This window comes from Passer montanus, unplaced genomic scaffold (genome assembly GCF_014805655.1).
Source record: "Passer montanus isolate IOZ18808 unplaced genomic scaffold, ASM1480565v1 scaffold147, whole genome shotgun sequence".
Lineage (NCBI taxonomy): Eukaryota > Metazoa > Chordata > Aves > Passeriformes > Passeridae > Passer > Passer montanus.
In genome coordinates, this window is record NW_024361718.1 from 305,322 (window position 1) to 449,500 (window position 144,179).

General features: G+C 44.0%; 1 protein-coding gene across 3 annotated transcripts; it reads right to left on the minus strand.

Annotated features, from left to right (window-relative positions):
* Window positions 1–26,552: 26,552 nt before the first annotated feature.
* On the minus strand, window positions 26,553–87,676 carry SLC6A1 (solute carrier family 6 member 1). Of its 3 annotated transcripts, XM_039701019.1 has the most exons (16): window positions 70,377–70,561; window positions 46,393–46,649; window positions 46,245–46,307; window positions 44,854–44,985; window positions 43,403–43,503; window positions 41,915–42,024; window positions 41,670–41,802; window positions 40,306–40,440; window positions 40,085–40,188; window positions 39,434–39,558; window positions 37,333–37,445; window positions 34,896–35,027; window positions 33,800–33,902; window positions 32,420–32,520; window positions 30,831–30,998; window positions 26,553–28,953 (listed from the first exon to the last, which is right to left on the minus strand). In XM_039701019.1, exons 4-16 carry the CDS (start codon window positions 44,861–44,863, stop codon window positions 28,849–28,851), a joined length of 1,440 nt encoding a protein of 479 aa, XP_039556953.1. In that variant the 5' UTR covers window positions 44,864–44,985; window positions 46,245–46,307; window positions 46,393–46,649; window positions 70,377–70,561; the 3' UTR covers window positions 26,553–28,848. The 3 variants fall into 3 exon arrangements, with proteins under 3 accessions (XP_039556953.1, XP_039556951.1, XP_039556950.1); XM_039701017.1 differs by lacking the exon at window positions 70,377–70,561 and adding an exon at window positions 87,527–87,676 and having other exon boundaries at window positions 46,245–46,649; XM_039701016.1 differs by having other exon boundaries at window positions 46,245–46,649.
* Between the last annotated feature and the right edge of the window lie 56,503 nt (window positions 87,677–144,179).

Sequence of the window (144,179 nt, forward strand, 5' to 3'; positions counted from 1 at the left end):
GTAAATAAATTCCATATTTTCATTACTCACCCAAGGAATTGATGGAAAGCAGATTTTAACACAAATTGAAACAATACCTAGTGAACAGCAATATTATTTAATGCTAAAAAAATCATAATTATAACCATTTGTGGGGGGAAAACAATAATTTCAGAGCTCCAAAGACTCACCTGTAACAGCACTTTACAAGGTAAAGCAACACAGGAGGACAATCAATTATCAGGACCAATTAAGTCATAAATAAAGCATGGAATTAGCTGAGTGTGGTCATTGAAATTCTGCACTGTAAAGGCAGGCTGAACTTTGCTGTTCCCTGACAGCAGCTCACGTGGATTTCCACCTTAATAAACCCAGAATTCACCACAGATACAGGCAGACACTGAAATGCCTTTGAAAAGAATTGCTGCAGGAAAATGTCCAATATTACAGGAAATAAATGTATTGTATATGCCAGGACTTGACAGAGTCCAAAGCTATCCAGAAAAGAGATGGAAATAGCCTGAGACACGGCTGAGATGATGTGAAATTTGGGAGAACATGTCTAAGGAGCTGATTGAAGAAATCTGTCTATTAAATAAAACTGATGGAAGAAAAAACCTTTGGGTTTGGAGGGCATGGCTGGGACTGGACAGCAGAACCTTCAGCCCTGGAGGAATTCCCAAAGGAATTAGCTTAAATGAGGAGATGTAAAAAAAATCTTTTTTCTGTCTTTATAAGAATTTTTAGAGGAGAAATTGTCTTTGCTGGTTCTCGAGGAACCATCTGGGGTTTAATTTTTGTTTGGAGACCCAAGAGAGGCCAGTGAATAACCCCAACCCTCATGGAGTAGGTGCACCACAAGCACTTCCACTTCTGCATTTTGGTAGAAAAATAAGTATTCTTTTAATTAGTAGTTAATTTTTTTTTTGGCTGCTATGAGGCTCCTCCTTAACCTTAAAATCTTATTTTATTTCAGTTTAAAGAAGGCTTTGCATGCCCAAAATGAGCATTTTGCTTTACCCCAACTCCTGGGCTAAACCTGAACAAAAATATGTTTTCTTCTCCCTAAAATCCTTGCTTCCCTTAAATCAACATTGATTAAACAACTTTATTGTGTCAGCTTTATGAGCTTTCTACAGAAGGAGATCCCATATTAACAGTGTTATTTTGAGGAGTTGTTGTGTATAAACCAAACTAAATCATTATTTATTTAACTACTGGTGAGCTTTGCACTTTGGTTTCCCAGCATCAAGGAAAACTTATTGACTGAGAATGACTTTGAGTTCTTTAAATTTTCCTAAACTGCCAATTCTGGCAGCAGCTAATAATTCAAAGCTTCTGTAAATCAGTTATTTTAGGTTTTATTGATTTGTACCTGTAAGTAAGCATTCAGTTATTCCAATTATTTCTCCAAATGGATTACCAAGCTTTTCAATATATTTTGCCGTTTTTTTTCTGTCAGTTCAATCCCTTAAAAATTCAGAAGGAATGTATCTATACCTACCTGGGAGCACATTTTAGTTTTGTGTGCCTCTTTGTTTGTGAAAAGGAAAAGAGAGACAAACTAATTCAAATATGATTAGGGAAATTTGTTTGACTGGTGACCAGAACAAAATGGATCCAATTTTGTTTTCAACCACTTCATTAGAATTTCTTTTCCCTGGGGTTCAAGAATGGTTTCCCACTTTCTCTTCTCAGTGTTCACACCACGAGGTGAGAACAGGATGACAAGCAAGAAGTTGTGTGCTGTAAAGAGAGGTCACTTGGGCAGGGGAATCAACCATGGGCTGCCAAAACCCTAATCTGGGCATTAAGGAAAGATCAGGTTAATGAGCTCATTAATGGCTTCGTTACTCAGAGGAAATCTCGAGGAAGAACAGTGCTGATGCTGCAATTCCCTTGCACAGTTTCAATTCCCTTGCACAGTTTCAACTCTTCCAGTTTCAATTCCCTCCCATGGTTTCAGCCAGTGCTGTGTGGTGTAAATGAGGATTCTCAGGGCTCTGGGGCTGTAGAGTATTAGGTTCTGTTTTGTCGGGCCAGGGTTTTATGAGCCTTCAAAAAGGAACCTAATACACCCAAGGATAGCTTAGCTATTACCTTTGGAGGCGAAGAATGAGCAGGATGGCTTCTGCTGCAGTGTTAGAAACAAAAAGGTTTAATAAAAGGCAAAATAACAAACAGAAAATCTGAGCCAGGTACAGAGGTCTGCCCCTGGTACAAACACCTTCACAAAAGTCTCGTGGCTCTTTTGTTTTCTTCTTTTCTACTAGATGGCCCAGGCAGGACTTTTTGGCTTCTATCCAATTAGGTGACCCCAAGGTTTTAGTGAAGTCTCTGGGGTCCTATAAGGTGGCTTTTCACCTGATCGTTGGGAGAAACTTCTGGGCTTCTTTCCTTTTTTGGGGGACAAAGGCTAGTTTGCCACTCTGTCATTAGGGGGCATTCTCCTACACTCCTACAGTAGAGCCCCGTGTTTAAGGCTGAGGATGGGTCGAAAGCTGGTGCTGCTCCAGTGCAGAAATAGATGTCACTGAGTGACCTCTCCAGAAGGATGAGAAGCAGTGGAAGGTGAGGGGTTGGCCCTTGGTACAAACTGTGACTATTCCAGTGCCCTAAAAGGACCCAGCCTGTTTCCCCATAGCCCTGCTGCCAGGAAAAGCCCTGCTGCAAGCAGCTGCTTCTGCCAGATCCCAAACATTTATGTATATATTGATATAATGATATGAATCAACCAAAGCTGCTCAGATCAGCCTGGCCTGTGACACAATTCTCTGTGGCATCAGAGGGAAACTGCAGGACCCTGCTCAGTGTGTGCAGGGAGAAACCAGGGGTAGTAATGCCTGAACTCTTCTAGACACATGGAGTGGATTTAATTATTAAAGTTATTACAGTTGTGGAAGCCTCTCTGTTCTGAGAGGAAGGAGATGCAGTCCTGGATGTGTTACAGAGCTGATCCTTGCACTGGAGCTTTCCCAGCTGGGAAATCCTGCTGGCTGCTCTGATCCTGTGAGGAGATTCAAAATCCATCCCTGCAAAGGGAACAGAGCAGAGTCCTCTGGAGAAAGAAACTTTCTGGAGATTCCTGTCTGATGTTCCCTTTTCAGCATGGCTAAAATGGCTTTTGAGGATCTGACCTGGAGGATGAAAACCCACTAAAGGTCTGAATTATCTGCAGGGAGTTGCTTGGTACCCTCTGTAAAACAGTGACATAAATCCTGTTCTCCCTTCCCTAAACTGGAAATAGCATAAAAGATGGAGCCTAATTTATTATTTCCCCGTCATTAGTGCACTCTGTGTTCTCTCAGCACACATTTGGGGGCTCACTGCAGTGGAGGAGGAAGTGGCTGGTGGAAATCTGTCAGCAGGACTTTCCCCTGCTCCCACAGCTTCAGGGTCAGTGCAGGAAGGAGCTGGATGTTCTCTTTGGGCAGTGCCACACAGTCCTCTCTCCTGCCAGCCCCACCAGCTTCGGGAAGCAACTTAAAGAATGAAATAAAGTCCAAACATCTGATCTGGCACAACCCTGCACTAGAAATTTATCACCAGGGTGGCTTTTATTCACTGGCTCATGAAGAAATCCACCGGTAAAATCACTTTGATTTTTTTAAATTCTTTTTTTTTACTATTATTATTTTTTTTCCTTTTTCTTTTGAGAGGAACTGCCCAGTTAGCAGCCTTCTGCAGCACTGCTGTCTTTGCAGCTGGAGCAAGGCACACACAGCAGCGCCATGTAGCTCCAGGTTGTTTGTTGGGGTCACAGAAGAAGGACATGGATCTATTTGAAGATGAGAACTTAACACTTTCCCAGCTTCTCTGGAAGAATGAAACCAGCCCTTCAAAGGGGCAGGCTGGAATTCTATTTAATATGTGTTAATCACCAGTGAATATTATGCTCTGAAAGGTGAAGGCTGCTCTCACACAGAGGAAGTTTAGGAAAGGGAAGTGATTTATGAGGAATAACGTTTGCATTAGCAGTTTGATGTTATAACTCAAGCAATCCATCAGATTTCACTTTGGTCCATTTATTTTGTACTTGCCTTGCCCAAGGCCTTGTTTCTCATTGCAATAAAAGGTCAACTCCCAGCACTGAGCTAAGCAAGAGCAGTGCAGAAGGGAGTTCAAAGACAAGGTAACATACAAACCAGAGCTGATATTTAAAATACATTTATTTGAAATATAAATATATAAAGAAAATCAATGCTTGGGAATAAATCTGTCCTGGATGTTATAATCATCTGCCTAAAGCTTGCATTTGGTGTGTCATTTTGGGGACAGCAGCTGGTTTGAAAGCCACGTGTACACATCAGTGTCAGGCTCTGCCAGGTGCCACAGATTCTCCTGAAGCCTGAGAGGCTGCAAGAATCCTCTGTGAGCCCCAAAATCCTTCCTCAAACCAAACTGGGGATTTCAAAGCCTTCCACAATGTCCTGTACCCCTACCCACAGCAATTGTCTGCACAGGAGCACTGCCTAAAATAAAAGCAGTGAGACTGGAAAAAGCAGAGTTTGTGTGCACTGGAGGATCATGCAGCAATCCCAGTTTCTGCAGTGAAGGTGCTGGTCAGGATTATTGTTGCTACCAGGTAAGACTGAGCCTGGATGGAGGAAAAATTCAAATAAGGCTTAAGAGGAAGAGAGTGTGGAGGAAGAGGTGGAGGATGTTTTGTTTTCCCCTGCTGGAGCACTGGAGCCCTGTGTGGCCACCAGAACAGCTGTGGCTGTAGTTTCTGGACACAGCCAAACATGAGGGCTGTGTCACATTTGCTTGATTTGCAAGAGATTTTGTGCCAAATTAAACCAGAGCCTCACTGCAGCAGCAAGAGCTCATTTCCACCTGTTGGTGCAGCTCCCATCTTCCCAATAAATGTCTTTGCAGAGCAGCAGAGGCAGGTTTTGTTTGCTTGTGGGATTTTTTTTCTCTTCCAGTGGCTGGATAAGTGTCAGTGGCAGAGCAAGGCAGAACAAAGAGGTCAGAAGGAATGAATTTTGTCAAGTCTGGCTTTGCTGGAGCTGCCAGGCTGCTCCTCCTGTTTGCTGAGTGCCCAGCCCTCGCTGTCCCAGAGTGTCCCCTCAAAGTGGCACATGCCACTTCCTTCATGTCTCCTTGGGCTGGTGTGAAACTGCACAGCCCTTCTCTGGCAGCCTCGAAGGGTTCAAACCAGGCCATATTTAGACACCAAAAGAAAAAAAAAAGGCTGCCTCTGGATTTTAGCTCCCTGGAGAATGGCTCTCCTCAGCACCCTGCCTCGCTTCCATGGTGCCACTGTGGCTTTAGATTTGCTTTTTCAACTCTAAATTCATCAACTACTTGAACCTGACAATGTGTGGTGCACATTTAACAACAGAAATCTTTGAATTAAGCTGAAAATTAATGCATATTAACATAGGAGTCCTTTATTTTGTGTTAGCCAATTCTTGGTTTCCAGTTGCTGTCTGAATATTAAATATATATTTATCTAAATATAACCCCCCCAACTTCTTGGCTTTATTATTTAATCCATTATACACATAAAATCTTCATCTGAGACAATGAGAGGGAGAAACTGAAATTAGCTGATCCATGAATGGGGATAAGCTGAGAATAAGCTGGTGTGGAGCTCACAGGAGAATATGGAAAGTGTCAAAAGTGGCACTCATGGTATTTACTGACAAATGAAATAATTAACAATAAAAAACTCGGTGGATATTTCTGTGCATAAAAGGGTTGGGTTGGATTTCCATTTCACAGCTCTCTGATTTGCATATTAAAGCACAATTGCTGCTCATGATCAGTTATGTTTTGTTAAATCTTGGATGAATAACAACACTAAAAAGTACTGATTTCACCCACTTTTGAGCATCTCAAGTTGTTCAAGTTTGGAAAGCAGCATCCCACCAAGAGAACCAGATCTGTACAGAGGGGGTTTTAACTGACCAGCTGAACAACTCAGTAAATGAAAATGTACAATATTTAGGCTGGGAATTAGTTATCTAAATATTTTTCAGCTCAATACCAAACAAATCAAGGAGCTGTAGAGTATTTGACATAAGAAGAGACTTCTATAAGTGACAGTCCTAGAGAGCAGTTGGGCTCACCTTGGAAAACGCTTTGGGAATAGGGGATATACTGTAATTTCAAACACTTATAGCAAAATGCATTAAAGAAGGAATAAAATGCTGGAATCATCTCCTCTGGCACTAATTCATGGTGTCTGGGAGCTCCTGTGGTGTCAGACCTGCCAGCTGGGTGCATCAATGGAGCTGAACTTGGAGTAAATAGTTGAATATCCATGTTTTTAAGGGCTGAACACATCCTGATATAAATTGCATCAATTGCATGTGACCTTTTTATGGCCCCTTTGATATTACATTAATAACTGAAAACAAATATTAAAAACAAACTGGTATTTTGAGTACAACTGAACAGCACTGTCCCTCTGACAGCTGGTGAGAGATCTGTGTGAGGAGCAGGTGTCTAAAATTTTATTTGAGAGCATAGTTCAGACAGACACTAATTTCTTGTTCTGCTGATATGGGTGGCAGTTCGAAGAAAACACTTTCACCCCCTCAAAATCTGCTTTTTGTGAATTTCTCAGTTCTTCCAACTTAAGGCCGCTAATCCTCTAATTGCCTAAATTAGCTCTGAAGGTCTCATTTCTTCATCATTGAAACCCTTTGGAGGCTTTTAAAGGGCATTCTAACCCGGCTGCACAGTGCGCTGGGAAAACCTGTGTGGCTGGGAAAACACGTTTTTCCCCTGCAAACATCCATTTTGACCATGAGGCCCTCAGAACTGAATGCCTATTTCCTCTTCTTGACTGAGATTTATGTTTCCCTCTCACTGAGCAAGCAGATGTGTTGCAGTTAAGTAGAAAAATCATAAAGATAAAAAAAAAAGGAAGGAAAATCATAAAGAAAGGCTTCACAAAATCAAGTCTGCTCTCCTGGAATCAGTGGCTGGCCTTGTCAAAGGCAGCACTTTGCAAGTTCCCATTTGAAAGCAATCCTGGTGGGAGCAGTTCATTAACATCACAATCTATGCCTGGGTGAAAACATCTTACATTTGTATAAACTGTTTTTACACCATCAGCTAAAAAAATAAAAACTATCTCTCACAAACAACTGTCCCTGCACTACACACTGGGGGTTTGAGTGACCCAACACTACAGAATAACAACTTGTTAATAACTAATAAAGTAATTGGCAAGAAAACTATTGTGGTGGTTTCAGGTTGTAACCAGGTGTAAATACTAATTTTGTGTAGTGGTTTTGGTTTGTTAATTTGAGATTTTTCTAATTTTGAGATTTTTTTGGTTAATGTGTTAAAGAGTGTGGTGGGTTTGGTGTTGGTTAATTACTAATGTACTTTTTGTGGTGAGATAGGATTAGGAGAAATGTAAAGAAGGCTTAAAACTTTAAAAAGGTATAAAGAAAACTTCATTAACAGTAACTAAAAGAAAGAGAAATAAGAATTAGAATAAATTCTCAATGCATGTTACTTCTTTACTAATCAGAAGAGAAAAAAGTAGTTCTTAAGTTTCTTTTGTCTTTACCATGTGTTTTTCACAAAAGCATGTCTAGTTTTCTAGGAGCTAGAAGCTTTACATCACTTCCCTAAATGTCTCTCATGTACAACCACCACAACTACTAACAAACTGGAGTCCCACATGAGGTCTGAAAAACTGTATAAAAACGAGTTATGTGAGTAAAAAATGGGCTTTTCCACCATGAAGGAAGTGGAGTTTGTGTGTGATTTATTCCCATACAGGTGAGGCACAGCAGTGCTGTGTTGAGGAAGAATAACCACTACAGAATGAAATGTTTCTCTGGGCTGAGCCCACCAGCCACAGCTGAGAACAGAATATATTCCTTTTATATGGACAGAATATATTCCTTTTATATGGGCAGAATATATTCATTTTATATGGGCAGAATATATTCCTTTTATGGCTGTGGGCAGAACACCCTGACTTTTTCCCTGCTTGTTTTCCCCGTTGTTTGCTGTACAGAAATTGAAGTGATGACCCAGCCCCAGCTGAGAGTTCTCTGCACAGCATCACCTGCTGGGATTTATTTGTGTTTTCAGTGCTCTGCATCAATGCGGGGTGATATTTACCCTGGTGTGGTGTGACAATGCCACCGTGTCACAAGGTGCAGACCTGTGCTGTCACCCAGGGTTTGGTGATGGACGGGCCAAGAAAAGCACAGGGATTGCTGAAGCTCTCGTGGAGTGGAAACCCAGGGAAGATCCCTGGGCTTGAGGCTTGGTTTGGGGGATTTTGGGCTGAAAAAGATCCTGTGAGGCCAAGTGATGTGGGGAAAGGTGAACCCCTGATGCCTTCAACCCAAAAGCAGTTCCCAGCCCCTGCTGATGCAGTTACAGAGGAGAAGGTTTGAGCTGGGGACCACTGCAGGGACACCCTGTCCCTTCACAACCTCTAGAGGCACTTGCTTTAGGACTGGAGAGATTTACTAACTGTAGGAAGGGTCAGGGGGGTAGAAATGTGCCATGGCCATGCCAGGAAGGGCTCAGAGTTTTGTTCTGAATCCACACCAGTGACTTTGTCTGGTCCTCGTGGTGTCACAGACACCAGGCTGAAACCGCTGGGGCAGAGGCACATCCACTGCTCTGCCCTCCCTGCTCCTTTCCAGGAAGCAATTCAGAGCCAATATTTCATTCAGCTATGACTGCCTCACCTTGACATTCCAGAAGATATGAAAGTCTCACTATTTCCTTAGAAAATTGCACCTTGAATTAGATAATTTTTTCTTTGAGTCTTTGTTTCTTGAGACGCTCTGTTGGCTTCATTCTGAAATGAAATATTTGGCTGTTTTGCATCCTTTTTTATGTTTTTTTTTTTGTTTTGTCAAAAAATCTGCCACCGAGTTTGACTGTTTTACGGGTAGTTTGGATGGCAAACATATGATCTGATGGAAACAGAGCTGTTGTAGCAGCCAAAGGCAATCTCCCTGCTGAGCAATTTGAACAAAGGAGGGAAGCAAAGGACTCCACGTGTTTTACTGATGGTAAACTGAGGCTCAAATGCTCCAACTTGTTTCCAAACTGGGGTCTGAGAACAGAAAAGGAAGTGTTCTGCTGAGGGGATCTGCACTGCTGTGAAGCAAAGCACAAATATTAAAAAAAAAAAAAAAAAAAAAAAAGCATTTTGTGGTACTTTTAAATGATGCTGGGCACTGTAGTGGTTTCCAGGAAGTCCTGAGGGTTGGGAGAGAGATCTGGACCTAAAAATTGGGAATCAGTATTGCTAAAGGAAAGCAGAGCAGTGCAGTTGGTCTTTTTCTAAACAAACATATCTCTACATATGAAGCTGTAAACTTTTTTTTCCCCCAAGTCTAGTCCTGTGAGATTCTCCTCAAATAATTGGATTACACAGGAATAGAGGAGCATATAAAGAGGCTAACTTCGAATTTGCTGAATAGCTTAAGTGAATTGTATTTTTTATTATTTCTTTAAGATGTTCATAGTCTGTGTGGGTGGATAACAGCAGAGAGAGAGAGAGTTCAGGCAGCACTACGGCCTTGCATTAGGAATAAATTGCAGCCTGGAGGAGTTCTGCTTTATGGTCAAATTTTAAAGCCTTTGATAATAAGAAGAGTAAAGAAAATGGATTTGCCATTGCTGCAGAACACACAAAGCTGTGTGTCTGTAACCTGTCCTAGATTAGCGTGGCACGTGCAGCATTTGTTGCAGCAGCAGCAAGAAGGGATCTGCTTTGGGAACTCTCTCCTGGCTGGGGGTTTTTCTGAGCCCACCCTGAGTGTGCTCCCGAGGTCTGTGCTGCTCTGGAGAGGGCAGGGATGAGATTTAATGTGCTGTGAAAGGCACTGAGCACGGGAGAGAGGGGAGGGAGCACAGCAAAAAGTTTACGCTCCCGACTTGTCAGTATAATTTTGCCCCTGCAGGATCTTTTTTCCTTTTTTTTTTTGGGATGCAGAGCATGTGAGCCAGGAATGTTGCCTGGCAACTGGAGGGGAGCAACCTGTGCAGGGGGAAGGGAAGGGAGAGGGAATAAATTATTGCCCTTATTGCTCCTTTTGGGGCTGAGCTAGGAAATCTTTTGCTGAAGCTCTTTTCTTCTGCATTTCTTTCCCCAAACAAGTCACTTTTCTCTCTCTCTAAGGAGGATGCACCTAGCTGATGAATTGTTGTGACAAAGGAGGTTGGGCATCTGGAAATCATAAAAATTTAGGGTTCCCAGAGTGAATAAAATGCAAGAATGCACTGGAGGAAATAGGAAATGCTGGGATGGAAATGGTTAAGTTGCTTGGGCTGAGCTCTGGACTGAACTGGGGTAACAAGGGGAGGAGATCCCTCCCACCAAGGAGTGGGATGATGTACTCAGGTATTAGAGGAGATGGACCTGGTTAACAAATCCCACATTAAGGGTCAGGACTGGGGGTCTGGATTTCACGGGATTATCTTCAGCACTCTCTCCTGGTTTGTGTCAAGTGCCAAAAGGAGGGGTGGTGTGTCACCCTGCCAGACTCTGTGGGCACAGAGAAAATCTGGCTCACCCCCTAGGAATTTTAGGAGGAAAGCCAGGCAAAGTATCTGTTCCAGGCTCTTTATTATCAGATAACTTCAACTGCAGAATCACAGCTGAGACCATCCAAACCACACTCGAAGCATAAAATTCCCCTTACTGCAACTTTTATTCCACAAGTGCAAGCAGAAATAGTAGATTTAAGTTGGCCTCTGGTTGCACAGAACATCACTGGTTGCCTGCAAAACTCTGCAGAAACAGCTATAAAATGGATTTTAACCAGCAGGCTCTGTGGACAGTGAGTCCATGAAGCACAGCTGTTTGAAATTCAGGTCTTTTTGGAATGCAGGAGCTGAAATTCAGGTGCTCTCCTGCAAGAGGCAGAAACAGGAGGTGGGAGAGGAGGCTGCCCAGAATATTTATTTGCATGCAGGACACTTGGTGCTGGCAGCTTGGGAGGGAGCACTGAGCAGATTAACAATTAGCTCTGGCTGGGCACGAAGCAGGATGACCTAATGCTGAGATCAAGCCCTTCCCCTGCCTGTGCACTTCTTCTGCCACTTCTCCTTTGCCTGCTAGGAAATGTCAGAATAAATATTTTCTTGTTTCTGGTAAGTCTGGAATAGTCCCGCAATTGCAAAGATGAGCTGCATGTAATTTTCATGGAATCACAGGATGGTTTGTGTTGGGATGGTGAATAACCCCAGCTGTGCCAGCCTTTCCTCCCAGCAGAGCTGCTCCATCCTCTGCTCATCCTGGAGCCTCCTCTGAGCTCTCTGCAGCAGCTCCAAATCCTTCCAGGGCTGGAATTTGCCCTCACATGTGGAAAGCCCTGTGCTGCCTTTTGTGAGAAGCTTGGAAGGGCTCTCAGCAGTGAGGCCAGTGCCTGTGTTGGGGTGGATCACCTCAAAAAAGGGCAAAATCTACACCAAAGTATTTCAAAGGATATAATTTTGTACAAAACTCCACATCCTGAGAAGACAGCTGCTGGAGCTGCCTGCATTGGGTTTTTGTGTGTGGAGGAGGGAGGGAACTGGAATTCCAGCTCTGTAGACAATGTCCAGTAACTGTGGGGGAAGGAGGATTAGGGTGATGTTCTGCTGCACTCTAAATTTAGGTTGTTTTGAGGCAGCCTGAGCTCTGCTTTGGTGCTGGAGGACTGGACAGGAGAAGGGTGGGAGATGAGGAGCTCCTTCCACTCCAAAGCCTTCCCTTTCAGGGAGAGCACCAGAGCAGCACCTCACCAGGAGCCAATGCCAAGACATTTCCCCCTCTCCTCACACAGCTTTTCCCTACAGACTGATTTTTGGAACCAGGGAATATATTTCAGAGGATATAATTTTTGTACAAAACTCCACATCCCGAGAAGACAGCTGCTGGAGCTGCCTGCATTGGGTTTTTGTGTGTGGAGGAGGGAGGGAACTGGAATTCCAGCTCTGTAGACAATGTCCAGTAACTGTGGGGGAAGGAGGATTAGGGTGATGTTCTGCTGCACTCTAAATTTAGGTTGTTTTGAGGCAGCCTGAGCTCTGCTTTGGTGCTGGAGGACTGGACAGGAGAAGGGTGGGAGATGAGGAGCTCCTTCCACTCCAAAGCCTTCCCTTTCAGGGAGAGCACCAGAGCAGCACCTCACCAGGAGCCAATGCCAAGACATTTCCCCCTCTCCTCACACAGCTTTTCCCTACAGACTGATTTTTGGAACCAGGGAATTCTCACTGATGGGAACAGTTTGATTTGGGAATTGTCAAGGGAAAACCACAATGGTGTTGAGTTCTTGCCTGGAATCTTGGTGCAATTAAAGGATTTAGGAGGAGACCAAAGAGATGTTTGGGAGGGAGGGAGGTGGATGAGAACAGGAATTGCCCAGATTTTGGGTTGGCACTTTGGATTCACTGCCTGCCTTGTAGCTCTGAGCTCAGGCAGGGTTGGAGCTTTGGGAAGCAAGGATTTGTGTGCAGAATGTGATGTCTTGGAAGGGCCCCTAGAGCAGAGGCCAGGCAAGGTCAGGAGAATAAAGTGGGGATTTATGAAAGCCTTCAGCAGGCACAGCTTGGGCAGCCACAGCCTCCAGAGGCTGCGCCAAGGTGGGCGATGGGCACGAGTTTTTTTCACACAATTATCAGTTTGTGATTCACATATCAGGGGTTAATGCTCCAATTCCAGCTGCAGGTAATGAAGTCATTTACCCCCAGTTTGCTCCCCCAGCTCACTTTAGGTTGTATTTTTTGGGCCTGAGGCAGTGAGGTGTCCTTGAGTTCCAGGCCTGGAGAGGAATTGTTGTGTCTGAATAAAACCTGAAGACAGTACCCAGCACTCTGTATGGAGTTTAGAGTTACAGTACAGGAATTTAAAAATACAAAAGCTAAAATCCTAAGACATCAAACAGAACAAAGGCTGATTGTACTCAGCTGCCACTCCTGCAGGGCTTTACCTGAGTGTTCCTCTTTGCCATCTGAGAGATTCCTGTTCCAATCCCATTATCCCAACACAAAACCAGGCAGCAGCACCTGCAGAAGGGCACAGAGCCATTAACTCGGGCCATCTAAAAGCTGGGACTGACATCCAACTTCATTAACGTCTCATGTTGCAAACCTCGCTTGTTAAGGTGCTTTTTTCTGCCAGATTTACATATGAACAATTCAGATTTAAACTCAACCAGTGTATTTTCAGAAATAACTCCAGTAAATCACTTTAATCCCCAGTGTGCTCTGTTAAATATAGTTGTTGTTAAAGTGTAAGCTGATGTCATTAAAAGATTTAGCTGAGTGATGTCATACTCTGCTTTATCTAAACTGCCTTTTGCAGTTGAAATAATTAAGCACTACAAATTTTTCTCAGAGGGCATCCTGAATCCGAGACTATCCAGATATGTCTTTTTTTTCTATTTTTCTCCAGGTTTTGGGATTGTTTGTCTGCAGTTAAATACTTTAACAGAGCGAGCCTCACTGGTATTATTTTATTTAGGTTTTTTTTTTTCCTTTCTTTTGACCTTGGTGTGTCCTCAGTCTTTGCTGGATTGCTTGGAGGCTCGTCTGAGCAAAGAACCTCGTGTGTGTGATGTCAGCTCCATGCCACAAGGCTTGGAAGGTGAAGAACACTTAGATTTTCCTCTGCAAGGCTTTCTGAAAAATATTCTTTTATGACAACAAAAATTTCTGTCACTGGGTTTTGGATTTTGCTGAGATGTGAAAGGGGAAATCAGCAGCAAAATGGGAATGGGAGAGAAAGGATTGTATGGAAATATTTGAAATTATTCTTCAAAGTATTTATGATTTACTTAGCAGGAGAGGCTATAAAACACAAAAGGCTTATAATTAAAAATAATAAAAAAGAAAAGATTAAAGGAAATGCAGTAAGAAGCTGCAAGTGTTCTTTGAGATTAAGTTGGCTGATCAAATAATAAGAGCTAAAAAATGTGATCTACTCCATTCATAAACCTGTCTTGGATTAATTAAATCTGCCATTTATTTACTTTATATACATGTCATATTGCCATATTAAAGTTTCTACCTAAACCAAAAGAGTTGCTGGGAAAACCAGAACAATTTGGTTTAAAATCAAAGCCATGAGCACAAGCTGAAGATCAGAAGGTTTTATAAGTTCCACGTGTGGCTGCCTGATCCCAGCATCCTGGAATTTATCGTCCCTCAGGGTCAGATGGGCAGGATCCATCTTCTCCTGGAGCTCTCTGGGAACATTTTAGGAAATTTCACTTCAGTTTAGAAGGTTGTGCTACTCAGTGTTTGTCTCCATGGTCTCAGTTCTGCTGAACTTCTGTGAAACAACCAAATTTTTGCTTTTCATCATCCAGACAAATACTGGTGAAACCTGAATTTGTGCTGAACTCTGTGGAGTTGCCTCATCACGAGCGAGCCCACACATGAGAGGCAGAATTCTGGTGCTGGGGCTCTGCAGAGCAGCAACCTGAGCAGAAAATAAATTATTTTTCCCACTTTTGCTGCCCTGGATAAACCAGCACAGCTTACCTGATGTGGGGAAAGGGAAGAGTCCTTTCAGACAGGCCCTGGGACCTGAGCTGCAGATGCCAGATGAAGCTTTGTGAAGTTAATTCCCATTAATTTTATTCCACTGGCTGCAATGGAAATGCACTTTGTCATGGGCAAATATTTCCAAACATAGGGAAATATTTGTGAAATAAATGAATGTTAAGTATAATAACAGTGGAATTTGGACAAAGTCTGAAGAGTCACATGGTTTTCTTTCTGTGCCCTTGCATCAGGTCACCAGAAACTGAGATTTTCCACAGGAAATTACTGCAAGTTACAGGGAATAGCACGAGTGAACCAGAGGAGTCTCAGACTTCCCTTGTTTGCTGTGTGTTTTATTAGGAATTTAAATTTTTCAGATTTTCATAAAGTTCATGAACATTTCATAGTCATCTGTGCCTTCCTGTGCAGGAATGTGAATTTCAAGCCAAGATTTATTACACATAGGGGGAAACTGATGGAATTTATCACTTCAGCAGCTTTAGGGAGGTAGTGAAGCCATTTCCACTACAAAAATACTGTTGAACACAAAAAATGATGTTTTCTGTGAGAGGAAATGGTGTTTTCTGTTTCCCTCTCTGCTCTCCACACAGACTGTGACTTTCATCTCGTGCATCTGAGAAAAGCTGCAGCAAAAATCTTGTGGGAAATACCTTTAAATCTCTCAGATTCCCAAGTCCAGAGGTGCTGCTGGAGCTGATTCCAGGACCTACCTCCGCAGTTCCTCAATTCCTGCTCTCAGCAATGCAGAAAGGGCTGAGGGAGCTGAGTCAGGACTAACAAATCTGAATATCCCAGAAAATGTTTGATGGTCAAAGCACAATTCTCTGCTCCCCTGAAGAGCCTGGGATGAGTGCAACTGCATATAGCAAGGAGAAACCAGGAGAAAATGGAAATTCTTCACCTTTTGGACTTGTTTTCAACTCCAGGACAAAACTGATGGAGGCACACACTCCAAGGAAGCTTTTGTGGGGTTTGGTTTCCATCTCCAGCTGCTTCCCAAGACCTCCAATTTGTCCCAGCTGCAAAGCTCATATGACAGAGTGATTATCTTGATTGGTAGGCAAAACAAGAAGGCTCTGAGACAGACTAATGAAGTCAATTGTGCTGCTGTAGGGGCCAGTTGAACGCACTTGTGGGAAATGGATTCACACAGCTTCTGCAGAATATGTGAAAAAAATCTATATTTTCCTAAAATCCTACCCCTCAGATTAATTCTGAACTTTAATCCTGTTCAGAGCCATGATACATTTTGAAATAAGAAGTTCCAGGCACTCTTCCTTTTTCATTAGGAAGGAATATTCTGGTCCTTTGTTTGCTGCATTTTGAGGAAAGGAATTTTTCAGGCAGTGATGTGTTGGGGTGACCTTGCCTTGGTGTGAGCTGGGGAGGGAGTCCAAAGAGAATTCCTCAGTGTCTTAGAATGGAAAGGCAAAGTGTGGCTGGGGGTGTGTATTCAATTACCATCTGTTAGAGGTGGGGCAGTTCTGTTCATTGGGCAGTTTTTCTTTCTCTCTCCCACAACCAATCCTCCCTCTGGGAAATATCTTCTGTTCATGGCCAGTGAGTGTCACTGCCTGGCTGATCAAATTCCATCATCCCACTGGGAGAAGCTCCACCCAGGAGGAGGAGCCAAGCATTCCTACCTGGATACAATCGGAGATTTTGGGACACCACAGCAGCCTTTTCCCAACTGCATTCCCAGAGGAGCAGCTTTCTTCTCCACTGCATTCCCAGAGGAAGAGCAGACCCATCTAAACCACCCCTGGACCTTCAGAGGAAAACTCCACCCTTCTGCAGGATCCCTGCTCCAGCAGAACCACAGCTGGCACTGCAGGAGGGCTGAGCCACCATGGGATGGGACTGTGCCACCACCCTGACCCACAGGGGCTCAGCTCCTGCTCTGACTCTGGCTGTGCTCTTTTGTATCACTGTATTTTATTTTAGTTTTCCTAGTGAAAAACTGTTATTCCTATTCCCATATCTTTGCCTGAGAGCCCCTTAATTTCAAACTTACAATAATTTGGAGGGAGAGGTTTTACATTTTTCATTTCAAGAGAGGCTCCTGCCTTCCTTAGCAGCCACCAGTCTTTCCAACCAAGACACCCAGGGAATTCAGCCCCTCTGGAGTGCTGGCCTTGGTCTGCAACTAGACATTGATGGAGCTGCTGTGCTGTAAATTCTATTTATGGGTAAATGAGATTCATACAGTGAATACCCAGCCCAGAGTGTGCTGTTGGTACCATTGAAACCCCAATAATCTCATTCAAGGGTCATCAGCACCCTAGGTGGAGGTGATGATTTCTGCTATTTTACTCTAGGATTAGTTTGTGGTCATTTTTCTTACTTGCTGACATGCTTTTACATTTTTATTTTCCTTCTTCCCTGAACTGCAGCTCCACAATTCATCTGAATGTACTATACCTGGTACCTGCCACATATTTTAAACAACTTTTTTTTTGTTTTGTCTCTCTCTGGGCCTGCATTTCTCAGTAGTGATGAGCTGTTTATTGCCTTGGCGGTCTCTTGTGCCCCAAATTTTACCATCCCACGTGTGTTCTCCTCCTCCTGTGGCTCCAGCTCTCACTGCTGCACCAGGCCCGTGTTTCTCTGCATTTTATCTTTGCATTGCATTCATTAAAAAACCCCTTTCACATAGAATTACTGCTGTGGCTATAAAACTATGTTTGTAGCACACCAAGATAACAAACCCAAACCAGATTATCCATAGATAACTGGTCATTTAGAGAAATTGCTGTCACAGCTAAACCAAGTAAAACAAAGCTGTGGGCAGGTCAGGAGAAGTTCAGACTGAGCAGCCCCGAGGGTCTGCAAACCCTGCATGAAACTGATGGCTTGTTACTAACACAGAAAATGCCAAAAAATTCCACTTCCTAAGGCCTCTTCCTGCTGGTGAAGATGAGCATGTTTTACCCAGAAAAGCTTCCAGTGTGTTTTCCCAATTTCCTCTTGAATTGGGGTTTTCTGGATGCACAGAATTTGCCTGTACAGATATTTGTACAGATATTTTTAGGGGTGTTACCACTTGGCCAACATCCATCAGTGTAGGTTTTCTCACAAGGAATTCCAATCTCCTAAAGATGCCCAAACTGAAATCGTTAGAGGCAAACCCTGTGAAAAATCTGCACAAGGGAAGAAAAATCTGCATGTGGGAAGATGGAGTGAGAAAACATCCAAGGCAATCTTGCCTGGTCTCAAGGAAAAGGTTGTTTATAGGAATGAGTATGTGTATATATATATATATATATATATATATATATATATATATATATATATATATATATATATATATATATATATATATATATATATATATATATATATATATATATATGTATGTATGTGTATATACATATATACACATATACACACACACATATATATATACACATATACACACAAATTATATATATAATATGTTATATATATATAATTTGTATATATATATTTAGGAATTTGTATATATATACACACAAATTATATTTATAAAATATATATTTTATATAAATGATATAAAAATTGTATATATATATATATATGTAGTGTGTATATATATATATATATATATATAGTGTATATATAGTATATATATTTTTTTTTAATAGGAATTTGCTCAGTGTTGTCACCAGCCAGGAGGATCCTGGAGCAGATTTTCCTCCTCCTCCCTGGATTTTCTGGTTCTCAAGAGGCTTTGGAAGAGCTGGTGCTCCCCTGTGTTTGGATTTTGCTGTCATCACCTGCCCACACAGCAGATCCTCTGCATTTAGCACAGAAAACACCCTTCCCCTGAGAGGGGGAATTTCCCACTGGAATTCCTGCTCCCTGTTTAGCACAGGTGAAATTTTCCAGGTTTTTTTACAAGCTCCTAAATTCAGCCCTGCCTCCCTCTCTGCATTCTGTAGCTGCATTTTTCCTGTGGCCCCTTTCCTCTGATGTTTTCTATCACAGAAGGATGTGGTGTTTTGTTAGAAAGTTCTTGGAATTAAAAATACCCTTTTTAAATTAACTATTTCATAATTGTCCTCATTAGTAGGCAGAGAGGAAAATCAGAAAATCATTAAGGTTGAAAAAGATTTCCAAGTACCTTCAAACCAACTCCACCATGATGTAAAGTGCCACATATGCTTAATTTTTTTACATTTTCAGGAGTGGTGACTCCACCACCTCCCAGGGCAGCCCATCCTAATAAATACCTGAACAATTTGATTTTTTTGAAGTAATTTTTAACTTTGAAATGAGGACCTGTGTATCAAAAGCATGTTTATCTATGATTCTTCAAGGGAAAAGAAAGTAAAGGTTCTTTTTAGCCATGAATAAATCTTTAAAAAAGTATGTCATCTGCAATAATTTATTCAAAATATTTTTGTTCCAATTAATTTCTAAAGTGCTAAGAAATATTTGCATAAGGAAATCTTTGTAGTTGTGACTCCTTTAAAAAATAAACCCAGCCATTCATGATGTAATAATTAGTGAGAAGTACAAAGTGATCTAATACCCATTCTTCTGCATCAAACTGGCTTTCATTTTTAATCATAAATGCTGCCATTCTTAGCTCTGGAATAATTACAATTTCCATCGAGCTGCCCTGGGGGATGTGCTCAGCCCTGGGAGAAGGAAAGCAGGTCACTCCTTTGTTCTTTTTCTCCAAGGCCAGACCCAAACTTTTCCACCCATGGTGGGAAAGGTGTTGAGAAGCTCACCCCATAAACTCATCCACGCTCCTCCCTGAGCTTTTGGCATTGCTGCTTTGCCTTCTGGGGACAATGTGGGCCTGGAGAGCCTTAGGAAATAGAATCATAAAGTTCTGTCTCATTAGTGTGGCACTAGGAAATGCTTATTCTTCTTAAATCAGCTCATTGCAGCCCCTTAAGTGCAGCAGGTGCCTCCAGGTTAAAAATCAGCCCAGCAGGTCCTAAAGCAGTTTTATTTTGCATGTTGTCTGTAAAACAGTCAGGCTGCAGAGTCACAATTATTACTGAATTTAGGGTACAGGTGTTGGTGCTGATGCCTTTTCTGGGGCAGTTTTCTGGCATTTTTCCAACAGCACACGGGCAAAATTAAAAGAAAATCCACCAGTTTTGATAAGAAATCTAGAAACCTAAAAAGAGAGGCCAGCCAAAATTAGGGGAATAAAAGCAGTTCTATTTATTGAAGGGCCTTCAGGTACATTTAGGGCAGACAAAACCCCCAGGGGCTACACCCAAAGTGGACCACAGGTCATGGGTTTTTATACTTTTATAAGTTTGGTCCATTTGCACATTGGGGGTTCATCTGCCCATTCCAGCTCCAGGTAATGAAGTCATTGACCCCAGGTTTGCTCCCCCAAGTCCCTTTTGTTCCCATCTCTGGGGCCTGAGGCAGTGAGGTGTCCTTGATTGCCAGGCCTGGAGAGGAATTGTTGTGTCTGCCCAAAATGGGAAAGCTGCAGCTGACCCTGTGTGTGGGGTTTGGAGTTCTACACTAAAGAGCTGCAGGAGTACAAATAAATGAAAAATAGACAAGGTAAAATGCTGAGGCATCAGTGCCTTTTTGCTAAAATCTGCTAGGCAGTTTGAGTGGGTAAACAGTGGCCCTTGCAGAAAAACCTGATGGTCCTTTCAGAGTGATGGAAGGAAAAAGGAGCTAATTTGAGCCATCCCAGCCACCAGTGGTGTTGCTGCAAAGGACATTCCATTGAGTGTGGGAGGTGTGCAGCAATCCTGAGTATTTGCCACATCCAGGTGCCATAAATCCTGTGGATGTAAGAAGATTTCCTGCAGGGATGTGTGTAAAGATGACTTCTCTGAAACAGCAAGATTCAAAGTTCTGGGGACGGTCCCTGTGCAGAACTGGTGGGGAAGCTGGACGTGGTGGGGTTTATTTTTTAAAAGGTGCTGAGCACCTTCTGTGTTGAGGCTTCTCTGTCCTTGTGCATTAGGATGCAGTTTGTGGGGATGTCACCTGAGCCTGTACTCACCCAGACTGGGAGGTCCCCCTGCCATGGGAGTGTGTGGTCACTCAGAACTGGGATTTGTTATTCACAGATGGACAGAGCCTGGTGAAGGAACCTTTTGCCCTTCCTCCAAAGCCCAGGTAAAACCAAGCCCTGTAAAGCCAAGTCTTGCTCGTGGCTTTGTGTTTGTGCAGTGTTGAAGGAATGAGAACTTGGCTTAGCCAAGACCCCGGGGCTGCTCCAGTGGCAGTGGGAAATAAGGAAATAAGTGAAGGAAACAATCCTTGAGCAGATAAAGACAAGTTGTCAAAGTGGTGGCGAGGTTAAAATCCAGCTGATTGAGCTCTGATGTAATCATACAACCTGCAATCTGCCACCCTTTAAAAGCCATCAGGACATTCCCAGGGCACCGTGGGGCCAGTGTGTGGCCATGAGGTGTGAATTTGGTGAGTTTAATGGGGAATGTTGTCCCTTCTGTCCGAGCTGCTCATCCCAGGGATGCAGGAGAGGAGCCACAGGCTGCTGGGGATGTGGCTCTCAGCATATGGACTCACCAGGGACTTCAAGGGAGATGAATTCCCCTCCTCTTTTGCCTCCCCTTGCCTCCATCAGTCCCAAAAAGAATGTCCCTGGCCGGTTTGAAGGCTTAGGCAGTTGTGGCATTTGCACTTGCCCTGACAAAAAGCTGGGCTGCGCGGAGCGCCGCGGGAACATCGTTCTGACAGCCCAGTGAGTTTTACACTCCCAAACCCTCCTGGTTAATGTACCGTGGGCTCTGGCCTGCTCCTGCCTCCCTGTGCTGACTCCAGGGCCCAGGAGATGCTGGCACACGTGGCGTGGATCCTGGCAGCTGGGATCACCCAGAGGGATGGGAACAGGAATGGGAATGGGATATTCCTGACCCCCTCCTTTGCCAGGGGAAATGTGTGCAGGGGTGAGAGGGAAAAGTGGCCTTTGCAGGAGTGGTAAAATGCTCAAAATAGAGGCAATGGAGAGGTTGGAGCAGGGAGTGCTCCTTGGGAAAAATGGGGATTTCCAACACTTGGACAGTGGTGTGGTGGTGCTGTTCTCTCATTTGCATTTTTGGGCTAATGAAAGCTGCTAATGAGGCTGCTCCTACAGCAGTGACTGATCTTGGAGAATTTGGAATGAAACATTTCCTGAAAAGCCAGCAGTAAATAAAAATAACCCCTCATCCACGAGTCCCAGTTGCATAATCTTGGAGAATCAAGGTTCATGAGATAAAGAAAAATCAAAGCAGAATGTGGAAGTACAAAACAAGCCAGGAAACCCTGGAGAAGACTGTGGCTTACAAAGGAAAAAGATGAGCCAAATCCACAACAGATCATTAAATATTAAATGGTAAGTAACACAGAGCATGTAAAGAACAAAGGAAAAAAAACTTCTCTGAGCATTTTTGAGCAAGTTTCCTGTGCAAGTGAGAAGCATGAAAGTGACACACACAATGTTTCATGCTGACACTTGGATGGTTTTGAGTGATGGAGCCGAGCAAAATTCCCCTTCTCCACCAGCAAAAGGCAGTGCATTGGATCCTTGATATTCTCCAGACTTGTTTTATTGTGCCATTTTCTTATAAGCTGGCATTTTATTATTTAACTAGAAACATTCAAACCTATGTATTTTTTTCCCCTCAAAACCCCAACAGCAGCCCCATAAAATTGTGTGTAAAGAGAGCAAGTCATGAGAGCAAGTCCTGTTGGGGCTGAGGGAGCTGGGAAGGGGCTGAGGGAGCTGGGAAGGGGCTGAGGGAGCTGGGAAGGGGCTCAGCCTGGAGCAAAGGAGGCTCAGGGGGGACCTTGTGGCTCTGCACAACTCCTGACATGAGGGGACAGCCAGGTGGGCTCCAGGAGGAGAGGGAACAGCCTCAGGTTGTGCCAGCTGGGACATCAGGAGGAATTTCTGCACAAAAAGTTATCACAGTGATGGTTGAGTTGGGCAAGAACAAATATTCCTTCTCTAGCTCATTCCTAGGTTGTATTTCCTTATCCCAGCTGGGCTGGGGGACCTGGTGGATGGCTGGGAGCAGCTGCTGGGAGCTCAGTGCCTAGTGGGGACCTTGTGGCTCTGCACAGCTCCTGACACGAGGGGACAGCCAGGTGGGCTCCAGGAGGAGAGGGAACAACCTCAGGTTGTGCTAGCTGGGACATCAGGAGGAATTTCTCCACAAAAAGTTATCACAGTGATGATTAAGTTGGGCAAGAACAAATATTCCTTCTCTAGCTCATTCCTAGGTTGTATTTCCTTATCCCAGCTGGGCTGGGGGACCTGGTGGATGGCTGGGAGCAGCTGCTGGGAGCTCAGTGCCTGCAGGGGGACGTGGACTGGAACTCAGTCCCCTCAGTAGTACAGGAGAACTGAGGCAGAATGGTTTTTAATGCACACCCAAGTCTAAATTTGTACGTTTGAAGCAGATCCTGACAGGCAAATTCTGTCACGACACAGGGTGCTCAAAACAGGAGGAACCAGGCTGGGAAAGGTCACTCTCAACCCTCAGAGTGAGGCTGGATCTGGGGAAAATCAGCAGGAAAGGTCATGTGCTGCTGCTGTGTGACAGCTGGGAGAGAGCAGGTTAAAAAGCGCTGAGCTCTGTCACTTTTAGGCAAAGTTTGTTGCCTGCAGTGTGAGCTGGTGTTTCTCCCCAGCATTTTGATTAATTATTTTGGTCATTCATTCAGTGCAGAGTTTGCAGTGCAGTGCAGTGAACTGAAATGACCTAGAAATAATTCCCTAACACAACCTGACGCTCTGGCTTATATTCACAGAGAGATTTTTGGTTTTACTCCTCACCAAAGCACTCCTCAGCCATCCCAGGGAAGCTGGTGCTATTCCTGCAGGACCAAACAGCTTTCCATCCTCCAGGTGATGTTCAGTGCCTCCTGCTCCAGCACTGCACTGTGTTGGGACAGAGATTTTGCCTGTGGAGCTCTGGAGGAGCCCTGTGGGACCTGCACGGGGGTTGAGTCCTGGCAGCAGGAACTGCAGCTGATTTTTGGGAATCAGCCCTGGGTTTTGGGAATCAGCAGCTCCTCAGGCACAGCCAGGGCTGGGGCAGCTGCTGTTTGTGGGGTCTGGTTAGGGTTTTACCAGGGTCACTGCCCTGCAGGAGCTGTAGTTCATTTTTGGTGCCTTTCCACCCACTGGGAGCACTGGGGTGCAACAGCAGCTCTGTGTCTGCACAAGGTGTGGCCAGTAAATGATAGTGACAGTGGAGCCTGGAAAACCTTTTCCTAGACTAAACTGAACCTCCAAGGCTTCTTTTTTATGTTAAACATTTTCAGATGTTCCCAGGTTGCTTTAGAATAATTATAAGGAACAGGAAGTGCACGATGTAAGGGAATAAGGCAGCGACTCGTTCCATTCTGTTTTATTCCCCTTCAGCACTAAGTGGGTTTCCAGTTTGGTGAAGTGCAGGGGAAGCTCCAGATTCCAATTGAACATGAACATTTTGGTTATTTTCTACCCTGTGATACTTTGTTTGCAGCCACCTCTCAGCTGCTGATCCCCAAAGGCACGGCAGGCAGCTCTTGCAGCCTGACTAAAGCACCATTGCTGGCAAAACACATTAATTTTTGTCCTGGTGACAATGCCTGATCCGTCCTGTCCTTCTCTTAGGCACTGTTGGACACATTTAGCACCAGCATGTACTTATGACTCACAAATAACTCACAGGATTACTTCAGCCTGCTTGAGATTCCAAAATAATCACTCAGGATTTGCCACTGAGCTGAATGTGAGACCGTTCACAAACCTGGAGGGAAAAGTGATCAGATGTGAAGCTGCAGAATCACGGAATCATGGCGTCACAGGATGGTTTGGGTTGGAAAGGACCTTAAAGATCATCCCATGGGCAGGGACACCTTCCACTGACCTGAGCCCCAGCCTGGCCTTGGACACTCCCAGGGATCCAGGGGCAGCCACAGCTTCTCTGGCACCCTGTGTCAGGGCTGGAATTCCTTCCCCTAACCCTAATCCCACCTGACTCTGCCCTCTGCCAGTGTGAAGCTATTCCCTGTGTCCTGGCACTCCAGGCTTTTGTAAATAGGCTAAAAATTCCCTCCCATCAATCCATACATTTAAAAAATAATGACAAATCCTGAATGAAAGCACCGGTGTAGTGTGTGTTCAGAAGGAAGAACAAACCACAACAACACAACTCTAAAAGTTAATGGGATTTCTGTGAAAACAGAGGAAAGTTGCCCATTCTCCATCAATTGTCAGCAGGAAAGAGTGATGCCATTATTGACTGGCCTCAAACTATAAAAGCAGGAATGAATGAGAAAGTAGCAATACTTGGACGAGCTTCTTGAGAATACCAAGCTCTGTGGAGGGGTGAATATTTTGTTTCACTTTACCCCATTTGTGCTTTCATATTAGTTAATTTTTTTTTTTGCTTACTTTTGTAACTTCAGAAGAAGAAGAGAGGAAATAATTTAGATTGCAGAAAAAATATTTGTAAATGGGTAAATCCCCTCCTCCCATCTTATTTTTATTTGGTTTATTTAAACACCCCCAGCAGGGCAAGAAACTGGGAAAGGAGAGTGAGGGGGGAGTAGAAAGAGCCTTTAGGATGTGAAGGCTGGTGCCTTCCTTCCTGAGCAGTGGAAGTGGTAACTGTGGTGCTTTGGCAGAGTCAAACAGGGGCTGGCAGCTGCTGCAGCTCTGAGCTGATCCCTTCAGGTGCTGGGAGTGAGGATTTGGTGTTGCTGCTCCCTCTCTGTGTCTGTCTGTGGGTGTCTGTCCGTGCTGTGAAACATCTCCTGGGAGTGGAGCCAATCCATCCTGGAGGGAAAGGGATCAAGAGATGGATATCCAAATGCTTTAGTGCAGCCCCTTTTTGCTGCTGCCTGCTGGGCAGTGCCCACAGGGGGTGTTGGCAGCAGGAGCTGCTGCCCTGTGCCATGGGATCACCCTGCCTTTGGGTTCAACCCCTGAGAACCAGCCAGCAGTGGGGGCTGAGCAGTTCCAATAGTTAATTGTAATGCTATCGTGGCCTGAGCAGAACAAAACAGAAATAATCAGGCTTAAAACAAACAAAAAACCCCCAAAAGCAACACAGTGTTTTTTTAGCATAAAAGCACATGTAGCTGAACTAATACTCCTGACGAGCAAGGACATGGATTTCTCCCAGGGCATCCTGCAGTCCTGTAGGGGAGAAGTGACCTTATTTGCATTTTTCTTGTTGAATTGCTGTTGGGATTTCTGCAGCACGGCAAGAGCAAATTCCTCCAGGAGAACATGGAAATATCACAGCGCTAACGCAATATCCTCCAAGTAGCTTCTTGCTCCTCAGCCCCTGCTGTCCCCCTGCCCTCCCACCGCCCCCAGCCAGCAATGACAGCCCTCGGCCTCTTCCTTTCCCATTTCCCTCTCATTTCCCTCTGTATTCCCAAAATTGCTGCTTCCCCTTTTCCAGAACAATCCGGGACCTGCCCTCCCCGCCGCGCCCTCGCCGTGCGCTCCTCGCGAAGGTCAGCACTTGGCGCTTGAAGGCTGCGATTCCAGACGCCTCTCTTGGGAGCGTTTTCCACTCTAATCAGGTCCTCTAAATTGCTTAGGCTCTTCCCCAGCATGAAGCCCTGCTCCAGTTTTGCAGGCAGATAATTAAATCCCGAGCCCAGGAGCGGCGTTGCAGCTGCGCCGCCACTTCTTCTCCGCGTCTTCTCCTCATCTTCCCACCCTGCCAGGGCAGCTGAGACAGGAGCACGGAGCTTTTGGAGCCATGGATCATCTGCCTGGGGAGTATCCAGCACTCCAAAACCAGGGAGGTGTGCAGCTCACAGCAGCAGCAGGACTGCCCATGAGAAACCGTCCAAAACATTCCAAAATCTGGTTTTTCCCTTCTCCCGGAGCTCGCTCTGCCATCTTCCCGCAGGAGAATTAAAGCAGCAGGATGCCAGGAAGGGCTATTAACTGTCACCTCTTAAGATCCCTGTATAATGTATGCACATACTAATTACATCGTAGGAATAGCACAGATTAATTATACACATCACAAGTGGGATACAGCGTTTTGGTATTTAAAGGATGTTTTTATATAAATGACACATTTGGAACTTGAAAATAGCACAGATTGGGTTTGTCCAATGAAAGACTGCAAAAGTCTGAATTTAATGTATAATATAACCTTTATTCTTTTTCCTCTAAACTCTTGGAAACTTACATAACAATCGTGCTTTAATTATGACACCGTTTATAGACATTTAAAATGCATCTTAATTTATAAATATTTTACATTTGGTCCATAGAACAGGTTGCAATTTACTAAATAATACTGTACTCTTTTAAACAGGCTCTGTATATATTTTTGAATATGTATATATTACATATATATTTTTATATAGAGATAGATTTGCTTGGTGTTGGATATTTCCTTATTGCAAAAAGCATATATGATCATACAATAATCTTTCTTTTTCAGGGCAAGTACTACAAAAAAGATACAGCTATTCACAGTTTACACACAGTAGTTCTACAACACTAGTTTGTGCTATGTGATAACGTTTGTACAGCTTTTTGCTAAAGAGCAGGTCTGTCAAACATCTGTCATAATTGTTTACAATCAAACATTAAATACTGCATTTTTCTTAGAACAACATGGGACTCGGTTACATTAAACAATAAAGAGAAAGTTGGAGTTTTTATCCTTAGTCTAATGAAATTCACAAGTATGATGTATCACGTGTGATGTCTGTGTAGGATGTAGGGGTTCCTCTAAATCCCAAAGACTTACAGGACGTTTGCATCTCAGCTATGGCCGTTTAGGATGGAGCTTAGATCTCGTAGTATTTTACATTTGACCTAGGTATGAAACAGTTTAGAACCTACCCAACATACTCTGAGAGTTTAGGATGTAGTTTGAAATACATGTGTATTATATATATATATTATTTCTACATAATGTGCTTGACATTCTGAGAATAATACCTTATTGCAAGAACATGTTTGTCACCTTCAGACGAGAACAACGAAAAACCCAACATTCACAGGTAACATGTTTTTTTGTTTTTTCCACGTAGTAGTTCTACATAAATTGTGCTATCTAACATTGTACGGTGCACAAAAAAAGTTTGCTGAAAAGCATGTTTTCATTGCACAGTTCTGTCACAGTCATTTACAATCAAACATCACCCTCCCAAAAAAAAAAGCCTCTGTGCCTGTCTTATAGCTGCCAAACGAGAAATGCCAAGCGGGGCTCCCACTGCATTCCCCACACAGGGAAAACTTCCAGGGGCTGGCCGGGCTCTCTGGCCATGTGGCAAACGCAGGACAGAGCCCAGAGCGGGATTGCATCGGGATCAAAGAGCTCTCCCTCGTGCCCTCAGCACCACCCAGCCCCTGGAAATGGAAATCCCACTGCTCTCAAAGTGCCGACCACGCGGAGTTTGGGGTTGGGAACTGGGGAAGTTCTCTAGCAGGTTCAGTCGAGCCCGACATTGGGACTCACTTCGATCTTTAAGCCGTTGTTTTGGTTTCTATTTTGGTGGCATTGCAATAATAGTAGAGTGATAACAGCATGATAGAAGCTCAGGGAGTCTGAGCTTGAATGGCAAATACTTTGTATTTTACTCCTGGGAATCTTTAAGAGCTCTTGGCTATTACTTTGCTAAAAAAGTTAAAAGTCATATTTATGCCTCTAACATTGATTCACACAGATATCTTCTTTTTATAAGAAGCGAGATATGTACTTTTAAGGAAATTTATGATCTTGTCTGAAAGTCACCCTGAAAGGCTGAGCACAGCCAGTGTGTTTGGCCTGGGCTGCTCTGCCACAAACAACTCAATTTTTGCACTAGGAATGTTTATAAAGGCTGTGCCTGCTGTTAATTGAAGGAAGAGTCTCTTCCCCCCTCAAATGGCCTCAGCTGGAACAAATTTTAAGGGCAGACTTTTGCACTGGAAATCACTTGTTTACAAAATACTCCGTTCTCTTTTGTACAAAACAACCCCAAACATAATTTTACTCCTGCAAAGTCAGAAATAACAGTCTTGGGATTCAGCGGTAAGAAATAGTGATCAACTACTAAAAATCAGCAGCACAAAACTTCAAATAGTCGTGCTAAAAGGTAGATTAAAAAGGTCTTGGCACATCAATTTACAAATTCCAAGGTATGCAACTATCATTGTGAAAGGATAAAAACATTAACAGTCTGTGGATTGCTGGAGAACACAAAAACACTGTCAAACATCTGAGCTCGCGACGGCTGATCGAACCCATGGCGATTCCCTCGGAGTGGAGATGACCTTGTTGCTTTTTTTTTCCTCTTTTTTTTAATATGTATTTTTTATTTTTTTTTTTGCCACTAGAGGTAGGTAATTATATTCTCAGACGTGAATTTGTGGTCATATTCAACCATATTTTTTGTTTTTCTGGAGGAGGAGCGGTACTTGGACGAGAGAGGAGTTTAGATGTAGGCTTCTTTGTTGGCAGAGTTGCTCTGTTGGGCCTGGTCTGGCCCGTTCTCAGGGTGGGTGATGTCTTCACTTGGCTGAATCATCACTTGGATGCGCTGTTCAAAGGACAACAGTAAATGTGAGGCAGCCAAAAAAACTCTTTCTAACCTTACTCTTCTTTTTTTTCCCTAAATATTTAAAGACAATTATTTACAGCTGCCTATCTTCCCAGGGACCAGCAGCAAGCCACTTCCACTAAATAGAATTCCAGCTCTGTCCTGAAGGTGACAGGAGGAGCTGAAAAACCTTGTGCCAAATGCTGGGTGCCAACAAGGAAATGGGAATTTATTTTCCTGGGGAAAATAAATGAGGAGAGGCTCTGCTGTGAGCCCAGGGTCCAGCACAGGGGCTGCAGTGGGCAGTGGGCAGCAGTGCTGGGCACCAGAGTGATGGACATCTCCCCAGGAGTACTGAGAGTTCCTCCAAGGATAAACCAGTGTTTTATTCCTATTCTGTCTTTCCTCATCCTTTTGTCCTCTCTGTTCCTTCAGCTTCTCTGCCCAGCACACATTCGTGTCTCAAAAGAAATTCCACTTTGGCTCCTCAGAGCCTCTCACTGGTGCAGGCTCCCCCATCACTTAATAAGAATTTGCCGATGCTTTCAAAAATAAGACCTCAATCCACAACAAGGCTGAGATGAGGAACTTTTACCATGGCCTCACACAATCCTGCCCAAAGAGCAGCTGCATTTTAGGGCAACAGTTTTCCTTTTTTCACCTAAAAGTTTCCATAAGACCAAGGGAAATCTATTCAAAATGTGGGAGCCAAGAACAGGCAGGGGAGGAAACAAAAAAAATCAAAACCCAGATTTTTTCTGCAGACTTATTTGAAGCCTCACTGAGTCCTTCAAAATTTGCTGAAGACAAATATTTGGATCAAGATCTGAGCATTTCATGAGGCATCACTCGTCAATTCTGCTTAAGATCATCCAGCCCTTTGCAAAGATGGCTCTGTCAGCTGGTTTTAGAATATTCCAGAAGTTCTGACAAATTCCTTTTGACAGTCTTTGGTTGCCACAATCACAGAGCTTTTCAGTATTCAGGCTGGAGAACTGGCTGTGATGTACAGGAGGAGCTGGAGAGGGAAAACTGAGGATCCACCCAGATAAAAAAAATGAGCTGTGGTGATGGTATGTGGTTTCTGGATGATGTGTGGGGCAATAACATGGTCAATATTTCCCACCCCTTTAGCAGCACATCTCTGAGGACCTCAGAACTGACTGAAATAAAAACTGACTGAAATAAAAACTGACTGAAAAAAACCCTGACTCTCTTCCATGAGAAGTGTTATTACCTCCTTTAAAAAATGGGATGAGCAGTCAGGGAGAGGCTGAGAACAATGAGAAAAAAAGCCCCTAATGTTCTTCACCAAGTGACTGCTTACAGAAATCCCTTAAATAAAGGCTCAAGGGAGTGCTCCCAAGGTATTCCATGTCCTCCCTCCCAGCTGCAGCCGAGCAGGCCAGGTGTGGCTCAGAGCAGGTGAAATGCAGGAGCTGAAGCCTTGGGGGCCATCAGGGAGATGCAGAGCAGGGTCACTGAGCAGACTCATGCAATCCCAGAGTTTTGTAGCTCAGCCCCTGATTTTGATTCCAGCTCCCCAGAGCATCCCCTGCCGTGATCCACGGCCGCGTGTCTCGCATTAATCAGGACAAATTTCCATAATTTGCAAACCTCTCCTCTGTTTTCTAGGTGTGAGGAGCTGGAATGCCAAGCGCCTGCAGCTGCCAGAGCAGAGATAAGGACCCTGTGGAACGTGGGGAATTGTGTTCAGCAACAGATGGCTCAGACACTCTCTTGTCTTTTGGCTGGCACTTTTATGGGGTTTTTTGGCTCAAAGCAAAATAACTGAGGGGGAAATAAATGACAGGAAAGAAGTGCCCAGCAATCTTTGATTGCACAGGTGCCAAGGGGGTCAGGACAGGCAGACTTACCTGTTTTAGGGAGCCTTTCAGGGTTAGGAACATGTATGCCATGTAGCCAGGTATCAGCACCATAGAGGACAGGGCCATGAACCAGCCGACCCCCTGGCCCCATTTTGGGAACACGTAACTGCCCATGGTCAGAGGGGTCATCTGCACAGCACTGAAGATGAACACTCCCTGCAAAAGCAGAAGGGAGGGTTTTGGGTGAGATTCCCAGAGTGTTCTGGCTTCAAGAGATTTTCTGGAGCTTCCCAAGAGGTCTCTTGCCAAAATGAATGTTTCACCTTCAAGCTGTATTTTCACATATAAACCTGCACCTCAGATAATCCAGGTGTGCTGCTGGTACCAGTAAATGCCTTGGATAAACTGCACAGAGCCAGAGGGAAGGGGACTGCTGGGGAAAATAGAGATCCTGGGAATACCTGTGAACGTGTACATGGTGCCATTAAGCAACAGCACCCATGTTGCTTTTGGGATGTTCTCCAGTGATGCCCTGCAGACACAGAATTCCATGGGCTATTCCCAAGAAAAACTCCTGTCCTGGCCTGTCTCAAATGTCCAAACCAGTCAGGTAAAACTGCTAAAGTGAATCAGGAGATCTCGTTCTGATCCCAGGCTGAGGCCTTGTCCAGGACAGATTCCCAGAGGAGGATGCAGAGGCAGATTTTTATCCCTGCTCTGAGCTGGGCTGGGCAGCACGTTCTGCTGAGGACTTGACAAATCTGGTCAGTCTGACAATTCTGGGCATCTTCCCCCTGTGCCACTAAAATAAAATGTATCTCTTATGCCTTCCTGATTGCTTGTTTTTTACAAAAATGAAATCTGTCTAGATCTGGGAAGGGATGACTCAAGGAACCCTCAACATGAGCACATTTCTGTGTCTTTTTAGTCTCCTCATTTGCTTTCTCTGGTTAAATGCTGCTCATGTGTAATAGTGGCTGCTGGATTAGTTTGTTACATTGCATCTGGGTTCAGTGTATGTGCAGTACATTTACATTTCTTTGCTTACTACTTCACAAGGTACTGAATGGGATTAACTGGGCAAAGTTTAGAATCAGGAAAAAGCTGTTCTGTGGTTTCCAGTACAGATTCCTTGCAGAGTTTGCCAGAAAACCCACAGCAATGAAGTATAAAATGAGTAATACATGCCACAGAATGCCATGAATGAAGAACATGAGTTCAGAACCCTGCTCTGTCACCAGAAGTGCTTGTAGAGGAATTCAGTTTACAGAATGTTGGTATTTTTGTGTATGTGGAAAATTATATTTTAGATTGCTAAATTCTATTTTAGAACACCAAAAAAAAAAAAAAAGGGTCAAAAATTGTTCCTTACAGTTTTCTAAGTCTACCAATCAACCTCTTGAGCATTTCCAGAGTTCTAATAAAAATCTTGGCTTCTCTTTTTGGGGCACAATCTTCCTGGCAAGACACTGCTTTTTAGCTATTGCCTTCAATGAGATTTCTCAAATCCTTAAAAAAATAGTGAGGGCAGAACTAATATGAACCTGTGAACCTGTGGGGCTGGAAATGACAAGGCTGCAGCACCCAGGCCACTCATTTACATCCTTTCAACCAGAGAATAAAAGTTTGTTCCTTACTGCCACAATGATAGGAGTGAAAAAGGACCAGCAGAGTTTCCACCAGATGCAGGGTCTGTATCCCACCATCTCTTGGATGTTGTCATAAAATCTATTAACACCTGGATGTAGAAATAAGAAACAGCACAGAAACATATCAGGTAGTGGAGGTGATGGGAAACTCAGTGGTTCTGAGAGACATTGCCATAAATTTGATTATATTTGGAAGCTATACAAAGATCTCAAGATAACTTTTCCTCTGTCTGAATAGCAAAAAAAAAAGAGTGCAAGCTCCAAAGCACCAAAAATCACCTGTTCTCACTCTTCAACATCAAAATTAATTAAATAGAGACCAGCAAACTTATTCCCATGTAAAATGAGGAAGTTGTACTTGGGAAGGTCAGATGCAAGAAACACCCTTGATTGATTTCAACTCTAGGTTATATTAGGATGAGAAATTTAGGATATATTTTACAATTACAACCCCCCCTTCCCCATCCCAGCATTAACCAGCTTTATTGCAGTGCCTGCCATGCATGGGCAGAGGTGGAGCTGGAATCAGAGGGGCCCTCCTGCTGCTGCTGCTCTCCACCAGCCTCCCAAAGCTGTGTCTGTCACCAGTTCATGGCTCTGATTTCTTCATGGTCAGAGCCTGGAGCTGACAATTCCAAGGTGTGGTTCAAGCCCTGTGTGGACCATCCACTGAAACTCCTTGTATGGTCCCTTCCAGCTCAGAATATTCTGTGATTTCTGGGATAATTTTGGTGAATTTTTACATTTGCTGGGTTCTCCAGCAGTGCCTCTCCCCTGTCAAATGCTGTTCTATCCTCTCAGCCCACTAAAATCCAGCAGGAAAGCTCCTGGAGCAGCTGGAGTGCCTCAGTGATGATGGGAGCAGCTCCTCAGAGGAGCTGACGCAGCTCTGAGGACAAAATGCTGTGACAATATCCCACAGATCCATCAATCCTTAGAGCCAGAGTGCCAGTCCAGGCTTCTGGATATTTGAAGGTGATTATTCCCTAACTGACCAAGGAGCCTGGCTCACTGCAGGACCCTGGAGTGAGAGAATTTCTGGAAAAGCAAAATCTTACAAATCCCAAGAGCCCTGAGGCAATATGTACCCAACAGCTCTGAAGATCCAGGCTTCCCAAGGGAGTGGGACAGGAAAAGAGATGGAATATCACCCTTTTAATGCTCCTGAAACACTTCATGGCTCCCAGGCCTCTAGGTAAGGTGTTTAAAAGGCAGCACCACCTTCCACAGGCCAACTTTGAATTATATCCACAGAAACCAAGGCCACTTTCAGTTCCACCCCCAGCATGTGCACATCAACCACAGATCAGAGGATGAATTATCCTCTGTGTGTAAAGCTCAGGGAAAACATACAAACAGGCTGTTTACCATAGCACCAGGATATCGAGATGCACTCAAAGAATACAAGGAACAAGAGACTCATTCCACTGGCAGAGTAGTAGTCAAAAAGCTTAAACACATAGATTCCACCCTGAAATGGAAAAGAAAGAATAAGAAAATAGAGCAAGGCCTCCAGCTTCAAAATGTAAGCTACAAACTAACAGTGGTGGGTAGGATAGAGCCTACTAGTGTAAATTAAACAGGTTAAATTTTGTCAAGACTTGAGGTCAGTCCTGACAAAATTAAGATTGCTGCTGTTTAAACTGAAAAGTTTCATTTCACTTTTTGCTCTTTATTGGATAATTTAATAATTATTTAACAATTAATAATTTCTCTTAAACAGTTTGCAAAGTCAACATCTGGATGTGGACTGGATGTGCATTTTGCTGTCCCTTGAGCCCTGCAGGGGACACCCAGATAAGGCCTTTTAGGGACTACCTGAAAACAGAAGCCAGACAGATTTAGGGGAATAAAATCCAGTTTTATTTATTGAGGGGCCTTCAGGTACACTTTGGGCAGATGAAGCCCCCAGGGCCTACACCCAAAAATGGACCACTGGTCAGGGGTTTTCACACTTTTATAAGTTTGGTCCATTTGCACATTGGGGGTTCATCCGCCCATTCCAGCTCCAGGTAATGAAGTCATTGACCCCAGGTTTGCTCCCCCAAGTCCCTTTTGTTCCCATCTCTGGGGCCTGAGGCAGTGAGGTGTCCTTGATTGCCAGGCCTGGAGAGGAATTGTTGTGTCTGCCCAAAATGGGAAAGCTGCAGCTGACCCTGTGTGTGGGGTTTGGAGTTCTACACTAAAGAGCTGCAGGAGTGCAAATATAAGGAAAATAGAAAAGCTAAATAAATAAAAGTAAAAAATCCTAATATAAAAGAAATAATCCTCATATAAATAAATAAAATACAAATAAAATATCAAAGCTAAAATCCTAAGGCACTACAGGACATTCTACAAGTAAACCACCAAAACCCTGGTGAGCACCAATCCCTGACAATCCAGGGGCTGGCAGAGATTCCTGGGTGGACTGGGGAAGGGAGAACGCTGGTGCTGGGCAGAGGCAGAGCCCAGCCAGCAGTACCTGAGTGATGTTGGACAGCCCTATCACGTAGGACACGATGCACACCACGGCGATGAAGAGCTCGCGGCGGTTGCGCAGCAGCTTGGGGAACTCGTCCACCAGGGCAGTGATGAACCCTTCCACGGTGCAGAACTGCAGGGAAAGGGGACACAAAACACAGTCCAGAGCCCAGCTGGACACAGAACACAGTCCAGAGCCCAGCATGGAGTTTTGGGGAGCAGTTTGTGATTGGACCCTCCACTGGCCTAAGGCTGCAGCTGTCCAGCGAGAAGTGAAAATTCACTTGACTGCAGTGGAAGCTCTGCTCCTGAATATCCTTGTTCCTGTCTAAAGAGATCTGTGCAATAAGATTTCCAGCTCGAGGAACACTCAAAATTCTAAGCTATGAACTGTTGCTTTCGTTCTGTGAACAGGAACTGCTCTTTTTTTGTAATAAAGATGATAAACATACAGTTGAGAGATTTGGTCCCTCAATCCTACAAAATAAACTTATTTTTTATGTGATTTGCTCACATACAAGAAAGCCAACGCACAGAGAAAGCCTAACCAGATTGGTGCTTCATGCAGAAGGTTAAAGATTCTCATATGATTCTTATATGTAATAATTCAAATATTCTTTATATCCCCAGAAAACATTTTTTGTTTTCCAAATGGAAATCATGGCCACACTCCAGAATCCTCCTGTGTGTATATATTCAGATAAATGTTATCATTATGGTGGCTGAAATATGAAAACCAGAAGGTAAGTAAAGTTTTATTAATTTTCAGCAGAGTAAGTAGAATTGAACCAATGGTTACAGCTCCTGTAAATTACAGTGGATGAAATGTTTCAGTGACAGACAGAAAATGCAGAGAGCATGACAGCCTGTAGACACATATTCCTTTTAATAATATTAGACCACCTTCCTCAGCTGTTAGTTGCCTAGAGACAAGTGCTTTCAAGAATATTTTTGACCCAATTTTTCACAGCAGTTTCCCCCCAGATTGAGCAGTGGGTTTTAATGTCAAGCCTGAAGCTCACTGAAAAACAAAGAAATAAAAAGTGTAAGTTTTCAACTTTCTTTCATCTCCCAGGATAAAGTGCCCTCTCGGTCTTTTTGTGTTCACAGGCTGAAGTCAGCTTAGATTTATAGAAAATTATGGATTTTCTCTCCTGAATGACTGGTACAGTGCTGAGGCAGTAAATCCCACATTCCTTTACGTGCTGGGAGGGCTGTGCTAGGGACTGGGAAGTGCTGGTTTGCCAACTGCAGCTGATTGCACGTAAATTAACACATCTGCCTAGGACTGGGCTCCTAAAAATCATCCAAGAGTTCAGCAGCCAGGGGGGACTTCCCTGACCAAACCCTCCAAGTATTCCTTGCAAAATAAAGCAAGGTGCTCTCCTGAGTGCTGCCATGGGGTTGTTCTCTGTATTAACATTAGCACCAATTAACAAAATGTTTTGTTGGATATAGTTATTTCTAAAGGGTTTTCTCTCATGCTGTGTGTTTTTTTATTTGTGTCACAATCAACATTTTTAATGATTCCATGTCTTAATTATTTAATAGTTTAATCTAGACAGAGAATATCTTGGATTTGCAAACCCCAGGGTTGATCCTTCTCCTTTATTTCCAGTTGTCAGATATCACCCAGAGCTTAGGTACAGCCTGAACCAGTAAATTTGTGATCCTTTCCCTTGGGAAGTGATTTCAGAACACATCAAAACCCAGAACATCCTCAGTAACAATCTCATTGCCCACTGAATTAACTCCAGATCTTAAAATTAAATGTATGCTGTATCTTTTTGCTCCAGTGGTGAGTTCTGGAGCCGCCCTTAAGAAATACCTGTGGCATCTAAATCTTGTAAAATCTATCCCAGTGTCTCCTACACAGGCAGAACATTGCACAGATTATTTTTAATATTGTGATTTCACAGGGAATATTTCAAAAGTAAGCTCCTTTTTGCCTGCAGAATAAATTTTCTGCCCATTTTTCATATGCTTCCAACAGTTCAGGAAGGAGCAAAAGTGTTCAAGCATCAGGTTTTTACTCAGTCTTTCCTGAGAGCCTCCTATTCTTTATTTGATTATTCCAGGGATCATCCTGCCCCACTTCCAGCTGGCAGTGGAGGGTACAGGGGGAGCCCTGTTGTGTTATTGTGTCTGATCAAAATGGGAAAGCAGCAGCTGGCACTCTGTATGGAGTTTAGATTTATCCACTGAAGAATTGCAGGATTACAAATATATGAAAAATACAAAACCTAAATATACAAAAATCCTAACATAAAATAAATAACCCTAATATAAAATAAATAATCCTAAATTATTAAATAAATCCTAATTTATAAAATAACTAATCCTAATAGAAACAAATACAATATAAATAAAAATATCAAACCTGGTTCCACCCAGTGGCAGAAAATCTGTATTTTTATTTGTTTCCACCCCAGTTTTACCTGACTGTCAATGCCAAGCATGAGCAGCATGGAGAAGAAGAGTATTGCCCACAAAGGGGAGATGGGCAACTGTGTCACTGCCTCTGGGTAAGCCAGAAATGCCAGTCCAGGGCCTGGGGGAGAAACAGGAGACAGAAGATCAGTGGGAGGGCTGGGCTGGCATCCTCTGCTGCTGCTGGGCTCTGTTTGGGTGGCTCTGGGTGCAGCACCTGAGCAGGGATTTCAGCTGCTCAGTGCTGACCACCAGGGCACTGCAAGCACCTGGGTTTGAAAATGAAACAGCCAAAACAAAACAAAACAAAAAACACCAAAAAACAAAACACCACCCCAAAGCCCCCCAAGGCCAACCAAGCAGAATACTGAATGAGTTCAGCAGCTGCTCCTGAGACCCCTGGCACAGCCAAGGCAGGAGTGCTGTCCTTGGCTGGGGTTACACCCTCAGGCACTGCTCAGCTCAGCTCCCCTCAAGCAGGATTTGGCAGCTGCCATCTCCTGCTTTGCACCACTCAGAAGAGAAACAGAGGCAGCTCAGCAATGAAGAAGACACTTTCCAGCATTTCCAGTATTCCCATTTGCTGTTCCATTCCACTCAGTCTCTCTAAATACATATTTTAATAAACTCTGTCCTTATGGACAACCAAACCTTTTAATTTTTCTTCTTGCTAACTGCAGCTGGACGACAGAGTGTTGGAAGGGGAATATAAATTCCTATTTAAAAGGAGTTTTGTTGTTCTCATGGCATAGCTGGACATCAGGGTCAGAGGGAAAACCAACACATTTAATAGACAGAAACAAAGCTCATGTGGTTCACCTAAGGGGTGCCTCTGATTTTTCAGTTTCCATTAAAAGTCTGTCAGTGACAAGTGCTTGGTCACAGCCCCCAAACCAGTGGAGCAAGGGTGGCATCAACACCTGGATTGCCAAAGTCTAATGAGGATTTTGAAGCAATTAATTGCTAACAAGAGCAGATATGATTCAAAAGCAGTTCAGAAAGCATTCCAAACAGCAGTGCTAAAAGCAAAATAAGCTTCAGATAAATATGTTAATTTTACTCTGTTTTGCACTCCACAGGAATGCAGCTACGGCTTTTAATAATATAATTTGTTTTATAAGGTTTTAAAAGATGGCAAAACAACCTCTCATGGTGGTAAAATCTGGCACCAGCCTCCGAGCTTACTAGGAGAAACAGAAGCCTTAATTAAAGGGTCAAGTTTTCAAATATCCTTTGCAATTAGTGGTCACAGGCATCTTTCAGAGATCTGTTATCAAATGCACTTAATATGATGTAAAAATATTGTGGTGTTTGCAGGTATAGCCTTTATATAACTCCTTCTGTATCAAAGACATAAATCCAAAAAGCTTATTTCACACACCACTACCTTTCCAGAGCAGTTTTTAATAACAGTGCCTGCCATCATCATTTTGCACCTAATCTCTTTGTACGTGTAATTTATTGAAGATTATTTTTAGGGCTTAAATTCTCTCCTTTTCTAACCAAGGAGATATTTCAGTGGGTTGTGTTTGCTAATACAGTCATCCAGATTTTGTCCACCAGTGAGCTCCAGCCAAGCTTTGAGTTATGAGATCCCTCCCTGTGGCCAGAACTGCTAAGTGAGTATCTGGTGCACCAGCTGGGTCAGGGCAGCCATCTGCTCTGCTGCTTTAAGCTTTTTCAGCTGGAAGACACACAAGAAACTGCAAGGAAGAACAGAATCCTCCCATGGACAGCTCCACAGCTCCCTGCCCTAAATAAAATGTCTTTCATGATACAGAGTCACATGAAACAGGTGTAGGTCTGAACGGGGGAGAAATGGATCTGCCTCCAAGGGCTTAACCTCAAGAAAGGGGAAAAGGAATTAAAACCCAGCTGAATTGGGAAATATTAGCTTAAAACCCATCCCATAATGACCAGCATTCCTCCTGCTCTGCCTGGAGTGAGTTGGGATAACGGTTGGGATAACACTTTTCCTTCTGGGAGACTGAGGGGACAGGGAGCTGAGGAGCTGTGAGGAGGGATTTTGAGCAGTTGCAGGAACAACCTACAAGCAAAAAAACCCCAAGAAACCCTGATGCACAGCTTAGAGGAAAAGATTTTGGGTACCTGATGCTGCAACATCTGCAATTGGCCTCTTTGTGACATTGGCCATGAATCCCACAATGGAGAAGATGACAAAGCCAGCAAACATGCTCGTGCATGAGTTTATGCAGCACACTATGATGGAGTCCCTGAAACAAAGGGAAGGGGCTTTAAGCAGCAGGGAAAGCAAATGCTCATTATTTTTGGGTTGTTTTTTTATTTTTTAGGTTTTTTTTTTTTTTTTTTTTTTTTTTTTTTTGTGGTTTTTTTATTTTTTAGGGTTTTTTTTTTTTTTAGGGTTTTTTTTTTTTTTAGGGTTTTTTTTTTTTTTAGGGTTTTTTTTTTTTTTAGGGTTTTTTTTTTTTTTAGGGTTTTTTTTTTTTTTAGGGTTTTTTTTTTTTTTAGGGTTTTTTTTTTTTTTAGGGTTTTTTTTTTTTTTTTTTTTTGTCCTGTGGAAAGATCTTAGTGATTTAGGATTTCACAGTTTGGGTTCCATTCCATGCTGGGGAAGTCTCTCCCATTGGTGTAAAGGCAGTTGCACACCTCACCCCCAGCCAGATAGAACAGTTAATATTCGGCACTAAACTTTATTTCAATTATCTGTACACAGAGACAGAACCCAGCTCCAGCTGAGACAGGCAAGTGCCACTGCAATATGTGCAGTCATCTGCTTACCTGTAAACATTATTGTGGAAAGGGTTGTAACTTCCAAGGGCAATCAGTGAACCAAGACCCAAACCGTAGGAGAAGAAAATCTGTGTGGCAGCATCCAGCCAAACCTGATTGCAGGAAACAATTTTTTAAAAAATCTGTTTCTGCACTTGAGGAGCAGGTCATATGTCTGAAAGGGGAACACTGGGGAGTGAAACTTTGGTTTACCAGCACGCAATATTTACCTCAGAGTCTGAAAGCTTACTGAAGTTGGGAGTTATGTAGAATAAAATGCCTTCCTTTGCTCCAGGCAGTGTTACACCACGGAAGAACAAGATAAGCAGCATAACATAGGGATAAGTAGCAGAGAAATATACCACCTGATGTGAAGAAACAAGACAGTGTAAGTGTGCAAAAAAGAATGATCAAAAGTATTTGCTCCCTGAAAATACTCTAGCAGCAACTGAGGATGGCTCTTAAAATTGAGGCATTTTTCAATGAAAAAGCTTGGGACGTGACTACAGCAAAATTCTCTAAACTCCAGCTCTGAAGACAAGTGGTTGCTGCCTATTTTTCTGAAAAGAGAACAGTGTGGATGAGGCTATTTTCACACTTTTTTTTTTTTTTGGTATTTAAGACAAGGAAGTCCCAAAAGCACAAGGATCATGGCACCAGGCTCCTGCTCGTAAAACATCTGGCAGTTCATTTTCCCCACTCTCTCCTCCTCTATATTACAGGCTCCTACTTTCTTGCCTTTTCAGAGGTCCTGTAAGAAACCCTTTCTGAAGACAGATTCAGCCCTCTTTTTGCTCTCTTTGTGCTTTGGAGACAGGAGAAAGGAAATGGTTTGCTCTGAGCTCAGCTCAGCCCTGTCCAACACACAGCTCGAGGTGGGTCACAGTTATAACCTCCTGTCAAATTAACAATCTGTTCCCTCAGTGTGAAGAAATCCCTGTCCTTTGCACCAGACCTGAGGTTTTCTAATCCAACACCAAGCCCCATTGCTGCAGCTTTTCATTTCCCTAGGATTTCTTCTGACAGGGAAAGGCATGAGCCAAGGTCAAATGTTGCTGCCCTTCCATTCAGAAAGGTCTCTCAAGAATATAATTTCTATTAATTGATTAGTAAATCCTAATTTCCCCTCACAGCCAGGCAGACCCCAAGAAGCACACGGTGAAATCCTGTGAAAGGACCTCAAATGTTTCTCACCACATGAGGGAAGGTCGGGAGCACCTCTTCCCAACACTTCCTTACATATCCAGGTCCAGCAAGAGCTGAGCAATAAATGCACAATTCTGTCTGGAACCAAACTGTTCCATCCTCACTCTGTTGGTATCCAAACCAGCTGGAATATTCATCCCAGGAAAAAGCAGGAATATTTTTAGATGGTTTTATACCTGGCCAAACCAAGAGGCCTATAAATGAAGCTGTGGTCTGACCTAGCTAGAGAGGAGCCAGCTCTTCCTAAAACATGGGGCTGTATCAATCCAAGAAAACACTAATTAAATCCATCACAGCCAAACTGCCCCCGGTGCCTCTTACCTCAAGAATATTTGAGCAAAATGGGCATTTTTCATTGGAAGGTATTTATAGTAGTTTTTAATCTTACCTTTCCAGTCCAGCCTACCCCCTTCCAGATACAAAAATACACCAGGATCCAGGCAATTGCCAGGGTGATTGCCAGTGGCCACCGGATTTGCCCGGGCTTTTCCAAGCCGTCGGTCATTTGGTGCATGTTGCGTCTGCAACGAGCCAACACAACATTTGGCAAAGAATTCAGAAGGTGAAACAGGAAGGATAACAAGGTGATCCTTGGACATGCACGGGAAGGAGAGAGGAAAGTGCTGAGCTTACTCCCAGAACTCCACCACGGCACTTGTCATGTTGGTGGTGTTTGCTAAGGTGTAGTTGGAGAAGCAGCGGTCGGTGTTCCAGGGGTTCTCACAGTGTTTCCAAGGAAGGGTCTGGAGAAGGGAGAGCACCAAAAACCTGGAGTCAAACACTTCTTAAGCAAGAATCACCTCAAGTATATCTTTCTTTGCTAGAACTGACAGCTGAGTGCAGAACTAAAGCACCTAGAGCTCTACAGACATTGATCTCCCCGGGGTGAAAGTTATTTCAATTCCTATCAGTTGTGGGAGGCAGGTGTGGAAATATTCCCTTTTTTCTTCAGCACAGCAGCCCAAAGCTCTGGATTCAACACACTCACCATGAGAGTATATTGAAACAGCACAAAGGACCTCCTGGAGGTCCTGCTACCTCTTGTTGCACAAGAGATAATAAAATTGGGATGGTTATTGATCAGAGAGTTTCATTTTCCCCTCAGGTCAGGGGATAATTGGAGAAAGGTAAAATTTCTATTTGTTACATTCATGTGTCCATCCCATCTTTCAGAAGCTGAGAGGAGCAGAACCTGTTTCTCATATATACATTAGAATGAGCCTCATTTACATGTAATTTATGGATCCTTCTGATGGCAATTTTTGGGAAATCCTCTCACAGAACTTCTGTATCAGGGCACTGTGTGCTTTATACACAAGGATAAGAGGCTTCAAGGGAATTAGAAGTCAATATTCATTTAACACGGGCCACAAGAAACACTTCCAGACTCTGCCTGACCTTTCACATCAATAACAATTCTGAGGACAACAAAGCAGAAATGGTCATGTCACTTCCAGACAGTAATTAATGCAAATTTGGTCAAGGCAAAATTCTTTAAAGCCAAGAACAAGCAAGCATGAGCAAAATTTATAGAAGAGACAATTGAACAATGACGCATTAATTATATACAACTTATGTAAGAATGCTTCCTCAGATGGTCAAACCCCACAAATCAGACAGGACTTACTCAGCTGATGAATCACCCTTGAGGGGGAAAAAAAGGCAGCTAAAAATAAAGTAAACAGGAAAGAAAACAAAGCAAAAATAACAACAATGAATGGAAGTTCAGAGCTAATCAAATCACAGACCTTCCATTCCATGGGGGTTTCTTTAATAAACCCCTCTATCATTAAGCCACATTGCAATGTGACTATGTCCCAGAGAACTCATGTTTGTGTGGCTGCTACTGAAGAAACAAAATAATTAGTTGTACACTAGAATTTTTCTTGGGGGAGTGACTGACCGTAAGTTCAGTTTTCTGCTCTAAATTTCTTGTGGAGAAAAAAAAAATTAAAGGGATTTTACAAAATGGATTTTATCAGTAAGAATGGATTATCCTACAGATTTCTGTGTGTGCTGTGTTAACCTCACACATCTGCACTGAGGGAGATTAGTGACGTATCCATATTTTACTTGGCTCTATATCCACAAAACAATTCCCCATTCCCCTCTGACACTTACAGTGGTAAAGGAATTATACAGGTAGTATATGGCCCACGAAATAATCACAATGTAGTAAATATTTAGCCAAAAGGACAGGACTGCAGCAGCCAGACCCACACCTGTAAGGAAAACAAAGAGAAATAAAACCAAGGGAACTTCCAGTTGAAGAGCTGCATTCAGGGCAAACACATCAGGGCAGGCACCATTGGGAAATGTTGTAGGAGTGAGAATTTCAAAAGTGCCATTACACAAAGGTCATTATTTGGGTGATGGCTCAGCCATCCATGAGCTGACTGCCAGCCTTCAGCTCTCTCTGTGGTGCAGTCCCACCAGCTGCTGCTGCTGAGAGTTCCCTGACATGCTTTACTCCCAGGAAAAGGAGCTAAATCAGCTCATTCTCTGGAACAGCAGCCCCACAGGAGCTCGTGGCAGATGCACACACAGTGAGAATGTGTTCCAAGGCACTCAGGACACGGATCAGAGGGCCTGGTGCTCAGTGCAGGCTGTTGGCACGTCAGACTAAAGACATGCCAGGGTTCCACCATGAGGGTGTCTTCTGCTCCACATGGACACTCCAGGGGTGTTCTGAACTATTCAGGACAGCTGTTCCATGACTCTGAGCAGGAGGAAGTGTTCAAAATAATCAGGATAATGCAAAGCAAGGTTGATCCAAGCCTTACCAATAGCAGCAACTCAAGCAAAAACACTTCTTTGTGAGAGAAAATTTCATCTCCCTGTGTTTTCCCAGCACTAAATCTCCCAGAGCAAAATCCAATCTCAAGAAACTTGCAGCTCACCCTGTGCTAATTGTCAGTCCTACTGTGTGAGGTAGTTTATAACACCACGTGCAGCTCTGCTGGGCCAGAACACAGCTCAGGAGCTCGGAAGTGTCAGAGGATTTGGGATTAGAAGGGTGAAAATCATCATTTGAGAGGTTTGTGGGCCTGTGCAGAATCGAGATTAAAACCCTGGGTTCTGGCAATCAAACCTCATACTCAAAGCATGAAGTGAGTTTTTCTTAAAGAATTCAGCATGAAATTGCCAAAAGTGTCAGGCTTTTGAATTCCAGTTAAAAAAACAGGTGATGACAATCTCTGTGAGCTCAGAAAAATTTACCAAAGTTTACCAAATTGCTGTGAACACATCCAAAACTACTCAGACAACTACTGCTGGATATGCTATTTTTAACAGTCTTTATGCATTTCTACAGAAAACCCCAAAAGTTTTTGAAGTTCAAAACTAAGTTTGTTGCAATTCTAATGCCTAAATCTTACTATTTTTAATGGAGAATAAAAAAATATAGCCCAGCACGTTTCAAAATCATCAGTTACACCTCAGAAAATCAGTGCCTTTAAAAAAGCATGGTTTAAATATAAAAGAAAAGCACCAAGAAACATCCTTGCCCTGGCACTTTTGGAAACTTCTGCAATTTGGAAACAAATGAGAAAGAATTGGAATCCATACCATACCTTTGAACATTGGAGCAAGCTTCCACACTCCGAGGCCTCCTATAGATGTATACTGACCAAGGGAACACTCCAAAAGGAACAGTGGCACTCCAGCAAAAATTAAAGTAAGGAAATAGGGAATCAGGAATGCACCTAAAAAGGAATTTTTAAAAAGCCTGTTACAGTGGGGAAAAACACAAGTGAATTTCCAGTTTCCATCCTTGTTCCGTATGAAAAGAAACCCACAGGGGTTCTTCCTCTCAGATGTAACTTTTCAGAAATGTTAGTGGAAATCACACATGCACTTCTGAACCAGCACTTCCAGAGGTGAAAATAAAGGGAGAAACAGAACTCCCCATCATTTAGATGTTTTCTGTTGAAGTAAAAAGCTGAAATCCAGAAGCCTGTGGGCTTTGCTGCCTTCACCTCTCACGGAGAGCACAAAGGCTTTAACCAGCCCTGGCTGCTTTCCTGCCTTTTATGGGGAGCTCAGAGTCAGCTACAAACCCCATGAAATCCTCTCAAAACTCAGCCCAAAAGAGAGGGATCTGCAGGGTTGGGTGGAGGGCAATGTGCTTTAGTTCTGCTCTGATACTTTATGGTCTTTCAAGTGCCACTGGCAGCTAGGAATTAGAATAAACTTCAGGGAAGAGCTCAAAGCAGAGCTCCATGCTACAAAATGGCTCTGAACGTCCTGGAAAAGTGGAAAGCAAGAAAACCCCAAAAACCCCAAGACAAAACAACTACAACAAACTCCCCCAAACCTAAAAACAAACAACAACAAAAAGCCCCAAAACACCACAGCAAACAACCAAAAAAACCAAAAACCAAATGAAAGCAACAACAAAAGAAGCCCAAAAACCAAACCAAAACAAAAAACCAAAAAATCAAACCATAGCAACAACAAACCCCCAAAATCTCAAAAAAACCCCAAAACCCCAAACCCCCCACAGCAAACAAACAAACAAAACCCTAAAAAACTAAATGAAACCAACAACAAAACCCAAAAAATGAAAAACAAAATAAAAACTAAAACCCCCAAAAGACCCCACAGCAAGCAATCAAAAAAAACCAAAACCCCAAACCAAAACAACAACAACACCTAAAAGACCTAAAACAAATAAAAAAACACTAAAAAAACCATCAAAAACATCACAGCAAACAAACAAAAAGCCAAAAAACCACCCACACTCCACTAATAAACCAAACCAAACCTATCAGCCAACCAAAAAAAAAAACCACCAAAAAACCAAAACCAAAAAACCCTCAAAAAATTCTTGCAACTCCCCCAAAAAACAACCAAAAAATCCCCAAATAAAACCAACTAAATGTATGAAAAATCTATCCAAAGCAGGGTTTGATTTGCTGGTGATTTGCTGGTGACTCCCAACCCACCATCACGGCCAACGTACCTCCACCATTCTTGCCGCACAGGTACGGAAATCTCCACACATTCCCTAAGCCAATGGCATAACCTACACAGGACATAAGAAAGTCAAATTTCCCTTTCCAAGTGTCTCGGTCTGGAAGGTCCGTCTTCTTCTTCTGCACTTTTACTACCAAGGTTTTGGGCTTGTCGTTGGTGATGGAGGCGTCGACCTCGGTGGAGATCTGTCCGTCCGCCACTTTGGTGCCGTTGGTGGCCATGTCTCTGGGCTTGGCTGGCGAGGCTCTGGCGGCGGCCGGGCGGGAGATTTCAGCACCAGTCCACGTGGACAGCAGCTTTGCGGCTCGTGGCGATCCACCCGGGAGCGACGGCGTGTGCAGGGCCGGCCCGCGGAGCCGCCGCGCGGAGCCTCAGCGCGCCGCGGAGCCACCTGCGCGACACGGGCACACTCAGACACACGGCCAAGGCCTCCACACTCGGGGATGGCTCTGCACCCAGCAGGGAGCAGGGGGGAATCCCTACAAAACAAGTCCTAAGATCCACTGATTGGAACTTTTCCCTATGGGCAACCTACAGAAAAAAAGAATTCAAAAAAAAACAAACCAAGGAATAGCAGTTGTCTCCTTTAAGAGTGGGTTAATACTGAATTTAGAATGTTCATGACTAATCCAAAACAATAACCAATGTAAAAACAAACAAACAAACCCAGGACTAGCCATTACAACCTTTAACAGTGGATTAATACTGAATTTAGAATGTTCATGACTAATCCAAAACAATAACCAATGTAAAAACAAACAAACAAACAAACCCAGGACTAGCCATTACCACCTTTAACAGTGGATTAATACTGAATTTAGAACGTTCACAACTAATCCAAAACAATCTCAAGACCCATTTATTATATTCTTTCCTATAGATCGCCTATGAGTTTACAGAGAAAAGAATTTAAAAAAACCCCAAAAAACCCCCAAAACCAAGGAATAGCACTTTCCACCTTTAGTAAGGGGTTAAATAATTAATTTAGAATGTTCACTAATCCAAAACAATCTCCAAGACCCATTGAAAATATTATTTCCTAAAGATATCCTATGAGCCTACAGAGAAAAGAATTTAAAAAAACCCCAAAAAACCCCCAAAACCAAGGAATAGCACTTTCCACCTTTAGTAAGGGGTTAAATAATTAATTTAGAATGTTCACTAATCCTAAGGGGCCTCCAAGACCCATTGAAAATATTATTTCCTAAAGATATCCTATGAGCCTACAGAGAAAAGAATTAAAAAAAGAAATCAAGAAATAGCAGTTGCTACCTTTAATAGTAGGTTAACTGTAAACTTTAAAAGTTCATTGTTAATCCAAAACAATCTCCAAGACTGACTGATTGTATTTTGTCCCTATAGATCTTCTATAAGCCTATCGAGAAAACAATTAAAAAAACCCAAACTCCAAGGAATACTAGTTGTCACCTTTAATAGTGGATTAATAGTGAATTTAGAACATTCACAATTAATCCAAAACAACCACTGAGACCCACTGATTTTATTTCATCCCTATAGATCTCTTACAAGTCTACAGAAAGAATTAAAAAAATAAAAATCAAGGCATAGCAGTTGCCACCATTAACAGTGGATTTAGAGAGTTCACTATTAATATAAAACAACCTCCAAGATCCACTTATAATACTTTGTCTCTATAAATCTCTTACAAGTTTACAGAAAGAATTAAAAAAAAGGTGAAGAAACAGCAGTTTCCGCCCTTAATAGTGGATTAATAGTGTGTTTAGAACATTCACTATTAATCCAAAACAATATCCAAGACCTACTGATTATAATTTTTCCTATAGATCTCCTATGAGTCTATAGAAAGAATTAAAAAAAGGAATCAAGAAATAGCAGTTGCCACCATTAATAGTGGATTTAGAGTGTTCACTATTCACCAAAACAATTCCCAAGACCCATTTATTTTATTTTTTTTCTACAGACCTCCTATGAGTCAACAGAGAAAATAATTTTAAAAAATCAAGAAATAGCAGTTGCCACCTTTTATAGTGGATTAATACCGATTTTAGAGCATTTACTATTAATCCAAAACAATCTCCAAGACCCACTTCTTATATTTGTCCCTGTGAATTTCTTATGGGTCTACAGAAAGAATTAAAAAAAAAATTAAGAAGTATCACTTGCGACCTTTAATGATAAATTAAACAGTAAATTTTAAAGTTCACTATTAATCCAAAACAATCTCTAAGGGGCACTGATTACATTTTGTCCCTATAGATCACTTACAGGTCTACAGAAAGAATTAAAAAAAAAATTAAGAAGTATCACTTGCGACCTTTAATGATAAATTAAACAGTAAATTTTAAAGTTCACTATTAATCCAAAACAATCTCTAAGGGGCACTGATTACATTTTGTCCCTATAGATCACTTACAGGTCTACAGAAAGAAGGTAATAACAATTTCAACTAGTAGCAGTTGCCATGTCTAACAGTGGATTAATATTAAATTTAGAATGCTCACTATTAACCAAAACAATCTCCAAGACCCATTTATTATAATTTTTCCTGTAGATCTCTTGCAAGTCTGCAGAAAGAATTAAAACCAATTTCAACTAATAGCAGTTGCCATCTTTAACAATGGACTACTACTGAATTTAGAAAGTTCAATATTAATCCAAAACAATCTCCAAGGCCACTTATTATCCTTTTTCCCATAAGATCTCTTATGAGTCTACACAAAAAAGAATTCAAGAAATACCAAGTAATAGAAATTGCCATGTTTAATAGTGGATTAATGCTAAATTTGGAATGTTGGCTATTAACCAAAACAATCTCTCTGATTATACTTTGTCCCTAGAGATCGCTTAAGAATCTGCAGAAAGAATTAAAAAAAGTAAATCAAGAAACAGCAATTGCCACCATTAACAGTGGATTTGCAGTGAATTTAGAAAGTTCTCTTATCTAAAACACCTTTCCTTGAAATGCTCCCAAAGGAATTAAACAATAAACCAGATCAAGCAACAGGATTTAATCCTGGGTGATGATGTCAGGTTTTACCTGTGGTTATAATTAGCTGTTAATGTAAGACAAATGTTTCACCAAGCTGAAATTGTCAGCACAGTGAGTGACAGCCTGCAATGGTCACCCCTCACTTCAGTTTCCAACCATTTGTGGACCTTCTAAAACATCATTGCTGTTGCTAGGTACACTTTCAAAATCTAAATAAAAGAATAATCAAGGAAAAAAATATGCATCATGAAAAATGACCTGGGGTATTTTAATCAACTTTGAAGTGCTTGTGGCTCCTTCAAACTTCCACAGCGCTGCTTCAGCTGGAAAAACCACACTGAAATAAAGCTTTTCATGTCTTCTGTGACCCATCCACAACCAATTTATTGTCTGTTTTCTCTTGGTAACTCCTTTTTGTCAGCCCAGTGCTCAAACCAGGGGCTGCAGCACAGGAACCACTGGCCAGGGGGAAGAAGCTGCACGTTGTGTTGGTAACACTGGGCACGAGGTCAGGTAGACATCAACAATAATTTTATTTACACATTTTTGGAAGGGAGGATTGAGGTTATTAGCCATTCATTTCTAATTGAAAGTTATGGTAAAAGAAAGATTAAAAAATATCTAAAGGTTGTGTTTTTCTTTGAATTGTTATTTCTGATCACTGCATGATTATAAAGCCATGTGCAACTATTAAAAGGAAGTTTTTGATTGGAAGCTGTAGAAAATCAGCTGTAGGTGTGGTTGGAGTGAGGAGAGAGCAAGGATGGGTGCTTGTAACCTTCCTTCCTGTCTGTTCCACTTTAGGGTGGGACTCAGAGAGGGAAAATCCATCTCTGCCTGCGTCCTCACAAGCCCTGTGTACAGATATCTCCCTTTTAAAACCCAGTTTTCCACATCCCACGCCCGTCCAGTCTCCTGTACCCAACCCCACCACTCCCAGCTGTGCTCAGCATTCCAGGAAAGGCATTTCCTCATGCAGGAGGAAATTGGGATCATGGTGGGGGCAAAAGAGGGCTCCCCCTGGGAGAGCACCCCGAAACTGGGAGCTGCCATGCGTGGGTGGCTGCAGCCAGCTGCAAGGTGCAGCCCCAGATGTGCAGTTTGGCAGCCCCAGATGTGCAGTTTGTCAGCTCCATCTGCTGCTCAACATCCAGAACTGAACGTGGCTCTTCTCAGCCAACACAGCCTGGATGAAAAAAAACCCCACCGGGGTGTCCTGGGACTTTACAAACAGTCCTGCACTAGATTAGATTTGTTCCTGTTGCTGCAATTTGTGTTTGGTTTGGGCTTTGTCATCAGCAGAGTTTCCAAGCATTGGAAGAGGCTGAATGTGTTAAGGGTGAGTGGAAAAAAACCCCAAACCAATGTAAAATCCCCTTCCAATAACCCAGCACTGCATGGAGAGATCCACATGCACATCTCTTGTTTGGTTCATCATGAGGGAGAATGTCCTGCTCCCAGGGATCTGGCCTGGGTCAGAACAGAGCAACCAAACCAGGAGGAACAGGGGTGGCAGGAACAGGGGTTGGGAGGGACAGGGATGAGAGGAACAGGGATTGAGAAAATCAGGGACTGAGGAGAACAGGGATTGAGAGACCAGGGAATGAGAGGACAGGGCTTGAGAGGAACAAAGATTGAGAGGAACAGGGATTGAGAGGGACAGAGATTGAAAGTGCAGGGATTGCAGGAACGGGGATTGGAGGAACAGGGATTGCAGGAAAAGGCATTGAGAAGAACAGAGATTGAGAGGAAGAGGGTGACAGGAGCAGGGATTGAGAGGAGCAGGGATTGAGCCCCTCAGATCTCCAGACAGCCCTGCAGGTGAGTGCTGGGCATGGAGCCTGTCCAGCTGCTCCAGCCCTCCCAGGCTCTGCAGAGCTCTGCTGGGCTTTAAAGCCTCTGCTGAGTGCACAGAGAAACTCAGCTCAGTGCAAGGCTGTGACAAAGACAAAGCAGAGGGTTAGTTAGGAAATCTTCAGGAATAAAGCAGGAACCTCCTGGAGGAAGGAGCCCAGACCTGTTTCAGCACTTCCCAAGACAGCCCAGCACATTTGTGTCAAGGCTGAGGGGTGGCTGGCAGGCAGCCTGGGGCTTTTTATGTTAAAAGATATTGAAAGCAGTGGTTCAAACAATCACCTGGGGATGTGCTGCACCTTATGCCACCACACAACCACTGCAGACACCACAAGTATCCCAAAGCTTGGCAGCAGCAAACCTAGAGCCTCAGCAGAGGCTCCTTTTGAGAGGATGCAGGTAGGGATTGACCAGTTTGCTTCTGTGCTGCCCTGCCACTGCTGGTGCCATCATTCCAGCTGGCACTGGCACTGGCATCGTGCATGGACATTTGTGCATTTATGGTCACACAGCACATCAGCTTCAGACAATGAAGAAATACTTCAATTCCAGTTTGGAAAGTAGGGGTTTTTCCAAACCATGAAAAGTAACTTTCCCCAAGCCTGAGAAATAATGATAGTAAATTACAACAGCGGAAATGGAGTCTAACCTCCAGTCCACACTCTCCATACACTGCAGTGCTTTATGACTTAAAAAACCTGGAAGAACTGGCAGTGCAGCAGCAAAGACCCTGGGTACACGCTCTCTAATCAGATTAGGCACGATCCCACAGCACTGGGATTTAAATTTCAAATTGCTCTGACATGGAATGGGACAGAAAGACACTTATGTAAGCTCCATGGGCTGGCCTGGGCAGGAGGAAATACAAATTGCAGCTGTCAAGCAGCAGAGCAGGTACAGCACTCACTGCCTTTGTGGGGAGGAGATGGAGAAATCCATTAAACAACTCTGGTTTTGCTCCCCCATCCCTTCAGGCCAACCCTGAGTGTGCTAGGAAGGGCACAGCAGCTTCCCACCACATTCCTCAGGGCACAAAAGAGCTTCCTTGACTTCAGTTACTAGGGCTGCTGAGCCAAGGGCTGCAAGCCCTCTGCACCAGGGGCTGGATCCCAGCTGGAGAAGAATGGCCTGGGAGAGCCAGGCTCACATAGCAGCCAAGGGCATGGGCACTGCCAGGGAAACTGCAACAAAGGCAGGGCCACTGCACAAAAGCATTTTTCTCTCTCCTGGACTGCACGAAAGTGGCTCGGAAGAGTGGAGCTCATGAAAGTGAACAGCAAGATTGCTGTCATCTTTCACAGGTTTTCTTGCTTGTGGCAGCAAAAGGCAGGGAAATATCTATTTGTGCACGACCAGCTGTGCAAACATCGCTGCTCAGGATGGGGCAGGAAGGGGGGCAGTAGAAGGAAATGCATCAGATGCACTCTCCAGACTGTGGTGCCTGAAGTAGGACGTGGAAACTGATTTTTAACATGTGTATATGAATGTCAGCACTGACAAAAGCAGAACTGTCCATTTTGGATGCCTGAAACTTCTGAAGAGCAGAGATCCAGTGCCCACTTCTGGAAATCCCAGCTCCCTTTTGCAGGTTTCAAAGTCACCTGCAAAATGTCACTTCACCAAACCCCAAAGAGTACAAATTTGTGAAAGAACCAGAACTGCAGAGTTAAACCTGGGAAAACCTTCTCTCTTCTGGCACAGCTTTCTAATCCAGCTGTGCTGACAGAAAAGATATCAGAACTTCAAAATCAGACCCCTGTGCACATCTGGGCCCCAAACCCTGCAGAAAGGAGCCTAACAGGGCAGGTCAGGGCTAGGCTCGAGGGAGGGCTCAGTGCCACAGGCAAAAATGCTGCTGATTGGTGGCCAAATATTCATCAGGAGAAGGCACCACCATGGTCTGAGCAGCAGAGAAAGTTCTTCTCAATTAATTCTCTACTGATCAAAACCCCAACACTTCCAAGGCATCTTTGCCCTTCTCCACACAGGACACGCTAAAAGCAGGAAAGGCTCCAATCTGAGGCAGATGTCACAGGCCAGAAAGGAGGTGTTGGAACAATTTGGACAAGTTTTGCCATTCCTGCTGCTTCTGCAAGGTTCCAGATTAATTCACTGTTTCATTTATTTTATGTGATCATGCAAGTCCATGCCTAGTCCAAGCAGGATGGTAGAACCAAGCTGTATCCAGCAAATATTTTTATTTAAAACAAATTTTGCGTGGATGTGGAGAATCCACTCCCATCTGAGTCCAGCTCCTTGGTGCAATCTGAGGCTCCAAAGAGCAGCACAAGAAGGAAAAAGGGGAGGATGTGGCTCAGTTAAAGCCTGGCAGAGGGGAGCCCACACTCAGGTTTCAGACATTGGCTCCTTCCCTGATCTTGGTAGCTGAGCTCCCACTGAGGAGGTGCTCAGTCAGATCCCACCCTGCCCAGGCTGATGGGCTGGACTTCCTGCACAGCCTGGTCCCCAAATCCTCCAAAAGCATCTTCAGCAGCAGCCAGAGGAGCCAAAGTGAGCCCCAGCCTGGGAGAAGGGGTCGGTTTGGAGGTGAGGGTGGGAGGTGAGGTGGAGCCAGTGCAGGGGCCCTTGGCAGCAGCTGGAGGCTCTGTCTGCACAGTTGGGGCTGAGCCAGATGTGGGGCTGAGCCAGATGTGGGGCTGACAGAACCAGCTTTGAGGGGACAATTCCTGAGGCAATTCCTGCTGTGGGGAGCCTCAGGCCGGAGAAGCCAGGCAGGAGGGAAGTTGAGACTTTGAGCACGAACTTTTCCAAGAAAGGAGCCACTGGAGTGAGCTGGGGTCAAACAATGGGTGAGACAAAGCCTGGAAAGGAGCAGCAGAAGAGGCCAATGGATTTCCCTCTGTCCCTCCTTTCCCACACAGTGCTTGGCACAATGTGGGGAAAAGACAAGAATGTGTTGGGAGGTGACAGGACTGTCATGGAATCACTGCGGTTGGAAAAGCCCTGTGAGATCCTCACATCCACCCCTGACCAACCCAGCAGTGCCAAGCCCACAGTACACCTCTGTCCCCAAGGGACACCTTTTAAATCCCATTAGGGATGGTGACTCAGACACTTTGCAGTTCACGACAACCTTTTTGGTTATGAAATTTTCCCAAATCTCCAATCAAAATCTGCCCTGGAGCAGCTTGAGGCCATTTTTCCTCCTCCTGTCCCTCTTCCCTGGGAGCACAGCCCAAACCCCCCCGGCTGTCCCCTCCTGTGAGGAGTTGTGCAGAGCCACCAGAGCCCCCCTGAGCCTCCTTTTCTCCAGGCTGAGCCCCTTCCCAGCTCCCTCAGCCCCTTCCCAGCTCCCTCAGCCCCTTCCCAGCTCCCTCAGCCCCTTCCCAGCTCCCTCAGCCCCTTCCCAGCTCCATTCCCTGCCCTGGCCCCTCCAGGTCCCTCTTGTGAGGGGCCCAGCCCTGCCCCAGGGTTCGGGGTGGTGCCTCAGCAGTGCCAGCACAGGGGACAATCCCTGCCCTGCTCCTGCTGCCACCCCAGGGCTGGCACAGCCACCACTGCCTCCTGCCCACCCAGGCACAGCTGGGCACCCCTGGGCACCTCTGGGCACCTCTGGGCTCGTGTCCAGCCTCTGTCCCCAGCAACCTCAGGTCCCTCCCAGCCAGACAATTTCCCTTCAGGCTGTAAGACAGTCCATGAAAGCTTCTCTGCTTGCTCCCATTCTAGCCACCCCTAAGGAAACAAATTTCATCTCTAGCCACACAGCAGAGGCTGCATGTGAGGGAAAGAAAGAAAATAGTTTCCTAAAAATAACCTCTCTTGCCTCTCCTTAAAGTCACCAGCCTTCCTATAGCACTTGTCTGTCTCTCATGGGATGCAAAATTGCTACAGGAATCCAAAGAAATCGTATTTAACCGTGGCTTGGAACCAGGCCCACCACCCCCAGGAAGGAAAAGCAGCTGCTTTGTTTTCCAATCTTCACGTGCAAGGATAAAAGAAAGACAAAACCCAAAAGCCACAAAACGTCACCAGAACTGTCCGAATTTCTGTGGCATGTAGAGATTCCTGAGGAGGCGTCTGTACAATTGAGAGCCCAAAGAACAGGTATTTACTCCCCAAGTCCAGTTCAGGGTTGAGATTTACCATTTTCTGTCGCTCTCCTGGTACAAAATTCCCTCTTAATGTAAAGATACAAAGGTCTAACCTGCAGAGAGAGCTTGTCTCTTACACAGTGTTGCTGTCAAGGACATATTCTGGTTAGCTCCTTAAATAAATATTAATCACTTAATCCTCAAAAAAACCCAAAGTTTCATATTTCTAAAGAATTTACTAGCACGTGTGTAGTTGTGCAATTATAAGGGATTCTATAATTAGCCTGAAAAAAACCCCACAGTAAAAGGAAAGAAAAAACCACACTAAAAGAAAAGAGAAACAAAAAAGACATGCAAGATGCAAAATCATGGAAAGTGCTGGCCACATAGCCCATAGCAAGGTTATTTCTGAAAGACAATGGATTTTGTTCTTCTTGTTAACATCAGGGTCAGGATACAGCAAAACACACTTTAACCACAAGTGCAAAATTACCCTGACAATCCTGGGAGCCCGCGGGAGGCCCATTGCAAAATCTACAATATTTTCTTGCAAGCATGGAGTGATATGTAAGATTTATTGTAAGATTTTTGTTTAAAATAAACAATAGATGCTGGAAGGAGAAGCTTTTTCCACTCAATATGGAATTGAATCAAAACTAACTGATAATCTGTCCCTTACAAAGGTTTTACAACAATCAGCACCAATTCCTAAATCCATCCCAGTAGCTCTAACAGGCAGGGGGTGGTTATAAACTATTTTGAGTGTATTTCTCCTCAGCCCACATTAGCACCATCTGCTCCTACTACTTCATATTTACACACCACAACATTTTGGGCCCAGTTTCAGATAGATTTCTAGCAATTTACAACAGAACCAAATGGCTCTGGGGTACCTGCTTGCTTTGGTGATTCCCACCTTCTGGAATGGTGTTTCCTTTGCTGTTTGCACTGTTGTATTCATTTGCAATAAAGTCTTTGTCACAATTCCTATTTTTAGCTTCTAGACTGGTTACATATAATAAACATAATAAATATATATTAATAATGTAATAAATGTAATATAAATAATATGTAAATAATGTAAAAATAATGTTAAATAAGGTAATAAAAGCTAATAAATATAATAAAATATAATAATCACCATCTACTGCAACCACACATGCACTTCTAGTTCCCACACAGTAAAGAGGATGTGATTTAGAAAAGCAAGGACAACATTCCCATGTTTTCTTGGAATCCTGGTAGTACTTCCATCCATCTGTAGTTTAATGGAGCAGGGTGATAATACAAGTTATTGCTGCATAGAATGTCTTTGCTCCTTGTTCTTTACGTAGATTGGGTGTCATTCTTTAGCCCTAGTTGGTATTAATTGTTGTTGTGCAGAGCCCAAGGCCTTCCCTGACAGCCCACACTGGTTTGCAGGCAGAAAATGCAACACAGAGAGGCTCAAAAAAGGACACAGCTGGTGCCTAGAAAATGCAACATCTGGGGATCAGGGAGAGGCTCAAAAAAGGACACAACTGGTGCCAGTCAGCATTGGGGCTGATGTACCAACAGGTTCCATTATCCCTCTGCTGACACCCAGGAAATAACCCAACATTGCTGGTCCATCCTGGCCACAGAAACAAAGCCAAATTTAGTGGAAAAATGGATTTCCTGCCCTGTGCTGAACTGCAGAAATTAAAGATTCTCACCCGCAGGTACTGCCAATCACAAGATTTGCTTCCCTACTCCCATCCCCTTGCCTTTGAGGAGATGAGGGTGATGAGGAGCCCACCCACCTCTTTTTCCTGCTGTTCTGCACCTCTTTTTTTGGCCTTTTTGGAGTTTGTGCCCAGGGGAGCTGCTGTGGGCAGGAGTTGGGCAGTTCTGACTTCCTGCCTTGGGGGCATTGAGCTCTGGGGCCCAGGGAGCTGCACAAAGGCCGTCCTTGGAGACACACCAATGCAGGAAGCCAGCCCAGAAAAAGGGAGCAGCAAGTACTCAGAAAGGCAAAGTAATTTGCCCAAGCAGGAGGCTGGAGCAGAATTTAGAGCAGAATTTCTTTGCGTGCCAGTGCAGTCCCTTAACCTTCAATAATAATGCTGCTACACTCTCCTAACGGCCTCTTTTCATCTCCAGCATGTACAAATGACTAAGTATGAAAGACTTTCTGCCTTGTGGAAGCAAATAAAGGCAAATAAAAGCACATAAAAGCTCCAGCAAGGATCACGGTTTCTGGGAAAAAAAATAAATCTCAGTGTAAGTAATTGGGGGTAGTGTTTGTTATTTAATTTTTCCCAATCTCTCAGCTCTGTGCCATTTCTCTTCCCAAAGAAGAGAATGCCCTGGCATGCCAGAGCCAAGGTTGCTGGCAGGCAGAGTTCCATGAGGGAAAAGAGATGGAAAAGGTGGTGCTGCTGCCCTGCTTCTGCTCTGCCAGAGCCCAAATCTGCCAGAACCAGGCCTGACCATCAGCACCAGGGCTCAGCAGTGGCTTTGGAAGCCTGTGAGAACCAGCACACTGCCTAAATTATTTGGAGGTGCCACATCCCTGAAGTAAAACATTTCCTTTGGTGAAGACATGATGTGAAAACATGATATCCATCACTCTGCCTGCCTTCTGTATGTGCTGCTCAGTCCCCTGGGATTTTGGTTTGTTTGAGGGCTGGAGGCAGCTCCCATCTGTTACTGTGGAATTTTTTAAAGTGTTATTGTTTTGGGTGAGAGTAGGTGGAACCACATGTCAGAATGCAGCAGAAGGAACATCATTCCAGCCTGAATTTCTCGTATTTAAGGGAAACTCTGACTATTGATCAGCAACCTGTGAATGGTTCCTGCTTTGTGTCAGCCCCCACATCACACACAAGAGCTCAGTGTTGATGGGGAGCAGCAGACAAGGCAACACTGAATGCTTTCACCAAGATTCTAAGGCAAAAATCCACAGAATCTGACCCAAACACCCAGATTTTCACCAAATGCTTGGTGTTCCTTAGCCTCTGATTCCCCACATAGCTCCCAGGGCCCAATCAGGCCAAATTTAGACCAGACACTGTCTTAAAATGGATCTCTACTCCGAAAAGGTTGTTGGCTCTTGATGCTTGAAAAGGGGCATCTTCACCATTGTGGGGGTGAGGTGGAGAGAGAGAAGTAAAGTTTTAACAGTGTTTACAATTCTCTTCATTAGATTTAAAAATATTACCCAAGCTTCAATTTCATGCTTAAGAATGAAGCCACCGGGAGAAGAAGAATATTTTCTGTACAGCAATGCTGAAGAAAAATTAGAGCTTTGATGATCACTTCAAACTCAAGTAGAGCTTCAAAATCATTGATAAAACCAATAGAATTTGGGCCACAAAAATGCTGCATTTTTGTTCTGCATGTCTCCCTTGTGCTTCTCCTGCCACCTCCAGTGAGTGCTTCAGATTTTGGGGATATCTGAGTTTCTCTTAAACCCAAAACCGCTGCCTGAAAGTGCCAGGGTCGAGTTATTGTTCAGGGGATGACATCTTGGCACATCTGAGATCAGATTTTGTCTGTGTGACTGGGCAAGTCACTTTGGTGACATCCAGAGGGGGAAGCTGTCTGCAGCTCCCAGACCCACCCACCAGGCAGGATCCACGGAGCTCCAGCATCAGAGTGAGGGCTACAAATACATTTTGACAAACAGAACTAAATTATTCCCCTTTTTCAGAGGCTGGCTGTGCCACCTTCATGCAAGTCAAGCTTCTTTCAGTTTCTATAATTTTGTTGGAATTTATCTTTTTCTCCCCAACTCCCACAAAACTCCTTCTCCAATTTTAGCCCAGCTCAAGGCCTGCACTTCCCCAAGCCTGGTGGAGAGAAGGCAGCTCTGGCAGATGCTGTTTCCTGGTTTACAAAGCCTCTTGACTGGCAACAGCAGCTGCCAACACTGCTCATCCAAAGGATTCTAATTTTGGGGCTTCCTCTACATTTTAGCTCGTGGCTTCCTTAAAACAGCCCTGGTTTCTGAATAAGAAAAGACTTTATATTTGTGATTCTTACATGCAGTTATCATACAGAGCAAAGCAAACAAAAAAGGGCTGCAGGCACATGCACATGTTAATGCAGTTAAGACTCTGGGCAAGAGAAATTGGAAAAATCAGACCATTTTGGAGGGGGTGCAGTAGAGAGAAGAAAAGCCCTGAATCTGAGGTTACCCTTTTCAGATATAGCTCCAAGCTAAAGCCACATTTTCTATCTGTTCTGTTTTCTTTGATCCTCAAACTTCAATCCAAACCTTCAGGTTTAAATGGGATTTCAGTCTGAACTAAAAGCAGTTTAAATGGAAACAAGAAATTCTTTTCCCCCTCACCCCTCCTGTCAAATCAGGAATTTGAGGCCGCAATATCGAGGTGCTTTGCAAATCTATAAAACTTTCTGCCTTGAAGTGATAAGGACAAACAATCAGGGCACTCACTTTGAGGGTAGGAGATAAATAGAATAATTTGGGGTTTTTTTCAGTTGACAAAAAAGGAACTATAAAAGCAATAAAAGCAAAAAGCTGAATAGAAATTTGAGCATTTTGCAAGGGGTCAGTGCATGAAAAGCAGTCCGTGCTGGTTTGGGCTGATGGCTCAATTGCATGACAATGCCAGCAGGACAAGGCTTCACGCCTGTCCAGGAGGATTTCCAGCCTCCCTCAAGACAAGCACTGAGGTCAGGGTCTGTTCTAAAACCTTGGCATGGCTCTGAAGGGAGCACAAACGCGTTTGGGGGGATTTTGGAGCCCTGAATCCCAGCCGTAATTCCCGTAACACCAACTCAGCAGCACCTCAGATCAACTTCCTGGAACTAATTGGCCTTTAGGAGATCAAACCTGCTCCTGAATTCTCCCATGGCAGGAAGGCTCTGCTCGCCTTTGGGCTCCACTCTGTGTTTGTCAGGTGCCCCTGAGGTCTGGCTGCAGCCCCTGCTCTCATTTCCTGCAGCTGTCTGGAATGTCAAGCCCTGGGAGAGGGAACTTGGGATCCCTTCCTGGAGGAGTCCTTTGCTCCAGCGTAGTCTGTGCTGTGGCATGGTATTTATAAGGTTAAAAATGCACCTGGGTGTTTTTTACCTTGCTATATTGATGGTTTAAATAGGTTTATTTTGAATATATTGAAGTATCATACAAAGATTTCCAGTGTGGAGGTCATGCATTGAAACCATCAGCAGAATTTTGAATATATTGAAGGTTCATTTTGCATATATTGAAGTATCATACAAAGATTTCCAGTGTGGAGGACATGCATTGAAAACCATCAGCAGAATTTTGGTTTTACCTCTCTGGAGCTGCAAAGAAGCTTCGAAGCTTTGCTGCTTTGGGCAAAATAAATCTCTTGGACAATCTCCTCAGGCATGCCTTGAGTATCCACTAACAACTCTCCTTGCTTGGGACCATTACAAATACCTGCCTCTCACAGCAAGTCAGTAATTTCAAACACAGGACAAAATGTCCACTTTGCTGGCTGCAGTGTAAACACAGAGTAACAATTTCCTGCCTCATAAAGGACTTGATTTGTGGGTTTTATTTATTTATTTATTTTTTATTTTCAGCAAACTTACCAGCAGACATGCCTGCACCAGCAGTGACATTGCTCAGAGCTGCCAACCAGCTGGAAGGGTCAGGGAGCCACACAGCACCAAGGGCTGGATTCTGCCATGGCTCAAACCTGCTGCTCTTATCACACACAGAGATAAGGCACCATCAGGGCTTGGAGGAGAACTCAAGACAATCTGGCAGCAAAGGTTAATTCTGCAACCTGAGAGCCACTGTCAGCATCTGGGACAATCTTCCCCTCGCTCTGTGCTGCACAAGAAGGGCTTGGAGCTCTGGAACTCCTCTGCCAGGGATGCTGAGGCCACACTGGAACAGAATTAATTCCCTGGGATAATTAGCAGGAGCCCAGAGCAGCAAGCAGGAGGAGGAAAGCAGGTCCCAGACAGAACAGGGCACTTGGGGAAGTTCAGTGCCAGGTGAGTTCCTGAGCAGGGCCAGCAAATGCTCTGAGGAGAGCAGAGGTTCTTGGGGAGCCTTGCTGGTGACATGGCAGCTCTTGTCCAAAGTGTTAAATCCTCACTTGAGCCCACTGATCATCTCTGTTCTAAGGGGACAGCTGCTCATTCAAAGGCAGAAATTGATTTATTTACTCCCAGCCACTACAAAACACATATTCCTTGATCTCTGGGGCATATTTTTCACTCTGAAGCCTTAGGAGGCAAACACCTTCCTCAAGGAGGCAAAGGAGGGAGTTATTTTCCCCCACACCATTTGTTTGAATAATAAACCACTTGAGCAAAAATATGACACATGGGAGTTTTGATTTATTTTTTCCCCTGGAGGAGATTAGGTTAAGCTTGCCTTTTTTCCAAAGGTACACAGTTCATCAGCAAGAAGTTCAAGGAGAAAAAATGTGTTTTCGTATCGGGTAAGAGTGCACACAGTGCTTGCCTTGCTCTCAAAATGGATGAGTCTGCAGCAAGCTGCAGGACTGACAGCTTTATTTTCATCTGCCTGCCCTGATAGAGCATATCAGGAAACATTTTTCCAGATCCACACTTGAGGATTTGAACATTCATACTGAGACCACTTTAATCTCATTTGATTCTATAGGAAAAAAAGAAAAAAAAAGCCCACTCATATATGTATTTAGTTGCATCAGATAAAACCTTATTTGCTGCAGCAAATAATTTGGTCTGGTGGTTTTTTCCTTCCCCTTTTTTTTGGGGAGCTACTTTTTCTCCCCCTCAGACTTTCACAGCCTTCCAATTGCAAGGTTTGTGGCACTTGCCGAGGGTGAAGGAATCTAATTTGCTAATTCAATCATCATTTGCAAACTAATGACTGTGAGCACGTATAAAACCAACATTAAAATATCTGAAAGAGCAGCCATGGTGGGGAATACATTCTCAGAGTAAACAAAACTACCTTGCAACTGAATCACTTACAGCCTGAGCATATTTCTGCTTCAGGAATTCAGTTTCTTCCTGGACAGCAGCTTCATTATTAATGAAATTAGCAGTAATAAAACCAGAAATCAAGCCTTCTCCACAGCTGGGCTTCTCCAAGAACTCCAGCTGGACTGACTTTTGGGTTAAGGCAGCACAACAGGAAGAGTAATAAACCCCCTACTTCTCAATCAGATTCACCCAAGAAATGGCATTTCTCAGTGTTTTTCTTTAAAATTCCTCAAGCTTTCTAAATTCCAACTCAGAGTAAAGGACATATGTATGAAAATAAACAAGAAACTCAATGTGAGCCAACAGCAACATTCAGTTCTCTCTGTTGACATTACTTTGGGACAGATCTGTAGTTGATAATCAGCAAAAATTCAGTTTCCTGAAGCACACCTGGAAATCCTGCCTTTACCCACCTGTAAAATCTGCCTGTAACCCTGAGCTGGCAGAGAGGATCCTCACTGGGAAAAAGGAATGTACAAATAGCCCACAGGCCTTCCATTCAGGTGGTGCAAATGACCCCTAATCTCAGTGAGTCCAAATTAGATTATTGTGCCAGAACTTCTCCAGTGGAGAAGGAGCCCTCAGGCCATCACAGATGCAATAATAAATAAATTTATTTGAGAAAACAGCCTGAAAATAGGGGTATTTTTTTTGGACAGTCAGGAAAATGTGTCTTCTCAGCTGCTTTTGGATAATAGATGAGGAATGTTATTTATCAGCAGGCATCCAGTGATATTTAGGATAGATTAGCAACTACTCCTTTGCTGCCACATCGTAGTACATGTTCTACTGCATGCTTCCCTTCATGGATTTCACTTTATCCCACCCCAGGGGCTCCTTGGGATCGATGCACTCCACTTCCATCAGCACCTCAGGACTGCCCAGACAACCTTTCCAAGCAGGAGTGAATTTCCAGGTAAGTCCATGGAGCAGATCTTAGAAAAACATGTATTTTCACACTGGAACAAGTTCAGGAGGCATTGATCTTGCATGATGCCTGTGAGTTCTCTCAGCAGCAGCAATTCCTTCCTGCCAGCATGTTTCAGAGGGCAAAAATCAATGGAGGAACATTTGTCTGTTTTACAGCAAAAGCAGAAAAAAAAAGAAAGGTGAAGTGGCCACAACCACCTAACAGGAACTGATTAAGCTGGAATGGGAACCTGGTCCAACATTCAAACACCTGAAACAGCAGCTGTGGTGGAGAACACATTCTCAGAGTAAACAAAACCACCTTACAACAGAAGCATTTAAAGCCTGAGCATATTTCTACTTCAGGAATTCAGTCTCTGACTCTAGAGCACAAAGTTTTCCACATTTCCACAATTTTTTCCCCACCCAACAGGCTCTGGAGGATCAGGTGGCTGCAATCACCTCCAAGGGCAGCCTCTTCCCACCCTGAGCTCCTGTGGAGAGGAACATCCAAGTTTCCAAAGGTCACCATGAACTTCAAAAGAGTAGCTGACAAAATGCCTGTCCTCCTCCCCTCTCAAAACCAGAGTGCAATTTGCAGTATCCAAAAGATTTGTCTCACCAATCCCCACATTTTGGAATGAGAATTTCAGCAGCAATTGGGTATCCAGATCTTTGGGGAGATTTTGGCCTCTGAAGTCCGTCTATCTGTGCCATAAACAACTTCCCTCTTCGCCTGTGGGGTTTGATCAGAAGAGGGCACGCTGGAAATAAGCTAAAAATCAAAGCAGTGCATAGAAAAGCTTTGCAGAAAATAAACCTGGAAGGACCTTGCTAATCCCAGCCCCAATAGAGGTTTCAAATGCAAAGCAAAAGGAGCCCCCATTTAATACCAACCACCATTTCTGCTTTTTTACATTTCCAATAGAGGTTCCAAATGCAAAGCAAAAAGATCCTCCATTAATTATCAACCACCATTTCTGCTTTTCTACATTTTATTTTTCATATTTGATTGAAAATACTTCAGGGCACACTGAAGGAAGGATGGTACAACTTGAAATTCTTCACAGAGAAGCTCCAGAGTGCTGGTGGGAAGATGCCAGGTCTCACAGAATCAGCACCAAGCAGAGCATTCCAGCAGCCAGGCAGTTAAAAAGGCTCAGAAAACGCCAGCTCAGCTGCCACACACAGCCCTGTTGAACAAGCTCATCAAATTACCCACTGGAGCATTTCCAGTGGCCCAGCTGACTTGCTGAGCTGGGGGATTTGCTTGGCTACACTGGCACAGGGAATTTCAGCCCCATTTCTGTGTCTACAGCCTGTGGGACTGTTGAACAAGCTCATCAAATTACCCACTGGAGCATTTCCAGTGGCCCAGCTGACTTGCTGAGCTGGGGGATTTGCTTGGCTACACTGGCACAGGGAATTTCAGCCCCATTTCTGTGTCCACAGCCTGTGGGATCTGCTGGCACAGGGAATTATAGCCCCATTTCTGTGTCTACAGCCTGTGGGATCTGTTGGCACAGGGAATTTCAGCCCCATTTCTGTGTCCACAGCCTGTGGGATCTGTTGGCACAGGGAATTTCAGCCACATTTCTGTGGCACAGCCTGTGGGATCTGCTGGCCCAGGGAATTTCAGCCCCATTCATGTGGCACAGCCTGTGGGATCTGCTGGCACAGGGAATTGCAGCCCCATTAGGGTTGCAAACCTGGGGGATCTGTTCCCTCCATGGATATTTGCCAGTTCCTCACCGTGGGGCTGTGGTGTGCAATAATTCAGTGCTGGGATGGGGCACACAGCTGGAAAATGCCAGAGCAGTGCAGGAACGTGCTGAGCCAAGGGAAAGGATCCTGCCCAACCTGCAGGGAGCAGGCAGATACCGAGCTTTGCTCAGGGAGTTGCTGGTGAGGACGTCACTGCTCCCTTCCTCACCTTTCCTTTTCCAGCTGTCCTGATGAGAAGTGGCTGCCACAGCAGAAAGGGGGAAGGAGAGGGGACTCTGCCAAAGGCAAAATAAACACCCCTGTAATCTCAGGAGTGTGATTATGGACCACACTTCAATCTCAAAAGTCCATCTTGTGCTCTTTTTTCAGGCCTCAAGCATCTGAAATGTCTCTGAATTACCCTTCTCCTAAGGGCAGACTGCTTTTCCAAGAAGTATTCTGATCAAGAAAGAGAGATAATAATATTTTTCTTTATTTTTATTCTCTCTTCTGTCCCTTTTGCCATGCAGAAATGACATATTTTTGAATGCCAGGCTCTGACATGCTTACTGAAGCAGCTCCCAGAGGATCAAAATTTAAGGTGACCACCACACTGATCTCAGCTGCTAAAATGCAATGTTTGGGGGACTAAAGCCCTTCAAACTCCCAAAATCCCAGCCAGTTCTTACTGACAAACAGACCTGCTTGCTCTCTGTTGAAAATGTAGCTCGTGGCTTGGTTTTGACTGTGCTTCACAACCCTGACAGGTGTTCCACACTTTTTGTCCCACTCCTTAAATGTCTCCATCCACTTGCTGGTGGGACCAACTTGTTTGGAAAGGATTGCTCAGACCCAGCAGTGGGAATTCTTTGCTGCCACCTGATAAGGCAGCAGACAGCCCCAGCTCAAAACCTTTTTGGATTTCAGTATGAAACTAAACAAGTGAAAAAACAAGCAAAATTTCTTTTTCCAAATGGGCTTTATATTTAACCTTCAATTATATTATCTGTGCCATAAAAGTGGATGTACTACTGTAATTATACACTCAAAAAAGGCTGCTTAAAATCTGAAATGATTGCACTGTTTCATTGCCTTGCTGCTTTAGAATATTTCCTTTCCCAAACATCTCCTACCCTCAGTCCAAGGGAAATGTTAAAGGTGACAGGATCTCTCTGAGCCCTGAATTTCCCTCAGAAAATTGTACTTTCAGGTTCTACAAAGCCAAGAGGAGCTTAATTGCCTGCAACTGCAATTCCAGCCACTGCAAATCATATACAGCTCTCCCATGAAAGCATTAAAGAGCTAAGACTTAATTAGCATCCCTGATTAAATAGCAATTCATACAGCCATTATATCTTCCAGTTAGGCAGCGCAGTGCTCTGGAAAAGCAGAGAAGGGGAAAAAAGCCACACACACACTTCTCCTCTCAATGAAAAAATTCACCTCCACCCACTTTCTCCAAACTCCATCCTGGGAAATGTTCATTATTTACCATGCTAGGCACACTTTGAACGCTCCCAGGCAGAGTTTCCATCAGCAAACTCTGAAAAAAAACCTGTGTGAGAGATCAGAGAGCCCCTCAGCCAGCCTGCAAAGGCAAGGGCAAGCACAAGAGCAGCTCAGGAGAGCAGCATGAAAAGACTCCCAGGGCCAGTCACGTTCCTGCAGCCTGGGGGAGGGAAGGGGGCTCTCGGCACAGAAAAACCCACAGTGCTGATGAAAGTCTCCAGACCAGGCATTGCTCAAGCTCTGCTCCCCTTCTGCCCTGCTTCCACGTCACCATTTCACACACAGCACGGAGGAGAGGATCAGCTCCTTCCTGGGACAGCTGGGATGGCAATTCTTCACCCCCCTTGCTGTTGGGGAGTGAAGTGATGGCAAAAGGGAAGCAGGAGCAATACTGGGAGGCAGAGGCACATCCAGGGACACCCTCTCTGTGCTGGGATAGCACAGCCAGGGGTGGATTTATGCTGGACTAAGGACTACCCACCTTGCTGTTGGGGAGTGAAATGATGGCAAAAGGGAAGCAGGAACATACTGGGAGGCAGAGGCACATCCAGGGACACCCTCTCTGTGCTGGGATAGCACAGCCAGGGGTGGATTTATGCTGGACTAAGGACTGATATTGTGAGGCAGAGGAAATCCCTTGGATTAGGAATTTCCAGGCCTGAATATGATTATTGCCCACTTAGTTCTCCCCCAAAGGTGCTGCCTTGCCCCTGTTTTTTGCTGGATTTGGGAAGATCTCCAGACAAAGAGGAGCAGCATCTGCTGCAGTTTTTACCAAGTGGATCATGCAGCACCAACAACTCCTTCTCTCCAGCCAGCTCCCACCCTGGCTGTGCTCTCCAGACTGGAAGGATCATTCCAGCCCCTTGAGAATCTCATTTTATGAAGTCAAACAGGAAAACTGTACAAGAAGCAGTGGTGGGACAACAGCAACAAAGAGGTAAGGAAAGGGAGCAAAGTAAATTTGTACCACATGTGCAATTATATCATAGAACAACATTTTATCAGGACAGGTGCAGGATTAACAACACTGCTCCTCTACTACAGCAGACTTTCAGTTTTCACATCAGGAAGACAGATGATTTGTGGCTTTTAATGAGACTTGACAAAGCACAGGGTCAAGAACTGACCTGGGGTCCTACCACAGTGCTCCAGGGGAGCACACTGAGATTTTGGTAGCTTATCTCTCAGATAAATTGAGAATTACAATGCAGCTATATTCCTTCCCTCAGCCAAACTGGAAATCTTAGCTACATGAAAGAAGTCTGTGATGAGGATAAATAAACTGTCACAAGACAAGACTCCAATAAATTATCCAGACAGACAGAACAAAGACAGATGGGATATAGGAGGAGAGGGAGTTGCTGTATTTAGTGTCTGAAATGTCATTTGGATGCTGCTCACTGCTAATGTGCCTCCTGGGCCTTGCAAAGTCCTGCTCCATTGGCCTTCAGAAAGCCAGAGGTCAAATTTACATAGAATAATATGAATACTTGCTCATATTTGAACAGTCCCTGCTTCCTGCTAAAAACATTCTCCAGTAACTTTTCTGGAGCAAATGTGTTCTCACAGAGCTCAGCAGTCCCTCCCATGCACCCCACACTCCTGTGCCTTCTCTGGCATTCCCCATTTCTGCCTCTAGTCCCATCCCACCTATCCCCATTCCAGAGATCTTGGAGCAGTGTTTTTTCCACTCCTTTTTTCCATCACTCCCAAATCTCACCCAGCTGTCTGATGCCAATACTCAAGGCACTGTTTGCCCCCTGCTGCACAGCCCAGTTCACCTCTGGCTCTCATTTCTGCAGCTTAGCCACTGGCTCCTGCTGAGGCAACAGCCAAAATTTTTGGATTTGCACAGCTCCAAAGAACTCAAGGCCATCACTGAACACACAAAACAACTCAGAGATGAGTGTGGAGCAGTTTTAGCTGTTTGCACTGTAATACATGACTGCTCAGTTGAGGAAAAGCTTGGAACAACATATGGTCCCAATTACCTCTGTCCTCCTGCAACCAATACTTCTCTTTTCCAGATACAATTTATCTGTGCTGCTTGGCAGCTCAGCTGGCTCCCCTTCTTCTCCTGAGGAACACAACCACATGCAGATGCTATTTATACACTGGGCAAATTATTTCTGCAGCCATATTTTCCCAATACAACCAGCCTCGTGTCCCATCCAAAAGGTGAGAGTCATGATCTGTGACTGTGAAAGATGCCTTGGCACTTCTGGAAAACTAAATCCACAGTCCTGGCACAGTGTCAGCTTTGTAATTGCATTCTGTGGACCTGTGGTAGCTCTTTCCTAACAAATAGCTGATGAATTCCACCCCAGAAGTGACTGGGAGTCAGTCCCAGGTTCCAGGAAGCTGTTAAATCAAAGAACAAACTTCATAATGAGCACCATAATTATAAACCTTATTTTTCTCATGGATCTGTCCTTACAGGTATTTTTATGCTCTTTTTCAGCTCCCACAATCCCTTCACAATAGCTGGGCTCAATAGGAGTCACAGGAGGAAATCTCTTCCTCACTTTGTGGTTGAAATGCTGGTCAGAAACCTGGGGAATACAAATGGCACACGAAACCTCATTTCCCTCATTTCCCTCACTCCAAGCAGCAGCTTGGGAGTGCTCAGTTACTTCCCATTTAAAACTTTCCAAGCCTTGGCTGAAGAGAGAGTCCCACAGTGCCAAATACTGACAAACAGATCTGAAGGGGAGCGAAATGTGTTTTGGAAGAATGAATTCAGGTTTATTTCCCCTTGCTCTGGTTTTATAAGGTGCATTGTTGTATTTAGGAGCAAAGGTAAACAAAAAAAAAAAATTTGCAAAAAGCCTTTGCAAAACAGCTTTTTTCTAGGCAAGAAAAAATCCCTCCACACATGAAAACTGCTGCAGAAATCCCTAAAAATGTCAAATGTCTTTCTATCCTATATCTTAGGGTCCATTTAATTAATACAATTTGAAAATGACCACAACATGCTATCACTTAAAAAAAAAAACAGAAACCCAAGCCAAGCATTATTATTGCTATTATTATTTTTATTATTGTTCTTCACCATATTTATAGTACACCAGTGGAATATCCTTGTTCAGCTTATCAATGTCCACAAAAAGCCCCAAACAGGGGAATTTTGTGGCCCAGCTCTGCAAGCTCAGCCAGAATGTGAAAGAGAAGAGGTGTTTGGAGCATCTCCCATTCTGTCACCACCCCCCAGGCTGCACACTTGTCACAGTGCCATGTGCTGCCAGGTACCCAGCAATTTGTTGCAAAGCAGAGAGCTGGATGCTCAGTAACCCTCCTGAACTAATTTTTCTCACTCTCTGGAAACAATTTTCTAGGCCATCTATCTGGGAATGTCACCTTCCTAATGGGAAGCAAATAACTGCTGCCTCCTTGAGCTCCTGGAGAACACAGCTGAGCTTTACTTTTCTTTTTATTAACAAGCTACAGCAGTGATGGCACAGGAAAAATGTGTTTTATTCAATACTTTAATCAACACTTGATGAGAATTACGTGCTTTCCCTCTTTAAATGTAACTTTGTGACTTTTTTTTTCTCTTTATACTAAAATGGGTAAGTTTTGCTTCAAACTGGTGAGATTGATGCTTGAAGTTAAGGTAACGCCCCAGAAGTTTAACTCAGCTGAATAACAGGAGAAAAACTTTGAGCCATGCTTCCATGAGAAACCTGCCAGGGAGGAGACGGATCCATTATTGGAAATGCCTTTTTATTTGCCTCACTACAAAGGCTTCCACTAAAAAAAAGCAAAACACAAAAAAAGCTGAGATGTTCCCAACTGGTTAAAGGTTTCACAGCAACTGGGAGAACCCCAGTGAGCACTGAACTTTTCTGGGTCCTGTGACTGGGAACATGGAGAGAAATACTCAAAATACAATCTTACTTCAATGAATTTTTAAAATAAAACTGAAAAGATAATATTGAGTACCAACATTTCTGAAAAAAATGCTGAGCCTAATGCAAGACTAGTGAGCAGCACTGCCCTGCTCATGCAGAGCTCCTGGGGGAGAGCTACAGGAATGGGGAGCAGAGGAGAAAATTCCCTTCCACTCCCTCCACTATCCCTGGCTCTTGGTTGGGAAGGGAAGGAAGGAGAGAAGTAGGAAGCAGGCAGAATATTATAAATATTATATGTATTATATATTATATATATTCCTTACCGGCCACAGAGAATCCCAAGGCAGCTCCTCATTCACAAGAGACCAGACCACCTCTCTGCCCCATCAACAACCAGTTCCCAGAACCCTGCACTGACTCCTTTTCCAATTTATTTTTTTATTCACCAATTAAAGTCAGTTCCCCAGGGGCTCATCCACCTCCAGAGCAGCAGCAGAGCTGTTTCCCCACAGCAGCACTGGGCTCTGGAAGGTTCCCTGCCTCTTTTGTCCCAGGATTTCAAGCTGGGAACACTGTGGTCTCACAGAGCTGCCGCCTTTCTAAAGGAGCTGCAAGTGTTGCTCAGGCTCCGGTCCCAGGAGTGCATTCACCCTCGGTGCTGGGAGCCCTTCCCTCTCCCCTCGGGAGGGAAGTTCTGAAGGACTGGAGGCCAAATCCTGCTGCCATTGTTGGGGCTCTCAGAGGTCCCAGCCGAGGGGAGGCCGCGCAGGCCCCGCGGCTCCTGCAGCCCCGGGAGCGGGCGCTGGGGGAACAGGAGAACTTTTTGGAAATACAGCATTAACCTTGGAAAGAGAAGTGTTCAAAAGGCTGAGGACTGTCCCAAAACAAGCCCTGACCTATATAATAGAGCGGGTTTTGTTTGTTGAGGCGTGAGCAGATACTACTCCGCTGCTTTAAGTGAGCAGGCCCGGCGCCAAAGCTATCAATGGAATTATATCTGCTTCTGCTGCTGGGAAGTTCTGCTCTTTGCACAGCACTCACTGAGGTGTAAAATGAGGACTTAATGTTACTTGCTTGGACTCATTTCAAAAGCAATTGCTGCACCTGTTCATACCAAGGCACAAAGTTCTTTTATTTTTTTTTGCCAGAGCCCAATGCTGCAAAATCTGGATTGAAATAATAACACTATCTTTTATATTACTCCACGTTTCTTTATTCTTTACTAATCACCTCATTTCCAAAATGCATTTAGCCCAAAGAAATCAAAATAAAAATCTGTTTCTGCCTGTTAGACAATAAGCAATTTCTTGGCTCTCCAGAAGAACAGAAATCTTTCTGTATTGCACAATATTGAGTTGGAACAACACATTCCAGCTCCTCTGGAGTTTCATCTTCCAGGTATTAACCAGGCAAATGGGACTCCTCAAGAATAATGTACATTACAGTTAATTCCATACCCTCTGAGCACAATAAAATGACAAACCAAGTCCGATTTCTCCACAGAAAAATCTCAGTTCTTATCTGCACGGCACAGATTGAGTGAAGAGTTCTCCCCTGTGACTGAGCTCTAAGCCAGTCTAAGGCAGCAATGGAGCTGCTCCAAATATCCTGCCAGACTGCAGGGATTGTGCACATGGGGGCCTTGGCTCTGGGAAGCTGTGAAGATCCTCAGCCTCCACTGGGAGCCTGTGTTACTTTGAAGGAAAATGGAATTTCACTAAAGGGAGCGGATTTTAACCTAAACAAACAAACAGCACACCATGGTATAACGTTATTACAGTCAGGAGAGAAATCTTCCTTGCCCTGTAGCTACAAACATTGGTGTGCCTGGAGGGAACAGAGAAAGTGAGAAATGTGCATAATTTATTGATTTATTGCCATTTGTCTATAAGCCAGTCAAATGCAGCCAAACAGCCAAACCCACAGCACTCCTGTATGAGCCTGACGACCTCCAGAGGCTCTTGCCAAATTTTCTGTGAGGTGCACCATGAATTTTGGAGATGTCTGTTACCTCTAAAGGTGGCCCAGAGATCCTGGGGGAAGCCAGGCCCATGGAGGCAGCTGCTGTGGATGAAGGTTTCCATCAGGGAAGGCAGAATAAATCCTCCTGCCTTTACTTATTTATTTATTCATTTATTAATACAGCAAATAATAAGGCTCTAAATACTATTTCTTCCTGATGTAAACATTGGCTGAAGTACCTCCCACCAGCAGAGGCTGCATTCAGATATCTCCAATTTTGCACTCCCATCATTCCCATCTTCAAACCACAGGGCCTTTATGTTTGGTCACCAACACAAGTACCCAACCCTCCCAATAATCCTGAAGGGATAACGACACTCAGGGCAAAGCTGGCACATTGCTTAAGAGGGCAAAACCTTGTCATACTTAAGCAGGGTCAATGCTATTTGCATGTTTTAATAGTGTTCTGTTTCTTCAGGCTTGTTCAGGATAAGAAAACTCGTGCAAAATTCACAGCAATTCACTGTCTACCTCAATGAGGAAGCTGAGGAAAATTGGGTTCTATTGATCTGTGGAAACACTTGTGGTATCAAGAGGTAAAATTAAATAGAGATAAAAAAACCCAACAGTGGGAGCATTACTGTTTTCAAACATTATATGGGCAATGGGAATATCACATAGCGAATACTTATATGTAATTCAGAATGTGTTGATCAAAGATCACCATTGGATTACATTAAAGAGTCTTGCTGAATGTTTCAGAAGTACACACATGTGCATTTCAGTAGAATTGAGGTGTCTGTCTTCCTTAGAGTCCTCAGAAAAACTAAAAAACTCTATGCTGACTGATTAATGCCTAGTTTGGGTCAGAAATACCAGGTTTAATTGTTTTGGTCTAATGGACAGTTCAGACTAGGGAGGGAAAGATTTGGATGGGGGCAGGAGAGGGGTTACAGCTGCTAAACACATCCACAAATACCAACATCATTTTAAAGACCCATGGGACCAGAGCTTGAAGCCTTTTATTAGCCAAGAAATTCCCTTCACCTGCGAGTGCTCCCCACAAGACAGCGCTGCACCTTGTGTAACTCAGCTCCTGAACACAAACCCCTGTGCCTGACTCTCCCAGCATTCCGTTTTTGTTATGCATCACATCCTCCAGCGCTTTCAGCAGCTCTTTGTAGGGCTCATCACAGGAGATGACAAAGTGTCAGCTCCCAGCTCCCCCTGAAGATCCCCCCTCCCTGGAAGGTGCCAATCTGAGATCCCACAAGCCAAGGCACGCTCGTGTTCTATCACATGTCAGGAGCTAGAAACAACAGCCTGGAGGGTGCCTTCCTCCCCCCCACTCCTGTAAACAAAGGAACTCTTTATTGCTGGAGTATTAGATCTCACAGGAAAGCTGTGAATCCTGACTGCTACATGGCACAGAGAACTCCTGCTCCTGCTAAGCACAGCTCCTACAAACAAACCCTGCTGGTGCTGGAGACGTTTATCTGCAAGGCACTTCAGACACCCTCACACACAATTCATTCTGTGCATTTCAGAGTGATTCCAGTGATGGAATTTCACTCTGCTTTTAAGGAAGATGTCACCATTACACAAACAAAATACAGAGCCTTGGTGTAAATTCGATGGAGGTTATTTTAATTTGCTGTTCCAGAACTGGAAACATTTTGTGGAAGCAGTGGTGACATTAAGTAGCTGGAACTGAATTAAAACTGTAAGGAGAATAAATGGAAGCAGCATTCTTTTGTGATTCCCATCCTCCAGAGAGAACAATGACCAATTCAGCCTTCCTGGGGAAAATAAGGACCCTCCCACACAAAAAGTCACAGCAGCCCAGCTGCCACCCAGTCCACATTTCATGCTCCCCATCACCATCTAAAAGCACAGAACTGCATTGTCCACTGCTGGAAGAGTATCCAGGCCACTGGAGCTATGGCTTTCTGCAAAGACCCTGTTTCTCTCTCTCCCAGCTGCCCAAATTCCTCTCCAAGAGCTTCCTCTCATTTCCAGCAGCAAAGCCTCCATCTTGAAGGCAGGAGAACCACGGAGAAAAAACTGCTGTACAACAAACATCCCAGCTCAGAATAAAGCTTAGAACAACCCCTTGCCACCAATTCATACACAAACACAGCAAACGCCTTTAAAAAAAATAATAAACAGACAAAGCAGTGTGATCTGAACCAGCCCAAGCCAGCAGAAAAGACAAGGGGATGCGGCAGATCCACAGACTGGCTTCCCATAAAACCATCCCAGAAAATCACAGGTAACACAAGCCCAGCAGAGTGGATGGCACCCATGGAAATCTCCTTCCAGCAGCCTTCTCTGCGGGAGTGCAAGAATGCAGCCCTGATAACAGAAGGAGCTGCAGACAGACATTTCTTTTGCTTTCACACACAAGGCAGGCTGCCACACAGGTCAGGTGCTGAGCAGAGTAATCTGTCGTGTCCTACAGCTGCTTCTTAAACAACAATTCTTAGGGGTTTTGCTCTTTGTCTGGTTTGTTTGGGGTTTTTCAGGTGGTTAAAGCATTCTGCAGGGTTTGGGGTTTTTTGCTTTATGCTCCTAATCCAGAAGCAAGCATTGAGCAGACTGAGGTGTTGCAAGCTAAGGTTGTTCTCTGCTGCTGTTTAAACTTTTCAGCTGCAAACTCTTCTCTTGGACCCAGCAAAACCCTGCACCTGCTGGGGAGAGCTGGATTAAGTGCAGCAGAACTTCTTGTTACCAAAAATTAGCAGACCAAGTGGAATAAAATGGTGCATGAAGGCAAAAAAAATGCCCAGGCTTTGGCTCCTTGGCCATTCTTTCATCCCAAAGGATGCAAGAGGGAGCGACTCCTCCTTCAGGAGCAAGCAGCAAATATTTCTGCAGTGCTGCTGCCAAGAGCCCCCTGTGAGCAGCCAAGGCAGGCAGGGAGGGTGGCCTTGATGGTTCCCATCTGCTTCCCACGGAGGAGAATTCTGAGCTCCCTCACTGTGGCCATTCCTTTGCAGAGTTATGAATTCTGTGTGTTCCTGTCCCCAAGGGAAGTGCCACTGACACATCCCTGGGCACTTACAGCAATTTTCCCTCAGTCTGCACACTTTGGTCACCCCCAGGGAGAAACCTGCCCAGAAACCTGCCTACTTTTATTCTGCTTGCTTTACTGTCTGTTTATCCTCACCAGTGTGATTTTTAGATTGTCTGCATGGATGGAGGAAGCAGCTCATTTTGGCATGAACTCATAATCCTCACAATAGGTTGTGGCCAAAATGAAGCTATACAAGCTTTGGAGGGAGTCAGAATACAAAGACTTTCATGCAACATCTGTAAAAAGGCAGATTATTGCCGTGCTCCTCCATCTCACCTCTGACATCAGCACATCTGTAAATGAAAATAATTCACCTGTGGCCACAACACACCTGGCTTTTAACCACCAGGTACTCGGATATTTACCTGCCATGCCTCAGGCACCTCTCAGCAATCCTTTTTTTAACCTCTTGAAGCAAATCCCAACACAAGCAGCTCTGTCCTTGCGATGCAGTTCTGTTGAAGTTTTCTACAACTTCAAAAAGAGTGGCCAAATGAAAATGTAGTGGTGGCATGACAGGCAAAACAATCTCTTGAGGGTTTGCTCAGCAAGTGTGTGTTCCTTGAAATAAGACAGCTTTTGTGTTGCTCAGAAGACAAGGCAGCAAGTTCTTATATAAAGAACAAAAGAAACTAAATGGGGTTGCCTTTCTACCACTGTCAGCGCTGGCACAGATGTGAGCTGAACATAATAGTGTGCGTGGTTTTTTTTAAAAATAGACTTAAAAAAATCATCCAGGAAATTTTTGGACATATTTAAAGGCCCACTTAAGCATTTTTCAGGTGCACATTTGTCCATTACAAAACCACCTTGGCTAAGATATACAGGGCTGCTGTAAAAGAAAAGAATTCTTGGAGAATTTTCATTTGAACCTTTCCTGTCCCCAAGATATTACCTCCATCAGCTAGCCATTTATTTGTATGTAATCTGCATAAAGAGAGGAGCAGGCTCCCATGCTGAAGCTCAATTTTCAATATGAAAAGGTATAAAGCTGTAATAAATCCCACCAGTCACAGCTCAGCTCCCTTCTGTGGGAGGAATCACACTGAGACAAATCCAAATGTTCCACGGCCTCTCCAAATTGCTTTCCAACTATGTCCTTGAGCACCTCCACTTCTTTATTATTTCCATCAAACCCAATTTCCACTGAGACTACCCCAGCAGTTTATCATCACTCTATAAACCTGTCAAGTGCCTTGGAGACCCCTGGCAACAGCTTTTGTCACTCCAGTGCCTCCTTGGAAACTCTTGTTGTGTAAAAGCAGAATCATCCCCATGCTCAGGGGAAATTGATATCCTCGGAGTGGCTGAATGCAAATGTGGGAGAACAATCTTCCCCACAGCCTGCCTGTGTTTGGGAAGCACAGCCATCCATCCCCTCTTCCATCCAGCCATGAGCATGAAATCCTACCATGCAAAGCTGCCTTCTCTGGAAGGCTGCTGTGAGCACTTCAAAAGGGAATTCTGAGTGATAAACCACAGCCAACCCCCTTTGGTGGTGTTTGGGATCCAGCAAAACCCTCCCTGTGCTCCTCAGGGAAGGGACCAGGATGTCAGGGCCAGATTCACAACCACAGCAAACTCCTGTTGGTTTATTCAAGCCCTTTCCAAGGTGCACACTTGGCTCCCTTCCCTGCTGTTTTCCCCAGAAATATTCCTTCTTATTCCCCTCTCAACACCACAGGCTGGTCATTGGGACAGTTTTGTGTTCCAGCCAGCAAGCAGAGCTTTTGTGGTTTGGGGAGGGGGCAGCAGCCACATTTTTTCCTCACACCTGCTCTCCTAAAACCTGGGCAGCCACAGGGAGGTAATTTACTTTATAATCCCAGTTTTAGTGCAGTGAGCAGGGGGGATTACAGAATGCTGTACACAACACCTGCAATCAGCAGGTGGCTCTCCGGTCAGAGGAGTTCAGCCAGGAGAGTTCACCTGAGGGGTCAGCTGGGGTCAGGTGAGCATTTGGATGGTTTTCCATGGAACAGCAGCACCAGATTCCCTGCCTTTCACAGGGCTTTGGGATTTATCCTCTCCAAGTCTACTTTTTCAGAAAAATGCCAGTTGAGAAGATGTCACAGTGTAAACAGCCCCTGGTTTTATCAAATGTAGCACCATTTTGGTATGGGAAATTCCTGGGGGCAGAGCAATAGTCTGACAGACATCAACACCATAAAATCCCTTAAAACCCCATAAAACCCCACAAAACCCCACAGGCACACAGCCAGGCTGCTGTGTGTGGTTATAGACACTTCTGCTTGCCCCCACACCTAGAGCTGAGCTTTCTTTAAGATTCTTTTTGCTCAGGACTAGCCCAGACAGCCCAAGAGCAAAGAACAGTCAATGGCTGTGCCACTGCTGCAGGTTGGCTCAGAACAACATTGTCACCTCATTATGGTGACAAACCACTCCCAGCTGGGTACACAGCACAGGCCAGAGCAAAAGCTCCAGCTGACATTCAGTCTGTTCACTGGGACCTGAGCTGAAGAACTTCATAACCCCAGAAATCATCCTAACCACTGCCAGGGCAGGGCAGGAGCCTCCCTGGAGAAGGGGGGACGTGGAGTACACACATTTTCACACACGCACAAAAGGTGCTGGGGTGTGGATTTGTACATTTACAGGCAAAGCTGGCCAGCTGATCCCTGGCAGCTGGCAGAAATCCCAATCCTGCTGTGCACAGCAGTTACACCTGGAGGGATGGATCACAGGACACGGGAGGTTTCTCTCAGGCAGAAGTCTTGCTGATATCTAAAGCCATGCCTAATGCCCAAGTTCATTAATTAGTTCACTCCCTAAATCCAAAATAGATTTTGTTTCTAAAGTAGACTAAGATTTTCACCTGCAAAATTATTACAAAAACTCAGAAAACGTAAAAGCATTACAAAAACAAAAATCCCAAAAATCCCAACCAACCAAATAAAAAGCCCCTAATGGCTTTAATTAAACATAACGAAGTCCACTAGTGTGTTTAGGTGCTCTAATACATAATTTTCTGTACATTACAGAGCAGGTGTCCTGGTTCTCAAAAGATGTCTTAAATGATACCTCAGTTTGTCCTGGCTGTACAAAAACCCCAGAAGTCCAGAGGAGCTGATCCTGTACAGTCAGGTTTTGGAATTGGCAATAAAACTGGGAGCTCTGCTGGGATATAGTGGCAGGATTTAAACCCAAAGCCAGCAGGAGAGAATAAAGTGAATGGCTCTCTGAGCACCACATTGGACATGACCTGTGCTGGAGTACAAAGTCACACAAACCTGCGAATCGTGCCCAGAGGGCACAACAGCCTAGAATTTCTAAATCCGTTCTCCCAGACACATTTCTGACAAATAACACCTCAGATATTTTTAAAGTTCACCATCTCTGCCTCAAGATAAGCATCTTATTAGAGCTGCCACAGAAATTCACATTTCCTAAAGGTCCAGTACTTTTAAGGCTGATCCAGACAACACCAGGAGGTCCAAAGAGCACAAGGCAGATATGAAAGAATTCAGATCATTTCCCAAAATCTGCTAAGGTCAATAATTACACAACATTTTCTCCAACAGGTGGCCAAGTGCCAGCAATCCTGCTGAAGGTAAGCAGGAGTTTGTGGCATCACCCTTCCTGGGGAGAAAAACATGAGAAGGACAGGAATTTGATTTGCATTACCTCATCTGCACAATCCTCCCGAGAAACAGTGGCCCCAGCTGCCTCTTGCCAAGCAGAGAAAGCACTAAGAAAGTTTTGCTGGTTTTTATTACTGAGGATCTGGGCTAGAGGAGCAATAATTAGAGCTTTTTTGTCATTCCAGGAGCCAGAACTTAAGGCTGCAAAATTACAGCAGAACCAGTCCTGCACTGTTCATTTTATGCAAGAATTCCAACCTCACCTAAAAAACAGGACCAAGTGTGATCCTGCTCCCAGAGAATTCCTCCAAGTTAAAACCCTCATGTTTAACTTGCCCTAAATGAAAACCTTTATGTTTTACTTTCACCCCAAATGAAAATATTCATGTTTTACTTTCCCCCAAGTTAAAACCTTCATGTTTTACCTTGCCCCAAATGAAAACCTTCATGTTTTATTTTCCCCCAAATTAAAACCTTCATGTTTTAGTTTCACCCAAATTAAAACCTTCATGTTTTGCCTTCCCCCAAATCAAAACTTTCATGTTTGACCTTGCCCAGCTTGGGGAAAATGGCCAATACTGCCATAATAATAATGTTTGGCTGCCAACGAGTTGATGTTTCTTAATCCCACAATTTTGCACAGCTCTGCCACTAATTAGACACGTCCTTGACAAGCTGGAACAAAAATGAACTTTTCAGTGCTACCATGAAGGGATACAGAGGGGAACTGTGGCACTGTGCAGGTGTCCAAGTGACAGCCACCACAAGAAACATTACACAGGTGAAAGTTCAGCTTCCTGAGTGTTTTATTGTCACTTTAATTCAGGGCACTCCCCTGGAGCACCTCAGTTCCAGCTCTTCATTAACTCCAGCTCAACAGCCAGGGCTCTGTGAGCTCCACAAGGAAAGGCTGTGACCCTGATAATTCTCCCCAGGAATTCCTGCTCTTTCTTCTCCCATCCCATGGAAAAGCCAGCTCTGCTCAGAGGAAATTCTCCCTGGCCCCAGCCCAGCCGATGAGCTGCTCTGCCCTGCCAGGTGGAACACCCAAAGCCCAGCTCTTCCAAGGAATGCAGGAGAGCTCAAATCAATATTCAGCACAGATCCCTGCACCACAGCACTTCCATTATCTTGTGTGGCACATGCACTGTTCCCATGGCAACCAGCATCCTTCATCCTGCTCCATTATTTGGGCGGTTTGAGGCTCTCAGAATCTCTGGTGCCCAAGCCACGGCTCAGAGCTACTTTGTGCTAATCAGCCTCAAGAACAGACACAAGAAGAAAAGAAGAAAATGCAGCAAAGTCTGGTTTTTCTAATCTATCAGCAACATGGAAGGCAAGAAGTGGCATGGGAAATAGAGTTCCAGCAGTGAGGGGAAGGGACTCTTATGTAACCTCCTTCATTAGGCGAGACTAACGTGCTGCAAATCCACTCCAGCCTTTTATTTCCACACACTGAACAGCCTGTCCAGGCAGGTTGTTCACCAGGAACAGCTTTGTAATAGGTGTTAGGAAATCAAATCTCCCTGCACATCTATTGTAACATTAATGACTCTATAATTGATATCACACAGGTCTTTATTTTGAAAAAGGGCTCAGCTTGTAAGCACCAGCAGCATGGTTCAGGAAAATAATTTGATTTTGACCTTTTTATGATGTCTGCTATTAAAGTTTTAAAGGGCTATTATCAAAATCCATAATCTTTATAGTATAATCTATATTTGCTTGACATAAACTGTCCCTAGATGCCTTAAGCAAGCTCTATCAATAACACCATTTCTCTTTTTTTTGGGCATTTAAGCATTTCCACATCAAAGCATTACAGCAACCTCATTATGCTCTGCACAGCTTAATACAAACTTTCTCTTAGTCACCAACCAGGGAATTTCAGGCAGAAAATAAATAACCTCATTTATTAAAGAGACCCTTGAAAAATCATCCCTAAGTTGCCAGCCTGGGGTTTATCCCTGGGAAATACACATGGGTCAGTAGGAACACACACAAATGCTTTGAAGTTGGAGGATTTGAAGGCTCCTAAAAAGAGATGTTGAAATAAATAAATAAGGCACTATGCCCAGAAAATGTCCTTACAAGTGACAAAGGGGACTGACAGGCTGCTGAATTTAGCTGAGCTTAAACGTGCTCAGCACCTGTTGGGAAGAGCAGGGATTCTCTGAGTGTCCTGAGCAGCACCTCTGACAGCCACACTCCCTGGCAGGGCAGCTCTGGGGGCTTCTGGAGGTGAGCAAGGTCAAAACCAAGGTCAGCCATCCCCACTGGGGAGGGAGAAAAGCAGCTGTGCCCCTCTCAGCACCCCCATCCCTCCCCAGAGCACCCCGGCAGCACCAAAGCCATGTCCTGGATTCTCATGGATTCAAACAGTGCAGGAACAGGGCTGGCTGAGGTGGGAGCCACTCTCCTTTCCTCCCCAGCCCCAGAAGAAACATTCCAGCCCCAGCAGAGTCCAGGAGGGGTCCTGGCAGGCCCTGCTCTCCAGGCTGGAGAGCTGACATCACACTGCACGGATTTTCAAGCAGAAGCAATAAACACTGAAAACTTCTACAAGAAAGACGACCTATAAAAGCCCTTTTACCACTGGCTCGTGAATGTGTCAAGCACTGAGGGGAAGCAAGAGCAACACAAGAGGTTTGCAGCTGCTGCCAGGGGTCGTGTCTGGGTGCAGGGCACAACCCCAGAGGCTCGTGCCCTGCTGGTGCCCCTGCAGCCAGGCTGACCCACTGCCTCCCCTGCCCCGTGCAGCTGGCTGAGCCCAGCTCAGGACAGCAGAGAAAGCCATGGTTCCCATCCAGGATGGAGCTTCCGTGGGATTTCAGTGGTTTCACACCGGAGCAGGAGTCACGCTGCTCCTCAGCCCTGGGACAGATTTGGAATTCTGCTCATGTTCCACAACCAGCGAAATCAATGGAATTAAATTCAGCCCATTTGTACCATTTAAGCCCACAGAGAAGCTTAACATATTTAATCACACAGCTTCCTTCCATTAAATAATTTGCCAGAGGAAAAGGCATGGAATTTTCCATCCCCACTTTCCCTTTGGAACGTGTATCACAAGCGTGCACAGCTCCATTTTTCCTGCTCCTGGGATGGAGAAACTCTGTTGATGACCCAGGAATGCTTAAACTGCTCTCCCTTTTTGTGTGCTTAACCCAGGGGTGGCTGTTTCCTTCCAGGCTCTGTAAGTGACCAGCAAGGGGTGCTAAAATGGGAATAAAATGGGATTGGGAGGCGAAGGAAGCAGCACATGCAGCTGAGGAGGATGACATTGTGTTACCCTGAAGCCCATCTGCTAAGCCAGAGAGGATCCAGCAGACAAGAGCAGCAGGATCCTTGAGGAATGATCTCTTTTTTCAGAGATGTTCAAACCCCGTTCAAATAATCCCAGTTAATTTTAATTTCGGAAGGTTAGATAGTCCTCAGAATTTTCTCTAATTGCATATTCCTCAGAATAGACTCCTCTGGTTGCTCTGTAATCAAATCATAATTAAAGCATCTGTGTCGTTTTATCCATCCCTTCCTGCTATTTGTAACATTTACAGAAGGCAACAAAGATGCAGAATGCAAAATTTCCAGCACCAAGGCTGGGCAGCAGCAGTGCAATAATGGGGATTTGTGTGCTGTGACTGCCTGAGCATCTCCTTAGGCTTTTGCTGGCCTTTCAAAACAACCCAGGAGGAGAAGAGCACCAAACAGTGCCCCCCTTGTTGTGGCCACCACCAGAGGCGTGTTTAATTCCTGGGATCCTTTTTTAACCAGCTGCCTCCTTTCATCCCAGCTCCTCTGGGCAGACTGGCCTGGGCGAGGCAGAGGGGCTGGAATTAAGGGAGGTGTTACACAGCAATATCACCTTGGCAGGAGAGAGGATTTTCCCTTTGGGCAGTTGTCAGATGAGTCTCCACTCACCCAGGAAAAAAATGAGCCTCCAGATGAGCCTCCACTGCTTTCCAGCCAGGAGAAAAATCCCAGACCAAAGCAACCGACAGCAAAGTGGTTCCCTGAGCTTTATCACAGAACTCAGAGTAACTAATTGGATTATTGGTGGTGCCCTTTGCCTTCCTGAGCATCATAGAAATCATATTTCAGATGAGAAGTGTTTCCATAAACTTTTCACCCGCTGCTGTAGAGTGATGAGCGAACCTCTCTGGGAAAAGAGTTTGCAGTTTGAGTTTTGTCTGCTTTACTTCAGAAAGATGGGGAAAGAATCATAATTCCTTGCACAAGCAGAGTTCAGGATCAGACTGGAATAACTTCCTAAGGAATCTGTAGTTTGTATTAAAAGGAATACATTGTATTTCTTTCTGTATAAAAGGATCACATTGGTAAATTAAAGTATCTGTTTCAAAAGAAAATTTTGTGATGCATTTATGCACCACTAACATGGCTTTTTCTTCCATCCTAGATTTTAGTCTTGTTACACAATTTTGTAACACCACAGAATGAACCTCAGCTGTGTAGGCATCACTTGATAAACTCCTGAATACAATTGGTATAAAAAGTACTGATTTCTCACTGTACGTTTTTCATTGCAACATCATTCTAGTGAAACATTCCAATAATTGTTATTTTGCCCAGAAAAGATTCCATTTACACAAAGGTTACTCTAAGTGCTTCAGACTGAAATCAGCACTGAGTTTGCTCTCAACATCACTTTCCTTACGAAATATAATTTATAGATAAAGATCAAAACTGGAATCAAATAAAAATTTTACATCTTAAAAATTCACTGTAGGAATCATTTTTAAATAACTTCTAATTTTTGGACAACAAATCCTTTCAGAACCCACTTTGAATAGAAAAGAAATTTTGGGGGAAAAAATTGATACCTCAGTTTGCTTAGTTTAAGTCTTAAATAGAATTTTCATAGCTACTGGATAATGTTAGCAAAAATATCTGGGGTAATTTTATTCATTTCAGGGGGTGTTTTATGTCATTGGGATTGCTGCAGATCCCTGGGATTGGTGCAGATCACTGGGATGGGATTGCTGCAGATCCCTGGGATTGCTGCAGATCATTGTGATTATTAATTATTTTACTTCCTAGTTTATAAGGGACAAATCCTGTCCATGTTCTGTCAGACTTTTGTCCATCAATAAAGATCCAGCTGTAGATGAATTCATTTATCACACTACACATTTCAAATACTCAACTGCCAGTCTTGCCCTTATAAAAGGCCCACACAGGTGGCCTGTGAAGCTGTTATTGATATTATTTTCCCCTTAAAGATCTACATTTAAAAAGCAGAAAAGTAAATCCAGTAATCCAGTTGGTGCCTTGTTCTATCCTCACGCAGAGCTGAGGACAGGAGCAGAAGCTGGGGCTGAAACAGTGGCTGTCCTCACCCTGACAGTCACAGGGCTGGGAGCAGGGGGACAAAACATCTCAGTCAGGTTCTGAAGCAGATTGATTGTGGTTTAAAACCCTAAAGGTTGAATTTCTCATTGCTATTGGCACAAGCAGAGAGTCAGCTGCCTGGTCCGAGCTTTGCTGAGGCTCTGCACGAGCTGAGCCCGTGTTGTGTGAGCACACAGCTCTGTCCTGCTGTGAGCACAGCCCTGTCCCCCTCTGTCACCTGCTCAGAGAGCTCAGGGATGCTGCAGCATCACCCCTGCCCTGCCAGCTTGCAGGAGGCTCTGAGGTGCTCTGCTTTATGTAACCAAATGTGGCACCACATCCAAAGCACAACCATGCAAATGTCACAGCTGACCCTCCAACGTGCACTTGGAAGGCACAGATTTATCCCCAAGTCCAAACTCATTTCTCGTCTCCAACGTTCAAGGCAGGCATGAGTTAGAAGAGATCATGGTAAGTAGAAAATCCTAAGATAACTTGAAAAGAAATTGTCACCAAGGATTCTCTTCAGAGATAATATTTTTTTTCCAAATCACTTGTTCATAGTTGAGTCATCCCAGAAAGAATCTAAAGCTTGTGGAAATTTGTCACTGCGTGTAGTACGAGGAGTGCAGAACTCTTGCAGATTATTTAGAAATTTCCCTTTTGCATCTGGAGCTTGGATTGCACTTACAGGGTGAATAGATTCAAACACAGCCAAAAACATCTTCCCCCACCACCTTCCCACTCATTCCCACTCCTCATGTTCAATTACTACTCTGTTAGACTTAACAGTGCCATCAACACTGCAGTTCTGGAGCAGGAATAAAAGCAGCAATCAGTGCCTTCAGTAAATACATGAACAACAACTCATCCACGCCAACAAATCATTGTTTACTTCTGAAATACGTTTTAGCAGCCCACGGTATTTATCAATCAAGTGAAACTGGGCTGTGCAGCCTCTGAGTGTTCTGAGAGGGGCTCAGCTTTTCACTTCACCAAACAGAACCACATGTTCCACAAACAAATGGAAATTGTTCCTTTTCTCCCTTGTGAAGCAGGAAGGTTTGCACACCTGAAATATACACTGCCCTGTCTGGAATCTTTCAGACTCACTGTCTGTGGAGAAATTCATGATCACAAAGCTATTGAGGAGAAAACCACCTAAAATTCACGCAGACCGTGCTTGTCTGGACACACACAATAAAAACCAGCTGTAACAACCAGCAGTCCCTGCTGATCATCAGCAAATGACACCCTTTGTGCCTTTAACCTCAGAAGGAACCAAACCCATCAATTCTGTACACATTCCACACACTCTGAATATTTAAAACTCTCTTACAAGGAGTTCCCTGTGATGGCAGTGTTGCTGTTAAAATCCTTCAAACTTACCAATTATGCTGCCTAATTAGAAAGAGAAATAAATTCTGAGCTGTCTTCGGAACTATTCAGTACCATTCTTAACATGGCAATTCCTGACAGATTTCATGCATTTACCATTAGAATTGCAATTTATTTTGGCAGCTGAAACAGCTCCTGCTTTCTGTGTGCCCCCTGCAGCACCTCCAGCACTCCAACTCACACACATGAAGTGACTTGATCCTCTTTGAAACCCGAGCCACTTTCACACCTGAACGCGAATTTAGTAAGTCCGAGTTTTAAATCACTGCCCTCCATATCCAGAACTCCACATTTGAAACACAAGCTGCCAAGTTCCTCAGCTTTTGAAAGGACCAGGAGCAGCCACTGTCCCTTTAATGTTCCACCTCGTCTCCAAAAGAAACGTCTTTTTACTAGAGCTCGGTGTGATTCATTGGAATTTGCCAGGCAGGTCAGGAAATCCCCTGAAGCAGAGGAAGAATATTAAAGAGATGGGACATGTATATCAAATCTCATTACTGTTCTCTTCTGAGAATCAATCAGGTGAAAGAATGTGATGATGTCATTATGACATCATTGACTTTGGGATTAGCAATTCAGAGCTACTTAGCAACCAAAGCTGTCCAATACAGAAGTGAGAGATCCAGTCGAAGATGTTATCATCTGACCCACTTACGGCGAGATAAATATTTGTCAATCCTGGCTTCGAGACTTTATAAGAGATGCAAAAACTTGCGAACATCCTTGTTTCAAGTGCAGAATATTTGAAATAAAAAGTCCCCTCTGAACCTTTTCGATTAATATCCAAGTGTATTCTTTACCCCATAACAGCTCATATCCATGTTCCCTCTCAGTTATCTTCTTCCTCACCTTCCCATCAATCTAAACCCTAAAAATGCACAAAGAAAAACCTTCTGCTAAACAGACTTTATTATTTTAAGAACTACAAGCTCTATCAGAAACTCAAACCTTGTGTAGTTAAGGGAGACTAATATAATTGCATCAAAATGCAGGCTTAGAAAGCATGCTTATTTCATTAAAGTAAGCTGAAAAGATCCAGTTGATGAGCTCCTGTATCCGTCAGAAATTCCAACCAAAATAAAAAGGAAAAAGCTTTGTGCATGAAAAAAGAATTGGTCACGCTACTTCTGTGGCTATTTCCGGGACCTGAAAGGGTTTGATGCCCGGAATCTATGGCTGACCTGATTTTCTTTAAAGTTCACTCGTCTCCGTTGAAAATACAGTTTTAAGCGAGTTCCAAAGCAACCGAGCGAAGCTCTCAGATGCACTGAAATTGTAACTAAAGCTTCAAATCCATTCCCAACAAGCCAGAAACGGAGCGCTGGGCTGACACTTCGTGTTCCCGCAGCCGCGCTCCGCCGCGGGCGAGCGGAGCACCGGGGCGCGTTTGGGGAGCAAACGAAAGAAAATAAACCACTCCGCCTTCTGCAAAGAACTTTTATTATCGGGGCGAGGCCGGTCCAGCTTTCCACGGCGCCGAGAGCCCCGCGCTGCCGGGAGCGCCCGCGGAGCCCCGGACCCCGCACCGCCGGCTCTGCCGCCCGCACGGAGAGCGCGGGGACCGGGGAGGCTCCGCCGAGCCCGGCACGGCTGCCCGAGCCCCCGAAGGCCGGCTCGGCTGCTCCCCGAGCTCCGACAGCCGGCAACAGGCGGCCGCTCCCGGCCACCGCCGCCGCCGCTCCGCGCCCCGCGGGGCTCCGCCGCCCTTCGAGGAGACGCCGGCTCAGCCTCCATCCCCCGGGGGCTGCCGCGTCCCCCTCTGAGCCCCGGCAGCATCCCGCAGCATCCCTGCATCCCGCAGCGTCCCTGCATCCCGCGGCATCTCTGAATCCCGCAACATCCCTGAATCCCGCAGCGTCCCTGCATCCCACATCTCTGTATCCCGCGGCATTCCTTTATCCCGCAGCATCCCTGTATCCCGGGGCATCCCTGTATCCCGCGGCATTCCTTTATCCCGCGGCATCCTTGTATCCCGGGGCATCCCTGTATCCCGCGGCATCCCGGGCGCTCGGGGCGCGGGCACCGCGCGTTTCCCCCGCGGGGCTCGGGCACGGGCTGGACCCCGCGGTCACAGCGCACAGCCTACCTGCCGCCGCGGCCGAGGAGGAGGAGCAGGAGGAGGAAGAGGAGCTGGAGGTGCCGCTGCCGCCGCCGCCCGTCCCGAGCCACCGGCGCTGCCCTCCCCGAGCGATATTAATGTTCATTTAAAGCTCGGCGCCCGCCGCTCCGCCGCGCCCTCCCCGCACGGCATCCTTGGGGCTGATGGATGCCCTTGGGGCCAGCAGATGCCCCTCGGGGCCGATGGATCCTTTCAGGCCGGCGGGTCCCCTCGGGGCTGGTGGCAGGCTGCGGCCCCGTGTCGCAGGGCCAGGTGACACCTGTGACCGGCTCACCCTCCTCCCTCATTCTGCTCCCGGCAGGCTCGAGGACTGCAGACCCCATCCAGGGATCTGGTGCCCTCAGCTGGTTCCCCCCTGGCCCCGGTGAACCAAAGTTGACCAGAGAAGTTGAGAATGCCAAGTTTGGAGAGCTGCTGGGGGCTGAGAGCTCTCTGACCGGGTCTGGGTCAGCAGTGTGGAATTGATTTCAAACAGGAACGCCTAGAACTGTGCTTTGAATATGTAGATGCACAGATGTGCTCCTGAGCCTCCTCAAAAATGTGGCCAGAATGGTCTCATCTATGGAATCCTGCTCAGTTTGATGCTCCCTCAGTAAGATTAGACAGGGCCAGGTGGGGTCACCTGAGCACCCCCAAGGACAGCCCCAGCCCAGGCACCCAGGCAAGGTGAAGGAAGAGGAAGGAGAAGAAACATGGAACTGAGCAGGATTGTCACAGGCAGGGACAGCAGCCCAGGGCACAGACCCCAGGGAACACCTGCTGGAGAGTGTTCCGTGTTGGTTTCTCTTGCAGCAGGATTCAAGCAGCCATCACAGTGATGGGATCAATCTTGTCTTGTCCTGTGCCTCACTGCATGAGAACACAGCTTGGAAAGTCAGGTAACACTCACAATTTTTGTGTTAAAATGCACCAAATGGGTAACAAACCCAGGCGCATGAACTGCACTGTCAAACACATGTTGAGTCAAGAGGGTCTGGCCTCCTCCTTTCTATCCCAAGCAGGCCTTTAGGGGTCTTTTATTTTCCCCACCAATGCATCATGAACCCATCCCCTTATTTTCTCAACGTCCACATTGCTCAGTGTGAATTTAAGGATGATATGTGAGCCAATGTTTAACACGTGATAATCACTCAGCAAAAGGAACATAAAAACTGATGTTTATTAGGACATAAAGATCAGGGCTTAAAATGGGCTAATTACCATTTCCAAACCCAGCTAATTGCACAGAGGTTGCCAGATTCCTCAAAATCTTCAATGACCTGCTTGCAAGTTTTAATGGAGAAAACATATCAGCAGAGTTTAACTCTGTTGCCCATTAATTACAAAGAGTATTTATGCTGAGAATAATAATTGGATTGACCTGTAATCCACCATAATAATCAGGAATTTTCTTTGCCCATGTGGCTTGGAAAGGTAATAGCTAATGATATTTGAGCTGATTTTTACAGCAGCAATGAGTAACTCTTATCATTACTTCAGGGTTATGGATTTTGCTACTGATTAGCACTTGATTAGTCCTTGTCTTCATCACAGTGCCATTGTCCTTGCATTTTGGTTAAGCATGGGTGCTGATTGACTCAGCTTTTCAAAAATACAGGATATATTCAGTTGTTCAGAGCTGCCCTCAGAGCAGCACAATTTGACTCCTCCTTTTCCCTTGAGGCTGGATGTGGAGCAGGAGAGATGCCCTTCTCTGGGCTTGGACATGCCATCAGCTCTGGTGGCACTGCAGTGGGGCTGGCTGGCTTCTGCCTCTGGGACTGTTTGCTGTGGATAGTCAAAACTACTGGAAAAGGTCAGAACCACTGGAAAAGGCCAAGACTACCTGAGCTGGCACTGCAGCCATGGGTGGACCATCTCTCACATTTTTGATGCTTGAGCCTAGATGAATTTATACTGGAAAGCTCCAGTTTGGCAGAACAAATTGACATTGAAAGAATCAATTCTGTGTGTGAATTAAGGGAATGAATGACACTAACAGCCACCAAGGTGCAGACCAAAACCCCCAAAACCCTGCTGCAGTGGGTTCCAAATTGTCCTGGCCAGTGCTGAGACCTTCATTCTAGCCTGCATTTCAGTAGATTTCAAGCCCACCTGAATTCAGTTTGGTCTGATCCATGAGAGATTTGAAAATCTAAAAGAATCCTGTTGTTCTGCCATTAGAGAACAAGTCTTAGGAGAAGGAGCTGAGGGAGCTGGGGTGGTTTACCCTGGAGAAAAGGAGGGTCAGGGAAGATATTACCTCTCTCTACAGCTTCCTGAATAAAGGGAGATGGAAGTCAGTCTTTTATCCCAAGTAATAAGGGACACAACAAGAGGAGACAGTCCCAAGTTGTGCCAGGGGGAATTTGGAAAGGAAGAAGTCTTGTGCTGTGTTTTGGGGGCAATGCCATAATCTCTCTCTAAGCCTTACCTGTAAGGAGAGCTGTGACATGGTCCAGTGGAAAGATCTGCTTGAAGTTGGATGTCATGCTGCAGTTCAGTGACTTGAGAAAGATCTGCAGCTCTTCCATCCTCACTTAGAGGTCTGGGGGCTTAGAGGGCCCAGAAAAGTGCCCAAGGTATCTTTAAACAAACAGCCACGAGATCAAGGCATGGATTTCAGCACAGGCTTGTGCTGCTCTTGGTATCTACAGGTGGAACCCTGTCTGTCCCCTGAACATCCTGATTTGAATTCCTTTGTGTGCTGCGGAGTTCCTTAAAAATATCTAAAAGGAGCTCCTGTTGCAAGCAGCTCCTGTGAGGGAGGAGAGCTCTGGTTTCCCCCGAGTTTCCCCCAGATTATTTATAAATGTGCCAGGCTTCTCCTGCTGTGTGGGCAAGCTGGTGATTCAGAAACACAAATCTCAGGGAATCTGTTGGATGGAGGCAGGCCTGGCTCCTGTGGGGTGTGCCCGGGGGCTGCCTCCCCTCAGGGACATTTTGGGGTGGCATGTGCCTGGCTGCAGGTGTTAATGAGAAAAGGAGAAATCTGGAGCATCCTTCTGTCAGTTCAGTGAAAATACCTCAGATGGGGCAGGGAGCAGGAATTCAGTGTCACCTGGAGAGTCTTGGCAGGAAAAATTACCCAGGCACTGTTTTAGCAACCTCAGGGAATATTGAGAGTTTGAGGGCTGAAACTTTACACATATTTCAGTTGAAAAATGAGTGTAAACTGGAAGCTGCTCGCTGCAGGCCTGAAGGAAGACCTGAAGCAGTGGCACTGACAAGCACAAAGCACCTCAGCCTGGCTCTGGCAGGTGTGAGGAGTGTTGTTGTCTGTGTTTGCAGCAGTTTTCATGCTGCACCCCCAGCTCCAGTGCTGTGCTTGTGGTGCTGTTCTAGGTGACACATAAACAGACTGCTGCTTTGATCTTTCCATTTGTCAACTGCTTAAGCAATTCTGGGGTGTCATCTTTCATGCCAAAATGTAGCTGCCTTTTCTACTAAAAGGAAAACACAGCCTTGTGGTCAGTGTAGGTTGTTTCTTGGTTTTGCTTTTTTGCTGCTTTTGATGCCTGGAGATCAGATAGGAATTTACTCAGAGCAGATAAAGATCATGCCTTAATAAGGGCCATAAGATTCAAGCAGTAACAATTAGACTTCATTGTTGATAATTTGCTAAATTGTCAAGGCTGGTGGTCATTACACATTGTAACTCCTCAGTTTTGAGTTCAATAGGGTGATGGCCAGCCAGGACTTGTGTAGGGATGTCACCCTGCAGGTGTGACCCTGTGGCTGAGCAGAGATCTACTTGTAGGGAAGGCTGGAAGGGGATCCAGTGAGTCCCAAAGTCCTGGTCAGCATTTTTCATGCAAGGCCCTGTACATGGTGTCTGTACAGCATTCCACTCACACAGTTTCCAGCTGTGTTGGAACCAAATATTCCCACTGAGTTTTCCAGAGAGTCTTCATGCCATGCCCTTCTACTTGCACAGAGAGGTGTGGTCAGGAGAACGGGGCCAATCTTCCCAATCTTCCTTCAGTTCCAATCCTCCTTCAGGTGCAGTTCTCTCATGGAAGGGGCTGCATTGCAGAGGTTAAAGAACACCCACCCCCATTTGAACTTGTAATTAAGCACAGCATTTGGCCAACTTCTTATCAAGAGCTTTTGGGATGAAATATGCTATTATGATTGTAATTTGCTCGTAATTATCTGTTGATTAAAGCCAGCAGGAATGTGTGTCACTATCCACAGCTCCCTGCTCACGGGGTCAGGCAGCAATGAAATCTTTCTGCTGCTTTGCGACATTTGGCTTTGATGTGGAAGTATTTCAGTATTTCAGTATTTCAGCATTTCAGTACTATTTCAGTATTTCAGTACTATTTCAGTATTTCAGTCTTTCAGTATTTCAGTAGTATTTCAGTAGTATTTCAGTATTTCAGCTGTTGAACTTGAATTGGTGCTCCTTATCCCTTGTGTGTAGATTTTTGCCATCACCTGACCTGTTAGGGCTGAGATACATCAGGAACTGGAGCTGTTCAGAAAGGGACACAGCCAGAGGAGATAAATGAAAGACAAGAAAGAAAGAACTGAAAAGTTCAGGAAAGAACTGAGCTGCTTCTAGAACTGGTTGCCCAAAGTCCCCCAGGCAGTGCTGTGGAGATCTCTGCAGTCAGCATCTCCACCAGCAGCACCCTCTGTGTTTATTTTGGCTTTGGGAGGACCAAAGGCAGCCTCTGCAAGCTTGGGCAGTTTGAAGCCTGATCCAAATCACCCCAAACTCAGTGGAAGAAAGTTTCTTGTTGACTTTGACAATGGTTTTTGGAGCAGGTCCCTGGCGATGACTGCGCTGGAGCCCTGCCACAGTGACTCTGTTAGAGCTGTGATTTGGTCTTGACAGATGATGAGAAATAATCTAATGGTTATTACAGCACTTATTTCTGTATTTCTAAAGCATTAAAAGGCATTCATAAGGCTTTGCTGTATTTTTACATCTCAAAGAAAGAAAGTTGGCTTGGATTGTGTTTTAAAAAATAGCTTACATCTGTCTTGGCTGCACAGAGCAGTTATTGGACTTTGACAACATCTGGAAGGGATATAAAACTTGCACACAAGGAGAGTGTCTAAATATAGCAGGGACAAAAGACTTGAACCCCTCATCACAGCATTGAGCCAAGGGAGAAAAGGGACTAAAGAGGCCTTGTGTGGCTGAGGAAGTGGCAAAAGCCAGCTCCAGCAGGGACAATGGCTGGGAAAGCTGCTGCCAGGGCCAGCCTTTCCTGTCCTCCAAAAAAGTTTTCCAAATTTCCTCCTCCAACACGCTCTGCTTCAAAGCAGCCCCTTGCATTCAGGCTGGTTCCGCAGTTTATTGGTGTAGTGAGGAGATTATTTTCCAAATGCAGTTAACATTATTTTCATCCTGCAAACCATGTCAGATTAATTTGGGACAAGCTGTGTTTGGTTTTTTTTTTTCCCTCCTGCTAGAACAGTGTGTTGGGCACTTTTTGGAAGCCAGGGGACCTTGCTGTCTAGGAAGATGTCACACAGAGGTGGCCACAGGCACACGTCCCACGGCCCCAGTGCCACACAAATTCTGGGGAGAAAATATTTTAAAAAATCTATAAAATTTGTTCACAGCGGGAAAATAGAAAATCTTCATGGGCACAGCACAGGGAGAAGTCTCTCCTCAAAGTCATGGGAAGAGGACATTTCCACACAGGGATCTTTTTTTTTTACCTTTAAATTCCTTCTTAGGTTATCAGTGAACAGCACAAAGGGATCAGTGGAACCTCAGAAACAAAACACATAATTTGAAATATACAATTTCCTGATTGCAGGGTGCTTGTGCCAGGATTTGGGCTTGTGCAGACCCTTCTTTATTATTTTCTCCAAAATCTTTCAGAAACAACTGTTTCAGACACTGAACACTGGAGGAACCCAAAGGGCTTTGAACTCATTTCATTGATTATTGCCCTCTGAGGGTTTATTGGATCTCATCCCTGGGAAATGGGCTCAGGAATGCACCAAGTCAATTGAGAGAGTTCTTGTGTACCACTTAATTGAATCTCATCAGCATTTCCTCCTGGTTGTGCAACTGATAGCAAGCTGTGTTCAGGCAGTGTGATTTGCTGAGGAGGAACTTAAACTTTGTGTATAGATAGAGATAAAAATAAAAACAAAACAAACAAATAAAATATTAAAATTATATATAAAAATAAAAATATAGATATAAATATAGATATAAATATAGATATAGATATAGATATAAATATAAATATAAATATAAATATAAATATAAATATTTCTTGGTGTGAATGAGGTTTGCTTTCCGGGTGTGAATGAGTTTTGCTTTCTTGCTCTCCAGAGGGGAAATAAAGCACTAAAACCCTGGAAGGATGATTACAGAAGCACCAGATCCACCCTCCACCTGCTCTTGAACAGGTTTAAGGATGCAAGAAGCAACATTTTGTTCCCTCTGTCAAGGGGCTTGAAAGCAAAGCTCCCCTCACTCCTGTAACACTTCTCTAGATCCAAGTTTGTGGTGCACCTTGGAGAGGAAGATGGTGTTTGTTCAATGCATGACTGACAGATTTCACACCTCCATGGGTTGGATATCACCTCAAAAAAAAAAAAAAAGAAATCGAGTCCTTTTCTCAAAGCATCAATGCATTTTTGTTTTTATTTTAAGATACAGTAAGGCAGGTGGTACAAAGGATTATAAACTTTAAATGTAAGAGTTTCTGTTTCAAACCAGTTTGCTGGAAGAGGAGTATCCCCAAGTGCATATCTGAGCATAGGGACTGGTTTTCTGAGACAAGGGGATTTCTAGGGGTTAAATTGAAGGGACTGAGGCACTGTTTGGGGGAGCTGTGTCAGCGAGAGAAATGAGAAGGAACATTTCTGCCACCAAGTCAGACATCTCTGGGAAGTGCCAGAAAACTGAACCCAGGGCAATAAATGACTCTCAGTGAGGTCTGTGTTATTCAGCTAAACAAAACTTGGATCCTTCTCTACAAAGAACTGAGGTAATGTTATTCCTCCTTATCTCCTAACCAGCTCCCAACTCAAAATAATCACTCACATCACAAATCTTTAACAGCCCTTGGAAAAGGGAGTCCTCAGATCTCTGCCAATCTCTTTTCCCACCAAACCCACATGAGCTGTGCTGTGTGAACTTGTTGATGTGCAGAACTGAGTAACACTCAAAGCAATGCTAGACACCCAGAGGAATGCTAAAAGTGCTAAAAATACCCTCAGTTATCAACCAAACACACCAGCATATCTGTTTGGAAAGAGATTAAAAACCATCAGAGATTTAATTCAGGCTTTATGTTGGAATTACCAGGACAAACCCTTCCCCAGTGGAAGTTCTGCCATCATCCTCTGGTAGCTGCATACCCTCACTCATATGTCAGCCTTCATGTCAGTTTGAAAATTCAAATATTAAAATATTGACAATGATTTTGTATGCAGAGCCATTTAATAGACTTATTGCCATTTTAGGAGCCGCCAGCATTTTGTGTTTTCTGCTGGCACTGTGACTGCACTCAGTGCTGTGTTTGCAATGTCTGCTCAGGATAGTCAGGCAAATTCATTAGTTCTAGCTCAGTAGTGCAATATTTCCAGTATTTTGATGTTTCTTTTTATTACTCCTTCTCTAGTGTGGTTTTTTCCTCCTGTCGGATGTGCAAACAAGTTTTTGTCACCTGCAGGCTCTGGATTGCCACCAACCCCCTGTTCCACTGGTGCTGTGCTCTAAAATTTGGCAGCAAGTCTCTTAAAATCCCCTCTGTGCCATGGGCTTTGTGTCTGAATTGATTTGGCTTTTTCCCCAAGGCAATAAACCCCAGAAAGCAATGGGGACCAGTTCCCTGGGAGCCTGTGGCTGCTGAAATGCTGGCAGCACTGCCATGGAGGGATGCAGAGAAAGCCAAGCAGTTCCTGATGCTGCAGTAAAGGTGTTTTTTGTTCTCCCTGTCACAAGAGGAAGAGCAACAAGCCCAATGTTCTGGCCTCATTCCACCCATTCTGCCTGCCCCAGCTGTGATTGCTCCCCATGTCCTGCTTTGGGCTGGGACAGAGCCCATTTTCTCCACAGTTCCTGTTGTGAGGCTCATTTCGGGACTTGTGGCCAAAGTTTGATGACACAGGGATGTTCAAATCACCGGTGAGCAGCACTTTTGTATTTGCACAGCAAGGCCTGCTCAGCTTCTGAGCCCAGCAGGAAGGAAACTGGGGGTGCAGGAGAAACTGGGGTTGTGCAGAGCCAGGACAGCTGATCCCAGTTATCCAGGGGATATTCCATGTCCTGGGGCACCATGCTCAGCAATAGAAGCGGGAGAAAAGGAGGAGATGGAGAGGGAAATGTTCAGAGCTGTGCGATTTCTCTTCCCAATAAAGTTGTGCAAGATGGAGTTCAGCTTTCCTGGGAATGGCCAAACACCAGGGATACAGGGTATGAACTCCTTGCCCTGCTTTTCTGGGCACTCAGCTGTTGTTTCACCTCTGGAACCATCTTCATCTCAACCTTTTCCTCACTTTGCTGCCCTGATCAGCCTGCAGGGATCAGGGAATGCCACAGCAAAGGCACACTTCCAGGTGAGGACTCTGTGGATCCTGATGCCTTTTTGGGCTACTTGAAACCAGAGGCCAGCCAGAATTAAGGGAATAAAAACCAGTTATTTTTATTGAAGGGCCTTCAGGTACATTTTGGGGAGACAAAGTCCCCAAGATCTACACCAAAATGGACCACAGCTCACAGGTTTTCACACTTTTATAAGTTTGGTCCATTTGCACATTGGGGGTTCATCTTCCAATTCCAGCTCCAGGTAATGAAGTCATTGACCCCAGGTTTGCTGCCCCAAGTCCCTTTTGTTCCCATCTCTGGGGCCTGAGGCAGTGAGGTGTCCTTGATTGCCAGGCCTGGAGAGGAATTGTTGTGTCTGCCCAAAATGGGAAAGCTGCAGCTGCCCCTGTGTGTGGGGTTTGGAGTTCTACACTAAAGAACTGCAGGGGTACAAATAAATTAAATATATACAAGCCAAAATGCTAAGGCATCCTTCCCACTGACACTCAGGAAGTCTCTGCTTGATTTGGAATAAATATCAGCTACAAGGGGGATTTGTGCTGTGTTTTTTCCCCTCCCACACGTGTGATTTCTGTGTGAGGCAGTCCCAGCAAGCAGGAGCACACAAAGCAGGGATAAAAGCAGGATAAAAGCAGGCACTGCCGCTTCGTGCAGCTTCTGAGAGTGGCTGCTCAGCCAACACGACTTTGAGTTCGAGGTTTATGTCAAGGGAGGAAGTGAACTCCAGCAGCTGGAAATATATTTTGATTGCACTCTGATTAATTTCCTGGGGAGAGGGTGAGACGCTCTCATTTTGCAAAAATGTGGCAGTGTTTTTTGTCCTCCTCTGAAGTTTTCCAAGCTGTATCCTTGCAAAGACATTGAAGTCCTCCACAGTGGGTTTGCAGTTTCAGTTCATTTTGGGGCCTAACTCTAACCCCCAAAATGGGATATCTATAGAAATTTTATGACCATTCTAATGATCTTTTTTCTACTGGCCATGGGTGTCTGATAAAGGGGACCCCCCTTGAAAAAGCAGTTCTAAAATCAATTTTAGCTGGAAGAACAGGAGGGAGGGGGGAAAAGCAATTAAGCAGCTACAAGATAATTGATTTTCACTGGGAGAATAAACAAGTATTCTGTATTTCTCTGTTGAGTTGTGTTCTACTGATGATAGTGATTGTATGGTCCCATTAGCACAGTGTCACATATTTTGCTGTGTGTATAAAGTTATTAAAAAATAATTTCATGTGGTAGAAACCCCCAAACAAACACCACATGTGCACACACTCAGGAATACATATCCCAGCAGGAGTTAATGTTAAAAGCACACTGACAGTCAGCACTGCTTTTCTATGGATGGCAAAAAAAAAAATCAATTTTTAAAAGTCTCTCTAATCCTTACCCTGTAATTTCCTGCTCTCTACACACTCCAGCCCCGTGGCAGAGATGGAGAAGCAGCAGCAGTTTGGAAAAGGAAATTTCTATTCCCCAGCACCATCTCATCACTGCCCCATCCTAGCATGGGGAGATAGAGGTGTAGAAGGAGCAAGTGTGGCACAGATGTGTGAGAAAAGTGACACCAGGAGATGCTCCACAGCAGCAGCACTCCTGACTGGCATTTGCAGACAGAAATGTTTGTGTCTGTGCCTGTGCAGACTTCATGGAGCATGAACAATGTGGCAGCCACAAACTGGCTGTGCACAGCAAGGTGTAAGCCCTGCTAAATGTGGTAAACCCTGTCACCCTGGTTCAACAGTCTTCAAACACTTCCAAACTCACCCATACGTTTTTGAATATTTTCTCTGCCCTTTGTTGTCCCTGCTGAGTTACCCAAAGCAGCCACACCATCCATGCTGGATCCCCACAGGGCCAGCAACAACCTGCAGGGTACAGCCCGTGAATATTTAGGGTTGTAGGAACATGTTTTGGTGATTTTTAAATGACTTTAAAATTGTTAATAACAGCAGAGGAGGGGTCACAGCTGTGAGCAGGAGCTGCTGTGTGTGAAGGGAGAAAGACAAAACAGGCCTGGGAAGAGCTGGCTGCTTTTATGTGTTTGTGGTGAAATTCATGACATTTGTTCATGGCTTCTCTGGACTTTAAGACATTTCTTTCCCCACACACTCAGCTGCTGGGATATCCCCATCAAATCTGTATTTTAAGTGTTTGCACTCCAGCTCTGGCTGTGGTGGGTTGTGGAAATAGGAAAAACAGAAACTTCCACAGACACTGAAGGGTTTGATCTGCAGCCTTGGAAGAAGCTTGGATTGATGTAAAAATACAATATACAACAACTCTCCAACAACTCCCTTAGCCTCACCCACTATCATTGTTGCTGCCAATAATGAAGGAGTGGGTCTGTTTTCAAGCTGAGAACGATTTACAGCTCAGACAAACATCAGTCTCAGGGGCTGTGAGATTTCAGAGGAGCAAGCAGTCGGCCATAGCCCAGGAGCAGTCACAGGTTCTTTGTTACAAGGCAATGCAGAACTTTCTAACCCAATGCACAGCTGGCACAGGGGTTATTTTGCTTTTCTAACCCATCACCTTTACTCACCAAAATCACTAAACCGGGTTCCTACAACCCTAAATATTCACGGGCTGTACCCTGCAGGTTGTTGCTGGCCCTGTGGGGATCCAGCATGGATGGTGTGGCTGCTTTGGGTAACTCAGCAGGGATTTCAGAGCCGTGGGGGTGGAAATTCCAGGAAGTTTCCAGAGTCTCATTTCCAGCAGTCTCATCCATGCACTGCTCCTCTGGCGGGTCCCAAGCAATCCAGGGAATGCTCTGGCAGCTGATTTCTCCAACTCCGTGCCATGGGACAAGCTGGGGATGCTCCATTTACTCAGCAGCTTCTTCACTTGCTTAAACCACGCTTGATGGATTTCCCCGCAAAACTCTTTATTACTCCATTCTATAAACCAATTGCAATCCCTAATGGGTATTTATTCCAATTCTTGGCAGAGAAGAATCAGTGGAGCAGTAGCTGTAATGCAAACTGAATTTATTAGTGAGATAGAGAAGCCAAGATTGCTGAAATTTGTGATTCAGGTGCCTGTCCTCAATAAATGGGAAAAGCCGAGCAGCAGTGCTCTGGAAACCTGGAGAGTCTCCCAAACTGAGCACCCAGAATTACCAAGTTCTTTTCAAAAGGGATCCCATGTGATTTTAGAAAGAGCCAAGAAGGCTTGCAGTCTTTGTTTTACGTCTTTTTGAATAAGGACCTCCCAAAAGTCCAGATGCAAAGTGGTTGTTAGGAATTATTTGAGGAAATCAGAGCACACCTTATTAAAATTTGTTTTCAGTAGGAAAATAGAAATATTTTTACTACACTAGAGAGATTGCCAGTGTAAAGATAATTTCTGCCTTGCTCTGATAAGAACATTTAAAATAAAAGTCCTGTAGGTAAGAGATAAATTGAAAAAAACCAAAGCTGATAACATTAATTAGCTATTCATGTAAAGAAAAAGGACAGAGAACTCGAACACAAAAATATGTTTGTGATTCCACACTGTTTTCAACTTTTTATGAGCTGGCATAAAATCCTCATGAGACTGGTTTGTTTGAAGACTGATAGCTGAGATAAAAATGAACAATGTGATTCTGGGTTTGAAAGTCAAAGAGTTTGGGATTGATCCTATCCCTCAGAGAGATAAACATGGTCTATCTCACACTGTAATTATTTGTACCCTTACCAGTGGGCAGGAACACACAAAAGTCTTGGAAACCCAAAGCTGTAACTTCAAAAGATTTATGATTTCCTTGGGAGGATGAGGGAAGGGAATGGAGGCAGCACAGCTGTTTCTGCAAATGCCTTCTTGCTTCATAAAAACGATTCAAAGTGAACACAAATTATATTTATATAATATATATCAACTACAGCTCCTGCTCTCCGGTGATGTGTGGAGCTCAGAATGATTTTTGGCTCCTTTCAGACCTTCTTTTGATGGTATTTTAATTCTCTGCTGACTTTCCTCCATTCTCCTGCTTGTCTCTGCCTTCAGCAGCCATGAAAAATGGGCTGGCAAATGCATGAGCTTTCTGAGAAGGTTAAATGTTGTCAAGCACCTGCTCCTCTTGGTTAAAGTCTGCAGCAGTTTATTCCCACCTCCTAAAAATGCTCTTCAGTGTGTGATGGATGATGTCTAACACCAGCTGTCCAGAAATCTCATCCCAGAACACAATAAATATATTATCCACCCTCCCTTGAAACGAAATAAATTAACCAGACTCCCCTTTTCCTGAGGCTAACTGGAAGCCTGCTTTTTGTGGGAAGCAGGATCAGGAGGATTCTGTGGCAGTGCTGCTCTGGACAAGGATTATTCCCAGCTCACTTCATTGTCCCCTGGCTTCAGAGGTGGCAGCATCAGCCACGGAATATCACTCCAAGTGTGAATGGCTGCAGTGCTGCTTCCCTGGAGCTCTGCTGGGAAAACTCAGACTCCAAATTCCCAGTCCTGGGCTGAGTTTGCTGCTTTTAGCAAAGGTAACCAGCAGCTGCCTCGATTTTCCTCCTGGGCTTGGCCCTACCACGGTGCCACTAGGAGAACACACAGGGCTTGTGCAGAAGGAAAAACACTTCCCTGCCTGCCAGCACCTTCTGTGGAAAATCTCAGCCAGGACAGAGGTGGTGGCAGCTTCTTAAATGAGAAGTAGCAGCAAAGCATCATCTTACTCGTGAGAGGTGCCAGTGAGGAGCTCTTTGATGCCATGTGGGTTTTACATCATTAACTGTGAGCTCTGGAGGTGAATCTGAGGAAGGAGGGAGCTGCAGCTGCCCTGGAAACCTTGGCAAATACCAGCAGTCCTTGGTAGCCTGTCCACATTCCTGCTCGTGGTTTAGATTTTGTTTGTGTGCTACACTACTCCCAGTGTCCAACAGGATCCGGGACAGCAAAAATCAAAGCACTTTTAAAACTAATTTCCATCCATAATTATTTTGTAGGAAATATCCTGAGCTTACCCCAGATTAAGAAGTTATTTCAGAAGAAACTCCAAGTTTCATTAAAGAAACTATAATTTGATCAAAGAAATAATCTAGTTTTAGCAGCAAAATCTGCTGAATGCTCTTCCCTTAAGGAAAATTGTGCTGAGGTTGGGTCCATCCAAGAGCTCTGTGTGTGCAAAGAAACAGAACCACTAAAGCAGTGTCACCTGCAGTGCTGGTGCTCTGCTTCACCTCCTTTGCCGTCCTATGGACTGGTTTCCTTTAGTCAAGGAATTTGGAACTGGAGATATTCAGCTGTTAAAAATGTTTCAGTTTCCCCTTTGGTGACCTCAGCAGCTGCACACACAAATGCACTCACATGTGCATGTGGGGTGGAAAAACAAATGTGAGAACATGGTAGTTAAGAAAACAAATGCTGGCAAGGTTGAGAGTTTGTTGGTGGTTTGTTGTTTTTTTTTGGGTTTTTTTTTTTTTTTTGTGTGTGTGTGTGTGTTTTTTGTTTTCAATTTTTTATAACTGCATGTCAGGAGTTTGTGAATTCCTCTCCAGATGTCTCAGTACTTGGAGGCATGATACAAATAAGGTGAGGGGTGTTTTATGTGGAGTAAATGGCTGGAAGAGTAGACTGCAGGAACAGCACAAGGAAAAAACCCAGGAAATGCTAATCTGAGGGCTGTGAACAAAACCACAGGAATATTTAAATCCAGAATCACTGTGGTAAGAAAATCCATGTGGACAAGGAGGGGCAGAATCACAAGACTTAAGCATAAAGAGCAATTCTGGGGTCCTGCCAGGCCCTTTTAATTTTTTATAACTGCATGTCAGGAGTTTGTGAATTCCTCTCCAGATGTCTCAGTACTTGGAGGCATGATACAAATAAGGTGAGGGGTGTTTTATGTGGAGTAAATGGCTGGAAGAGTAGACTGCAGGAACAGCACAAGGAAAAAACCCAGGAAATGCTAATCTGAGGGCTGTGAACAAAACCACAGGAATATTTAAATCCAGAATCACTGTGGTAAGAAAATCCATGTGGACAAGGAGGGGCAGAATCACAAGACTTAAGCATAAAGAGCAATTCTGGGGTCCTGCCAGGCCCTGGAGACAGCAGCAATCATCACCTTTCCAATGGAGATGCTCTGATGATGGAAAGGCCACGTGGTGCTCGTGGTGCTTCGTGCCTCACATCTGCACAGATGCTCTGGAAGCTGCCCTGGCACCCTGACAGCATTCCTGGAGCTCAGGAGAAGTGCCCAGGAGCAGGGAAGCACTCAGATATTTGGGAGGATGATGTTCTGATTGCTCTGAGTTTTGGGAGTGATGCTTCTTGTTCATTCCCCAGTCAGTATCTCCTGGGAAAACGCTGAGCAGTAAAATTAGATAACAAAAAACAGGCTCAAGAAATATAATTTTTAATGCTAGCTTCTTGCAGAACTGGTGAAGACACCCTGGTTTAGGTTTGGGGAGAAATGTGAAATAATTTTCCACTGCAACAAATTCGAAATGCTGAAATCAAAATTGGAATTTTTCAGAGCTATCTTAAAAGGCTAGATAGGCATCTGCTATTCAAATTAATGGAATTATTTAAAGCAGATTATGTAGCTTTGTGTCTTGGAAGCTTTTCACTAGATCTCACAGATAAGAAAGTTAGCAGTGCTTCATCCTTCTCTTTCAGCGTGCAATCAAGCATTTAATGGTGTGTCATTTCAAATTCATTGCAAACTACCATTTTTAATGTAACTGGTAAACTGCTCCTCGATAATGTGGGCTGGATCCTATTGTAAAAGGGGAATATTTGGGCTTTACTTCCAGCAAGGCAGCTTGGGGATATTTTGCATTCAAAAGGACACATTCCCTAAGCTCTTTTGGAGCTAATGATTTTGTTAAATGATTCTGTTAAATGATTTTGTTAAATTATTTGTTTCTCTCCAGTCTCAAGGGATCAGAATGTGGGTTCTGTACATGCAGAAGGGTGTTGAGGCTACTGACAGGCACCGAGGGTTCTAAGGATGAATCTGAGACTTGTGGGATTCAGAATGAACAGCTGCAGGTGGGATAACACAGAACAAGTCAAAGCCCCACCTGCTCCAACTGGATGTTCATCCTCATTGGTCCTGATATTTAAAAGAAAGAAAAACTGAGTGAATAGTTTCTCTTCCTGTTGTTCCTAAGGAAATAGGGGCAGTCTGGAGCCCTGCAATATAAGCTTTGGGATAAGAGGATTGCTTGTCTGTACATTACTGGGGCTGGAAATGCAGTTCTAAGCCCTAAGTAATGAGATATTAGAAATCCTATTAGGAACCCTATGGTTAAACATTAAACAGGATCCCATGGTACCATTGAACAGACAGCTGCTGCAAAGCCACCCAGGCAATTTCAGTGGCAAAGCCATCTCCAAACTCACTGGCAATCAGGAACAATCAGGAGTAAATTTGGGAGCTAAACCCACTGAACTCTGCAAGGAAGAGCAGGTGGGGATGCTCAGTGTGTCAGACACAGGGTAAGGGATGTTCACAGAGAGAGGAAAGGAAAAGTGTTGTTAAGCACTTTAATGTTGGTTTTGGGAGCCCTTTGCACGGCAGCCAGGGCTGCCCTCGAGCTGCACTTCCCCCATCTGGGGGCTGGGCAAGATCCAGCCCAGCCCCTCTCCTCCTTTGGAGAAGGAGATTTTAGCTTTTCTATTTTCCATCTATTTGCACTCCTGCAGCTCTTTAGTGCAGAACTCCAAACCCCACACACAGGGGCAGCTGCAGCTTTCCCATTTTGGGCAGACACAACAATTTCTCTCCAGGCCTGGCAATCAAGGACACCTCACTGCCTCAGGCCCCAGAGATGGAAACAAAAGGGACTTGGGGCAGCAAACCTGGGGTCAATGACTTCATTACCTGGAGCTGGAATGGGCAGATTCACCCCCAATGTGCAAATGGACCAAACTTATCAGAGTGTGAAAACCCCTGTTACCCATGGTCCATTTTGGGTGTAGGCCCTGGGGGCTTTGTCTCCCCTAAGTGTACCTGAAGGCCCTTCAATAAAAATAACCGCTTTTTATTCCCTTAATTCTGTCTGGCCTCTGGTTTTAGATAGTCCCGAAAAGGCATCAAAGGAAGTTCCCATCAGTGATTTCAGGAACCTCCTGTGTTTTTCCTGCCCTGCTGTGTGTCCCTCCAATACACACTGGGCTGAAATCCCCCTCAAGGATCAGGGTTTAGGGTGAGGCTGCTCCTGTAGAGCCTCCCTGGGCAGATGGACTGGAGCAAACCCCACTGAATGTCACCTGTCCTGCCAAGCTCAGTCCTGACCCTTGGTGCTCCTCATCCATGCCCAGGGGAGCTCTGTGACACAGAGGGGACACCCCCTCCTCATGTCCCCTGCCCATCCTTCCCCATCCCTCCATCCCAGCACTGCAGCCTGGGCAGCCGCAGCAAACACAGAAACTCACAAAATACAGTTTTACTCTGAAATGCCTTGGAACATGGACACGATTTTCATTTTCTGCCCTCCTTCACATGAGAGAAAACTCTGCTCTTAGTGGCAGAATGGAGATGCTTTCCCAAAGCCAACAACTCTCTCCAGACTAATTTAATTTTACAAATGTTTCCTCTTGTTGTCAGTATTGTCCTGTAACTCTTCAGCAGAGTGTACACTCCTATTTTAGATTAATAAACCCAATAATCTTCAATTTCCTTAGACTGTCACAGATAATGGATAACTTGCTGCCTACCTGGGGGTAATATTAAAATTATGTGATGCTGTATGGGATGAGCAGGAGGAGGCGACAGAAGGAGAGCTGATTTTGTCCCTAATAACTTTTTGGAATTCAGGTCTAGACAGTGTTAAAATTTTACAGGAATGGATCTCTGGTGGGAAGAGTGTGCAAGGCTTTGATGTCTGAGATGGAGCATAAAAAAGGGTCAGGAAGAGCAATCAGATCAGAGAATCCTGCCCTGGCTGTGATCCCAGGAAACCCAGGAAAAATAAACATAGATCTTTTTCTTTTAAAGTATGGAGAGCAACCCAACAGAAACTGGGAAGTGCCCTAAGTTTTGGGCTTTTTTAATGTTCAGTCACAAATTCCCTGAGCATTTTCTGATCACAGCTGGTGAATGGATTGGGCTCAAAGATATGGGACTCCAAATTCAGCTGGAGATGCAAAAATTGCCAGTTGACTCTTACAACACCATTTTTCTCAGTCCTGCCTGTGGTAGGACCTTAGGCTTTATGTGATGCCTCTGCTGGATCTGTTTTTATTCTTCTTTGTGACCCTCTTCCAACCAGTTTTGGTTGCTGCCAAATAAAAGTTGTTATTACCAGGTTTTACCCACGCTTATGTATTATTTTGGAACACTGATAATATCTCCTAAATTGAATTGTTATTCAGAATATGAAGGTCAGTGCCTGCTGAAAAAGAGAGTTTGAAACAACCAGGTATCTTTTCTTGAGTGGTGCTTAGATGAAAGGGGCTCTACACTGCTGAAATGTCATTTTCTCACAGAACTATCCTATTCTTATTATTTATTGTAGCAGAAGAGGCCTAACCACATGAATAAGGTAAGGCATGCTGGGAGACCTAATATCTTTTATTAGGCCAGATGATCCATCTGGAAAGGAGTCAAAGACTGTTTGTGTTTCAGGCCTGAAGCAGGAGCTGCATGTCCCAAACTCTGTTGTTTACCAGTAATAACAGCTGGGACAATAAAAATTATTGCCATTTCCTCCTTCCTTACCTGCCTCAATTTTTTATTTCATAGTTTTCAGTGTGCTCCTTTGAATTTTAATTATTTTTTGTTGGAATTAGAAGAGAAGAGGCTTTTTAAAGAGCTAGATTCAGGATAGGATTTTAAAAATGGGAAGACTTGTTCCATTTAGAAGCAGAGCTGAAATGTTGAAACCTCACTTTCTTTCAGAGTCCTGCTCTTTTCACCTCAGTACCTGATTTCTCAGCAGGACAATCTCTAATATTGTCTTTTCTCCATCTTTACCAATAATTAAGTCCAGCTGATGAGCCAGGCTTTAGGGAGCAGTTTTTGTGAGAAGAGCTGAGTCCAACAGCAGGGAGATGGGATAAGCCTCATTCTCCTGGAAGGGATAATCCAGGAGGATCAGAGCAGCCCAGGTGAGCACCAGGACACCAAGGTGGACACTCAGGTTCTGCAGGCTCTTTTCTCTCAAGGTTTTCTCTACCAGGTACCAATTTTGGTCAGAAGAATCCATCCATAACATTGCCCATAAAGAAAGAGCCAGCCTGGCCCTTGGGTGGAGAACATGAAGATGGAGGAGAAGTAGACAGTCAGAATTTACAGAATTCACAGAATTCTCAGAAGGAAGGGCTTGGAAGAGACCTTCAAGATCATCAAGTCCAGCCCAGCCCCAACACCTCAACTAAACTCTGGCACCCAGTGCCACATCCAGGCTTTGTTAAACACACCCAGGGATGGTGACTCCACCACCTCCCCAGGCAGCCATTCCAGAACTTTATCACTCTTTCTGTGAAAAACTTTTTCCTAATATCCAACCTGTGTTTCCCTTGGCACAGCTTGAGGCTGTGTGCTCTGGTTCTGTCAGAGCTGCTGGAGAAAGAGCCCAGCCCCAGCTGAGCACAGGCACCTTTCAGGAGCTGTGGAGTGATAAGGTCACCTCGGAGTCTCCTTTTCTCCAGAGTAAACACCCCCAGCTCCCTCAGTCATTCCTCACAGGGTTTGTGTTCCCAACCCCACACCATCCCCGTTGTCCCCTCTGGATGTGCTCGAGCGACTCAATGTCCTTCCCAAACTGATGGCCCAGACCTGGACACAGCACTCCAGGTGAGGCCTCTCAGGCCCTGCAGGCTCTTTTCTCCCAAGGTTTTCTCTAGCAGGTGCCACCTTTGGTCACCTTTGGAGCCACCAGTGACATTGCCCATAAAAGCCAGTCTGACCCTTGGGTGGAGAACACAAAGCTGGAGGAAAATTGGAGCAGGTTTAAGACAAGCAGAGCTCTCAGGGCTGTTTGTTGAGCTCAGCAATGCTTCCCTCAGCTCTCCTCCCAGGCTGGGATGCTGGGCTGGGAACAGAGTGGGCTGCAGGGAAATCAGAGGATGCTTTAGCCCTGGCAGGGGGCTGTTTGTGCACTGCTGGGATGAGAAAAACCCTGTTTGCTTCGTGGCAGGGTGCTGCTTGTGTAGTGAGCCGAGGACCTGGCCGTGGGGAGAGCAGGCTCTGAGCAGCCCCAGCTGCCAGGGGACTTTGTTGTTCTTCCCATCCCGGGAGCTGAAGCATGGAGAGAGGCAGCCTAACCTTTTGTTCCAGCTGCATGTTTCACTTTCATGTTGGTTTGTGGTATGCTGAGCGAACTCCTGACATCTGGAGTCCCAGCAGTGCCTGGCCCCTGAGCACAGTTTCCATTACAAGGCAGACCCCCCTCTTTGCCTTTTTATTTGCACAATAACACAACACCCTGGCTCTGCATCCCTCTGTGCAGTGGCTGGGACCCAGAAAACCACAGACACTTCATGTTCCACCTGGTTCTCTGCCTATCTCCTGTATCCTGCCATTTGCAGATGGATTGACTGTTATCAGCTTTTTTCTGTCTATTCAATAACTTAATTTAGAAATTATTGTAATGTATGTGGCTGGACAGAATGCCTCAAGGAAGAGATTTCTATTTTGCCTCCTTTGGATTGCCTGTGTCCCATTCCTTAAGCTTGATCCAGCTAAATTTTGTCACCCTGCACTGCCCAAATTGGGGAACTGAGGAGTGAAGGAGACATGGCAAAGTCTACACCCCTGTTGGGGCTCACATTCTGATCCTTAATTCCATTTCTCATTTCCCAAGGACATCAGGTGACATTAGAGTTCTGGTTTGACAGGAATGGCAGAATTAGCATTTCCTTGGAGGAGTTCTCCAGCAAATCTGATCTTAATTCTTCCTTGTTATGTCTTTAAACTGAGAGCAAAGCAGTTTTGTCAAGTGAGAAGATGTGAAATTTTGATTTGTGGGATTGTGCGGTGTCTCTGCTGAAATGGTGTGAGGCAGACAAGGATTTGGGACTGAGCTCTTGCCCATCAATCCTGCTGGAAGCACCAAGTTTCTGTTGCCTTGGCACTGGCACAGAGTGGTGTCCATCCCTTGCAGAGAGCATAAAATAAGATTTTAATGATAACCCCCTCACCTGGCTGCCCTCAGTGTGAGCAGCAGGGGACTGGGGAATCCACATGGGCTTTCCAACCCAGGAGGGAAAATATGATGACTTTTCTGATGAGAAAAAGAATGGCAAAAGCCCAACACGCAATATAAAAGAAATGCAATTAAACATAATGCAATTTCTGGGTTTAGCTAGTCTTCTATGAACAAAAATGAAACATAGAAAAGTCCAAAAGTTATTACCTATTTTGAAAATTTAGTTAAATAACATAAACAAATTATCCCCCTAATTACAGGGCAGGAATTCAGAGGCTGGGCAGTGGAATTGTCCCTGAGGCAGGATGAGCAAGGCAGGAGCAAAGAGAAAATGAGCTCTGAGCACACAGCCCTTGTACCCAGCCAGGAGCACTGAAGATAGAGAGCCCTTCAAAACACGAACCACTACAAATGTTCCCCCACAAGTGCAGCTGATGAAATCTCACTGCTTCTTTCTTTTTCTCCTTTCTCTTTTTTCTCCCCCTACAGCTGCATTTTGTGAATAGTTCTGAATTCTGTTTTGTCACTTGCACTGTGCTCTCCCAATTAGAACCACAGAATCATTTAGGGTGGAAAAGACTCTTTAAGATCCTCGTGTCCAAATATTAACCCAGCCCTGCCAAGTCCACCAGCCCCTGTCCCCAAGTGCCACATCTGCACATCTTTTAAACCCCTCCAGGGATGGTGACTCAAATACTGCCCTGGGCAGCCTCTGCCAGTGCATGACAACCTTTTCAGTGAAGAAATTTTTCCAAATCTCCAATTTAAGTCTCTCCTGGGGCCACTTGAAGCTTTTTTTTCTTATTCCATGCCGTGTTCCCAGGGAGCAGAGCCCAACCCCCGGCTGTCCCCTCCTGTCAGGAGTTGTGCAGAGCCACAAGGCCCCCCTGAACCTCCTTTTCTCCAGGCTGAGCCCCTTCCCAGCTCCCTCAGCCCCTCCTGGGGCTCCAGCCCCTTCCCAGCCCTTTTCCTTCCCTGGACCCCCTCCAGCCCCTCCAGGTCCTTCAAGTCCAGAGAGGCCCCAAACTGACCCCAGGATTTCAGGTGGTGCCCCCCCAGTGCCCAGCACAGGGACTGCTATCAAATATTACTCCTGGTAACTCTCAAAGAGGGAGATTTTCTCTCTTTGAACACACTCAAGTGGTTAAAAAAACCACCCAAAACACTTTCCTGTGTGCCAGGCAGCACAGGGGTTATCTGGTGAATTCAATAGACCATGGACTAGTTGAGAATTTTCTGTTTTTAAACCCAGTGAGAATCAACTCAATGAAATACAAAAGTCCCCAGGAGATTGTCATCACAGCCCCTCTGGTCCTACAAATTTAATAGAACTTTCTGACCAGAGCATCATTCAATCCAGCAGCATTCCCACATTTGATTGGTGCAATGGAAGATGTGAAAAGATGTTCTGGCCTCAGTGTCTGACACACTACACTCTCCATGGCTATTCCATTAAAAAAACAAGGAGATTAAAAGAATGATCCTGTTATTTAACTAAATTTGCAAAATAGGTAATAACTTCTGAGGTTTTCTGTGTTTCATTTTTCTTGGTAGAGGACTAGCTAAACCCTGAAATTACATTATGTTTCATTGCATTTCTTTTATATTGGGTTTTGGGCTTTTGCCATTCTTTTTCCCATCAGAAAAGTCATCATATTTTCCCTTCCCACTGAAATTCAGGTGAGCAAAGAGCACCCCATTATTCTTGGGCAGATAAAGAGCTGCTCTTTATCCCCATATGCTGGGGTTTTACCTACAGAATTTCACTCCCAATTTGTGGGGAAATTAAGCCCCAAATGCAGTTGAGAACAGTTTTTGCCAAGTGAGGGATATTTTATATTCTCTATGTTATATTCCATTTTATATTCTCTCCATTTTCTATTCTATTTTATATTCTCTATTTTATGTTCCATTTTTGATCCCATTGGTTATGAGCTGCTCCTATCACAGATTTACCAGACAGATGTACCCACTCAGTTGTGTGTGCAGAAACAGAAAAACCCAAATAAAGCAAAAAATCATCAGGGCTGGAGTGTTAGCCCTGATTTTACTAACTTAAATAACAACTGCAACCCCCAATTTTTCCCCTAATTGCATCATTAGAATTTGTAATTATTCTGAAATTGCATGTCCTGGTGACTGGAGGTGGAATCTGGGTTTGTGGGGTGCTGAGTTACACAAACATTTTTCCTGAAGTAATGACAGATGGCAAACAAATGAGGGATGAAGTAACCTGCTCCACAACACGAGAGGAAATGTAGCATTTAAATTCCCATCTGGAATGCCTTTCCAGTCAAACACCCTGCCGGGGTCTGGCTGTGGATTTGTGTCCCCAAGCCCCTGGTGTCACTTTGGGTCCCTTGAGCTGCTCAGTTTGGGGGGCCCAGAAGGCACCAATTACAGCCCCCCCAGGGGGCTCACAGCCTGGGCTTGGGCACATCATCATTTTTATTTATTCTTATTATTATTTTATATATTCTTTATTCCAGAAAGCCGGAAAACTGCAGTTTTCCTAAAAGCAACCCTGCTTCTGTTCCCGTGTTTGGATTTCAGCACTTCCTGGGATTCCATGATTTGCTGTTCCCTTCATCAAAAGGAATTTAAGTGCATGTTAAAATCATTTCAATTCTGGTTAATTTTCTCACAAATCCATTATCCACATTTGGATTTCAGTGTTCCCTGGAATTCCATGATTTGCTGTTCCTTTCCCCTTCACCAAAAGGAATTTAGGTGCATGTTAAAATAATTTTAATCCTGGTTGGATTTCTCACAAATCCACATTTGGAATTCCATGATTCCTCCTTGGAATTCCATTATTTGCTGCTCCGTTCACCTAAAGGAATTTAGGTGCAAGTTAAAATAATTTAAATCCTGGTTAGATAAATAATTTAAATCCTGGTTAGACTTCTCCAACCTCTCTCTTCTTCTCCTGGTTAGACAAATCCACATTTAGATTTTGGTGCTCCCTGGGATTCCATGATTTGCTGTTCCCTTCACCTAAAGGAATTTAGGAGCACATTAAAATAATTTAAATCCTGGTTAGATCTCTCACAGATCCATTATCCACATTCAAATTTTGGTGCTCCCTGGGATGCCATGATTTGCTGCTGTCTTAACTGTAAGGAAGTTAGGAGCACATGAAATTATTAAGTTTAAATCCTGGTTAATTTTCTCACAAATCCATTATCCACATCCAGATTTTGGCATTCCCTGGAATTCCATGATCTGCTGTTCCCTTCACCTAAAGGAATTTAGGAGCACATTAAAATAATTTAAATCCTGGTTAGATAAATAATTTATAATCCTATAAATAATAAATGATACAAATCCATCATCCACATTCAAATTTTGGTGCTTTCTAGGATTCCATGATCTGCTGTTCCTTTCTCTTTCACTGTAAGGATCTTAGGTGCACATTAAAATAATTTAAATCCAGCTTAGATTTCTCACAAATCTATTATCCACATCCAGATTTTGGTGCTCCCTGGGATGCCATGATTTGCTGTTCCCTTCACATAAAGGAATTTAGGAGGAAAATCGTTAAATAGTTAAAATTATTAACAGTTTTAGTTAATATAAAATTAATAAAATTAATAAAATATTTAATAGTCAAAATAAATTAAATTCTGGTTAGATTTCTCACAAACCCATTATCTTCTCTGCTAATCCAATCATCATCTCTATTGGCCTTGCACTTTTGCTCCACAGTGCCTCCTGAAAATCATGGATGGCCACACATCATCTGCTGAGGGGTTCTGAAATGTGCCAGTGGTCATGTGTAAAAAAAAAAAAAACACTTTTTACAGGAAATGCCAAGTATTTCTAGACACATTTTTTCAAAATCTTGTCCTCTGACAACCTCTCATTATCACTACCAATATTCAGGTCTTTGTTTCCATAGACTTCCCACTTTAAAATTCTATTTTATATACCATAAAAGATATTTATTCCATGCAGCACATTCCTTCTAGGTAATGCAGAATGCTCAGGCTTCTTCCTCCTGTTTTTTCACAGCCATGGTGGCATTCCCTAAGATTTATGCTGGCTTCAGGACTGACTGTTGAGGAAAACCTCCCAGCACTGAGTGTGTAATGTGTGGCAGGACTCTCTGTGCACACAGCACATCCCAGCTGAGCCTGGCTCAGCCAGATGTTGCTGCACTGAAATGACCAAAAATAAGCCCAGCAGACTAAAATCCATTTAGCATTACCCACCAGCAAAACTCCCAAATCCACTGGCACTTAGCTTGGGAAAAAAGTGATTTAATACCTGATTTGCTTTAATTTGGCTTGGCACTGTGTTTATACTTGGGATTTACTGTGGGAGATGTTGGTTGCTTTTTATATTGTCATATTTCGTGCAGAACAGTAAAAATTACTGAATACTTCCCTCAGATAGGTCTGCTAGGAACTTTGTGCTTGTGTTAAATTATAAACACTTTAAGTTCTTCCAGGTTACTTCTTTTAGCTTTTGAAATGGAATTTAGTAATTTAATACCTAAGATTTTACCTGAGGATCACATGGCCAGTCAGCAGTATAACTATAAATACAACAACTGTATTAATGCAGGTTTTTGGCACAACTGCACCTTTATTTAGGTATTTTACATGTTTTCATGAAAGATTTTGTGACTTCCAGGCTCTCCTTGGTGTTCCTGCTGCAGTTACCTCTGGCATTGTTTTCCCTGGAGTGAGTTGGCAAGGAAAGGTGAGGACACACCTCTGAGAGCTGTGGGATTGTCCATAAAAAGAGATCATTTACACTCATACCTAATTAATTCCATGGCTAGTGAAGAGTATCAGCTCCTCCTGGTTCTGCTGGCTGGTTTTCACCAGTTGAAGGCTGTCTAAAATTACCCTGTTTATATTTTTGTCTTGTTTTACCTCCCCTTTCCCACACAGCCCTGCTGAGGGACACAGCTGTATTGTCTTTGTGAGGACAGAATTCCCCAGGGCCAAATCTTTCCCACATTGCCTATCTTTAGCCCTCCTGTGCTTCATTTGAAGATGAATAAATAAACAGGATACACCACAAACAGGGATCACTTTCTGGAGTCAGCTGGCTGGAAAACAACCTGCTGAACAATTCTCTTTGGGCCAAACCTGTCATTTGTCCCTGGAGCTCCTCTGAGGGCAGGCTCAGGACCAGTTCCACACTGTCTGAAGCCCTCCTGCACTGGATAATTCCCTCCTGAGCTTTCAGAGCCCTTCTTTGCTCCCCTGAGGGATGGCTGGGATTTTTATATCCATTCCAAGAGCATCATTTGTGAATATCAAAGCTCTGCTAACCACTGTGGTTTAGATCTGGTTAAATTCACTGATTTTAAGGAAACTGTGTCAAGTTAGAGCTTGAGGAGCTCTGTGCTGCCTTTAATCAGACACTTGCTGAGGAATTGTTGCTTAAAGGTGAACGTGGCTCTCTGTGTTGAGACAGTGAAAAAACTATTCACAAATTTATTTAGTGGGTGTCCAGGGCTTGAATTCTTCTCTGGTCCCATGGACCTGCTTTGCCAGCCCAGCCCTCTCTCCCTGTTCAAAGGGGAAGATTTTCCTCCTAAAAGACAGTGAAAAAACTATTCACAAATATATTTAGACAGTGGGTGTCCAGGGCTTGAATTCTTCTCTGGTCCCATGGACCTGCTTTGCCAGCCCAGCCCTCTCTCCCTGTTCAAAGGGGAAGATTTTCCTCCTAAAAATGAACTAAATGGTGAAAACAGGACACTGACACTCAGTGATCACTGGGGTGTTCAGCTCCCTCATCTATATCCTTAGCTCCTTTTCCATTACCATCACAGGACACGGTGTGAATCTCCTTTAGTGGAATGAAATTCTTTTTCCGTGTCTAAAGATTTGGGAGAACCTTCCATACAGCCTCTTGAAAAGTATTCTACCCATAAATGTGAATAATGGTCCCTGTTGCTGCGCTGTGAGGAGCAGAGGCAATGACACAGCACCACGTTCAGGCCTTCCAGTGGGTCTCAGAAGGACCTAAAAGTTAAAAAAAGCACATTTTCATTGAAATCCCAAATTCATCCCGCCACAGGAATAAATCTTCTGTGAATTTAAGATCAGAGATTTGCTGTTCATTGCTTTGTAGCTTTGAAGCTTCCTTTGCTGTGGAATGCAGAGCCTGCCAGCCAGTGTGACCCCCAAACTATGGACATGAAGGAGCAGAGTTAACCCTTCACAGACAGGGCATGTTTCCATCCACAGGGCTTTTCCTGGCCCTAAAAGCTGTGCCTGACTGGGGTGGGGCACACAGGAGCAGGGCAGCTTGGGCACTGAGTTCAGAATTATCTGGGTGCTGCTGCCCAGGGGCAGGAGGTGCCCAGCCAGGCACAGAGAAAAAAAAGCAAAAATCCTCTTTTCAAAGCTGTGTCAGTCTAAGTCTTTGGAAGTCTAAGTAAGGACTGTGGCCCAAATATATTATTTTTGATAGCTTTTTTTATTTTTTTAATATTTTTTGATGGCTTTTCAATCTCCTTGCTGTTATTTTCCTAGGTTTCCCCTTGCTTGCATTCTGGGGATGCCTTTTTGCTGTCCCAGCTGACCTCCCCACCCACTGGGATTTTTCTGCTGTGCCATCCTTCTGTTCTGGCTTTTCCCCAAGGTTTTCCAGGTCTTAGTCTAGGACTCACTCTTGTGTGGAAGCCAAATCATGTTTTTCACCATTGTCCCACTTGTTGCCTGCGTTAATGCATGAGTTTCATGGTGGGCAAAAGAGCTTCATTTTTCAGTCACACCCTCAAGGTACAGGTGTGCAAATGGTGAGAACAGACACAGAACATGAGCAGAGCTTACACAGGGAGGGCAGGAGTGTAAGGACTCAAAGAGATGCCTGTTAACAATGTCCCACAGGTTGTCACCAGACAACAAGCAGGATTAATCCAGCCTGAGGATCTGATCCTTGTGTGGACCAGTCACTTAAGAGCTGGACCTTCCCATTCAGAATATTCTCTTATGTTAAAAAAACTCCACAAATGCTACATTAAGGCATTAAAGATCTTCCATGTCCTCTTTTTTTTTTTTCCCAGCATATAAAAGCAATAATTTTAAAATCAGGCATATGAGCATCTCAGCTTATTATTTGCTTAAGAACAGAGATTAATTTACCCTGGAAATTCAAATCCTGGAGACAATGAGGTAATGAACTGACCTCAGCAGATCCTCCAGGCCTCTGCAGCAAACCCTGTGCTTGGAGAGCAGGGTCAGGTCAGACCTGGGCACTGATTTCTGCTCTAGGAGATGCCAGAGATCCCAAAAATGAGCTGCTGCATGATGTGCCCTGGCATTCTGAATGGCAGCACTATTTAATTTTCTGCTGTTGCTTCCAGCTCCAGCAGAATGAAGCTCTCCCTGCCTTTCCTGCATGGTGTGGCAAGGATAAGCCAGGCAGCTTTCCTGGGAGCTCCCCTGGCTGCAGGAAGGTTTCAGTCCAGCAGCATTTAAAAGATAACATTTAAACATCACATTTTAAAAATTAAAATTGAATTTAAAAATAAAATAAAATTAACAAAATTAAAATAATTTTAAATGTAATTTTAAAATTTAAATTCAAAAAATCAATTTTACATTTCAGAGATAACCCAGCCATTTCTGCAAAGGAGTTTGAGGCAAGGGCAGAACGTGGCACATTGGAGAGTGGATTGCATTAGCCAGGATGGGTTTGGGTGTTGTTAGTGAGAGTCAGTGTGTCAGGCTCTGCGAGGAGCAGGGGTTGGCTGAGTGCACGTGGCATCCAGGGGAGGTCACCCAGCACAAACACTTTTCCTGGGTAAGTTCCTCCCTGGAAAACTGAACCCCATTGATCCCTGGCCTTGGTTTTATCCTCCTGACAGGCACAGCTGAGCCTTGCAGCAGCACACCTCACAAAAGACAAGACTTTACAAAGCAGCAAAACGTGCAAAAATCTCCAAGGGGCTCATTTGGAACATCAGGACTCAGGGGGGACAAAGCTGCAGAGCAGCTGGGGGTGTGGAGCTCCCAGGGCTGCCCAGGGTGGGCAGGACAGACACACGGACACTCAGCTGGGAGCAGGGACTGTGACACACACTGCCTGGCATCAGCTGAGCAACCGGGCAGGGGGAAGGGGAAAACCTTCAGCGAACAGCAGAGCAGGGCACAGAGGTGTCCTGGGGCTGCTCCTGCCCAGCCCTGCCTGCTCCCTCCTCTGTGCTGGGCTCTGCCACCCCCAGAGAAGAAAAATCCCCGAGAATTTCATTCATTTTGTGCAACTTCCTAGCACAGCTGGGGGGCACAATTAACAAAACTCCCTCCAAAGTGGGCCAGACTGCAGGGAAATAAGCCAGGCTTTGCACTGAGGCTCTCTAGCTTTGGTCTGGCTTAAGGACTTCAGGAAGAAAAACTTCAATCATTTATTTTGCATTCTTCATCAGGGTTAAATAATTTTCTCTCTTTTTTTTTTTTTTTCCCTCCCCTCCCCTTCCCTGCCCCCAAATTGACTCATCCATCACTAGAATCAATATGAATGCAAAGATTTTTGGTGGATTTGTTGTCATGGAAACCACTTCTCCTCTCTGATATTCCCTTACAGGCTTTCCAGACCTTTTCTCGCCTTTAAATTACCATTCTGCCCTACATTCTGAACACACTGGGTTTGAATTCCACGTTGTGAGCTCCATTTGGAAACAAACTGTGCACAAGCACAGCAAAAGCAAGGGCCAGGAGAGAAACCATTCCCTGCTGGAAGAGTGAGCACCAAGGATGGTCCCAAAATGGCTGTGGCGGAAGGGGATGCTGCAGCCCCCTGCCTTGGAGGGCTCTCAGGACCTCTGTGAGACTGCATTTCTGCTTCAGTTCTCTCTCTGCAGCTGCTTTGTTGCCCAGAGAAAGGCTCATTTTGTGATTAAAGCAGCAAGGCATGAAATGAGGCCCTGGACCAGTTGGAATTACTCACATAAATGAAGTTTGCAGGGTTTAATGTTGGGAGTCGCTCTCCGTCTTTCCACTTGGCACAAACTGCACTTGGGTTTTCTCCTGCCATGACTGCACAGCCACGAGAGTGATCCCTGCACGTCCTGTCAGGTGTGCTGGGAGCCTGGGGTGCTGCAGGAGGCACCAGATATTTATTAATTTATTTGTATATTTATTTATTTGTATAAATATCAAATATCAGGGCGTTCATTCCTCCTGCATCCACAACCCACTGTCAAGTCCCAGGCAAACTGCACATTCCATTAAGGAGGAAATGCAAACCTCTTACATTTTTAAAGTCAATTTTTATGCTAATTTAGAAGTTGGAGGAAGTTTTCCTAGAAAGCCCAAGAAGTTTCGTGGCACGTGGCTCCTATTTAAAGTGAGTGCAATCTGTGCTTTTAACATGGATAAATATAAAAAGCTCAGTAAGAAACCACCATCTAAGCAAGGTAATTAAAGAGAGAAATAGAACCCCAAAAATGTACATTTTTTGTACATTCCCAAGTTTCTTATGGAGAGTTTAGGGGCTACCAGGAAGCCTCAGTGTGACAGGAGTTAGGGAGGAAATTTGATTTTCAGTTTTCTTTTGCTTTGCCCTCCTCTCTAGACAGTTGCTTTCACCCAGCATAATTTGCTATTGGTTGCCATCCATTGACATCACCAATATTTTAGCAAAAAGGATTTAAAATTTCCCAAAATGGTGTTCTATAAATGTGCTGCATGAAGCATTGTGAATGTGAAGAGGCCCTGTCTGCTCACAGAGTCTGCAAGGAATTGCTGATTTCTTACCTGCCCTGCTCAGCCAGGTCTGGATTAGGTAAAACTGGGGTTTTTTAGTTCTGGGCAGGTAAATTTTTTTTGTGTGGTTTTGGGTTTTTTTGAGCACCCTTTACAAATCCAACTAAAGCTTCTAACTGAAACATTTTGAAAAGAAAAAAAGCCCAAAGGAAATTTTATGACATTGACAGAATTCAGTTCCTCTGGCCCCTGGAAGAAAAAGTAATCTACTTTGCCCAGTTTGACGCCAAATTTACAAACAACATTAAACTGAGAAGTCTTGCCTGTCAATAGCTCGGGAGTTAAAACCAGGAGTCTGACAGGCCTGCTCATCCTCTGAATTAATACTTTGGGAGAAAGAAAACAGATGCATTTAGCAAGTCTGCAAACTACAGACATTTCTGCATCTCACAAAAATATGAGTTTTAAACATTTAAAATCAATAATTCCCTTTTTTTTTCTCCTTTTAAATTAAATTAATGAGACCTTAGGTTGAAATTCTATTGGAAGCATTACACATTCCATGTCCACCTGTTGGGGATTTGGTTATTCTTGTTCAGTGCTTCTAAATTCATTTATTGGGTCAAGTCAGGTGCTGAAGGAAAAGGGATTGGCTCTTTTTCACTCTGTAGTGAATACTAAGAGTGGAGAAATCACCACACTTGCACTTTTGTCTATTAGCTGACCTGTGAAAGCATGGATCATCCTGAAAAGAAATTTGGAAAAAATAATCTCCTAGCAAGGAGGGAAGAAAAAAAGATGGCAGCAAATGCAAAAAGATAATTCTCCAAATAGAAGACAAAGTCTGTTCCAGTTATTTTTGTAAGGGGTTGATTGCAATTTGCATCCTGCTCAACCAGCATCTGCCATCAGCAGTGCTCAGTAGTCTTTTCTCTCTCTCTCTTTTTGTGTATTTTGCCTGTGAATGTGGCTTGATGACATTTCCTTCCCAAATCCTTGCACAGTGATCACTCCCCCTTCTCCTCAGACCTGAACATATCTTGCCACAGGCTACAGGTGATTTACAGCTCTTATTTCCTTCCATTTTATCCCATTTCTGGCCCAGGGGGGTCCCATCAGCCCTCAGGGTGTGCTGGTTGAATTTTATTGGAAAATTGGATTCCCCAGGGAATACATCTGGGATCTGGGAGCTGTGGGATGCAGCGCAGTGCCTTGCACTTTGCTCTGGACTGAAAGAAAGACAACAGATGTGGAGTGAGAGGGGAAAGCCAACCCCTGTGAATTCCTCACTTTCCTTTTCCAGAGGCGCACCTGGAGCGGGCAGAGAACAAAGCACAGCTGGAGGGAGCACGGGCTGCCAGAAACGCCTCCAGACCCCCCTTGCTGACCCGTGGGGGCTGCAGGAGCCCCCCACGGCTCACAGGACCGAATTGTGCATTTTCCATTCACTGGGGACAGGCAGCATCCATCCCCCAGCGCCTCCGAGCAGGGCAAACAAGGACAGAAAAGCAGCAGGATTGATGTTCTGTGCAGCTTGGGTTTTTAACTCTTCTTGCTTTCACAGAGTAATTAGATCCAGATGTTGGTTTTGTTTATCCCTTCTGCCTTTGAGTCTCGCTCAGCGCAGTTTGATGACTGACAGGGGGAAATTCATCTTTCAGCAGCCATTATTAACCAGGGGGAACCTGCAATTCCTCTCCCTCACAGCCTGGGGGTTCAGCCTGCATCTCCTCTTGCTCAAAGGCCACAGAATTCTAGTTAAAAAGCACTGAGAACCCCCACAGGTTTATCCTGAGGGTGGTGTTCCTGGGAATGCCCAATGCCTGGAAATTGCTGGGAGAGAGCAAACCCACCCAGGCTGTGTGAGGCAGCAGGTGCTGGCTCAGTGAGAGAGGAGCAGCTTCCAGCCCCTTCCAAATTCGAGAAACAGGGATGGATTTAGGGAAATGCTGCTCACGAGTGAGTTAGTGCCCACCAGTCACCAGGGAAAGGCAGTGAGCACAGCCCTGATAGCCAGGACATGGCACAGAGCTAACCCCAACCTTTCACAGCCAGCTAATAACCTCACTGTTTGTGTTTATTTTAGCTGAAAATGTGAAAAAAACCCCACATCCTCCCCATTTAAATGCACTCTGCTGGTGGGCAAGAGCTGCTTTATTCAGAACAGAGAGCAGGAGATAAGAAAAGGGGGGGCAATAATCAGTATTATTAAAAATGAGTGGTGCTGTGACAGCAGGGATTTTGCTAACGTAAGCAGCATAATACATTAAAAAAAAAAGACAGCAGAATTCTGCCTGCAGTTCGGCTAACTACAAGCATGTGTAGCTGTAAATTTGATTTAACTGTGGCAAGTAAACTGCTCAGCTTCAGGTAGCTGGGGTTTGGAATGCTAAACAGCACAGCAAAGATGTTATGGGCAGGAGGAACCAAAGGAACAGCAAAAGGAACCTAAAGAGGAACCAAAGGAACAGCACAAATTGCAGTTCAGTGGGAAAGGAAGGACTTTAAGGTGTGAATTTTCTGCAGCACTGGTGGGACTCCTGCACCTCGTCCTGTACACACTGAACCAGTACAGCTGAAGAAAGGAATAGTGTTTGTAACTGGGTTTCCCCCATAAAAATCAAAAAGAAAATAAAATTAAGAAGAAGAGAAGTAGAAAAAGGCAAAAAGAACGTGTTCACACTTTCCTCGTGACATGGAAACAATATTTATCCAAAGGCCCAGAAGGCAAAAGTCCAGGATTCCAAACATAAGCACAGAAGATCCATTGTCCCAAAGAGGGAGGCCTGAACAGAAACAGCCCCCAAAACACCTCAAGAAGCTGCTCCAAGAGGCGTTCTGGGAGAATTTCTTTTCAACTGCATTTCAGTTCAATTATGCACCCAAAGTATCTCCCACTTGTCAACTCTTGTTTCAGCTCAGCTGCGAAGGGGATGGTAAAGAAATAATTGCAGCAGGGCCCTGAGCAAGGCTGTGGATCTGCCAGCCCAGGCAGGGAGAGCATTGCAATAATCACTGCTGAGCAGCTGAGCAGCTCTGCCTGCTGCTCTGGCCACAGGAGTGCCCCAGGTGTCTCACAGTTTGTGATTCCAGCCCCGAGTCTGACACAGCCAGGGCTGGGATGTGCCTGCGTGGCATGGGGGGTTGATTCTGGGGTTTCCTTTGTGATTCCAGTTGTGATTTCCATTTCCACCCTCCCCAGCACAACTGATGGCTCCACTGGTACCTTAGGATTTTGGATTTTATATTTTTCAATTCTTGTGCTGCATTAGTACGTAACTTTAATACTCCACATAGAGTATTAGTTACTGTCTTCAGGTTTTATTCAGACACAATAATATTGTATTTGCAGGGACCCCCATGGCAAGGGGGAATGATGAATCTGACTCCATGTTCTCAGAAGGCTAATTCATTATTTTATGATACTATGTTATATTAAAGAATATTATACTAGACCAAATAATACAGAAAGGATACTTAGAGAATGCTAAAAAGATAATAATGAAAACTCCTAACTCTTTCCAGAGTCCCGACACAGCTTGGCACTGATTGGTCAAAGAGTAAAAACAACTCACAGCAAAGTCCAATGGAACAATCACCTGTGGGTAAACAATCTCCAAACACATTTCATATGAGCACAACACAGGAGAAGCAAATGAGATAAGAAGTGTTTTCATTTTCTCTGAGGCCTCTCAGCTTCCCAGGAGAAAAATCCTGGGTGAAGAGATTTTTTCAGAGAATGTGAATGTCACAGAACAATTCCTCTCCAAGCCTGGAACTCGACACCTCTCTGCCTCAGGCCCCAAAAATTTTAAAATGTGAATTGGGGGAGCAAACTGGGGTAAATGACTTCATTACCTGCAGCTGGAATTGGAGCATTAACCCCTGATATGTGAATCACAAACTGATAATTGTGTGAAAACCTCGTGGCCATTGCCCACCTTGGGTGCAGCCTCTGGAGGCTGTGGCTGCACAAGCTGTGCCTGCTGAAGGCTTTAATAAATCCCCACTTTATTCTCTTAACCTTGCCTGGCCTCTGCTCTGGGAGCCCTCCAAGGCAGGACCACTTTGCAGAGATGGAAGGAGCCTGGGCTCCTCCACCTTCCTGGGGCCTCTCCCTGCCCTGGGCTCGGCTGCTGGGGCACGAGCACAGGGGGTGAATGTGCCAGCCAGTGCCAGTCCCCATTAGATGTGACTTTAACTAGTGTTAGCAGCTTAATATGCTGCTGGTTAATGAGCCATTCAGGGAGATCCAGCTTTCTGCTTTGTTGGCTTGATGAATTAATCACCGTTCCTTAAAGCTCCTCGTTCGCTTTGGAGGCTGCTGGCTCCAGGAGAGGCTCTGCAGGGCTCTGGGCATGGGGAGCCACTGGGGCTCCAAGCTGCAGCCCAGCCATGGGGGGGGGCATGTGGATGCTGATCCACACCAGCTCATCAAACACCAGAGAACACATCTGCTCACTGAACCAGCTCCCTTGTTTCTCTTTAGAGAAACCTGTGGGAACTGCTCTATAAGCCTCTGTAAGCAGTTTTAGATTTGGTATAGGACCCTTCCAGGTGGCTCTTTCCCTTGATTTTCTCCTTCATCTCTCTTTTATTAATTCCATCTGTCTTTTTCCAACTTAACTTTTTTTTTTTTTCCCAGTGGAAACAAACAATTCAAATACTCAAGTACTTAAAATATTTGTTTGTTCAGAGAAATCAAATGCTGGAAAAGTGTTGGGTATGGCAGAGCCCGGAAATCCCACCCAGGTTAATGTGACCCTTGCACAGTGAGGGAGGGAAAGCAGAATTAACCTCTCATCTCCCTCACAGGGAGTCAGACTTTTGGAGAAGGCTCCAATGAGCAAACTGAGGTTCTGAACAAACCCATGGAAACACAGAGCTGCAGCAAGCAGGATTTTGGATTAATTAGCCAAACCACCCCAAATCCCACAGCTTCTCTCTCAAAGGAAGCCACAACAATCCAATCCCTGACTCATTGGGAAGGGAATGGTCTCCAGGAGGACGTGGAGCATCCCAAATATCTCAGGCACCGTTTACCTGAGCAGACACAGCTGCAGTGTCACACCAAGGTTGGTGAAAAAAAATCACTTATTCCAGTCCCATCACCCATTAAAGCAGGTGCTATTTCAGTTATTTAGAAAATAAACTCACAGAATATGACTGGGATGCAGTTTTGGGAAATTTTGTTTAAATCATAGAGAGCTTTTAATATTTTTTCCCATGGCTGAGAGACAAATTCATTTATCAGGCAAAATTTTCCAGTCAGAAAACATGTGCATCTATACATGCAGATGCACACAGGCCTGCCCACATTTACATGGATTTATCCATAGACATTCATGCAAAACACTTGCCAGAAGCATCAAAAATGGATTTGAGAATGCAAAATCCCGAGCATCCGCTACGATTCCTGAGTGTCTGCGAGCTCCTCTGCCTTCCAGAGGGGAATAAAGACACTCAGCAGCTGCATGGGGGATGCAGCCCACTGCCACCACTGCACAGAGCTCTGAGAAATGCTCAGATCTCACAGTTTCTGCTCAGAGTGGTGAGAAAATCAATTCCAGAGCGAAAGGGCTGGAGGCAAAGGGATGAGATGAGATGTGACTGACGGAGAGACAGCATCCAGTAATGCTCAGCCAAGTGAAAAGGCAAAAGAACACAGGAATAGTAAAACCTCTCCATTTTTGTTTTAATTGGGAGGGGACTTAACAGGCAGTTTTGGTGCTGCAGGCAGCCCCTGGAATTGTTAACTCTGCTCTGTTCTGAAGCAGAACATGCAGAACACACACAGGGCTCTTTGCCTCCAACACTGTGCCACAGGAAAATGAGACTGTGATTTCCTCTGACATTAGGATGAAATGAGGTTGTCAAATCAAGTCAGAGTGAAGTGGTGGGGAAATATTCCTCTGCGCTCTGGTGCTGAGGTGGGTTTTTAAATCAGTGTCCTGTGCCTTTGTTTCTTGCTGCATTTTGCCCTGATGTTTGTGTTCTTTAATACAAACACAAATAGCAAAGTAATAAGGCACAAGTATGATATCTGATTTAGCTTCATATTTTTCTTTTTGTCTTTTCCCAATTCTGTTTTGGGACAGGGAGGTAGGAAAGGCAAGGCTTTTCTCCTCAATCCACTTCATGCTCTGGAAAGGAATCCAAGATATTGAATTCCAAATACTGAGCCCCAAGATATTGGCATTATCATCTCAAATGTTGAGCTTGGCTTCCTTCCCCAGAGCAGCAGTCCCCCTCCCATGGAACACCTTGTGAGCAACATCCTCTGAGGGCTGTAAGAGATTGCAGGGCTTAATGAACACTAAAATGCCTGGCTGAAATAACCCCATAATATAAACAATTGCTACTGCAAGAGTCAAACTGAGGCATTTGAAAATTGTGTGGCATGGATTGGCAAATGCCATTTTTGGAAGGTTTTTTTCCTTCTCTGGTCCTTCCAGCAGAGACTGAGGGGATGGAGCAAGTGACAGAGACCTAATGAGTGGTAGAAAATGTCCAGCTGAAGGAGAAAACAAATATTGACCTACCTTCCAAGGCAGCAAATGTGTCTTTTGGAGGTGCTGTACCACAGCAATCCCACACACCCTGAGCAAAGTAGGGTCAATTTGTTTGTTTATTTATTTATTTAGGAGGTTGATCCCACTTGTTTGTGGTGATTTCAGAGAGGAAAGGCAACTTCTCCTTCCTGTCCCATGGCAAGGACATTGTCTTCTCAGTAGCCCCTGGCTTTGTTGAGGGTTTCCTTCCCTGTGTGGTCCCTGAGACATCTCCATTCCCATGCAGATGGGAGAGCCTCAACAGCACAGGGAAGGATTAGGAAAGCTGGAACATGGCAAATGCGAGATGGGGAGAGCTGGAAGCAGAGCCAGAACTGCTCAGGAGCAGCAGAGAGAGCTTGGAAGGCAAATCCTGCTCTGTGTTCTAGTGGAAGCAGTGGAGTTAGCAAAGGAAATGCTTCCTGGGAGTGGATTTCTGCCCACATCTTCATGGGTGGAGATGAATTCTGTGTTCTCAGCATCCTGTGGTGAGGCCATCACACCACCCATGTCCTCCAAACCAGAACGTCTGGTTGGCATCAGCCCCTCAGGAGGTTTTCTGTCCTGTTTGTCCCCAGCAGGGCAGGACTGCAGAGCTGCTTTGTCCCCACAGGGCTCTGGTGGCTCTTGCTTTGCCACAGACTGGTCCTGCTCTGCTTCTGCAGGGACACTTTGCCTGCACAGTCCTGGAAGGATGGGAACAGCTGGAAATGCCAGGGGAAGTTCTTGGTCAATGAAATAAATTGGCAGGAGATCTTTCTCTTTTTAATGCCTTTATTAAGAAGAATCAGCTCAGGTGGGGAGAAATCAATGGGTCGCGCCCACGCCGCCGCTGCTCCCGCACGTGTCACAGAGAAGGAGGGTGAGGCAGCTTTGTCTGCTGGTCTGCAGGCAGAGCTGAGGATTCTGGTGCTCCTCACGGGAGACTAGCAGATTCCTCCCTTTTTTGTCTAACACTCCGGGGCGTCTCTTTAATCAACATCTTTTCAGGTTAGGGTGAGAAGCAAAAAGGATCCAAGCAGGTACGGGACTACGCTCCCATCCTTAAATGTCACTTAGGTCACTTGTTGGCTTGTAATTTTACAGGTTTTTCCTGTAAAAACTGTAAAAATTCGGGGCGCAATGCATTTCTCATCTGCATACTGGCTCTGATGTCACTGCTATTTTCCTGGTACTTGGAGGGTCTGTCCCTGTGTTTGTTTCTGGCAAGCGGCCAGGATCAGGGGGACAATGGTTAATCACCAGCCATTAACAGGTACTTGAAGAACTTTTCTTTGGCAGTGAAACTAAAAAGGTCTGACTGGTCTGACTTGTTTTTAACTCTGAAACTTAAAAAAAATACAACTTTCTATTCATAACAGTCAATAGCCTGGCATTGACACCAGGGCACTGAGAGGAAATCCAGCAAACATCTCTCAGATTAAAGCAGACAGGGGAAGTAGAAATGTGGAAGGAAAGGTGTTCATTTAGATGTAGTCAGATGCCTTTAGAAACCTAAAAGTGGCTTTCCCCCCCCAGTAATTATTAATGTCAGGCTCCGAGTGAGTCTCTGACCATCCCTGAATTGTCCCTGCCTGGTTTTGTGCTGGGCTGGGATGTCCCTGTGTGTTCTGTCTGTCCTTACCTAGGAGGATTGCACAAGTGGAGCTGTGCAAACCTCAGTCCTCTTCAGAGGTTTGTCCTTCCAGCAGTGAGCAGAGAGCCCTTGTTGGGGTGCAGATTAATGAGATGCTAATGGAGCAGTGGGTGAATTCCAGTGTCAGTGCAGCGGGGGCTGAGCTGAGCAGCTCACTCACAAAAGAGCTCTGAAAACGTGGAGTGCTCTGAGCTGCAGCAAAAGTTGAAGTACAGATCTTTGCTCAGTGATGAGAGCATCATTAAATAACCATATTTTCTGATCCAGGCTGCCTGGGAAGAATGGAGTCCTGCTCTCTGCTCTGCACTGCCAGGGTTCCACAGGCACAAAGGGTGGGGTGAACAAAGTGCAAGTGTGTCTCTAAAAGACAGAGTGGGGCAGCAGAATATACCAGAATACCCCACTGCTTTCTAAAGCAGCTAGCACTCCATTAAACATGGAAAGAACTGAAAGCACAGCGTTTCAGTCAGAGAGTTAAAAAACTGGAAAAAACTACAGGACTCGACTGACAAGCTCAGTTCTTACAACTGCTTGGACATCAAACTGCACTGCTTGGACATCAAACTGCACAAGTTCCATCAGTCCAGGAGAAAACTGGGTAACTCCATGGGCGCTGTCACCTTGGCAGTCCCACAGAGCTGAAAGGAGGAACACTCTGGGTACAAAAAGCAGGGGAAAGTTTTATCCCTTAGATCTCTTGTGGGGGGAATTTGGTGATGGGGACAAGCTGCTCCTCACACCAGGGTCCTGATGGCACCTTGGGACTGCTGCTTCTTTATCTGTTTCAGTCTGACTGTGCTGCACTGATACTCCAAAGCTTTAAAGTGCTCAAAACAACCTGGGCAGGCTCTGCCTTTGTTTCCTTTTCAGAGGTAGGGGGCTGTTCATGAGTTAAGTGACCTCCCAGCCCAAAAACAGCCCAGAAAAAAAAATTCCTGAAGCTTTTTAAAGCTTATTTTAAAGGGAGATTATAATACAATTATAGAACGGTTTGGGTTGAAAGGGATCTTAAAGTCCATCCAGTTCCCCCCAGGGACACCTTCCACCATCCCAGGTTGCTCCCAGCCCCAGTGTCCAGCCAGGCCTTGGGCACTTCCAGGGATCCAGAGGCAGCCACAGCTGCTCTGGGCACTCTGTGCCAGGGCCTGCCCACCCTCATGTAAAGTATTTCTCCCTAATATCTGCTCTAAACCCACCCTATTGTTCCATGAAACATCAGAGCTCTGCAAGAACCATGGAGTAGGGTTTGGCCTGCAGGGAAGAATGGATGTGGAGGTAGAGACCCAGGATGGAAAATGAGGCAGGACTTGTGAGGAGAAGGAAACTGCTCTGAGCTCTGCTTGGAGGTGATGGCATCACCTTTTGTCACATGGCACAAGTGACAAGGGACTCCTGTCCCGTGGGCCCTGTGCCTGCAGCACCACCAGTGCCACCAGTGCCTCCCTCCTGTGACAGATGAGTGATGCCAGGGCTGACTCTCACAATTAAAAGGCAAATATAATATATATATGTTAAGAGAAGCTTTAAAGATTTATAATTTTACCCACACCCAGGGGTGGCCTGGGTTTGGGACTTTTGGGAGCGTGGGATTGTTATCATGGCAACAGCTGACTTCCAATCAGGGATTTTACAAAGAGATCTGCACCTCTGGACAGGGAAGGAGGAGTCGATGGACAGAACTTTGGGAGAGCTAAAGGGTTAAAAGATGTGAGAGGAATGACAGTTTTGCCTTTCCAAACAAGCTGTGGGTCTGCTGGTGGATAAAACCAGCACTGAGAGACAAAAAAAACCAAACCAAAACAAAACAAAACAAAACAAAACAAAACAAAACAAAAAAACCCCACCAAAAACCAACAAAACAAACAAACAAAAAAAAAAACAACTGGAAGGATTCTATTGAATGATGAATGGAAAAAGATATTTGCTTTTACAAATAAATTGTAGATTTTCTCATAACTGAAATTGGATATTGAAAGATGAAAGGAATAATGGAAAGGAATAATAAAACTCCAAATTCCACAAGAATTAACAACTAAAAGGAAGGGTTATACATTAGAGGGGAATCTCTGGTATCAGGTATTTTGGGAAGTCTGCACCTCTCAAGCACCTCAGCCAATGGGGAAAGAGAGAAGGGAAATGCAGCTGGGAAATTGGGCTAAAAAGGGAGTCTGCATCCTCCAAAAATGTGAGAGACCCCAGGGGAATTCCCCATGGCCTCTCCCTTTATTGGAATAAAGTAAAAGGACTCCTCTGTCTCCTTTTGGACATAAACATCTGATGTCTGTGGGTTAATTTTCCTGACAGGTGAAACCCCCATTGTATGGGTGAGCACACGCTGGGGAAAATCCTCTGCTCTGGTGCTGTGACATTTTCTCCATTCAGTCTCCTGTTGTGTTTTTGATAAGGTTTTAATAAACCTTTTAAGTTTTTGAAAGTGAGTATCATTCTCACACTCCCACCCTGAGAGGCACAGCCCTTGCCTTGCTGCCTCCACGGGCCACCTCCCACAGCAGAGCTGTCCCCTGGCTGCAGTGACACGGGGAAGGCAGCATTTGACTGCAGAGCAAAGCTCAGTGACCTCCCTTTGGGGACAGCCAGGGTCTGGGGTTTTGTGTTGCTGAAATGGTTCCCGAGGTATTAAAGAGTCTTTTTCCAGCCCTGTGACCAGAGAAGAAGCCGAGATGCGTTGGCTCTGCTCTTCAAGGTTGTTTATTTTTCCTTATCTATTACATTATTTTTCTTATCCGCTGGGGTCTGTCTGGCAGGTTGGTTTGTGGCACACTGACTGCCCTTGGGGTGGTGTTAACATTTTATACTCATAACTACGTGTATTTACAATAATTTTCCAATACCTATCACCTATGTAAGACAGTCTGTCTCTACTCTAAACCAATCCAAAAGTGTCACCATCCCAGCAGAAGATAGAGGACAACAAGAAGGAGAAGAAGGGCAGAACGTGCCCAGATTCCTCCATCTTGCCTCCTGAACCCCCATTCTAAAACCCCAAAATTCTACTTTTTTCACCCTGTGACAAATTAACTATCATTCTGCTTATACTCTCGTGGCTTGTACATCTTCATACAAAGCTGGCAATTTTCTCCATGGGCTAAAATCAAAGGCACAGGTGTCTTTGACTGCGTGCCAAGGTCTCTGAGCTCCTTGCCAGGGTCTTGAGCCATCCAGGGCAGCCAGAGGAATGTCCTGGGCTCTGACACCAGGGGACACAGGGCACACCTTTCCTGGGAGCTGGATCCCCTCCATCCTTCAGGAAAAAAACTGTGGGATTGTGTCCACACGGGGCACACACAGCTGGAGCCTCAGCAAGGACAAATGTCTGTGAGAGAAAACAAACCCAGAATAAAGCTGGGTGAAAGTGCAGTGACACCACACAGAGCTCATCACCCTCTGCAGCTGCTGGGGCTTGGAAGGTGTGAAAAATGCATATTTTATGATTGGCTTTTCGCAAATATTAAAATGAATATTACATGTATTATGTTAGAAAGTTATGCTGTATTAATTTTCTCAAGTAATGTGTTAAATATAGTTTTAGAATATAACATAATGTTAAAATAGAAACTATGTATGTGGGATATTTTTTTAAAGAAAGGAACGAGGTACTTGCCCCAGATAGCAGCCACAGGACACTTAAATCTTTCAGAGAGAGAATTTATTGCTCCTTTATCAGCAGAGACAAACTTCTTCCCACCTTGCTCAGGCATGAAGCGCTCTCAGGATTCAGAGGAAGAAGTTGATGATGACCAGACAGAATCCTTTCTTTGAATAGAATTTATGCATCATGTATGATGTGTATGAATATGCAACAAGTTATTGCTTTTAAGGGTTAATCCTCAGTTAACGAGTGTCCTTTTCCGGGCTAATTTTGCCCACAAAGAGGTACCAGGACTGTCCTCAACTCTTTGTTTTGTATTGTCCTAATCCAAATTGTCCAACTTTTTATTACTCTAATTATATTACTATTTTTATAACCATTTTATTACTATTAAACTTTTAAAATCTTAAAAACAAGTGATTGGCATTTTTCACAGAAGGCAACCAAGGAAAGGCTTTCCAGGGGTTTTACTTTTGGCATTTCCATCTTCTAACACTAACCTGCTTCTGAAAGGAGGCCCCCACTTTCTGTCAGTCATCAGGGAAAAATAGGCTTGGGAGGGTTGTGTGCAAAGCAGGTTGCTCATTTCCATGCAGAACCAATAAAATTGCAAATGGAATCCTTGCTGCTGCAGGAAGCTGAATGTAATGGTGTGCATACATGCAGAAATATCTGTGGGCTTGGCAAAATCTGCACAGGGCTCAGTCTGACCTCTGGAATTTATCAAGAGCCCCTTTGTGAGCAGCAGCCTGGGTCAGACCCAGACCCAGGGCACTGCACACCCAAATATCCTCAGGTGTCACCCCAAGATCCCTCCAGCCATATGGCTATTTCATCCAGATGTGCCAAACTGTACAGGTTTTAGTTGTCTTGATTTAGGCACCTTGAACTGAAGGTGTTCTGAACCCACACTGAACAAAGTCAGCTTTGGATGAGATTCTGTGAATTCTCTGAATTTTCACAGTCTGTGGACCCATAAGGAATGTTGCCCAGCCTGCTCAGCTTCCCACAGCACAAATGCTACTGGAGGGTTATGAATTGTGACTTCTCATCCCCTTTTTTTGTCTCATTTGGCAATTTCCAGCCTCCTGGCAGTTACTCAGCACCATGAAAATCCTCTGAAGCCACCCTGGCTATTCAAGGTGAAGAGATTTTATTGATCACTGCTCTAAGAACCCTCCAGAGGGAGATAACTCCTTAAACAAAACAATTCCCTGTAATAAAGATTAGGGGAACAACAGGAAGTGCATCTGTGGAGAACAACAGGGCTGTTTTAGCTCTCCTGTGATTTTATGTTTCACCATGACCTGTGGTAAGAATTAATCAGCACTAAGCAGCAAGAGCTGCCCCATCAGACAGAGAAAACAACTCTGTCCTCTTGTATTTGCAGGTTGCCCCCGTAGCAGGGAGGAATGATGAATCCGACTCCATGTTCTCAGAAGGCTAATTTATTACTTTATAATACTATATTATATTAAAGAATACTATACTATACTGAAGAACACAGAAAGGATACTTACAGAATGCTAAAAAGATAATAATGAAAACTCCTAACTCTTACCAGAGTCCTGACACAGCTTGGCACTGATTGGCCAAAGAGTGAAAACAACTCACAGCAGAGTCCAATGAAACCATCACCTGTGGGTAAACAATCTCCAAACACATTCTGCATGAGCACAGCACAGGAGAAGCAAATGAGATCAGAATTGTTTTCATTTTCTCTGAGGCTTCTCAGCTTCCCAGGAGAAGAATCCTGGCTGAAGGGATTTTTCCAGAGAATGTGAATGCCACACTGTCCACCAGTCAGAGTGGGAATGAACTGCTGCTCAGCTTCAGGCCTGGAAGATGTTCATTCTGCTTCTAAAGTGGCTCCTCAAACATTGTGCAAAGGTAGAGCCAAGCAGAAACCTTCCCTGATCCCACATGAGAGCAGAGCTCGTGCCAGAGGATGCAGGCACAACACACAGGAATGCAGAGTCGGGATGCCTTTAGGCAGGTCACAGAAAATCTGGAGGTTTTTATGTTTTAAATACTTTATTTTTATTGGTGTTCTTGTTTTCTTTGAAGTGCATTCTCTGAAAATTCCTCAGGGTGAAATGAACAGAGCACTACAGCACTCCTCCTGAACCCTCCTAAGATATTTTCTTAATCTTCCATAGGGAATATTTCACCTTTCTACCCCTCTTCCCCTCTGTTTTTAAGGAAAAATGGATGTAATTAAGAACTGTTATTTGTGAAACTGTAATTGCAACCCTCAAATCCATTAACAATAAGGAAAATCATGCATTACTTTGCAGTTTTGGGTCTGTGGTTATGTTGTGCCTAAAGCTGAGGATGAAGAGCCATTCAAGAGAGAATTAGTGCAAAAACAAGTCCTGATTTTGCTCTGTGTTTGCCCTGAATTAATTTGAAGAGTTTTTTTAGAAAACAGACACCATGCAATTGCAGAGGTCATGCTTTGCCCAGTTTTTTAGCTGGAGTTGTAAATAATTTTGCAGAGTTCTTGCCCTGCAGTGCAAAGGAGGGAATTGCTGTCCAGGAGTGGACTCACACTGGGCTGAGTGGATTTTACTGGACACAGGGCTGGAGGCTGCCCATGGTCAGTGTGTGAACACTGCTGAAAGAAAAACAGGAGCAGGTTCCTGCAGCAACAACTCCTCAGGACTTCAAATAGGCCTTTAACTAATTGTGCTCCTCTGGGCTTCACAAATATTAACTCTAGACCTGCAGAGCCATCCACTCCAGGCATAGGCTTTGCTCAGGAGTTCATTCCTGGGCTCGCTGTCATCCTTACCCAAGCTCTGCATGCATGTGCCCACATTCCTGCCCAGATTTATCGCTAGAAATGTTTAAGAATCTCTACAAAACATTTTTTTCTACTGGTCATGATCTGGCAGGCTCAGAGGAAGGCTGGACACACTTCAGACGTGGGTGAACTTTGATTTTTAGGGCCCAGATTGTGGCTTTGACTGAGACACCACAGTGGGAAATGAATAAGAGCAAAGTTCCTCCAGTCCACTCTGGCAGCTCTGCCTCCATCACATTCCCAGAAAATCCCCCAGGGACTGCAACCATGGAACACAGGCACTGCATCTGCTGGGTTCTAGCAGCATCCTTAATTCCTTAAAATTCCACGGAGGAGAGAGCAAGGACTTCACTGCCAGCTGAGCTCTCTATTTGTATTTAACACCCAAAAATGATGGAAAGTCCATTTACTACAGAAAAAGGAGAGGGAGTCTATCTGCTCCCATCAAACATATTTATTGATTGACAAATATATAAATTGAAAATCAAGATTTAATTTAGCCCGAGGAGAACCAAGTGCACATTTTCAATGCATGAGAAACGCTGGTATAAATCAAACTTAGAACTGAACCCTGCTATTACTTGAAAATAACTGTCCAATATCTCTTTGATCTACAGGCAAGGAGCAGAAAGAAATAAATGTGCCCCTGAGGAATCAGGACAGCCCTAATTATTTTCTTGTAAAGAGTGTATTTCAGTGCTGTGCAAGCAACACGTTCAATAAAACAAAGAAATGCAATCACTCAGCCCTCATTTATTTATTTATTTTGGACTTACAAGAAGTATTTTGCAAAAAAAATTATGGTAGGCTTTGGTTTCTCGGGTTACCTGTGTAGTCTCTTGAGTTAAAGACTTATTAGTGTGGAAAACTGTCCAGAAAACATCAGACAATGCCTTTGAATACAAATCATTTCATAAATATGCAAGTGCTGCCTCAATGTGACACTTGGCTTGTCTGAGGAACACTGATAGACTTAAAAAAAATTAAATTTAAACTCCATCAAGTGTGAGCACAATTTAATTTAATGCTTTTCCTGTTGAAGGCAAAACTATGAATTTACGGGGTTTATAATGTTTCAACTCATAGTTAAAATTGAAGAGCCATAGCTTGGCATGATCAGGATCAAGGGCAAATATTTGGAGGAAAAAATCAAGATCGAGGCAAGGGGCAGATTTAATGATGCTGCTACAGCCAGAAGAAGGAGAAGAAGAAAAAGAAAGAAGAGAAGAGAAGAGAAGAGAAGAGAAAACTCACCAGGTAAGGGGGCAACCAGTCCAGATTGGGGGTCTCAGTTTGGTCTGATTAGCTCAGAAATAGTGAGGAAAATGGATTTTTTTTCCCTGGAGCTGAGTGGGTAAATCCTCCCAGAACAAAGTGCTGTGCACATGGAGTGGTCATCCCCTGGATCACAGCCTGAGTGCCAGGAAATCAGCTTCAGAAAAGGAGGGAAAAAGAATTGCACTCATTTTAATTATTTTTCAGAAATTAATGGACCAAAATCACATCGAGTAACCAAACCTCCCTCGAGCTCATCTTCTCTCCCTTGTATCCACTTTATTGTCCAATACACTCCCACAAGAAATAATTTTCAAGGTTTCACATCGACAAAATCACTTTGAAAGTATAAAAAATGACATTTTCCTGGTCAAGCCTTATTGAACTCTGAGCCAGATTCTTAACTTGATCTTGGTGGATTATTTCTGTGCTCAAAGACATTTATATCCCTCTCAATCTACTGCCAGCTCTATAATTCTCTAATTCTCTTAATTTCATCTTGGCAGCTGCTACAGGACCACGAGAGATGCAGACCTGCTTGGAAGGACTGACAGGAAATAAATGAGTGGCAGTGAAATACCTGTTCTGCAGAGAAGAACACACAGAAGATACCTATTTAAATCACATTATATGGCTTTAAATAGGATATTTTATCCCCAAATGCGTGTCCACAGAGGACCTCAGCCTTCTGTGGTTCTCAAAGACGAGAACAGGCACACTGAACAAGTTGATTTTCCTTATCTGTGGTTATTATGGAACAAAAAAAAAAAAAAACCTCAACCACCACCAGGAAACATCTTGCTCTCTCAGGGAGGTTTTGTAGAGCTTCACAGAACTGGGTGCTAAATGACCTGGGTTTCTATATGTTGGCATTTTCTGTAGAAAATTGGGGGTTGGATGACTTGGGGTGGGTTCTATTTGGGGATTCCTATTCAGGCTTTCTATTTCCTGGAATCTTCTGCAGAGAATTGGGGGTTAAATGATCTGGGTTTCTATATGTTGGCATTTTCTGTAGAAAATTGGTGGTTAAATGAGCTGGGCTTCTATTTCCTGGCATTTTCTGTAGCTGTCTCTGATCTCTGTGTCACTTTATCCTCAACCTGACTTTGTCCCTGTGGCTGCCAAAGGTCCTCACCTGCAGCAGGGGAGTTCAGCTGCTCTTGGGCAATTATAGTGCCTTTTCCCCAACCTGGAAATGAAACTCAAGATAATTTTGGTAAAGAGGTAATTTAAGAGTGAATCTTTAACTGAAAACCTTCAGGGCCAGGCATGGAAAGATGTCCACAAAAGCCCACCCCCACATGGAGGAGTACGTTTTTATAGGTTTCAGGAAATTAGCACAATTGATGAAAAGCACTAATTAGGAGGACAAGTGGTGATTTAATTTCTCCCCATGATAAGACCCTTCTCTGGAACTTATTTTCTTGGTATTAATTTTACTTTCTTTATTAAAATGTATTTTGAGTACATTTTTATAGGTTTTAGGAAATTGGCACAATTGATAAAAAGCACCAGTTAGGAGGACAAGTGGTGATTTAATTTCTCCCCATTATAAGACCCCTCTCTGGACCTTCCTTTCTTGGTATTAATTGTACTTTGTTTATGAAATGTATTTTGAATAGTTGTTTTTGGCCTTGGTTCCCAACATGGTACAGGGGCTTTGAATTTCTTGGGGCTAGGAGTTCTAGAATTTGGGGTTTTTTTTTTGCTTAGGGAAAGGCCATGGAAAATTACTGGGAAAATTAGCTGCCAATACAATAGGCTACAGAGCTACAAATGTATGTGTGAAGAATACAATATAGGGAATACAGGGAACATAGAAAGGAAAAAAGGCAAAAACCAAATGGCATCAATCACACCAGGCTCACACACAAATCACAAACAAATCACAGAAAACACAAATCAAAACCAAATCACAGCATCTCCAAAGGATCCTGAGAGTGGCTGCTGCTGGATCATTTTCCTCCTCATTAATTTCCACCTCCATGTTTGGCAAAGAGAAAGCAGAAATTCAATACCTCACTTACACCTCTGAGCACATCCATTTAAACTCCTGGGAACTGCAGCAAAAGTCCACTGCCTTTTGCAGGGATATTTGATTTTTTAATGTTGGTATTTGCAGCTGGAATTTCAGATCAAGAGAATAAAGGATTTTTTCCCTGGTGTTGTGTGAGCACAGAGTGATGTTTCTCTCTCACTTCTGTTTGGTGTCATCACATGTTAGAGCCCTGGTTCTGAAAATTTCAGACTTTCTGTGCTAACAAGCACTGACCACCCCCCCCCGCCCCAAACCCCACTACATTTAACCTAAATAACCCTTCCAAAATTAAATAATAAAACTAAATTTTACGTGCATAGTTTAATATCACATCAGAGAAAACTTAAAGTTTTAAAATATAACAATATATATAAAACAAAATAGAATTTTTAAACAGAAATTAATCCTTCTTCTATACCTTCTTCTTTACATGTTTAAGTAATGTTATATAATTAAATTAAAGTCCACATTACAAACCACAAGTAATTAGTTATTAAGTTAAAAATAAAAATAATATAATTTAATAATTCATTTCTTAATTAAACAATTTATCTTTAAAAAAACTTTATAGAGAAAAAAATGCCACTCCATTTTTAGTTTCTTAAAATAAAATACTATACAAAAAACCCCAATATAATTTAATAATTCATGTCTTAATTAAACAATTTATCTTTAAAAAACTTTATAGAGAAAAAAATGCCACTCCATTTTTAGTTTCTTAAAATAAAATACTATAAAACTCATAATGTGTGAAATTATAGTATAAATAAAAACTAATAAATATCTAAAACCAAACAAAAATTAGCATCTTTATGGTGCATTTAATTCCATTTCACACATTTAATTCCACCCCAAACCAAAAAAAAAAAAAACAAAAAAAAAAAAAACAAAAAAAAAAAAACAACAAAAAAACAAACCAAAAACTCCACAATCACAAATGTTTTTTGGTGTCCGTTGTGTCGAGTTACCTTGTAAAAATTTGGGATTAACCAGTTAGAAAACACAGAGGGGACAGTGTTGGTTCCCTTCTCTGAAACACAGGGGAGAAATTTAGGAGCAAACAGCTGGAGCTGGGATTTACAGCAAGGGAGAAAGAATCCAAAATAACCAAATAACTCAGTGCAAGCAGAACATGAAACCTCACAGGGGGAGTGACTCTGACTGTCCAGGTGCTCCAGTAAAATCACTGGTGCACTGGAGGAGCAGGGTGTTAAATGTAAAATGTGCAGAAGTTCCTGACACCTTCCTGTGCCTCTGCTGGCTGAGGTTTTGTTCTCATTCCTGGGGGAATTTGAGAGGGAATGAATCTATTGTAAATGCAAAGTACCCCTGACAAAGGGGAGACAGGAATTATGCATCTGACTCCATCTTATCTGTAATTTATTACTTTATAATACTATATTATATTAAAGAATACTATATTATACTAAAGAATGCAGAAAGGATACTTACAGAAGGCTAAAAAGATAATAATGAAAACTCCTGACTCTCGCCAGAGTCCTGACACAGCTTGGCACTGATTGGCCAAAGAGTCAAAGCAACTCACAGCAGAATCCAATGAAACAATCACCTGTGGGTAAACAATCTCCAAACACATTCCAAAGGAGCAAAACACAAGAGAAGCAGATGAGATCAGAATTGTTTTCCTTTTCTGTGAGGCCTCTCAGCTTCCCAGGAGTAAAATCCCTGGGTGAGGGAATCATAGTCAGAGAATGTGAATGCCACGTGAATCCTCCTCCCCCACTCAGTGATTTCTTGTGCAACACCTCAAACCCAGCCAGGTGGGTGTGTAACACCCAGCAAGGTGTCTGAGGTGAAAGCTGGAGATTCAGGATATGTTTCCTTCCTGACCTCAGCCTACCTCCACACTTCCCTCAAACACCAAGGGCTCTTTCAGCAGTGTCAGATCTCATTATGCAGCTTATTCACTCTGGGACATATCCAGTGGCATTTCTTCTCCTTTTTAAAATCTGCTTCAAAATCTCAGCACAAAGATGATATTGAAAATTATTCCACAGGAAAGTATTTTCATTCTCGACAGGTAAAAAATGACACGAGAACCTTAAAAAGCAAAATAAAGCTGGAAGTTTTTCACAGCTAAATGAATGACTGCATTCATTTAAATCTAAGTGGGAAAAGGTTTCATATACATTGATCTGAGGCAAGGTGACCAGAAAGCTTCCACAAATAAAAGCTTAAGGCTTTAATAAAGCCTCAGCAATAAAAAGAGCCCTGCAGAAATTTGTGCCATCCAAAACCTATCCTGGACATTTTGGTATCACATTTCCCAGTAAACTGGAAGGGAATTCCAAGAATGAACACTGTCTGCCCAAATCATGCACCACAACCAAAACAATATCTCCACAAAAGGCACAGAATTGAATCAAACACATTACATTGCAGGCATATCTGAATTTTCTTTCCCTTCAGTACACTTTCTGTTGATTTATTCAAGTTGTCCTGCATCCTGCTTTTGACCCTGTAAATACTGCTTTGACAGGAAACATGCATTTCACCTCTAAATCATATGGGAAGAGCATTTTAAAATTATTTTTTATCAGGGGCCGTAAAACTTTGGAAAGCCATGGAGGTAGCTGTTAAAAATATGAATTAGCTTATGTGAATGTTAAATCTCTTCCATCCTGTAGAGACGAAGCAATCCTCATTTGTGGGAGTTCCTGCTGAAGCATAAGAGAAGCGAGCCTTCAGAGATGGTGGCAATGTAGAAATAATTAGCCCAGCTAAAACTATTTATGGGCAGCCATGAGTCAAATAAATGACTGTTGATTCATTTATTAATTTTAGGAGGAGACACACAACAAAGTGCAGAACATGAAAAACCTCCTGGTTCCACCCAAGGGCTAACCTTTCCCTCGAGTGGAACAGCACAGGGAGATGTCCAAGGGGAGAAAAAAATAAACAGAGCCAGCCAGGAGAAGGCTCCTTTGTGCTGCCCCTCATTTATTTCAGAGCCACTCAGCCCAGATTTTGCTCCCTTATCTGCAGTAGCCTCTCACCAGGCAGAACTCTGGCTCAACGTGGTTTTTGGCAGGAGAAAACCAAGGCTGCTCTAAGCCAGACATCAAGCTTAGAAGGGCTCTTGTGGGTTTGGAGCAGCCAAGATGCTCAGGCAGAGACACAATCCCTTCTTTTGGCCCAGTCACAAAGAGAAAACACATCTCAGAACCCAGTTCTAGGGGGGCTTCACCTCTCACCAGCTCAGTTGGAGCCATCCCAGATTTATGGTCAAGAGATTTTGGGATGTGGTTGAGGGAGTGTGGGCAGCAAAAAGATGCCGCTGGAATGAACCACAGGGAATTTCAGTGCTCAGTGCACCCCTGGAGGACTTTGCATTGCTTGTCTCAGGACCAGACTTCCAAGTTTTGTCTGGTTTTTCCTTTCTAAAATCATCTCTTTGAAATGGTTGCCCTGCATGCACCTCTGAAGGACTTTGCATTGCTTGTCTCAGCACCAGACTTCCAAGTTTTTCCTTTCTAAAATCATCTCTTTGAAATGGTTGTCCTGCAGAGGGCTCTGATCTCTCCTGATGCTTTTTCCATTCACTTTGGGGGAATATATGGGATTTCCACCAGGGCAGGTGTGGCAGAGAGCATTGCACATGGTGTTGTGCCATAAGTAGAGCCCTGCAGGGATTTGTGCCATCCAAAACCTCCCCAGGACATTTCCCAGCAAGCTGGAAGGGAATTACAGGCATGAACACTGGCAACCCAAATCATGCACCACAACCAATAAAATATCTCCACAAAAGGCAGAGAATTGAATCAAACACTCCATGAGGAGTTTTTCAGTGGCCTCTACCTCAGACAGTGCACTAAGATTAAAAAAAATAAATATTTACAACACAATATATGATCTAGCAGTGCCTTAATTTACATAGAAGACTTCCATTGCACTTCCCTAGCAATTTATTTCTCACACATATCTTCTATATAAGTGAAAGTACATAAAGATAATGGAAATATTGGAGAAAGTGAGGGCTCCGAGGGTTTTGGGTTTTCTTTCAAACCATATTGTTGTTTTTTGAAGAAGAAATAATTTTGGTTCCGATCAATTTCAGTAATAAGAAAAGGACAAAAAAAATTAAAGTATTGCAGAAGCCACTTTGGAAGCTAAATCTGGGCAAAAGGTCCCAAACTCTTGAGACAGTATTTTTATTTTTAGGAGATTGCCATTATAGTGTAGGTTTTGTGGATGTATACATGCTCAAGGAAGGGCAGAGGCAGGACAGAAAAAAATGCATTTTTTCACTTTAAAACCTTTAAAAACTGCAAGCAGCAGCTGGGTAATGCCTAGAAAAACCTTTTACTTCCTTAAATCCAAAGTAATAAGAAATAGCCCATAAAGGTGGCCAAAGATGATAGCTTAGTAATTTCTTGGGGTTATTTTTAGGATGTAAAATTGAGACATTTTACAGAAAAATTCCAATAGAGAGTTTCATTTCATTTGCAGTCCTGCTGGGTTGTTATCTGAGGAGAAACAATACCTCAGACGTGAGGCTTAGCTCTTCCAATAAAACTGAAAATTCGAGACCTGAGGGCCAGCACAGCAGAGAGGTTTTAATTTCATTATTAGCTACAAATCCAAGTGTCCTGGCAGCTTCTTTGGGGTGAACCAGACACCACAAGAGAATGGCCTGGTAAAGGTTTAATTAACAAGGCAGAACATTACAGGGAAGAATGGAGAGAGGATTTTGCTGATGTCTCCTAAAAAGGAGGGGTAGAAGCTGCACAAACTCCACAAAATGATCCAAGCAAAAGGAGCCCCCCTTTTGGTGCAGCCCAAACTGAAATTCCAGAGCAGAAAGCCCTGAGGAGTGTGGTACAGAGCAGGAGCAGGAAAACTCCAGTGACCACCCCAGAGCAGCTGAACCACCACAGCCCTTCAAAGCCTCTGCAAAATCACAATTCCCTGCTCAGTCCCATGGTAATAAAAAAAAATTGCCAAATTCTCTTCCAAAATAACATTAAAAGGAATGTAAAATAGGCAGTGCTGGGTCTGAGCATGGCTCTGGGAAGCCCAGGGCCCATCTTTTTGTGTAAGAGAAAATTTACCTGCAGAAAAGTTGTCCCAGTTTCCCCTTGAGGAGCACGGGCTTGGTTTTCACACAAGTACCAGAGCTGGTGGCAATGGAGAAATAATTAGCCCAGCCAAAACTCTTTATTAGGGGCCATGAGTCAAAGGAATAGGTGTTGATACATTTATTTATGTTTTTAGGGGGAAATTTATTTATTTCTGCACAACAAAGTGCAAAACATGAAAAACATCCTGGTTCCACCCAAGGCCTCTCAGAGAGCTGAGAGTGATGCCTCAGGGCATGGGGAAAATCACACAGAACCCTTTCCAGAGAACTGCTTTACTCCCAAAATCAGGAGCTCTTCTCCTTTCAGTCTCCTGCTCTGGGCAGCTCCTGCACCCACAGTTGAGGAGCACGGGCTTGGTTTTCACACAAGTACCAGAGCTGGTGGCAATGGAGAAATAATTAGCCCAGCCAAAACTCTTTATTGGGGGCCGTGAGCCAAAGGAATAAGTGTCAATTCATTTATTTATGTTTAGGGGAAATTTATTTATTTCTGCACAACAAAGTGCAAGAACATGAAAAACATCCTTTCCCACCCAAGGGGTCTCAGAGAGCTGAGAGTGATGCCTCAGGGCATGGGGAAAATCACACAGAACCCTTTCCAGAGAGCTGCTTTACTCCCAAAATCAGGAGCTCTTCTCCTTTCAGTCTCCTGCTCTGGGCAGCTCCTGCACCCACAGCCCAGGAGCACAGAATAATTCCCTGTTGAACCAGCGGGCTGAGGTCTCCAGGAGCTGGAGCAGAGCCTGGATGGGGTGAGGAGGAATAAATTGGATATTTACTGAAGAGCCTTCAAAGGCCACACCCTGGCAGTATCTGGATGGCTCCAAGATGGAACAAAAGAGAGTGTGGTCACAAGATCTCACATTTTTGTATGTTTTATTCCATTTGCATACAGGAGTTAACTGTCCAATTAATAGCTTCAAATAATGAAGTTTCATTCTCCTTTCTTGGTTGCCCACCCTCCTCACATTGTTGATGCTTTGAGCCTGAAGTTTGAAGAGATTGAGTCTCCAACTGGAATGGGATTGTTTTGACTTCACCACCCTGTGAAAAGGTCCTAATGACACTGAATATGAACCTAAAAGCTGCACACCAAAGCAGAACAGAAAAACTTAAAACCTAAGGTTGGCTGTTCCCCCAACTCCTTGTAAATCCATTTATGTGGGGTTCAGCGGGGAATTCTGGATCTCCTTTCACCAACACCACACAAATAATTCATCACAAAATTTTACAGATAATAATGACAAAATTTAACTTTACTAAAATTATTTTCTAAGTTTATAATCTCTTTAAAATTATTATCTAATACTATTTAATTTTATCATTATTATCTAATACTATTTAATTTTATCATCTATTTAATAAACTTTTAAATTATTTTTATAATATAAATATTATATATAAGTACATATTAGAAATATAAACATATATATAATGAATATATACACATAAAATATAAATATTTATTTATATAGAAACATTATAGAAATATAAAAATATCTTTTATCAGTATAAATTATTTCATTATTTAATATTATTCATTTTATTATTTAATATTATTCTTTTTTATACTAATAAATACTTTTCCTATTAAATAAACATTTTTCCACTTTTCTTGAAAAAAATCTTTTCCCCAAACCAATTAAAAAAAAAAAAATTTTCTTAAAAAAAAACCTTTAAAAAATATTTCTCCACAAATTACCCTAAACCAAAACAAATACAATCTCCTTTCACCAACACCACACAGATAATTAACCTCCAGGCTAGCAGAGGGCCTACTTTTATTTGTTTCTCCCTGCAAAAGCTGTTTGGAGCATAATTTAACACAGCAAACATCTCAACCTGCTGTACATTAACCCCTAAACAATCCATTTGGTGAATTCTGCCCCTCCTCCGAGGGATGATGCAGAGCACAGAGTGAGAGCCTTCATCTGCTGTGGTTGAAAGCTTTTGGGATGAGGATTAATTAGCACGTTGAGCACACGCCTGGGACGAGTTGCAGAAATCACAAACGAATTTCTCTGTGCTTTCCCCTCTCAGCTTTTCCAAACATCTCCCACCACTGAATGCACTGAGAGTTTGGCCAGGCCCTTCATCTCCACTGACCAATAATTCTCAGTCCCTCTTTGGTTATTACCTAACAAAGGGAACTGACCTCGTTTGTTGCTGCTGCAATTTGCAGACAAAAAGAAAGAAAAATTTGAAAGAAAAGTTTCTGATCCCTAAACCAGAGCAATTCACACCCCAGGAACTGTTCAGCTCCTGCTGAAAGCTGGATGGAAAACTGACAGGAAAAGCAATTGTATTTGTTTATTCATATCTGAGTCACGAGCTCAGAAAACTTTTTCAGATCCGATATTCTGCCAGGATGGAGAAAAGTCCTTCTGTTTGTAGATTTATGTTCCCATAAACAACAACAACAATAAAAAAGACAGGGCTCAGAGGCAGCCCAGGTTCTAACAAGTGCTGTTAGAAGTTAATTGCATTAGCAAGGAAAGTCTCTTTCATTTTACCTCAAAATAATATCTTTGAATTGTATACTGAATAGAAAGACTTTTTTTTTTTCTCATGTTTGGATCCCACCAAACTTTGTTCTTAATTCCAAGCTTGGTGAAAATAGCACCAAAAAAAGACACCAATGTGAGTCAGATTTTTGGTTTGGAGAGAAGTAAATTTGTCTGATGGTCTCTGGTCTTGAGCATAATTTTGGTTCTGTGGAATTAGAGCAGAATTGTGTAGCTTGACACAAGGATGAGCCTGGATTCAGGAAACCTTGCCTCTCTCCCTCACATTTAATATTTTAGCCACACAGGCTGTTGTACAATGAAGGGGAGAGGATGCAGTTGTGTTTTCTGCACCAGGGAGTTTTCTCCCCTATTTCCAAGCTCCACTTCAGGATATATTGAGCTATAACTGCACCAGAAACCAGAAATACTCCTACTTTTGGAATTTACTTAATTTCCCTCCCACGCTGATGTGAGGAGGAATTACAAAGCTTGATCTGTGACTGAGGGCACATCCAGAGGTGACACAGCTGATGGCAAGTGACACTGCTGAGGACAAGAGTAGTGTGTCAACCCACACACTTCTGTCCCTCTGCTTCACCTCAGAAATATTTTATAAAGCAAAACAAACTTTCAACAGCAGAAACAACATCAAGAAATAGAGTTTAAGAGCTTTGCTTTCTTTACAAAGGTCTTGCAAGCTACCACCTCCTCAAATAAAATGTGCACCATGGATATTGATGTTTAATATTTATACAGCACATGCATTGTGTTCTTTTTACCACTCTGGAAAACTTGTGACTGTGGGATGGAGACTCTTCAGATGAGCTCTG

Excerpts from the sequence above, each read along its gene's own strand:
- SLC6A1 (XM_039701017.1), bottom strand. The coding sequence starts at position 46,479 with ATGGCCACCAACGGCACCAAAGTGGCGGACGGACAGATCTCCACCGAG. Across the intron at positions 41,803-41,914 it reads GCCGTGGTGGAGTTCTGGGA|ACGCAACATGCACCAAATGA; the intron begins GTAAGCTCAGCA and ends GGCTCGTTGCAG. Across the intron at positions 40,441-41,669 it reads GGGTAGGCTGGACTGGAAAG|GTGGTATATTTCTCTGCTAC; the intron begins GTAAGATTAAAA and ends TCTTCACATCAG.